This window comes from Dreissena polymorpha, chromosome 7, assembly GCF_020536995.1.
Source record: "Dreissena polymorpha isolate Duluth1 chromosome 7, UMN_Dpol_1.0, whole genome shotgun sequence".
In the NCBI taxonomy this organism is placed as follows: domain Eukaryota; kingdom Metazoa; phylum Mollusca; class Bivalvia; order Myida; family Dreissenidae; genus Dreissena; species Dreissena polymorpha.
The window spans coordinates 63,233,943-63,341,709 of NC_068361.1; the positions used below are offsets into that span (position 1 = coordinate 63,233,943).

The 107,767-nt window shown below is 35.1% G+C and overlaps 6 protein-coding genes and 1 long non-coding RNA gene across 7 annotated transcripts in view; 3 read left to right on the forward strand and 4 right to left on the reverse strand.

Moving 5' to 3' along the window:
- Positions 1 to 20,485: 20,485 nt before the first annotated feature.
- On the reverse strand, positions 20,486 to 47,371 carry LOC127838528 (uncharacterized). Its single transcript, XR_008029843.1, has 24 exons — positions 46,895 to 47,371; positions 45,108 to 45,984; positions 40,252 to 40,423; positions 37,418 to 38,839; positions 36,999 to 37,177; positions 36,264 to 36,479; positions 30,070 to 34,380; positions 28,982 to 29,143; positions 28,647 to 28,795; positions 28,451 to 28,548; positions 28,301 to 28,400; positions 27,956 to 28,005; positions 27,263 to 27,412; positions 26,963 to 27,112; positions 26,763 to 26,912; positions 26,621 to 26,712; positions 26,315 to 26,486; positions 26,099 to 26,184; positions 25,779 to 26,012; positions 25,238 to 25,310; positions 24,784 to 24,888; positions 24,276 to 24,376; positions 23,459 to 23,597; positions 20,486 to 22,799 (listed from the first exon to the last, which is right to left on the reverse strand). It is a non-coding gene; the product is annotated as an uncharacterized LOC127838528 (long non-coding RNA).
- A 2,163-nt stretch (positions 47,372 to 49,534) lies between these two features.
- On the reverse strand, positions 49,535 to 65,110 carry LOC127839772 (uncharacterized). The gene is made up of 5 exons (XM_052368158.1): positions 65,046 to 65,110; positions 62,430 to 63,233; positions 50,894 to 51,879; positions 50,006 to 50,056; positions 49,535 to 49,551 (listed from the first exon to the last, which is right to left on the reverse strand). The coding sequence occupies exons 2-5, from the start codon at positions 62,762 to 62,764 to the stop codon at positions 49,535 to 49,537; spliced, it is 1,389 nt and encodes a 462-aa protein (XP_052224118.1). The 5' UTR covers positions 62,765 to 63,233; positions 65,046 to 65,110.
- A 10,008-nt stretch (positions 65,111 to 75,118) lies between these two features.
- Positions 75,119 to 79,798, forward strand: LOC127838602 (uncharacterized). Its single transcript, XM_052366429.1, has 8 exons — positions 75,119 to 75,369; positions 75,556 to 75,659; positions 75,918 to 76,037; positions 76,226 to 76,302; positions 76,680 to 76,947; positions 77,866 to 78,005; positions 78,156 to 78,350; positions 78,913 to 79,798. Exons 1-8 carry the CDS (start codon positions 75,196 to 75,198, stop codon positions 79,134 to 79,136), a joined length of 1,302 nt encoding a protein of 433 aa, XP_052222389.1. The 5' UTR covers positions 75,119 to 75,195; the 3' UTR covers positions 79,137 to 79,798.
- A 100-nt stretch (positions 79,799 to 79,898) lies between these two features.
- Positions 79,899 to 84,819, reverse strand: LOC127838601 (uncharacterized). The gene is made up of 5 exons (XM_052366428.1): positions 84,664 to 84,819; positions 84,186 to 84,323; positions 83,336 to 83,481; positions 82,460 to 82,566; positions 79,899 to 81,750 (listed from the first exon to the last, which is right to left on the reverse strand). The coding sequence occupies exons 1-5, from the start codon at positions 84,777 to 84,779 to the stop codon at positions 80,869 to 80,871; spliced, it is 1,389 nt and encodes a 462-aa protein (XP_052222388.1). The 5' UTR covers positions 84,780 to 84,819; the 3' UTR covers positions 79,899 to 80,868.
- Positions 84,820 to 89,374: 4,555 nt separating this feature from the next.
- On the forward strand, positions 89,375 to 94,586 carry LOC127839773 (NACHT and WD repeat domain-containing protein 2-like). Its single transcript, XM_052368160.1, has 5 exons — positions 89,375 to 89,383; positions 90,121 to 90,327; positions 92,666 to 92,878; positions 93,697 to 93,867; positions 94,444 to 94,586. The coding sequence occupies exons 1-5, from the start codon at positions 89,375 to 89,377 to the stop codon at positions 94,504 to 94,506; spliced, it is 663 nt and encodes a 220-aa protein (XP_052224120.1). The 3' UTR covers positions 94,507 to 94,586.
- Positions 94,587 to 101,894: 7,308 nt separating this feature from the next.
- Positions 101,895 to 105,471, forward strand: LOC127839228 (putative nuclease HARBI1). Its single transcript, XM_052367512.1, has 5 exons — positions 101,895 to 101,958; positions 102,819 to 102,920; positions 103,786 to 104,018; positions 104,450 to 104,603; positions 105,256 to 105,471. Exons 1-5 carry the CDS (start codon positions 101,950 to 101,952, stop codon positions 105,370 to 105,372), a joined length of 615 nt encoding a protein of 204 aa, XP_052223472.1. The 5' UTR covers positions 101,895 to 101,949; the 3' UTR covers positions 105,373 to 105,471.
- A 218-nt stretch (positions 105,472 to 105,689) lies between these two features.
- The window catches only part of LOC127839774 (myb/SANT-like DNA-binding domain-containing protein 4), a 2,661-nt gene continuing 583 nt past the window's right edge, over positions 105,690 to 107,767 (reverse strand). Inside the window, exons 2-5 of the mRNA XM_052368161.1 lie at positions 107,168 to 107,327; positions 106,407 to 106,473; positions 105,991 to 106,117; positions 105,690 to 105,699 (exon numbers count right to left, since the gene is read on the reverse strand). Coding sequence (XP_052224121.1) covers positions 105,690 to 105,699; positions 105,991 to 106,117; positions 106,407 to 106,473; positions 107,168 to 107,327 — 364 coding nt within the window. The remainder of the gene's footprint in view (positions 105,700 to 105,990; positions 106,118 to 106,406; positions 106,474 to 107,167; positions 107,328 to 107,767) is intronic.

Genomic DNA, 107,767 nt, shown 5'->3' on the forward strand with positions numbered 1-107,767 from the left:
AAGATAAAATACTTTAAATAAAGAAACAATAAGATGCACGAAAATAAATTGGGGCGAGTTGTCTCTTGGTTGGAGCGAGTGACCATATCTTTGATGCGAGTTTGTTTTGGGGCAAGTTGGTATTTGGGCGAGTTGTCTGGCGCCAGATACATGCATTTAATGCCATGAATTACTAAACTGTGTTACTATTTTCAAAAATATTTTGGTTATTCAGTTTATTTATAAAATAGCTGTGCAGAAGAAACTGATATAAATACATTAACCCTTTGCATGCTGGGAAATTTTTCATCTGCTATATGTCATCCGCTGAATTTCTAAAATTAGCCATTTCTTCGATTTTTTTTTCAAAGAATACTATCAAAATAGCAAACAGTTTGGATCCTGATGAGATGCCACATTCTGTGGCGTCTCATCTGGAACCAAACTGTTTGCAAAGGCCTTCAAAATTTGGTTCCAGCGCTTAAAGGGTTAACTATGAGTTTTGGGTTTAAATGAATAAACTACCAGTACCATTCAAATGCATTTTAGTTAATAATAAATGTCATTGTCATATAACACACAATAATGAATATGTCAATAAATGCACAGCATCTTGAATTGCCTGCCAACAAATAATGTTGTCACTGTCAGTTATGAGGAAAGAAAAAGATACTGTACTGTTTAAATGATCTCAGTACTCCAAGGCTAATGATAAATTTAATTTATTTGCGCGAATACTAAAGTTAATTCTGTATTCAACTTGGCTTTTAATTTTAGTCTCTGTCTGTAACTCAAGTGTAAATGAGAGAATCAGTATTTACTCGTTCTGTGATGTATATGCATATACTTATGGACCGAAAACGAATCATTTGATCAGTTATACTATTTTAATCTACTTTTATAAAAAGAAAATCATACGCACTATTGAGTTTTACAATAAAAAACATATTTTACCTTCTTCTTCTGTGTTTGACAATACAGATTCCGCCATATTTGTTGTTGTTGTTGTTGTCACAATGCGTGTTTATATTTAAATTTACATTTAAAATCTATATTTAGTCGGGGAAAAAACCGATCCAAGGGTCAGTGGTTCGAGCCTTGGTGCGGCTTACTTTTTTCTTTCTTATTTTAACTTTATTTTTGTTTTATACTGGAGCACGTTATTTGGGAAGTTTAAATTTATGAATTCAAAGCATTAAATGAAAAACTTCAAAAAATGCAATTTAAGTGTGAACAAGCCCCTTTAAAGAATGAATGCTGACTTCAAAATGCTGGGATTTTTTTAAAATTTGGTTAATTTTTAAGCATATTAATTTGAAGTGATGAAAAGTACACTTGAGCGTATAATGCGCTTAAAAAATTCACTTCCAACACTTTAAAAAGTGTATCATTTGTATGACTGAAAATGCACTCAAGTGTATTAATGCGCTTAAAAATTCACTTTTAATACTGTAAGGTGTATTATTTGTATGACCGGGAATGCACTCAAGTGTATTAATGTGCTTAAAAAAAATTCACTTTTAATTTTGTAAGGTGTATTATTTGTATCAGTGGAAATGCACTCAAGTGTATTAATGCGCTTACAAAAATTCACTTTGAATACTCAATGAAATGTTTTATTTGTATGTCTGGAAATGCACTCAAGTGTATTAATGCGCTTAAAAAATTCACTTTGAATACTCCATGAAGTGTATTATTTGTATGAGTTAAAATACACTCAAGTGTATTGATGCACTTGAAAGATTACTTTACCGTATTTTACCATGTATAGCGCGCTACCATGTATAACGCGCATGCGATTTTTTAAAGCCAAAATGGAGAAAAAAAATAATTCAAGACCAAAAACCTGAAAATTTGGCCGAAAATGGCCGCCATTCTTATATTGCGCAATCATTTAATCTGAGTTTTTCGGGCGCTTAATTTTTTGTTTTAAAGTAGGGAGCGTTTATACGATCAGGAGCATGGGTTGCAAAGCACTATATTTTCGACAATTTTTAAGATTATTCTCTCGAGAACACTGTTATGTCCTTATTTCCGCTGCGCATGTTTGCGTTAAATTCGAACCACTATTACATACATGCCATACGTCCCGATCTCGGCGGGACAGTCCCGCTTTTGGGCCCTTTGTCCCGCCGTCCCGATATGAGACGATTTGTCCCGACATTCGTAAAAAACGATGTTAGGTCTATAGGTTCCCAATAAAATTCGCTATTCAAGCTCTGTTTCGCTAACACTTACCCCTGCTAATCCCTTTATTGCCCCCAAATAACAATCCGATTCTACTTATCGTGTGTATGTTTATGACACCTTATCAGCGATTTATCGGCTAATTATTGATTTCATCAGGCATTCACACCATGGTGGTCTTCAAGATAGTGGTCGCTTATTGCTATCGATAGTTGTATTATAATGAAATAAATGTTGAAAATGTGTTTATTTTTGTACTTGTTTGAACGGTTTACAAAACAATTGTTTTGTAAAATTAACTCTACGTCATTAATGAGTCTTTTACATTCAATGTTTAGTTCATAAATAGCGGGATAATCCGAATGTGCAATATACCAAAATCGCAACAAACAGTCCAATAAGTGATACCCATCATGTCTAGTGTAATTGGGTGTAATTGTTATAAAACAACGAGGTGCTATGCATGACAGCTTGACCCTACTCCAATTAAGCTAAAAACAACGAGGTGCTATGCATGACAGTTTGACCCTACTCCAATTAAGCCGCGACAATTGACAAGTAACAAACTGCGTATGGATACATGCTTAAAAAAACATCGCAACAAACAGTTAAAGTGGTACCCATCTTGTCTTGTGTTATTGTAATAAAAACAACGTGTTGGTATTCATCTCAGTTTGACACTACCCCAATACAGCGCCTGACAATTCACATTTCAGTTTAATCTGCGTATATAAGAAGACAACAAAATATGATTATTAACATTAGAGAAAAATGATTCGAGTAAAGCATCCATAGACTTCTTTTTTTATAAAAAAAGAAAAAAATCCATAGACTTCTTTTGTCCTTTTGTTTTTGTTGGTGTAAAAACGGCTGAGACGTTGTTGAGAGTTAAAATGAACACAAAGACGGTTTGCTTCCACCAAAAACCTACCTCGGAAATGTGTACGGCCGCGCATTCCGTGTGTAACTGTTCGGTAGATAGTTTACTGTAACCCGTACTTTCAGTGTACTGGATAGCCTCCCCTGCGTTAATGTTTGCCATTGAAATTAATATAATGAGTATTGTTTTCGTAATGTTCTAGATTTTGTACTCTAAAAAGATGAATATTATCCTGGTTGTTTGCTATTGTATTATTTTATAAAACTGTCATTGTTATGTTTTAGATTCCATGCTTCATATCAGATGTTTTATGTCTTGAATAAAAGTATCAAGAGTATTTGTTAGTACTATACTGACTACAGTAAAGGTGAAATGATAGATCGTTTTAGGTGTCCCGCTTTTTGGTCAAATGTCCCGACAATTTTTTATGTAATGTCCCGCTTTGGACCTAAAAAATTATGGCATGTATGCACTATTACCTATTCCTCACATTTGAACAGTGTAACATTTTCATTACCTGCCGCTCACAACATCGTATGACATCTTCTTCTGCAGACCCGCAACATCTCAATGTCCAATTTTACGCAAATCGTCCGTGGATCCCATTTTATTTTTCATCAACTTAAATATTTCCCCATTAAGAGATGCTCCCCAATAAATCCAGTTTGACCCAGTATTTCGCGCCTTCACTGCGTCTAGTTGATAAGTATTTATAGTAAGACAAACAATACACCCGAACGCTCAATTCCATACAGTTGGCGTAATCCGCGTAAAGCCATTTGACAAATATCATTTGCTTGTCTCTATTGAAAGAAAATAAAACGAGTCTATATCTCTATTGTTGGTTTGTAACCTACGTAGTATACTCGCACAGTAGCATATTTATGCAGAGATCGGAAAATCATTGATAAATGTATTCGTCGTTTCAATGCTTAGGGCCTAGTAATTTTGGCAAATCGGAACTCAACTTACGTAAAACACTTGCTCAATTAACCGTTGAACTCCACCTCCGTTCTTTGCAAAAGGTTCGAAGGCGGAGCTTTGCACGTGCTATTATTTAATTGGACGATTGCCATTGAGGAGCAAACACACGATTGGTTCGGCATGTTGATTGCTAGCAGGGTTGGCACCAATCAACCGCCCCTGGTTTTAACCGGCGGTTTTTACCGGTTAAAACCGCCCCGGTCAATACTCCCAAAGTGGTCATTACTGGTCAATACTGGTCGATTGAACATTACCCCCAATTTTGATTTATATTCCATGCTTAATTAAACAATATTGATAATATAAATTAAACAGACATGTTGCCAATAATGTCTTAAGCTATTAAAACCCACTATTTTATACCTGTTCATGCAATTTGTAGGTCAATCTCTCAAAATTTTGCAAATGAGTCAAGTTGGTCAATTGGATTTTGCTGGTTGATTGATTTAATTTTTCAATTCTAACGAATTATGAATGCTCAGAAAATTATGTGCTTGATTCAACAAGAACCTGTCAATCACTGTGTATTAGTTGTTCCTCATGCCCCTCTGTCTCCACAGTCGTCAAACCTATACAGGTTAGGGCACCCAAAACTGATAATAGGGTCTTACATTGCACCTTTGACACAACCCTTACTTGTCATGTATTCTTGCCTGGATTTCTTTAACAAAATAGTGAAAAAATATTTTATTTTACCATTGATATATAAAAACTTAATAAGAAATAATTATTAAAAGAAAGAAATAATTGAAAAGAAGAGTCTAGAGTAGACCCACAATTGGTAAACATTATTTGTTGCCAAAATCAAGAACTTTGATTGCTTATTCATTTGAAGACCAATTGAACTTTAAAATATGAAAACCCTCTTAATATAGAAAGGAGACAAGTTAGAAGTAACTATTAAATTAATAACATTAATAGCAAGTTATCTCATTTTGTTTGAGTGAACTGAAATAGCCTAGGGGCAGATTTGCTGCATTGTCATTATCAGAGACATACCAGTGCATGCATTTTATTACCAAATAAGGCATAGGGGCCAGATCATTTATGACCCTAGAAACCACAAGAGTTCTGTTTGTCCATCAGCTTATCAAATATATATATATCAATAGATTAGTGAAATCTATGGTAACTACAATAGTAATAATACTTCAGTAACAGATGTGATACACTGAGATAAAGATATTGCCTTAGTTCTTATGTATTTGAGACCATTTCCATAAATAATAAAGAAGTATTTTTTTACAGCTTTAAAGATTTTTTTTACAATAGATAACTCAAAAAAAGTTTATCAATTACAGAATAATGATTGATTTAATATAGAATAGCTTAAATTCTTCCTTTGTCATGTTAAAATGCTACAATTTTCAATCGACCAGTATTGACCAATAATGACCAGTAATGACCAGTATTGACCGGTTTTAACCGGGTATTGACCGCCGGCCCGGTCAATACTCAATTGACCGGTCAATATGCCAACCCTGATTGCTAGACAAAGGAAGCCAATTTTGTCGGCGAGAAACTTGTCGCTTTATTGCTTCAGACAGGAAGCGGCTTTCCTTTGATGACGTCAAACTGTCAATTCACATGGAGTGCAAATTTTCGGAAATGCTAACATTAAACTTTGGATTAAATTATCAAAATAAAGCAAAAGCGAAGTTGAGAAATACTTATTGAAATAATTAGCCTTAGTTCAAATAAGACGTTTTGCGTTGTAAATCAACGAGTTTTCATGACAACGAAAACTTTAACAAACAATACCGCGGCGCACAGGGATCGATATACCTCGATTTTTTTTAATGAACAATCAATGAAGAAGTGTGAAAACACCAACAAAGACATTTTTTTTTCATCTTTTAATTTTTGTCAAAACAATTACTACCCCGTTCATTCCTAACCTTTCCCGCTATTTGTTGTTTCTACAACGGCCCCTTCAGTCTATAACATTATAGGGTGTAGTTTTTTTGCAATAACAAAAATGGCGGCAATTGTGAAGATTTACGATTACGAAATGGATTTTTTGCAATTTAGCAACCAGGAAAGCGTTGTGTCAATGTATTACGCGCACTGAATTTTTATTTTGAAATTTGAAGGTAAAAAACTGCGCGCTATGCATGGTAAAATACGGTAGTTACTGATAAGTGTATTATTTGTATGACTGGAAATGCACTCAAGTGTATTAATGCGCTTAAATAATTTGCTTTTAATTCTGTAATGTGTATTATTTGAATGTCTGGAAATGCACTCAAGTGTATTAATGCGCTTTAAAAAAATTACTTTTACCATGAAGTGTATTATTTGTATGTCTTAAAATACACTCAAGTGTATAAATGCACTTAAAAATAAACTTAAGCGCACTTATTATCATAATAAACGCACTTAAGTGTATTATTTCGTGGAAAAAATACACTTAAATGTATAAACACACTAGTAAAAAGTGTTTTTTTTAACAGAATAAAATGCACTTGTTAAGCAAAAAATACGGTGCCAATAACATGCGCATTAAATGCGCATTTAATGTGCATTTAATGCGCATTAAATGCGCATTTAATGTGCATTTAATGCGCATTAAATGCGCATTTATTGCACTTTTTCGAAAAGGGTATTACTAATTATTTGTTTCCATTTAAATTTAAAACTACATTTGCATTGGCATACATTGATCAAGTCATGTAAAGAATTACAATTAAATAACGTTGATATGCCTCTTTAAATGTATTCTATACATCTTTTTGGGGGGTGTGGGGTGGGTTGTAAAGTTTTAATTTTACTGATCTTGCTACACATAATGTGTGTTTTCATTTACATTTAAATCTACTTTTGCATTGGTATATCGCAATATATTGGGCAAGCCATGCTAATAATTACAATTAATATCGACGCTATGCCCCTTAAAATGTACAGTATAAATCTTGTTTTCAGTTGGATGCTCTATTAACCTACTTTTTAAAATTTTGACAAAATCTAGATAAGGCATGTAAAAATAAAAATGACTTGTGTGCATTTTGTTAATTTTCATATGTATTTTATTGATGTTTTCGTAGATGTTAAAAACTAATAAAAAAACATTTGTCATTCAATTGATTTTGTTTTAAGAAAAGATATGTGCAATCAAGTTGAACCAGTATGATATATTTTGAGAGAAATAGAGGTTGTTTTTTAACAGTGTTCTCTTTAATTTACTACTTTTTTATGGTATATTAAAGCCAAGATTATGAAATGAATAGTTTAGTTTTAAGAAAATCACCAAAATGATGTCCATTCCCAGTTAGATGTCTTATTCCCAATTCACATAATACAGTGTTTACCGTATTTGTTAAAATGATTATGCTAAAATAGGCGTGTAGTTAAAGTGCGAATAAAAATTAACAACACCGGTTACCCATGATTTGTATTTTACTTTTCTATGCACAATAGATGGTTCTAGATAAATACCAAAAATTACCAAATTCTAGATATAACAAAAATTTCATTAAAACTGCACCATACGTCCTTAAATAGCATCGACCAAGTGGGCATGCTAGTTTAAACCACGCAAACATTATAAAGAAATAATAGCTTAACTGTTTTAATGCTGGTCCTTAAATTTGGCAGTTGTGGGCCTTATTGTGTGAACTATAAGGCAATAATATATTTTGTGTTTTTTTGCTAATAAATGCATGTGATTGTTGAAGTTTGTGTAAAAGAAAACAGCTATGAAATACAGTTTGTACACATATTGACATTTACTAGTCTATTAAATATGAAATGTTTCCAAGATTGACTTGGGGCTGCTAAAACTTGTTCACATTCATGTTTATCTGTCTTTGAAATAGATGGCTGAATTTTAAAAATGAAAGGTTACAAAATATTTATTAAATGACAGGTTGCGATGTATAACAGAGTTGTTTAGTGTTAGGTCAATTTTTTACTCGCAATGGTTTGTAAGAAGCATCATACAGTTTTTGCAAAACTAATTTTGTTACTTGCACTGTGCAAGTTTCAATTAAGAGCCCTGGCTAATAACTTCCTAAACACACACTGTAATTGTTAAATTGTTATATCTGCATTATTTATTTAAAGAAAAAGTTGCTGTACATTTTTAACAACTTGTTATGATACATTCTATGCTCGGATGTGTACCAGTACACATGTACATGTAGCAAAAGGATTTTTATCATATTGACGTATGTGCGCAGCGGGTAATCAGATTATCACCTTCAATCGGAGCAGTGTTTTTTTTCAGCGTATTGGGAAGATAGCCCATGGCTTTGAAATTGGGAATTTTATCGGCATTTTCAAGAAATTGGGAAAATAAAATGGGATTTAAAACCACATGAATGAGTTCAACATCTTTAATCACAAACACCACAAAAACATCATGATCAACAGTTTTTTCACATAATAAGTTCACACAAAGTCTTCAGTCACATCAGGCACCATTTTATTAGGAGGCGCATCATCTTCTTCTGAAGAACGCATGCTTTCAAAATGTTGAATATCAGTCAGCACTTTGCTTTCGGAAATCAATGATGACGATGCAAACGAGTCACTTGTTATTAAATTACTATCATTAACAATGGAAGGAGTTTCAATGGGAGGACTTTAACTTTTTGACGATGTTTGTTTATTTAATGACGCTTGCTTAAAAAAGTCAACAGTTTTCGTTTAGCCGCCAGGTTTTTGATTAGGAATCTTTTTCACGTAATATTTCAAATTGTGCAACATCTTTGTTTTCCATTCAGCCGAATCACAAAACGCTTGAATTTCATCGCGCCTTAGAAACACGGAGAATAGCGTGCACACGAATAATGCCGACGTTCTCCAAATTGAGGTATAGTATAAAACCCGTACAAAACCGGATCGGACTACGCTTAGTTTAAAAGCGAAATTGTTGTTGTCATAAGCGGGTTTTTTCCAGTTGGGAATTGTTTGGCAAATTTTGGGAAAAAAGTTTACTTTTTGCGATTTGGAATATAGCCGAAATTTGGCTGTTAAAGCGGGCCCCCAAAAAAAACCTGCGGAGGCAATTTTACCCGCTGATAAGATAACAGCATTAACACCTTCAATCAGTTGTGGTGTAAGTAAAACTCCGCTGATAGTTTATCTGTGCATTCTGTTGATATTTCTATCATGAAATATCATGAAATAAATGAAACACTAGTTAAATGCCCCGTCTTGTATATTTCTTTATAAATTTTAATGGTAATCATACCTGGTTTTAGTTTTTTTTTATCATTGTTCACATTTATTATTATAATCATAATCTTGAATTATGTAACTTTACTACCTTCTTTGCATATGTTTATGTTACAAGAGGTGGCCGCCAGGTGGCAAGAGCTGGGCAACATTTCATTATGTTGGAAAACTACCTCATATATAGAGAAAGAAATTGAGTGCTTTTAGGTGATTCTGTGCTGACTAGGGAGTGCTTTTCGATGGCCATAAAATACTATTGTGCTTTATATTTAAACGTAAAGCAATATTTAATGAAGTCATTATTGAAAAAATATATACATCTTTGCAATCCATTAAAAACGGCCCTTATAGCTTACTTTCATGTATATATAGAGAAATTGAATGTTTTTTGGTGATTGTATGACCCAATATAATCGCCCCGGTCTCATGAGCTAACACTTATTGTTTTCCGCTAACAGGTCTAATGAAGTTTCTGGAGAAAGAGTAATTGAACTAAAACGTTATTACAGAAACCATAAGGTCAGTTAATAAATCTCAGCAGGGGGTCAATGAAATATACAACCTGTAAACTGAAGTTTTGTAGATAAGGCTCTGCAATCGGGATCGAAATAACCATGGGGCGAATCACCACATTGTCGTACTGTAGTAAAATGTAATGATTTATAAATAAATACACGGACAACAAATAATATAAGCTTATGTAAAGAAGGGCCTACCTCAGTTTATATCGTGTTGGTTACAGAAAGGACTTTTTTGTAAGTTAGACGCAAATTTCCCTCGTTGTGATGTCACGCTCTTAAGACTTAAAGGTTATAATACACTAAATGATCGCTTCATGTAGTACTCTCTAAAAAAATATCATAGTTGACATAAAGGCATGTTTTACACTTCTTACCATTATTCGGGTGTTATCTTGCGGAGATAATGGTAGGGCATGAATGAGTGTTCACTACTGAATCCCTGAAATATGATAAACGTGAAGACTATAGTAAACCATAGGAGGTTTTGGGGATTCCGATAATGACGTCACGTTTGCGCATGCTCAAATTTTGGCAGTCAAAACTGCGGCCATTCTGCTATTGTTTGCATTTGATGAACCGCATCGTGATACGGTTACAATCATATTCGCGACCCTTTTGAAAAACAAAAAATACTCAGAAATTGAAATTCTTTCAGATTAAATTGAATCCAATGAACGAACACAAATAAGGACGAAAACAAACAACAAATTGATTGATTTTATGTAATCAACATATAGAAACTGATTTGAACCCATTTGTCTGTAAAAACTTACCTTGTTACAGATTAACTAAATCCTCTTGATAAATGTAAATGTTTTTATTTATTTAATTGTTCACACTTATTTTGACACTCTTTGTTTCAGCATTTTAACCCAGTGTTTAATTGCCCCTTTGTCTATCACAAACCGATTATCTCGATATGATCGGATACTGTCCAGACAATTACTAAGAAAACAGTGTGTCATAAACCCAGGGACCTATGCTTGTATGACTCTGTATGGGGTCGCTGCATAAACCACATGAGTCTGGTCATTAAACACAATTTATGATACCTCCATGTCATCTCTTGGCATATTAAGTCAAAAACTTAACAGTAGCTTTAATAGAATATTTGAACATATTTAAAAAAAAAAGACATTTGTCCGAAATGGATTAACAGCTAGGAACTATTAAGTATATATAAATTTACCAGTTTAAACATAACAATAAAGTGTTTAATAACTATACATTTAAAATATTGAACAAATTTACTGCTACACAATTAACGTATTTAACGGGTACCTGCAAATGTAAACTCTGCTATAATGTGTAAAGATCGTGCGTTACTGCAGTGTTCGAAACATCATCATGAAAACAAGCAATCGCGTTTGGTCATCATAGTGATATAAAATACTTGCGTAAAATAAATTAAATGTGTAGATTTATGGTATCATTAAATGCTAGATTTGTATCGCTCAGTATCACTACAGAAGAGTTTTCAATATACATGTACATGCAAAGACATTTCAATTTGCAAAATATACAGGTGTTGTTTTTTTTTTAATTTGAAGGCTTAAATTTAATAATATTTTCATTCAATGTAAACGAACGGAAAATTCATTCAATGTAAAATAAAATTAAAACTACATTTCAGGATTGAAATGTATTGAGCTATTTTAGGGCTTTGTTTTATAACTGATTCAATGCATCCCTTACACTAAATTTCAATCGCTGATGAAAAATAACACTATCGCATCCACGCCACTTATAGTAATATTCAAATTATTATATGTTTTATTATTTTTGAAATATCATTTATTAAAGTCTTACTTAAAATAAGAATACGGGTATTGATAGTTTTGTTTTGTGAAATTGTAAGTATGAAGTCTTCCGGCGACCTTTACTCTGATACAATGTAATTGGCCGCGATCGAGAAGAGAACGGCCAATCTATTTTTAGTAACGGAAAACCCCTCTTGTGACGTCACACAAAAACCTCCTATTGCACTAGAAAAGGTTACATTTCACTAAGAAACGGTCGAAAAAAAAAGATGCAAAAACAGTCGATTTTGATTTGTGTCAAGTTCTTTCTTGCTTTGTACATGACATATCTTTTTTATTGCATAAATCGATTCCGCTTAGAATGGCCTTTAAGAAAAGGTATGGTTATGGGGGTCTCTATGTGCAAAATGTTGCATTTATTTTCGCTCAAAGTTGTCGCTTTTACATTGAATTATATAGGGAAACTATTTAGTGTATTAGGACCTAAAGTATCAATATTTTTATGTTGTCGTGAAAGTAGCAGTTTTTATCAATTCGTGCCCCCCACATTTTGTTCCAATATCATTGAGGAAATTTTCTTTTTATATAAGTTGCTCAATAACAGCGTAATTGCAACGCCCTTGCAAATAATAGTGAAATGCTTAGAAAACATTTTCAAAAAACAATATAATTTGCCGTATAAGTACTGAAATGTACACAATAATTGTCACGTCTTCTCCTTTTACAACCCTATTTTTTTACTGCTACCATAGGCATAAAAATAATCTTCTAATGTCTAGGACTTCTATTACTATCGTACTTTCAAACGTAGGTATTAAGAGTGGAACTATAACTTGTGAAATGTTCTTCAAATCATTGTGGAAAATTTAGCTCGACGTGTTACTTTTTTCTGTACATAATATCACTATAGAAGCATACACTCAGAGAAAAAAACTACATTCTTAACATTAATGCTCCATAACCACGTTCTATGCACTTTACGTCGATATATGGCTTGTTAAAATAAATTAGGAGAAAACAATTTATACCACGACCCCACCTGACCCTTTGTTATGCCTACTCTAAAATTGTTTGTGCTATTTCAGTTTAAAGGGATCTTTTCACGCTTTGGTAAATTGACAAAATTGAAAAAAGTTGTTTCAGATTCGCAAATTTTCGTTTTAGTTATGATATTTGTGAGGAAACAGTAATACTGAACATTTACCATGTTCTAATATAGCCATTATATGCATCTTTTGACGATTATAAAACCTAAAAATTATAAAGCGTTGCAACGCGAAACGATTGAATAATTTGGAGAGTTCTGTTTTTGTCGTTAAATTTTGTGAAACTACGAAGATTGCTTATATAGGGTATAAAATACGTCAAGATTGTGTACTCGGCGGAATGGCTCAGTAGGCTAAAGCGTTTTTACTTCAGGACTCTGGCAGGACTCCAGGGGTCACTGGTTCGAAACCTGCTCCGGGCAATGTTCTTTTCCTTTTTAAATTTTATTCTTGATTTTTTACTGGAGCTTTTACGATCCAATGTTTACATTTATCAATATAAAGCATTTAATGAATAAGTTAAAAAATGCCAAAATCTGTGAAAAGGCCCCTTTAAGTTTTCGAACAAGAGGGCGACTTTCGATCATATTTACTAAGCATTCACAAATATAGAGAGACATATGGAAAACACATTTTTACGATTTCTGTTTTTTTACATATTTAATTTAATTAGGAAATATCTCGCGTATACTATTCTTATTGTTGATTACTCAAAGATCTGGCATACGCAGGACACCATCATACAACAATCTATTGTTGCCATGATTGGAGTAGAAAGCGTTGCACCATCGTTATGTGGACTTTGCCCCGTGCATCCGTCGTGAGCTGTGGTTTATTTTTCGTATTGTTCTTGTCGTATGAGACAAACCAGCCAATGCTTTAGCGCGTCTCCCGTTCTTGGTTTTCCGATCTGATTGACCTATTGGCCTTGAGCAGAGGTGGGTGATACAAGTCTGACCACTACTCTCCAACTTGTCACGCTTGGGAAGCCCACTTAGAAGTTTAGACTCCCGCTGGTATAGCTCTAGAGGCACTCAAATCACCACACCACAATAAGGAATCAGCCATGCGTATAGACTCGCGTATAATAAAACCAGTTTACGAAATAAAGCTAGAAAAACCTGCGAACACGATATTTGGGGGGATATTAGTGGAACTTTCACTTAACTGATTTTATTTGATTAATCGGTCTTACTGCGCAATATGAAGAAACACCGATGTCTTAGATCAACGCAATGAACGTTGAACGGAGTAGTGGTTATGCTTTATAGTCAGAAAACTTAGACAGACGTCTACAAAAAGGCTGCAACCGCATAAGTCAGCTAAAGGCACGTCAGTTTACCCAATCGACGGAGTGCGTTACGGTTTACGTTTAGTCTCAAGCGATCAACGAACCATTTCTGTGCGGCTCCACGGAAACTCTGGTGGGTATGCTTCCCGTCGGTGTAGTGTTGCACTCTATTGCATTGTAGTTACCAAGACGTCACCAGTAAGAGAACCTTGGGTTTTAGTACAAAGTATATCCCGCGACATGGAGCGCTCTTGGTGCTCTACTAAAACGGCTGTTCGGTTAGCGCAGTGGTGTGCACAACAGCATCTCACATGAGCGACCCTTAGTCAATCCCCGCTTCTGACGCATGTGTTGGTTGCAATGTGTTGTATCTTGTTGTTGTTTTAGTTGAGGAGCCAGCATATTGTACACACATGGTATTTGTTTGGTTTCGTTTATTTCCGTGAATATTTTTACAAACAACTTTGATTACCATTATATTTTTTCAAATAAATATATAATCTAAATACACTTGAAATATAATTGTTATTTTATGATTTTGATATAGATGATTATAATATTTCTTTCTTACATATAGATACTACTTCTCAGACATCGGTTTTACAAACGACACTATTTAAAACGGTCCCAAGCTTTGTCCATTCAGAGCAGTTTATTCATTTGCAGTGACGATAGTGTAATCATAGAATTCAACAATTCCTTTTTGCTATTTAACTAACTATTATATTTTGCTTATTAAAAAAACTGTTCACAGTACTCGGTATGGATTGTAGTAATATTTTCATTTAATGATTTGTATGATTGGACATATTATGCAGTTTTGTGGTATGTTAAATAGCAGTTTAAGCGATAATATAATTTATTTACTAACAATTTGCTCATTGTTTAATGCCGCTTGAAATACATCATTTAACTGATGCCTTCGTTTCATTAGAACGTAATTAATATGTTTGCCGTCATTGCGTTAAATCACATCGAACTATATGGTTCGAAATACCCTAATTTATGAAAATGTTTTTCCGTCAATAATGGACACAGTTTGTTCTTAAGAAAGCAGATTAACAGCAATGTGAAATATTATATAAATTAAACTTATTGACGAAATCGCTCTTAATATTGATCTAGTTAATCCTATTTAATATAAATAAGCATTGAATGTATTATATTATTCTAGCTCATATGATTCATGCATGTTCCAATGCCTAGAATGTTGATGATTTTTCTAGCAACATCCGCTTAAACATAGTTTTCGCTCTTCAAAATACATGTACATACTTGTATCAGCATAAATGTTACAAGAAATTTGTAAACATTTTAGACTGGTATTTGCATTTGTTAATTCCTCTTTTTGGCGTCTACATTTCAACGGACCGGAAAAATGTTGTTAAATAAGAATTTAAAAATTAAAATTAAAATTAAAAAAAATAATAATGTGAAGTAATTTAATATGACGGAGTAGTGTTATATGATTTGTATATCGGCACCGATCATAAACTTGTTATTGGGGAGCTCTACTGAAAACATTAACATCAAATAATACACTTTACATCCATGTAAAACTTCAATATTTTGCATGTATCTGCTTTTCAGTGAACATCGTACTTACCAGGATCTCATGCGAAAACGAAATTAGAGATTTTGTTACACTGCTTCTTTCACGTTTCACAATGACCTGTGCTAATATCAACAAGAAAGGCAACCCAATCATACTTTTGGTAAAAATGCACTGTGATTACAACCCTTGCTATATTACATATACTTTCGTACATTTGCAATCTTCAAGATGAAAACATGCAATTTTTCATCGCTGCTTGTTTGGTCATTTATTAATCAAAACTAAATGTTTTCGCCTTAGCAATGCAACAATATTTAAGTCATGAAGAACTACAAGAAGTCTGCAAAAACGTGTCAATATTAATAATAATATAAATTAAATAATGTGAAATGACACGTTACGTTTTAAACACATCGATACAAATATCTTCACAATACAGAATGTCTAATGACCATGCATAATTGTTCGATTTTCTATGACACTTCGACCATGTGTTGTTGGCGAAGTCTGAAATAGTCTTATTGTTGTGCCATGCCATATCTGAAAAAAGTGCTTAGATAGCACAAATGCCATCCTCCTACGTATCACCAACATCAGCATCCCCACCATCGTCGGACACCCCCGGTCTATTCATTACGTTACTGTCCATTCCTAAGTGATTTATGAGCGGAGCGTAATCAGCAGCCGTGGGTATCCGACGATGCATCCCCACGTATCACCAACATCATCATCCGCACGCGATCAGCGCCATCATCAGCATAAACATAATTAATGTCATTATCATAGCCCTCATCGTCGTTTTTGTCCTTATTATCATCATACATGTACATCATCTTGTATATCATCATCATGTTCCCGAGATTATAATAATCCGTTTGTGACGGTACCGAGTAGAGCTAGTCGGTGTAGAGCTCATATTGATGTCTTCATTCGGTCATCTGACTTGCTCATGATGAAAAGATTGGTTGTGGTCCATAAAGAGAATTTCTGCAGATGAAACCTAAAGTACAGATGTCATGGTGTTTTTTTATTCGTTGATATTGGGGTCTTCATGTAAATCAGGATAGAAACATATCAATATTAACATGATACATATGTAAGTGTAAAGCATGTAAACTACGTTATGAAACATAGGCGATGCAATACATGTCATGCAGACATTTCACGGCTAGTTTAGTTCGTGAGGATAAATTGTGAAATAACGAATGCGTTACAACTTTCACATTAAAACATCTTAACTTTCATATTACTTAAACTTTTTCTTTACTTGTATTTTTGATTCCATATATACAAACTGGTTTTGCGATTGGCAAAGTCGGTGGTTTTCAAAGCCGCAAGTAGTGTGTCGTTTGCTTTGTCATGCATTCACTCCAATCAACAGAAAAATAACCGTGTCTGCCACATTGCTTGTATAACATTTCGTCAATGTTGGTTCGATCAGTGAAATTCATAAAATTTCCCCTGCATATGCGTCAGCGCCCTTTCGTCTGTACGAAATGCCAGACAACGGAACAAACAGCTCACACTACAAACATGTGACGAACACAATGCTATTTTGCCTATATTGTATATACATGTACAATTTTAGCGAACAACTTAAAAAATTTCAGTGGTGTAGTTGATCGGAGATCGTTCTTATTACTTTCCTAACAATACGCCTCTACACAGAAGTGTTCCAATAACGTGGGGATTTCTTCACAGTTTACTAAACGGGTTCAAGTAAAAAATAATCATCATCTGTCATTTATTATAATGTGCTATCGTTTAATCTGTATATGTTGTATTTCATCCGTTTTTTTTCTCTTTCGTCTTGATCATAACCTTAAACTACCGCACTGGTTCAATATATAAATAAAACTATTTATAAAATTATTTTATATCTTTAAAGTATCTTTACGCTAATATTATTAACTAACAAATAATGGATATTGCTCTTGACATGTTTCCTCATTTGAAGAGCAAGCTAAGGTGTCATTGTTTTATAATTATTAATAATTAAATGCCACGACGTTTTGAAAATGTGTTAAAAACTTTTGCGACATCAAGTGGTTTAGTTGACAGGTGTCTGCCTAGGGGTCAAGATGTTTTGAGTTCAACCCCTACCAATTTACATGTTTGCGGTGAGATAAAATTTCTCAAAAAGACGACTAGTTCGGGTTATTCTTGAACTTGAATGCGTCTCAATACACGCGCGCTTTTGACGCAGTCAATCTTTAATAAATATTTCTTTACTTTATTCTGAATGGCCTAGGCTTGAGAATTCCCAGTTATAAACACTCCCTTTTCCCGATGTGAGATAAGAGTAGAAAAAGCTCTAATTGTATAAAACATAATTCTATTGTCCAATTAATACAGAACGTATTTTATCCACAACATATTTTCGAGCCTTAGCTAATATATGCGAAACTAATAATTATTTATTTAATTTTCATTTATCAGGATTCTGAGATGTCGCAGTGGTGTAATGGTGTCATCCATACGATATTGAGGTCGTGAGTTCGATCCATACGAAATTAAGCACTTGAAGGGCCTTTGTCAACACTTAGTTATTGTTTCACACAGAAAAGAAACCTCTTTCTTTTGGCTCAATCTATCAGTAGTCAGTGCGTTTACTCTTAAACTTACGGTTAATACTTGAGACGCTAGAAAGGACATCATACTTTGGAAGTAAGCAGAGATATAAAATCTTGAAAAAATTTATGTGGCACTTCAATAACGAAAAAAGTGTGTTCCAAATTAACCGGTATCCAGTAGCAATTGGCCTCGTTTCCGCAGCAATCGATTTTAAAGACGTACGCCGGCGAAGCGAGATACAGTCTGCACGAGATCCACTAGAACGGTCATATTGGCGACCAAAAATCTCAAAACGGACAAAAATGTCGATAGGAGACGGATCAAGTTTGTTTTTTTAGATAGCTTCATTCATACATTTGGGGTTAAATAACAGATACATCAACAAGAACAGCATGTATCTTTATTTGCTCACTGTTAAACACACACATCTTTAAACACCGATATGCGGTCATACAATTTGTGAATGTCTGTGAAATAGAATCAACTTTATCAATTAGATCAAATATCGCGGATGATTGCTTTCCCTGCGCAGTTTTTAACTGCATAAAACCCATATCGAAGAGTCCTAAATAAAATGGTGAAGTTGATGGAATAATTGTAATTTAATCAATACCAAACGTTATCGCTCATTGCAGGGACTTTGTTTGTATAGGTCCCTGTTCATTGTAAACACATTAAGACTGTATTATGTAAAACGCCATGTTATTGGATACGACAAATATCTTTTAACAATAGATATATGGTCAAGAAATATTTAAAGTTTCGCCTTAACACGAAAGCGTTCAAATGACGATTTCCTAACAAGCTACCCCGCGCATTGATAGTGATTTCGTGCGTGATGCAATGCAATGCATTTAAAGAGAGATCATGATGGTATTGCTGAAATCACGGCTTATGTAAAACTCAATTCGTTACATGAACTTATTCACAGAGTAGTGAGTGTTTTACGTGTTAGTCAATTCGCTCAATTGCCGACTTTTAAACACAGGACTGTAGAGCTACGTTTAAACGACACGAACATAATTTAAGAACAAAAAGACAGAATAAGATTGACCGTGGTGGGAACGAGAACATAATCAGTCACACTTATTACTCGTAACTATGGTTTCAAGTTTGTAAGGCTTTATAACTTTATCAATATTTATTGATTTATATTCATTAACGATGTTGTCGATGAGGCCTACCGACATTTGCCAGTTTGCTAAAAATAACACAGTATGACCTCAATTTTCTACCTAGAAGTATCGTTGTTTGATGTACAATTTACAAGACGCAATTATATTTTTAAAGACCTGCGTTTTGCAAAAATGGGTCTTATGCACTATGCTGCATGCGTTGCTCCAGTTCAGCCTGTGCATAAGCACAGTCTTGTCAGGACATGCATACTGAATAGGCTACTCCAGAGATACCACGAAACCTTGTGTGTTTTATAGCGGAAAGCGTAGCCCCTGACACGACTGCACATGCTTGACTTGAGCTACGTTGGCTGCTTATGCCATACGACCAAATTTCGTATGACGCTGATGTAACAGTGTTATTTGAATGTATGGAAATAAAACGGTGTCGTAATCAAACAAAAACATGTTTTGATTACAAAGGAATATATTTATAATTAACCGTGTGAGGACACATATGATGTGATCTCCTGTAGTAAAATCTCTATCTACGAACACTGTTTTCTGATGTAATATACCTGCATTCAAACATTTCATGCGGTGGATATGCGAATTTAAAGTGAATAGAAAACACAAAAATACATAAACCTTTGTTTTTAATTAAAAAACACACACATGCAATTTTCTACCTGTATTTCAAAGTCAGGATATACGCCGAATTTCTTTTTAAATGATATTTCTTGTTCATCGATATAGTCTAAATGTACTTTTAAGTTTTGTTATAGACGTTTATTAAGCTTAAATTCCTATGCATACAACTACGTCATCCAATAAATGGTGTTGGCTGTTTAAGAGAAAAGAAATTGCAAAACTTAAATATTTAGTATACTGTAACTTCTACGGACAAAACACTGGTTATAAAAGTAGTGAACCAAAACAAACATGAGTAGTGGAAAGTGCTTTGTTTTTATCACAACAACCACAATGCGACAATTTGCACAATATTTCAATTAATAAGCCGGACAATATAAACACATCTCAATAAATTAAACAGATACCCGGTTACAGTTTAGAGAAACACGTACACTTTAACTATAAACATACCATTAACAATAATGTTACATATTGAATATATTTACAAAAGCAATTAAATTGCATTGGGGGTAGTTTCGATAGAGTTTATACAACCAATATCTACTAATGAAAAAATGTTTACTTAAAGTAGATGAACAAATCAAGACGTGATTTAAACATTTCATCTTACAGTATCATATAGTCCAATACTTATATGCTTGTATGATAACATTTTTTGGGCTAAACATGCATACCAATCATTGCACATTTTGTATTTTGTTTTCTATGTATCAATTTGATATATCTAAAAATAAACACAATGTACACATTTAAAGCTATCTTCAGTTGTTCAACAACAGAACAAACATGTTTTATGCATTCAATACAAATTCAAGATAAACAACCACACTTTTATATAAATCTGGATTTAAGACATACGTGTATGCTGCAGTTTTAAATCGGAAGATTTACAGAAACTGGCCCCAGTGAATTCACTCCACTGACAGCTTATGTTGAACGGTCAACGTTACACAAACTGGAATAGGACTAGTACAATTACACAATTCTTTATCAGCAATACATCAAAACTATTCAAGTACTTTGCATACAAGTATACCATTATTATTGAAATATACACATTTCATATAGAGGTATATTTTGCAGAATATTCACTTATAATCGTCACAATTACAAAACTCAAAGCACTGAGTAGTCATGTAAATTTAAGGAATTTTAATAAATGTCATTACTGATGCATTTTGTAAATACACATTGTGTTTGTGTAACAATAAGTACCACATTTTACCATAACTATTACTTCACGAAACAAGCAAATAATTTGCAAATTGTTTATTCCACAAAATCCTTTTAGACTTTCACTTATTGCCGAGTATATATTGCGAGATAATTTGAAATTCTGTATGTATTTACTCGTTATATCGAGTTGTAAACACAATTATTATCTAACAAAAAAAGACATCTTAATTTGTTTTGTTTAAGCAACTAATATTGCTCTGTTATATTACCAATAGAGGCAATTGCTATGCCTGACAATTGTTAACATATGACAGCACTCTCCCTTATTTTGTAATTGACTCATTTCTAATTTCAAGGTACTATCGTTGTATTTAGTTAAAATTAAAGAAGAAATAAATTCATTTTAATAGTTGCTCAAATTCATTCGATGAAAAGCATAGCATATAACAAGGTGTTTCTATTGCCGTTAATATCCTTTTCTCTTCAGAATATTTAATGCTGCATTATTAAACAGTTTTTATACATATATGTGCATTTACACAAGCAATGTTGTTTTATTACAATGGTGTGTACAAATAAATGTAAACAGTGAGTTTATCTTAAACAATGGCAACACTAAATGAATGATTTACATCGAAAATACAATCGCTTTGCAGTTGCCCTATGTATAAATGGCAAAATATACCTATAAACAGTTATCAAGAAATCTGGGTTAAATTACTCACTGATTTAAGAAGGTACAATCTGGTTGTGTAAATCTTCATATGCATATATAAAGCATTATAAACTTTAACGCCCAAAATCGAATGTTAACACTTATGAGCATGTAAGTCTATGATCTTACAACACAAATTAACAAACATAAAATGTGCCATTTTTCATAAAACTCATCTATTTTTAAATATTGTTTTTAATTCTAAGTTTTATTACAAGCTTTCCAAATAAAACAACACTCATGCTTTAATTATTAAGCAAACCATAGCAATTGAAATCAACAAAGTACTGGTAAACAAAGAATCAATTAATTTAAGTAGATTAAACACTTTTGCCCAGAATTAATTTATATTCGCTTGAAATAGTATGCTACTTACCAAGATTTTGGATCAAATACCGACCCGAATGAGCAAATTGACAAGTATTGTGTTCAGAAAGATTGATATACAGAAAAGCTGAAGTTTCATAACTCTCAACCTCTTTGAAGAATTATTTTAATGAGCACATCTATATTACTGGTAAAACAGAAAACGGAAACATTGACAATACGCCAATATATTTTTAATTGTGTCCAAGTTACCATAAACATTTAAACAGCTTTGACAATCTTAAAATAACTTTGTTATGATTGTATTTCCCTTAAATTTACCATATCCGGATCAAAATCTGAAGTGCAAGGTTCATAATACAGACACAGACATTGGATATACCTGCAATATGTGTGCTTCAAATAATACATTTTGTAACATACTATATTTAACTAAAACGTCCAACATAATATGACTGACAGCATCATAATTCCCATAAAACATAAAATATTGTTTTTCATTAAATACAACTTGGTTGGTCACAAAAAAATATAACGTAAACTATTGTGTCTCTTTGAATACAACTTTGCTGGTCACATAACAAATGTGGCTGTTGATATGACTTTTTGGCATTTGAATTATGAATTGTTATTCTGTCATTTCGACTTGAACAAGGTCATTTATTTTCCACCAGTCAAACAGTTATAAGATGAAACCTGTCAGAGTACGTGCTCAACATACCACAAGGTATGTAGAGACTAGAACACCTTAAACAGTATTTATCTCTGAGCTTCTTTTTTTGACTGGGGTCAATATGGTAATAACTGCTGCAATAGGATGTGTTTCTGATTGGATGGTTTGATTTCGTCATTGGCGTCTGAAAAACAAGAAAAATGCATACAAGTTAATTTTGGTTTTTCATATTATTTTTGATACCAATGACAAAAAGAACATGAACCGCACTGTCATAGAGGTTTACAACTTCTCTGATTTGAATCCACAGAGGAAATAATGGTCCTGAAACTATTGATGAAATAAGCATCGATAATACATATTAAAGGTGAAATATAACCTCTTTATCTACTAATACGTTTGGATTGGATTTAATAAAGATTCGTTTTTGGCATTGGAAAAGTAGTACCTAATGATTAATGAAAATAGGCAAGGGTCGACTAGCTGATGGCCCCTAAAACATTCATTGGGCAAGAGTTTTTCTGAGAAAACTCATATCTCTTTGGTGAAGTAGGAAAATGTTAGTGACCATGGTCACGGATGCACCCACATTTTTTTTGTGTCACAAAACTCGACTGACGTCAAACAAAAATGAACCAAAATACACAGCAAGGCAAGTTCATATGATGGTACATATGTTTGGTTTCATCACACAAGAAGCAATAATTTTCGAGGTTACAGTAGACAAAAAATACGAGAGTTGCAGCGAACGACATATGGACGGACAAGGGTAAATCTATATTTACCCACCTAACACTTAAATTGGGGCCATGCAAAAAGCATGCGCATGACTCGTTAACTCACCGAAGGTTCCCTGTGTACACAGACTGAGTGTCCTGCACCATAGAGATGATATAATCTGAAGACGATGACTGCAGCAAGTTCATGTTCTGTGTCTGCAAATGCTTCCGGAGCAGACTCTGCATTTTGCAATCAGGGTTTTCTGGAAATAAAGTCAGTCATGTGTCAAACAAGACACATTTTTGAAGACAATGCTAGCTTGAATTTGACATTCTTCAAGACTCCCAGGAATGGTTCAACTTTTTCACGTGTGAGTCCCTTAATAAGTCATACACGTAAAATAATCAGGCTTATCTAAAGCCTTTTGTCCACGATGTTCTAGAGTTGGAAGCCTCTTAAAACTTAACATACAGTCAATGCAATCAAGACTTAATTTTATAAATTAGTATTTTATTTGTTGGTAATGACCAAATTGTCTGCAAAGTATTTATATAAAAACAATTTACAAGTGGCGCAGACACAGGTTGAATATACTTTTTTGTGACAAAAGTGGTATACATAGTTGATGATTCACGAAATGCAACACAATTTGAGAAAGTTGATTGACATAAGTTTGGGACAATCACACAGAGGAGATAATTACTTGATAGTCAAGATGGTTGCGTCCGGGCTGAGTAATAAGCGTTATTTTGTATTAATACTCGCTCTATATCTCTACTCGCTTTAGCGGGGACACAAAATTACAGATCCTGCTAAACACATTTGTATAGAGTAAAGTCGAGATATATGTGTATATCAATACAAAACAAACGAACATCACTTTCTTACGGCATTTCAAAATTAATAAAAGTAATAATTAGTATAAAACAGCGAACCATACCAGTCTCGTCATGGACGTCGCCTTCTTGACTTGCACGTTAGAACCCCCTCTGATCACTTCTTCTTTGCCATTGATGCCATATTGTGCAGTCATGTTGTTAACTGCAAATGGTTGAGAAATTTCAACGATAATGTTAAAAGATACATTCCTGTTCTGTAATAAATCCGTTTGCAGTAAAAACATATTGAGCAATCTTTATAGAGACAAAGGTTTTCTTTCTGCATACATTTTGTTCACTGAGAAATATTGAGCAATATTTAAAAGAAAATGTTCAACGATGTTCTTGTAAATGCCTGTTTTGTAGTCATTTTGTTTATTGTTAATTTTACACATTTAAAGGGGAAAGTATGTAGATTTTCTTATGATGCTCTGTATTGCAGTCATTTCGTTTAAAGATACATTTGGAACAATATTAAATAACTTGGTCATCGAGTTGGTCAACAAGTCCCTTTATGATCTTAAATTTTCTAACTACCATGACCATATATGCTGATTTAAGCCTTTAAACCTTATGAGACCTTAAACCTGACTCCCAAGTGAGTACAATAATCGGATCAAGTTGGTAGCAGAAAAATCATCGCTAGGCACCAAGTGGTTTTGGGTGATCCTCGACCTGTTTAGGAGAAGAGAAATCATAGGGAAAATAAATCAAAGCGAAGTTTAAAACATCAATATGTTTAGATATATATTTTAGAACACATATTGTTCAGATATATTTTGAAACAAACTTAATAAGTTCTTCATACATTATTTGAAGAAAAATATAAAGAAATTTATGTTTTGATTTTTTAGTAATCGTTCATATGCATTCGTGGTGTTGATGTATTGTGCGATAAAACATTTCCATCTGACACGGAAATCAACAAATATTTTCAATAACTACATTAGGTTTTATTTAAAACAATCCGTATTGTGCAAAAGACTGCGACCCTTGGTACTCTTAAATGTTGAAGACAACTTACTTGACTGCTATTATTACTGCTTTGCTGACGTGGCTTGGTCATTAGAATACTGTTAGACACTGAACACGAACCGCTGAAAGAAAAATATATTCTGTTAAATGTGTCATAATAAAACATACTAATTCACAATGGTTCCTGCATTTACAATTTTTTATCTCAAGTGATTCTAGTGACTCTATGCTTCCTTTGTTTTGAACAAAGCTATTTACACAGTTCTGTGGTCAAAATCTCTGAATTCCCACGTATGGTGAGATACAGAGTCAGTACATTAATATTGTGCAAGAGAGTGACTTGGCCAATGATAACTTAGAGCTTTGTCACAAAATGATTACCATACCTCAACCCGCACTTCATAAAGTTCACACAATTGAAGATATAATAAAATCCCTTGAGAAATGTAGATTTGGTTTGATACAAATATGTTTACATTTTATACAGACATAACGCCCCTCTGATTGACCAACTTACAGGCATTGACTCGAATAAACGATCTCCAAAACTTGGTGTGTTGGGTTTAATTATCATTAGTTCTTATTCCCACCTTTCAGGTCATGTTGATCTTCTGTTGCTGTGAGATTGAGAAGATCAGGGTGCTTCATAAACCTGTCCCCCATGGCTGAGGCTGCTGCTGGAGGTCATGTTGATCTACTGTTGCTGTGAGATTGAGAAGATCAGGGTGCTTCATAAACCTGTCCCCCACGGCTGAGGCTGCTGCTAGAGGTCATGTTGATCTACTGTTGCTGTGAGATTGAGAAGATCAGGGTGCTTCATAAACCTGTCCCCCACGGCTGAGGCTGCTGCTAGAGGTCATGTTGATCTACTGTTGCTGTGAGATTGAGAAGATCAGGGTGCTTCATTAACCTGTCCCCCATGGCTGAGGCTGCTGCTGGAGGTCATGTTGATCTACTGTTGCTGTGAGATTGAGAAGATCAGGGTGCTTCATAAACCTGTCCCCCATGGCTGAGGCTGCTGCTGGAGCCCTCATAAACCTGTCCCCCACGGCTGAGGCTGCTGCTGGAGGCCTCATTAACCTGTCCCCCACGGCTGACGCTGCTGCTGGAGCCCTGCTTAATAAACCTGTCCCCCACGGCTGAGGCTGCTGCTAGAGGTCATGTTGATCTACTGTTGCTGTGAGATTGAGAAGTTCAGGGTGCTTCATAAACCTGTCCCCCACGGCTGAGGCTGCTGCTAGAGGTCATGTTGATCTACTGTTGCTGTGAGATTGAGAAGATCAGGGTGCTTCATAAACCTGTCCCCCATGGCTGAGGCTGCTGCTGGAGCCCTACTTCATAAACCTGTCCCCCATGGCTGAGGCTGCTGCTGGAGCCCTGCTTCATAAACCTGTCCCCCACGGCTGAGGCTGCTGCTGGAGCCCTCATAAACCTGTCCCCCACGGCTGAGGCTGCTGCTTGAGCCCTCATAAACCTGTCCCCCACGGCTGAGGCTGCTGCTGGAGCCCAGATTGCTTCATAAACCTGTCCACCACGGCTGAGGCTGCTGCTGGAGCCCAAATTGCTTCATAAACCTGTCCCCCATGGCTGAGGCTGCTGCTAGAGCCCAGATTGCTTCATAAACCTGTCCCCCATGGCTGAGGCTGCTGCTGGAGCCCAGATTGCTTCATAAACCTGTCCCCCATGGCTGAGGCTGCTGCTAGAGCCCAGATTGCTTCATAAACCTGTCCCCCATGGCTGAGGCTGCTGCTAGAGCCCAGATTGCTTTATAAACCTGTCCCCCATGGCTGAGGCTGCTGCTAGAGCCCAGATTGCTTCATAAACCTGTCCTCCATGGCTGAGGCTGCTGCTGGAGCCCAGATTGCTTCATAAACCTGTCCCCCACGGCTGAGGCTGCTGCTAGAGCCCAAATTGCTTCATAAACCTGTCCCCCATGGCTGAGGCTGCTGCAAGAGCCTTGATTGCTTCATAAACCTGTCCCCCATGGCTGAGGCTGCTGTTAGAGCCCAGATTGCTTCATAAACCTGTCCCCCATGACTGAGGCTGCTGCTGGAGCCCAAATTGCTTCATAAACCTGTCCCCCATGGCTGAGGCTGCTGCTAGAGCCCAGATTGCTTCATAAACCTGTCCCCCATGGCTGAGGCTGCTGCTAGAGCCCAGATTGCTTCATAAACCTGTCCCCCATGGCTGAGGCTGCTGCTAGAGCCCAGATTGCTTCATAAACCTGTCCCCCATGGCTGAGGCTGCTGCTTGAGCCCAGATTGCTTCATAAACCTGTCCCCCATGGCTGAGGCTGCTGCTGGAGCCCAGATTGCTTCATAAACCTGTCCCCCATGGCTGAGGCTGCTGCTGGAGCCCAGATTGCTTCATTAACCTGTCCCCTATGGCTGAGGCTGCTGCTGGAGCCCAGATTGGCATTAACTTGTCCCCCACGGCTGAGGCTGCTGCTGGAGCCCAGATTGCTTCATAAACCTGTCCCCTATGGCTGAGGCTGCTGCTGGAGCCCAGATTGGCAATAAACCTGTCCCCCACGGCTGAGGCTGCTGCTGGAGCCCAGATTGGCACTAAACCTGTCCCCCATGGCTGAGGCTGCTGCTGGAGCCCAGATTGGCACTAAACCTGTCCCCCGTGGCTGAGGCTGCTGCTGGAGCCCAGATTGGCACTAAACCTGTCCCCCATGGCTGAGGCTGCTGCTGGAGCCCAGATTGGCACTTAACCTGTCCCCCACGGCTGAGGCTGCTGCTGGAGCCCAGATTGCTTCATAAACCTGTCCCCCATGGCTGAGGCTGCTGCTGGAGCCCAGATTGCTTCATAAACCTGTCCCCCATGGCTGAGTCTGCTGCTGGAGCCCAGATTGCTTCATAAACCTGTCCCCCACGGCTAAGGCCGCTGCTGGAGCCCAGACCGGCACTAAACCTGTCCCCCACGGCTGAGGCTGCTGCTGGAGCCCAGATTGGCACTAAACCTGTCCCCCATGGCTGAGGCTGCTGCTGGAGCCCAGATTGGCACTTAACCTGTCCCCCACGGCTGAGGCTGCTGCTGGAGCCCAGATTGGCACTAAACCTGTCCCCCATGGCCGAGGCTGCTGCTGGATCCCAGATTGGCACTAAACCTGTCCCCCACGGCTGAGGCTGCTGCTGGAGCCCAGATTGCTTCATAAACCTGTCCCCCACGGCTGAGGCTGCTGCTGGAGCCCAGATTGCTTCATAAACCTGTCCCCCTTGGCTGAGGCTGCTGCTGGAGCCCAGATTGCTTCATAAACCTGTCCCCCATGGCTGAGGCTGCTGCTGGAGCCCAGATTGGCACTAAACCTGTCCCCCACGGCTGAGGCTGCTGCTGGAGCCCAGATTGGCACTAAACCTGTCCCCCATGGCTGAGGCTGCTGCTGGAGCCCAGATTGGCACAAAACCTGTCCCCCATGGCTGAGGCTGCTGCTGGAGCCCAGATTGGCACTAAACCTGTCCCCCATGGCCGAGGCTGCTGCTGGAGCCCAGATTGGCACTTAACCTGTCCCCCACGGCTGAGGCTGCTGCTGGAGCCCAGATTGCTTCATAAACCTGTCCCCCATGGCTGAGGCTGCTGCTGGAGCCCAGATTGCTTCATAAACCTGTCCCCCACGGCTTAGGCTGCTGCTGGAGCCCAGATTGGCACCGATTAGATATTTGCCTAGGAATTCCATTCTCTGAAGGGTCACATAAACCTGTCCCCCATGGCTGAGGCTGCTGCTAGAGCCCAGATTGGCACCGATTAGATATTTGGCTAGGAATTCCATTCTCTGAAGGGTCACATAAACCTGTCCCCCATGGCTGAGGCTGCTGCTAGAGCCCAGATTGGCACCGATTAGATATTTGGCTAGGAATTCCATTCTCTGAAGGGTCACATATGGCGCAGTTGCACTGTTCATTAGCTCTGCGAGGTTTTCAGAGAAAGGTGCCTTGTTCATTGACATGTTGTCCTGTGAAATAAAATATCAACAAATGTAACTTTAGTTGCATCAGCAGGAGATCATTCTATTTGTAACATCTACACAGGTTTCAGGCAGTTCATACACCCAATAAACAAGAATGCCAACAATACACCTGCTAAGAAGACTGGGTTATATTGATCGTGAGTGAAATGGCAGAAACGTTTAATTTGGTCAATTTTTCTTCATTAAACAAAAACATATGTTGGAGGTGCTACATGATATCTGGTTGGTTACTAAATTTGGTCTAGATATTATGATCAAAAACATTATCAACATATTTCATGATGATCAGATGTTTTGAAATAGAGAGCAGACGCAATAGTGTGTGCAAACCTCTCGACAGCGCACTTACAGCTAAACAATAATGTGCTATTGCAACAAGGGAATGGAACAATAACAAGGCATAAACATTGATCAGTCAATTTGTAGATATAGTGGGCTCATCAAGTTATGAAAAGGTCACATAAACAGCGTATCAATGTTATATTTATAACAATTCACAAAATTGCGCCTCACTCTGTGAAAATGGTTAAATGTGTGTGTTTAAAGTATCGTCTCAAATAAGCCTGTGAAGTTCTTGCAGGCTAATCGCTGACGGCACTCCGCCTAAACTAGATTTTTTCCAAGAAGAGACTTTCTTTATACAAACATAAGAGCTGTGATTGTGAAACACAATGCCCCTTACTGTGCTTTGAAGCAGCACAGCAGCTATTTTAGAAACAAGGTTATATTCGAACCGGAGGCATAAAAGACCATTTTCGCAGAAAGTGTCTTCCCAGATAAGCCTGCAAGGACAACACTTAAGGCACATGCTTTATCTCACAGCTAGGCTCAACTGTAATTACCCAGTAAAAGAATAAAGAAAACATTCAGCACAGGTGGGTCTTGATAATGAGTATTCTCAAGTCTCATACATTTAAAAGCGCTCTTCAATGGAACTGTTTATTGTTGAATTGTGAGCGTTGTTGCTTCTGCTGCTGCCGCTGCATTTCATATTGAGGCTGAAGCAGCAATGTGTGCATGTTCTGCTATTTAAACATCGTTGTTGTCTCTGCCGCTGCCGCTGCATTTCATAATGAGGCTGAAGCAGCAATGTGTGCATGTTTTGCTATTTAAACATCTCTTTCTTTCTCCCTCCAACTGACAGATATCTTTGAACATAGAATGAAAACATAACATGCATTTAAGTCTGAATTTAAATGCGATACACATGTAAGTATTTTAAGTACACTGAACAAAAAAAACAATATTCCTTTAATGTAACGATTTTCTTTTAATACAATCTATAAGTTCTTTAATTGAAAACAATGCAAAATATCGTTCTTTGAAAAATATCTGCATCCTGCTTATTGTAACAAAAGGGTCAGAATGACCCTGAAGACTTACCTTAGTTCGACTTAAAACTTTGGTAGAATTGCCCTTTTGACATAGTTTTTTACCTCACTTAAGCGAGTTTCAAAAATGACATTGATTATAAGATGATATTGTCAAGATAAACATTATGCCCCAGTTTAAACATGACTGAGTCATAAATGTGGCTTCTAGAGTATTCTGAGATTTAACTTAAAGACCTAGTTTATGGAAAGATGTGACCGAATTTCAAAATTGGTCTAGACAAAATAAAAAAGATGAAGTTTTAACAAGATTGAGTCGTCAATGCAACCTCTAGAGTGGTAACATGATATTTAGAACATTTTACCTAGTTACCCAGTTTTTGAACGCACATGATGTAATTTCAATATGCAGCATTCAAGATCAACATTCTGACCAAGTTTGATCGATTTTGAGTGGGAAGAAAGATTGCACCTCATGACCTAGATTTTGGGTACATGTGACAGATTCAAACTCAGACTTGAAAATTGAAAGATAAGCATTTTGACCAAGTTTCATCAAATTGAGTCATAAATGTTTCCTCTGGAGTGGTAAGAAGGCTTTTCTAACTGTTGACCTAAAGTCCAACTTGGCTTAGACATTGTCAAGATAAGCATGCTTACTAAGTTTTTATCGAGATTGAGTCATACATGTTGCCCCTATAGTGGCATGGGGTTTTGAAAGATTTGATCTGGTTTCCTAGTTTTTGGCCAAGTTTCATGAAGATCGGATCAACAAATAAGGCATCTAGAGTGTTAACGAGCCAAAAGTTGACCACACGCACACAGCACATTGATTGACATAGGGTTATCACAATTTCTTACCAGAGCATTTTCTGCTCAAGTAAGCTTGAAAAAGATCTTTAAATGTGTAAATATGTACCACATATCACTAACAATTCTTCTGGGGGCTATAGCCATAAGGCACATTCCTGATGTAGTCAATACAACGCTTCTTATACTACTACTATCATTTGCATATAATTACAATTACAATCACAGTATTGGTGATTAAAATTGCTATCCAGATCTCCGCAAATATAACACCCATCTAACACAAAGGCACAAACAACATTGACCCCTTTGATATAGAAACGGCAGTTTCATTACGATCATTACATTTGATATAGAACGTGATTTTGGTAAAGAGTTAAAAAGTCAGTTTGGTTGGTACCTACAGATAATTTGCATGCTATTGACATTTTTGAAATAAAGCTCTGGATGTTCAATATAACCCATAATTTTAGGGTTGAGCATGAAGCTGTCTATCTTATTAACATTTTTATCGAAGATGCACTAGTTTCACTTTTAACCCTTAAATTTATAAGATATTCGTGTCAATTTATTGAAGAGCAAAAAACCCAGTTTTGTGTGCATTTTGGTTTTACCAATTTGTTAAAGCTTGATTGCATCAAAAGTCTCAGTCTTATAAAAAAACGCATTTAGGGAAAATTTGGCTTAATGCATGTGCAGTCAGCACAGGCTAATCAGGCTAATTTTTCGACCAAGACAGGGTTTTCATACAGAAGAGACTACCTTGGCATTTTAAGACAGGACATTGTGTTAGGTGCTCACAACTGTGCCACAGTGATCCCTTTTCCAATGATAAGGGAACTTACTTCAGTTTGTTTTTTTTTATTTTAATATTTTGGGCTGTTGTTCGGTCCCATTCCAAATGTAACAAAGTATCCATTTTTCCAAAATGACAGATTGAAATTAACAAGTGAAGGTTTCCAAAACAAAGAAAAATATATGCCATTTTCAGTTCAAGTTGAACCATAGTAAATGTAATATTGAACACACTTTTATCCTCAATATTAAAGTATTTGTTAGCAAAAACAACCACAACACCTATTTCTCAATTTTACTTAAAACAAGCAAATTTGTTGAATTGATATCCCCCATCAAATAAATTTTGTTTATGGATGGGTGTAGAACAAAAAGAAAAGGTATAAATGAATTGTTGTGCCTTTTGTCAATTATTGTTTTTAACTCATTTGTACCTGTGATGGGTTTGCAGACAATAAAATGCAGATAGTATATTTTTCATGAATCAATTTACTATGGAAAGTTATTACAGAATTCCTTTAATGCATAGTAAAGGAATGACTAAATAATGAATAATTCATCAAATTTGTGACCTTTGACCTCAATGTATGACCTTGACCTTAACACCTAAGACTGTGGGTGTTGAATGTGAAGCAACCCCAGATGATTGAGAACAACATGGCAAGTTTTATGGCTTTGGCTCATGTGTTAATGGAGATAAAGCTCTAAGCTTATATGAAAAAGCATTTTTGTCAAGATACAAAGGGCCATAACTCCATTTTTAACAGATGGTGTACAATGCCATTTGGCGTGCATCATCATCTTATCCATATATATACTCATACCAAGTTTCAATGAAATCCATCAAAGCACTTCCAAGATATGGCTCCGGACATAAAAGTGCCGGCCGGACAGAAAGACGGATGGGACTGACACCGCCAAAACAATATCCCTTCGCCTATGGCGGGGGATAATAACAACACAGTTTTTTTGGCGTAGCTGTTTAACGCCACTTTTGACCTTACCTGACCTGACCGCGGCTAGACACAAATGAATACACTTCATTTATTCTATTGGCTGATTTCAACATACAACCAAAACATTGAAAACATGTCCGCGTCTTTTTAACACTGTTTTACTGCGTGTTCAGCATGAAACCACTGTATCTCTAATGAAAAGGCTTGATAGATAGAACAGTTTTACACTCAACTCTTAACATCAATACGGTTTGTGCGTGCACCTTTTATTTCCAGAGGATTGTCAGCGCCATAGCATTTGTTGTAAAGGCTGCGTTCTCATATTTAGTTATTACTACCTCATTGCATTCTGTGATCACGTATATTTTAGATCATATAAATATTGTTGTTCCATATCCTGATATTTGCTTTGACCAAAATATGTTAAATTATTTTCGAAACATCGAAAATAATATGTAAAAGTATAAAGCTTTAAACAAACCGTCGTTCCAGCAGTAAAATCGTGACCTCACTTTAACGCATTGCATTCCATCTCACAAGGTATAAAGTTCAGTTCGCGGTCAGTACAAGACTCGTTCATAAACTCTATCGCATTAACCCGGTGAACATGACCGGAAATATCTTCATTGCAGATATTCGGCGATATAATTATGGTATGTCAAAAAAGGATTGTTTTTCAATAATTCCATGATATGTACTAGTTTTGATTAATTTAATAAGAATTATTCCACCATAGCAACCAATTTACTAAGCATGAGCGCAATGATTCACGATACTATTAACAATCGAATCAAATAACTATGTCCGAAAAACCACTACAACAATACATGTCTGATCGAAGAACGCGCGTATTAATATTTCAAATATGTACGGTTTGGCCATATACTCGTATATCATCATTTAATTTATATTCTTCTTGTATATTTTTGTTCTTTATCAATAGAATTGAGAGCGTTTATATAAGCCTAAGGCTTGCGATGCAATCAAGCTAAAATAAATAGGTTTAAACTATAGATATATGGTCAACAATATCTAATAATGCGAAGTAAGCCACAAAATCTGGCGCAAGGTTATTGATTTGCATGTGATGCTGCTAAGAACTGCGTAGAAAAAGGAATTTGCTGTCTCATTAATATAACTCTTTATCTTTCATCAACCACAACCACAATCAACGCCGTATATCTTTTTGAAAGATATTTCTTGTTCGAAATACAAAGAGTCCAAGCCCCATTCTAAAAGTGGTGAAACAAACTATGACTGTTTTGATGCAGTGGCTGGGTGCAGTTGAGAAGCATGGTTTCCTGGGCCTGAACTTGTGAGGATAAGGACCCTATAAACATAAAGAAATATCTTAACAAATCCCAAAAATATATTCAATGAATTCAGAAATGTCATCATTTACATGGACCAAATATGAACCCTTGGGGCTTTGCTGTTATCACAATGTTTATATGACGGTTTTACCAGGATCAGTCAATGATCACTAGGACCAAGTTTATTAATAAAACAAACTGTGTAGGGGACCTCTAGATTATGCTCCATATCAAATATAAAATCCTTGTAAAACTGGGAAATCCTGGGGGTAAGCCAGTTTTTACTAAAACACATTATTTTGAAACATTTGTCGATGACTCACTTTACACTGTTGCACACCAAACATTAAATCTCTTGGCTATGCAGTTTTAAACAAGAGATGTGTTCGTCAGAAACACAATGCTCCCTACTGCGCCGCTTTGAAATAAAATTTATATTTATCATTTGGCAGGTATAGAAATCATATCCCTTTCAAGCTTCTTACTTCCCTTGGATTTTGTCCAATCCAACCGGGGGTTGCAGGGGGGGGGGGTCTGTAGACTGTCACATATGACCAAGTCAGACATCACTGACAACCAAGGCTGTGTTTTATCAAAGAGACCATAGCCAGAGTTCATCATGTATCTATGGACATAAGTCCACAGGTATGTAATGAACCATACCATTCACACATAAGTACAGGAAAGACATGATAATTATATCATTTAAAAAAACTTTGACAAATCAATCATTTGAGTTATAAATAATCAAAATAAAAAATCTGTACAGTAACTGTGAAAAGAACTTAAATTGTTGGTAAGGAAATATATAATCTGACATGTATAATTATATAAATTACTTCCCTTTAAAATAATTGTCTCTAACAAATCTCTATTTTAGTAGCAAATAATTAAAAGCCACTACCATGACTGTAGATTCACCACTCAAAATGTTCAGCTCCATGAGATACACATGTATGCCAAATATCAAGTTGCTATGTTCAATATTGAATAATTATATCCCTTTAAACCTTATTACTTCCCTTGGATTTGTTTGTTTGACCTTAGACCTTGAAGGATGAACTTGACATTTTACCACGATGTGTTTGCGCCGCTTTGATTTATTTAACAAAAATATATAAATTGGCAGGTCAGATAATTATGTCCATTTAAAGCTTATTACTTTCTTGAATTAGTTTTTTTGACCCCGTGACCTAGTTTTTGAGCCTGCATGACCCATATTCGAACTTAGCCTAGATATTGTCTAGATACAACTTCTGACCAAGTTTGGTAAAGATCGGATGAAAACTATTTAAATTAGAGAGCGGACAGGAAAAGTGTGACACACAGACTGACAGACGGACAGTGCTAAAACTATATACCCCCTTTTCTTCGAAAGGGGGCATAAAAAGATGAATAATTCGAACACCCAAGGAACATTCCTGTGAGGTTTCATTAAATTATGTTCAGTGGTTTAGGAGGAAATGTCCTTTAACGAAAACGTTGACAGACGAACACAAACACGGCCCCAACGGATGGACTGTGGATTCCAAAGTTTCCAAAATTCATCGAAAGTTTCAGGCCTCTAGTAGCGAAAAGTTTAAGTTAACCGCTACACGATATAAAAAAGGGGGTTAACTCTCCAACTATGTCAGAAAAATCTAATAAAAATATGAACGTTCACAAGTTCACATGCATTGTTAAATAAATGCAAAGATTGAATCCCTTGAGCACAATACGTTTTTAGTTAGGGCGGCCACACAAGAGTATGGGATAAAAGAACGGATGAAAGGATGGACACAATCACGAATAAGGGTAAATTGTTATACCCTCCTTACCTCATATAGTGGAAATATCAATATATCCGTAGTCTACCAAAAATTATTTGAATGACTGTGAAACGTTTTGCATTACAACCTACCTTGTAGATGAGATAATCTCTGCCCCTGAGCAGGGAAGTGTGGAGCCCCAAGGTTAGAGTGGCTGTTCCCTGAGGATAGGACTCGTTGAGCTTTGCCCCGAATCCCTGGCCCAAGAGCTCGACACCTATACTCGGGAATTGTCCTTGGGCGTCCAGCTCCAGCTCACCAGAGAGCCTGTAATTCAGCTGAGTACCAAACTGTGATTGTATGGGGTCCTGTAAGAACTAGAAAAATTAGATTGCAGTAATGTTATCAGTTTTTTTATAGACCCCTACACATAAAAATACATTTCAGTCACAGTAATGGGGTCAGTTAGCTATTCTGTTCCTGGCTTACTTAAGAGCATATACTGATGCCGGCAAATGATAACTGCCGTACCAGAATAAGAGAGAGAATGGTCATATAATTTTTTTCATGACCATTCAATTAACAAGTTATGTGGATGACACAATCCCAAAATATTGCTTTTTCAAAATTGTTAAAAGAAAACAACATCTTCTAATCCTAATAAAATAAATTTTAATTTACATATAACTGAAAATGCTAAATCATCTATAAAAAAGTGTAATTGCTGTCTAGTCAAACACAAATTTGTAACAATTGTGACGTAGAATATCCCCCAATGCTGCAAGTCAGAATATGTAGCATGATGTTATAGAATGCCTCAGTTTTGTAATTTTTAGTGTAGAATGATACAATGTATATACACAACCTCATATGAGAAGGAACAATACCTGAAAGTTTGAAAGCTGAACGTTGAATTGTTAAGTGAACGCCTACAGACAGATGGAAAGACAGACAGATAGACGTCCGCCCAAGGGGATTCTTTTATACCCCAATTAACAGGGGGTATAATTAATAAATATCTTCTGGGCATATCATCACTCCAGTTGCATATTTGTATACTGAAAACCTGGAAAGGTGGTAAAGTGTAGTTTATAGATATTCTTATTTAAAATAAATGCAGATAATTATTTCATATAATGTTTACTGCATTTCAATAATTGTTTAACTTATCTTAAACAACATTTAATAAGTATCATGTTTAATTTATGAAAGGGGATTATTTGTTATATACAAGTGAAAACAAAGAAACAACTTTTGGTCTAGAGGCTGAATTTTGGCACAAAAATGTATGAAAATATGCCCTGACCTTTTATGATCAAGATGTTCATGGGTGACATGCTGAATTGCTTGAGTGACTTGTAGTATTTGTGGGAGATGTTCATGGGTCACATGCTGAATTGCTTGATTGACTTGTAGTATTTGTGCAAGATGTTCATACCTGGCGTGCTGAATTTCTTGTGCGACTTGTAGTATTTGTGAGATGTTCATAGGTGACGTGCTGAATTTGTTGAAGACTTGTAGTATTTGTGGGGGATGATCATACGTGGCGTGCTGAATTTCTTGAACACCTTGTATTATTTGTGGGAGATGTTCATAAGTGGCGTGCTGAATTTCTTGAGTGATTTGTAGTATTTGTGGGAGATGTTAATAGGTGGCTAGCTGAATTTCTTGAACGACTTGTGGTATTTGTGGGAGATTTTCATAGGTGGCGTGCTGAATTTCTTGAGCGACTTGTAGTATTTGTGCGAGATGTTCAAAGGTGGCGTGCAGAATTTCTTGACCGACATAAAGTATTTGTGCGAGATGGTCATAGGTGGCGTGCTGAATTTCTTGAGCGACTTGTAGTATTTGTGGGAGATGTTCATAGGTGGCGTGCTGAATTTCTTGAGCGATGGTAGTATTTGTGGGAGATGTTTATAGGTGGCATGCTAAATCTTGACCGACATATAGTATTTGTGCGAGATGGTCATAGGTGGCGTGCTGAATTTCTTGACCGACATATAGTATTTGTGCGAGATGGTCATAGGTGGCGTGCTGAATTTCTTGACCGACATATAGTATTTGTGCGAGATGGTCATAGGTGGCGTGCTGAATTTCTTGACCAACATATAGTATTTGTGCGAGATGGTCATAGGTGGCGTGCTGAATTTCTTGACCGACATATAGTATTTGTGCGAGATGGTCATAGGTGGCGTGCTGAATTTCTTGAGCAACTTGTAGTATTTGTGCGAGATGTTCATAGGTGGCGTGCTGAATTTCTTGAGCGACTTATAGTATTTGTGCGAGATGTTCATAGGTGGCATGCTGAATTTCTTGAGCGACTTGTAGTATTCGTGCAAGATGTTCATAGGTGGCGTGCTGAATCTTGAGGGACTTGTAGTATTCGTTCGAGATGTTCATACATGGCCTGCTGAATTTCTTGAACGACTTGTAGTATTTGTGCGAGATGTTCATACGTGGCGTGCTGAATTTCTTGAGCAACTTGTAGTATTTGTTGGAGATGTTTATATGTGGCGTGCTGAATTTCTTGAGCAACTTGTAGTATTTGTTGGAGATGTTCATACGTGGCGTGCTGAATTTCTTGAACGACTTGTAGAATTTGTGGGAGATGTACATAGGTGGCGTGCTGAATGTCTTGAGCGACTTGTAGTATTTGTGCGAGAAGGGGGTTTGGACTGTTTTCAACATTTACTTCAACAATGTTCTTCTTCTTGGATAATAATGTTATCTGAAAAGGAAATGGCAAGTAAAATAAAAATAGAGTGTTTTTAGTAACAAACGAAGACGTCTTGAATACATGTACAATGTATATATGCTGTAACACCTTACTTAACACACCTGTTTGTTTAATGCAAAACATTGTTTCTATAATTGATATTTAGGATAGCGAAATGATTGTTGTGCAAATTAGCACTCATATTACCATTGTTTAAATGAAAAATTTGAAACCACTTGAAATGGTGTAGCAATTTGCCATAATTATCTTTTTTTAAACAGACATAATTTCAAAAATGTGAGACTATACCACTTAAATGTTACACAATACAACTTTTTGCTAAGAAATACTTAACAAGAGCTACGCATAACGAGTGCAAACGCTCGGCTAGGGTATAGTTTTGAATAAATGAAAGCTTGTCAGAAATTATTATTATTTTATAGAGGTTACAGTGACCTTGACCTTTGACCTAGTGACCCAAAAATGGGTGTGGCATGTAGACCTCATCAAGGTGCATCTACATATGAGGTTTCAAAGTTGTAGGTGGAAGAACTTTGATTTAAGAGCAAAATGTGAAGGTTTTAGCACGACGCCGGCGGACGACGAGCTGGCTATGACAATACCTATAGTTTTCTCCGAAAACGCCGAGCTAAAAATTAAGATTAAGTGCTATCAATATAAAGTGCATTACTATTGTAAATTTAATATTAACGTTCAAATTATAGATGTTACAACCTATTAAAATCAAAGAATTGTTTTAGCCAACCGTCAATTGTGAACTTAAGACAGTAATTATGGAAAAATTTGGAATAGACTTTTTAAGATTAGGAATTGGGCTGAATTGTTGCCCCAACTTTGACAGTATAAATAACTCTTTAAGGTCATACCAGATACTCAAGAAGCTGAGATGACATGCAAGCCTAATTGATATTGCTTATGGCCAAGTTGAGAGTCGAAGGGCATACTGGTTGACACATCCAAACTGCTGTCATTTTTTTACACCTTGTCTATTGCCAATTCAATGTGTGGCCAATTGGGCTTGGAGTGCAAAGTAACAAACCCTGATGGGTAAACCTTTAGCACCTCATTTCAGATGTCAGAATTCACGCCTGAGGCATGCCCAGGGATGTACCATGAGTGTTCAAAACAAAGTTGTTACTGCCTTTGTACAAGTTATCCAACTTTTTATTGTTTTGATATTCTTTCTGGTGTCCAACAGCCAGAACTAATTGTTAGCTTTAACATAACTTTTGCTATAACTCCTCGTGTCTTGAACACTTGTTCCTATCCCGGCTCTCAAGCTGAACTAACTCAGGCTCGAGTGTGGATCACTCAACAAGGACATTGCAGTTGTTGAGAACAGTGCACGAGAACTCAACGTGCTCAGAATTTCCTGCAGAATGGAATCGTTTAACAAAGCTGACCTTTTGAGGCCGTAGGTCAAGGTGAAGGCGCTAGGGTCAGGTCGAGTGGAGGGTCGTCGTGGACTGAGGCTGCTAGGGTCAGGTGGAGGGGAAGGTTCGTCCTTGACTGAGGCTCATGCGGGCTGGACTGGTGCTGTTGCCGCGCAAAATCAATATCGATGATGGTGCTCTTCTGAAAACAACACAATGGGTGATATGAACTTGAAACAAAGGTTTGTATTTCAATTTATAAAAAAACTAAGCATTTTGATTGGATGTGAATTTTTTAATCATAAAATCTTCATTCTTATGAATTTTTAATCTGGCATATCCTTGGTTCCATGTCCAAAATAGCATACACATGAATCAAATCAGACCATTATATATTTAAACATTAAAAGTGTTGGCAAGTGCTATATAAACCTGTAAATTCATAAATATTTTTTTCTAAACTTGCAGAGATTTAATTTCATAAGCCATTATGTGGCTCATAAATATTCAAAACTCAAACAAATTTCGCATAAGCTAATCAGAGAGGACACTTTCCGACTAGACTTGATTTTCATAAAGAGGAGACTTCCTTTCAACAAAAAATACTTTGAAAGAGTCAGTGTTATCCCTGATTATCTTAAAGACTGCACAGGTTAATCTGGGACAACAATTTAAGCACATGCATTTAGCCACATTTTCCCACAACACAGCTTATTAATCTTTTAGCAGCTCCTTACCTGCATAACAAAAAAGGGAACATCAACTTGAACAAAATATATAGAGGATATTTGTAGGATTCTATGGGATATCAATTTTATTTCATGAGTGATCATATAAAATAATATTTTCACAAGTGGCACTGCCACGAGTGAAAATATGTATTTTTTATGATCACGAGTGAATTAAAGCCGATATTCCATCGAATCCAACACATTTTCTTTTTATTTTATGCTTTTTTCACCGCTTATTTATATTGTACAAGAATTAAACTGGATAGTTTCGTTGGATTTATTACGTCATTTCGTCGAAAAAATGAGAGCATAAAATAAAATGTTTTTATTGGTTCTCATTCTATTAATCACTTTACTTTTACAATGCTTTCACAGATGTTTTACTGTAAATATATGTTTCAATACATGGGAGGCAAACATTTGACATTAATGTCTTCCTAAAGTTGCAAAAATATTCATACATTTTTACCATGTCTTTACAGATCTTTGAATGTTAAAATCTATTAAAATTCACAAAAGACAAAAAATCAAAAGTAAATAAACATGTAACATGTAACAAGCTGTATACATGGGTGAAAGTAAAAAAAAAAGGAAAATAAGGAAATATTTTAGCTGGGGGCCGCAGTGCCAAAGGCCCCCGGAAGCTCCTAAAGGATAGCAAAATGATTTGCAAATAGGAAGCTATCCTCAAGTATAAGACCAACATATGTTGACAGTAATTCTTGCAGCTTACTTAACATGCATACCATGGAAAACAAACAATGTTTATGTTTGTACATGTACAATAACTTTATTCAGTCATTTAATCTATTAATTTTGTTTATTAAGCATACACTCTTAACTTAAAGAATTACTATAAATGTTTAATTATGAACACTCAAAATTGAAAATAGACTGGAATCGATCGTATTTTGTGTGTCGGCAATGCTGGACACATGGCCTACCCACCCCCCCCCCCCCCCCTCCCCAACAAAATCTTATCAGATTTACTTGATTCACAAAAAAGACAACTATCCTTAGTTGTAATACAATGTCAATATTAACTGCTGAATATGTTATAAGTTTTAGAAAGTTCATATTATGCTTATTTTTGAACAAGTTCAAATAGGTTCTCTCCATACATGTTTTATTGTATTATTGCATTTGTTCTGGCTGTCTTTATTTAAATAAATTTCTCTCTCGATTAAAATAAATTTTGAGTCCACACTCTAATAAGAATAAGTGTCCTAGCTTGAATACTGATTTATTTTCATGGCTTTGATAAAAGGTTAACAAAGCATTAGAACCCTGCAATGTTAGCTCTGTAAATTATAAAATAAGATTGCTTAACAACTATTGTAGCTCTGTAAATTATAAAATAAGATTGCATAACAACTATTGTAGCTCTGTAAATTATAAAATAAGATTGCTTAACAACTATTGTAGCTCTGTAAATTATAAAATTAAATGGCTTAACAACTATTGTAGCTCTGTTTATTAAAATAAGATTGCTTAACAACTATTTTTAATTGGCATATACATGCACGTCATTTTCTTAATAACCACTGTTGGTTATACCATGTTTGTTCTCATCAGAATTTTGTATAAGACTCTTACACAAACTGAAAGCAGAATTAACTTAAGCCTCGTTCTGGGAAAAATGGGCTTTACTAATGTGCATTAGTCTGTGCAGTCCTGACAGGCTAACCAAACACAACACTTTTTGCCAAGACTTGATTTTGGTTTAGAAGAAATTTCCTTTTTACAAAAAGTCCCTCAACAGCGGAATGTTTTGTCCCTGATAAGCCAATCTTTGGATGGCACATAACATGAATAACAGGGCTTACTGTAACAGATTGTAGGCAGACTTAATTTGAACCTCATTATGAGATAACAGGGCTTACTGTAACAGATTGTAGGCAGACTTACTTTGAACCTCATTATGAAATAACAGGGCTTACTGTAACAGACTGTAGGCAGACTTACTTTGAGCCTCATTATGAGATAACAGGGCTTACTGTAACAGATTGTAGGCAGACTTACTTTGAGCCTCATTATGAGATAACAGGGCTTACTGTAACAGATTGTAGGCAGACTTACTTTGGGCCTCATTATGAGATAACAGGGCTTACTGTAACAGATTGTAGGCAGACTTACTTTGGGCCTCATTATGAGATAACAGGGCTTACTGTAACAGATTGTAGGCAGACTTACTTTGAGCCTTATTATGAGATAACAGGGCTTAATACATGCTGCCCTAAGAGTATTCCTAGATTAGCACGTACAGCAGCACAGGCTAATCAGGAACAACACTTTTCGTCTAAAAAGAATTTTCGTTTACAAGATATATTTCTTATACGATATATTCAATAAAAGCGGAAAGTGTTGTCCCTGATTTGCCTGTGCGGACTTCTTTGCTAACCAATATTATACAATGGAGAACACGTGTTTTCAATAATATATTTACTAAGGTTCAAGTTATAGAGCTGTATAGGATGATGAACTTGATATTGTGATTAATTTCTGTTTCTTTATCTTCAATTGGGAATTTAAGGATATCGTTTTGAGAAAAATACCGTTTTAGGATTGGGTATAGGGTCAATTTTGGACCCGAAATTTGACAAAAAACAACAACACTGTAAACCCACTATGAACTAAACACCTCCTCGCAAAAAGGCTCTTATAACCAATACATTGGATTGAATAGATACATATCTAACAAGACTACACTGCAACGCCGATATATCGCGGTTGGTGGGGTCCAAAGATCACGAGGGCGATATATCCCGCGCGCGATATAACTCTAGAAATGTCTAACTTTATTTTATTGCGGTTAATTTGTCAAATTTCCCAATGTTTTAATTTTATATACGGCGCTGCTACATATTTGAATAGTAATACATGTAATTGCAAACCAATTCTACAATCAACATTTTCATAACTACATACGTACCGATATTGAATAGATACTACATGCAGTTATACAGTGTATCTACATTATATGGCATATTTTTGTAGGACACACCTTTGATTTAAAGTTTCACTTCTAGTGTTGAAATTGTGTGCATTAGGATATAAAAGCAATATAGCGCCATTGTTTCTCGCAAACATCTGGGCTCTGATTTAAATAATAATCAAATCCAATTACAATCCAAAAGCTGTATTGAAAGCATTGACTTCACTAAGGTACATTAGTAATGATTAGCGCTAATTGTTTACAACTGTATTATCCGTTGTGTGTTTTCAAGTGTTGCAGGCAAACGGCGGATCTGGATCAAATACAATAACGCTTTATGATCAACAACTGACTGATATACATTCTGAATTTTAATTACAAAGAAATAAAACACGTATTAATGTGTGTTTGATTGTTTGCGTTTACCTACATTTCCTATTATCTAATGTTTGTGTATCAATTCAAATTTGTTTAATTCATTGACATTATTGTCTGATATACATGTAGTTAAACATTCTGTCATGAATTGCCATAAATTATATTCAATGATAGGATATATATTAATATTAGAAAAATGGTATGTTAACAGTTATTCAGTCCCACCAATCAGCTTAATTCATAACAATGAACTTGTTAATGGCATACAGTAAGGAAGGGCCAGTAACTACAGTCACCAATAGCAAAAAAAAGTTAACCTCATAATAAAAGACTAGTTAATTTACATGTGCTAAACATGGTCTACCTCCTGCAAGTTACTCTCAAGGGTTTTCCCATTTTTCCCACCGCAATTTATCGCGGAAATGTATTACAAACAAACCGGGTATTTACTGACAAAATTGTGTTAATTTTGTTTAATCATAAATTAATAAATTGAAGAGCTGATGAAATAGTCATTTTTCTTCAACACACAATTTCGAGCTGACGAATAATGGTTGCAGTTTTTGTGAAATAATCAACATAAACAATTTTATAAACATCTATAACTTCAAAATAGTAATAATTTAGTGAAATAAAAATATTAAGCCAGTAATTCTTCTAAAAAACTCAGACATGTGCTAGAACTAGGGGCTAGCTCTGTGAAAAGTGTCCTGTTTTTATGGCAAACTGTCAATTGGGAATTTTAGCCAGTAATCATGTTAAAATATCGACGTTTTTAGATTAGAAATGGGACTGAATAATCAGCCCTAATTTTCAAAATAAATAAAACTGTAAGGTCTCACCTGAGGCTGAAGAAGGCGAGATGACACGCTGGCCTCGCTGATATTGCTGAGGATCAAGTTTGAGTTCTACCTAATGTCGGGTTGAGAGTCAAAGGGCCTACTGGACCACACAACAAAACTGCTAGCCTCGCTGATATTGCTGAGGGCCGAGTTTGAGTTCTACCTAATGTCGGGTTGAGAGTAAAAGGGCATACTTGACCACACAGCAAAACTGCTGTCATTTTTCAACGCTTTATCAAGTGTCTATTCAATGCGAGACTGTTTTGTCTTGGAGTGTGAAGTGCTCCTAACAAACCCTGATGGGTGCACCTTAAGCACCTTGTTAACATGATTGGCAGAATTTTTGCCTGAACCACACCCGATGTATTCATCATGCTATGAGTGTTCATAACAAAGTTTTTTTGTCAGCAACTGTGTAAAAAGCACGTTCGTTTTGAACATTTTGGACGCATTAGAGGACAAATCAGGATGGTCCATTATGCTACTACTATTGAAATCAGAAGTAGCCCCCGTGGATAGCTTATGCTTTGATTTTTAACTCTTCAACTGTTTCTTGATTTTCTCCCATTATTCGCTGTTGCTCTGTTAGTCCCACAAAGCATGTAACAAGTTATCCAACTTTTTATTTTTTGGCACTGGAGCTTAACAAACTACTCAGGCTCGAGTGCTTAAGGATCGACATGGAGATGGCAGGTGTGAAAACTCAACATGCTCAGACATTCCAGCAGAATGGTATTGCTCAACGAAGCTTTGAGGCAGGAGGTCAAAGGGGTGGAGCTATGGTCATGGGAGGGGAAGGGTTGTCCTGGACTGAGGCTCCTGGGGTGTCCGACTGGTGCTGTTGCCACGTAAACTCGATAACAATGCTCATGCTCACCTGAAATCAACAGCACCATGGGTGATATGAAGCATTAACAAAAAAGTTCATATAACACTCTATAACAAACTATGCCTCTTTATTGGATAGGATGTGAAGGTTTTCAACAGATACATTTCATTCTTATCAATTTTTAATCAGGCATTTCATTGGTTCCTTGCCCAAATAATTCATTTATTCAATCAAACTATTTCGTATTAAAACATTCAAAGTGTTGGTCAATGTTTTATTTACCTGTAAATTCATAATAACGACTTTTTTCACAACTTGAAGAGATGTTATTTCGAAAACCAATATGCAGCTCATTAATATTAAATGTTGTCGTCTCAGATAAGCATGTAAAGTCCACATAAGCTAATCAGGTAGGACACTTTCCGACTAGACTGGATTTTTATAAAAAGGACAATTCCTTTCAACAAAAAATACCTTTGAAGAGGAAAGTGTTGTCCCTTAGTCTGCGCACTGCGCAGACAAATATGGAATAACAATTCGAGTACATGCATTAAGCCCCATTTTCCCACAGCACCGCTCATTTATTTTTGTTTGCCAGTTCTGTCCTGCATAACAACACAATTATTATGGAAAATGTAATGTTGTCTAATTGTACTTATTCAATAAATCACTTAGCTTTTAAAATGCCCCAAAGGTGTTTTATTTTAGATATATGTTTCAATAGACAAACATTCAAAAGTAAATCAACAAACAGTGTTAGACATAATTAGAAGGCAACTAAAGGGCAACAACTCACTGCTTGTGCAGATCTACAGTTATATCCCTTGTTAGTGTCAGCTTCATAAACTTAAAAGCAACAAGGGCAACAACTCATTGTTGGTGCAGATCAAAAGTTTTCTCCCTTGTTAATGTCAGCTAAATTAATTAATTAAACAGTGACTTGAGTTAAAAAACTCACTGCTGTTGCAGATCTTCAGTTCTCTCCCTTCCAAGTGTCAGCTAAAATGTCTTTCATGATGCGATCTTAAGACATGGAACGACCGCATCATCCCCCCACATCACTGGACTGTGATACGGCAGAGTCTTTCGTCAGACAGTCATCTTCTGTGCTGAGCAGTTGCTGTAATGTGGAGGAAACCAATATAAAATATGTTGGCCTAGTCAGCCTTTTGAACTACATATAGTACGTAAGTAAAACGCCAGCGAATGTTTTGGGTCAAATTAGCTAAATGCCCCTTATGACATCAATTAGGAATAATTACTGTAATTACTGTGATTATTAATGACATTTGCAAAATTCTTAGATTTTTTTTAAATTTGGAAATAATGGGTTGTTTTCATTGCATAAAACTTAATTGCACAAACCCATCAAATTATTATTTTATATGCGTTTTTGCTAATTTGCAGTGTCAGTGCCAATTAGTCCGCAAGCGTATAAGCAAATGCCTTGAATGTGTACTTTATACAGAAGGAAATAAATGGCTGTCCACATTTGCCTGGGAGTAAAATTCTGTTACAAACGTCTTTAAGTAAATTTGTGGATTTTTTATTTTGTAAAACAAAGGAATCTTTACTTGATTTTTTGTTATGTTTGTGAATTTAATTTGTGTATCAGTAAATCCATGAAATGAACATTTATTATATATAATGTCCCACAAATAAAAGCGATTTAAAAATTCATATATAACATTTTCTGCAAAAAGTGTTTGTAATGCTTTATTTTATTTATTTTTAATTTATATATATAAATATATATATATATATATATATATATATATATATATATATATATATATATATATATATATATATATATACATTGTATCTCAGTCAGGTGTATTCCTTAGTTTTAATACAATCTAAATATTAATTGAATTGAATATTATAATTATGTAAAAAATTGCCATTCTACTAATCTGTGAACAAGTCCTAATACATGAATACATGTAGGTTCTCTTCATACATTTTTTTATTGTACATGCATTATTGCATTTTTTTCAAATAAATTTCGACTTAAGAACATGAGCCTTGTTCTCGGAAAATTGGGCTTAATTCATGTGCATATAGTGTCGTCCCATATAAGCCTGTGCTGTCCTCACAGGCTAACCTGAGACGACAATTATCGCCTAGATTTGATTTTTATTAAGAAGAAATTTCCTTTAAACAAAAATTCATCAAAAGCGGAAAATATTGTCCCTGAATTGATTTGAATGCATTAAGCCCCCTTTTCACAGAACAATGCTTACTTTGAATCACGGTGACCGGAAATAGTAAAATGGTTTCCGGATGATAACTCAAGAAAGCTTAGGCCTAGGATCATGAAACTTGATAGGTAGATTGATCAAGACTCGCAGATGACCCCTATTGATTTTGAGGTCACTAGGTCAAAGGTCAAGGTCACAGTGACCCGAAATAGTAAAATGGTTTCCGGACGATAACTCAAGAATGCTTAGGCCTAGGATCATGAAACTTGATAGGTAGATTGATCATGACTCGCACATGACCCTATTGATTTTCAGGTCACTAGGTCAAAGGTCAAGGTCACAGTGACAAAAAACATATGCACACAATGGCTCTCACTACAACGGAGAGCCCATTTGGGGGGCATGCATGTTTTACAAACAGCCCTTGTTCTAAGTTGAGTCACCGTGACCTTGACCTTTGACCTAATGACCTGAAAATCTGTAGGTGTCATCAGTGAGTCATGATCAATGTATCAATAATATATCATGATCCGAGGCATAAGCGTTCTTGAGTTATCATCCAGAAACCATTTTACTAGTTCGGGTCACTGTGACCTTGACCTTTGACCTAGTGACCTGAAAATCAATAGGGGTCATCTGCGAGTCATGATCAATGTACCTATGAAGTTTCATGATCCTAGGCATAAGCGTTCTTGAGTTATCATCCAGAAACCGTTTAAATATTTCAAGTCACTGTGACCTTGACCTTTGACCTAGTGATCTGAAAGTTTATAGTGGTCATCTGCGAGTCATGATCAATGTACCTACAAAGTTTCCTGATCCTACTGCGTAAGCGTTCTTCAGTTATCATCCGGAATCCATTTTTCTAAGTTGAGTCACCGTGACCTTGACCTTTGACCAAGTGACCTGAAAATCAATAGGGGTCATCTGCACATCATGATCAATGTACCTATGAAGTTTCATGATCCTAGACCTAAGCGTTCTTGAGTTATCATCCAGAAACCATCTGGTGGACGGACGGACGTACGGACATATGTGTACAACAATATACCCCCTCTTCTTCAAAAGTGTGCATAAAAAGTGTAACCTTTCTGTAAATATTGCGAAAAGTATTAATATATACTACTCGAAAGATTACTTAAACAATTTCATATTTTATAAATAAAAGTATTCATCCATTTACATTTCTTACATGGCATGGTATTTATAGAAATGAAAGTCTAAAAATAGCCCTAGTTGCTATGTACATGTGCATCTATATATTAAATTCTCATGTGAAAAGCTTTGTTTTTTCATGGAAAGTTTCAAATAAATAAAATTTAGGACCATAATTACAAAAATGTTATGCCAACATAACATAATATGCAAAAAATCTAATGTTGAAACAAAACCCCTCACAATGTGTAATCAGCTAAGAATACGTGTACATAAATTATTTGTATCTTTAACTACACACTAATGTTGTATTGTAACATCACACACTACTATGTTCATATGCTAAACAAAACATTGTCATTGAAATACTAATCACTAATAACAACAACTAATACATACATGTACACACTATTCCACTCTGAACACCAGGATGTTGTCGTCCCCAGCCTGTCCCACAATGATGGATGATGTGGTGCTGCAGTAGCAGACTGACCATGGGCTCCTCACTCCATCCTCCTGAGTAGCAAGAGTAGCCAGCTTACTCTGCCCCTCCCAGCCCACCTGTAGTACAGTGTCGGGCCAGTATCCACAGACCAGCACCTGGCCTGCAGGGGTCACATGTAGACCTTCTGGCCACTCTAGTGCTGGGTCTGTGTATGTAGCCAGGAGTGTGCCATCCCTGGCCAGGGTGAGAAGCTTGTCAGGGTTACAGCTGGTGATGTACAGCCTGTCTCCTGTGGGACTCACAGCACACTGGTATACTGCAAAACAGAGTAACATCAAGATATTGAATTGCTGTCAATGTTAAATAATCTTATTAAACATACTGCAGTGATATTGTATTACGCATATGTTGCTATAAAGAGGCCTTTACACATCTAAAATATATGCATACATTTCAATGATTCAATAGTTAAGCGTGACAATAAACTTCAGTAGCAGAGCTATTGTGTTAACGTTTGACATGTTGAAATGCGACTGGTGAGTTAAATATGAATTGAAGCAAAACAATTACACAGATGGAAACAATTACACATATTGAAACAATTGCACAGTTCTATCAACAGGTAACATATTGTACATGTACAATCATTTAACAACCACAAAATTAAGACAGGGTCAGAAAGTGTCTCTTTCCCAGGAACTCAGTTTCTATTTATAGACATGCCATGTAGTGACAGTCAAAATACTTCATTACTCATGTTTATAAATCAATAATAGTGAATCTTCTTTTGGCTACAATGTACTGTAGCATTCAAAGGGCACATATGAATTATATAACAAATATTTTATAATAAATCAGCGGGTTTTCCGCTATAACATCTGAATTTTATTTTATTATCATCTCACAAAGTATATAACTATAATTTATAAGATTTTTTTTTCAAAATAATAAGATAATGGCCTAAAGGGTCAATATTTGTTGATTTAAAAAAATAAATACCAATTCGGTTCATTTAGTGGATAAAAATTCCCAAATTTGTCATTGTATGGATTTAAAATAACACAATTTGACTAAACTCCTTTTCTCACAATGGCTAGAAAAATCCCTGTACATAATACGTATGTTATCAAGATGAATTCACCATGATTCTTACCTGTGTCATAAGCAGATTCATCTTCATAGAGTCTGCAGACCTGTTTGCCACTCAGTGTGTACTTGAACAGAGCAGTACCAGAGCAGATAAACAGTTCACCCTCGTGGTGGTCAATACCTATACATGTATGTTGTAACTCAAGCTTCCTACCAAGAGTGAGCTGGCTCTGGGTGACTGTAATAAACTGGACATTATGTGTGTTGCTATCATCATCCACAGCCACTGCAATCTCACTGGGTGTGATCTGACACATGTCCCTTACATATTCAGTCACATCACAGTGACTCATTACCTGGTACTGCTGGTTCAGCAGCTTGACTCTCTTATTATAATAGTCTGCAACCAGCACCTGCCCATCAGTCAGAACACATATGCCACTGATACAACAAACATCTGAATCACTTGGTATTCTCACATTGTGCTTAGTATTACTCTGGACATTAAACGCCTTGCCTGACTTTCCCAGCAGAGTCAGTGCCTGCTGTATTATATGCTTACATTTTATGCTGGCTATAAGGCAGAGCTCCTTATGATCTCCAATTTTCTTAACAATTTCATGGAATTGTGACAAGTCATTGTGAAGACTGGTGCATTTATGAATAGAACTTGTAACTGACCATTTAATGCTTATAACTTCATCTTTCATCTCGTTAAGTTCCTTCGCAGTAATATTATCAAATTCATTCACGATAGAAACAACATTCATACATATCTCTTCTTTTAAATATTGCTCATTTCCGCCTGATGTACCCACAGAATTATTATCACATTCATCTATATAAGTATTTAAATTGCCACACATTTGCTCTATCATAACCTCCCTATGTTCATTGTATGTTCTCTGCAATGACTGAATGCTGGCCTCCTGACTGATCTGCAGGGTTTTAATTTCCCCCAGGACAGTTTCCAGCTCCACTGACAGCCCCTCTAGGCCTGAGGGCTGCGTGTTGGTCAGCTCCGAAATCTGGGTCACTTTACTGCACTGGCTGAAATAAACAATTAATACATGTACATACCAAGGAATAGTCAGTGATATTATGAAATGCTTCAAACAAGTATAAAGTGTCAAATAAAAACATACATGGACAATAAATTAACGCTTCTTGGGCTTAATATGGGGTATATAGATTTGCACTTTTCCATCCATCTGCGTGACTTTTCTGTTGTATATAACTCCACATGTATTCCTGCAACTTAACAAGTACAGTAACCAGGCATGTGAGCTAATGCGCACTTCTATATGTTGTTTCTGTTGTTTTCATCATAATTGTAGTAATGTCTTATATTTATACAAAAATGACATTTTAACATATGTGCAGTGTAAAATAAACAGTATTGCTTGCTACAAGAGGACTATCACTTTACATAAATATTTATCATTGTGTAATTTTACCCACATGCATAGTTTGATATGTCTTTTTCAACATACCCAGAGTTATGGCCCTGTTTAGCAAAGAAATCACATTAAAAATTGTGTTGTGAGTAACTCAAAGAGTACAGCTGATAGAGGGATGAACTATTCTTAAAGTATAGCCCACCATGTGAAATTATGCACCTTGATATTTTTTTAAAGTTTTTTTTACATAAGAAGAGTTATGTGACAATCCTTTTAACCAAACAATAATATTTTTTCAATTGTGAGAAGCGTTACTCAAATAGAGGGATACTTCTACAGTAACATAGTAATTGTCAGGTTAACTTGTGCAACTCCATGTTTGTTCATAATTTAAAGAGATTTGTGCAGTTGTGGGACAAATTGGATTGTAGAGGTATCCATGTACTAAGAATACATTTCTAGTAGTTAATATTGTTTTCAGTTTTAGTATCATTGTACACCTTGACCACACTATCCATAATAACACATGCAATAAAAGATCATTAATGCTCTTCCATCCCACAAAAAAACTAGCATGACGCATGACGTATATTTAATGTCTATTCCCAAACTCGGTATGTCAAGTCTAGCCTGTGATGAGCGACTTATGACATGCAACCTGGTCTACTATCTCCCAATATTTGTTGTTGTTATTTAACCTCTTGTGATTATTTTGCTTTTGTTGTTGTCATGTGATCTATTTGTGGAAAAGTAAAGACGCCATTGTCAAATGTTTGAATGGTCAGGTTAGCGTGTGCAAACAATATGTTTGTTCAAAATGTTCCTAATTATTCTTGAGTTATCATCAGGAAACCATTTTACTGTTTAGAGTCACTGTGACCTTGACCTTTTACCTAGTTACCAGAAAATCAATAGGGGTCATATGCCAGTGATGATCAATGTACCTATGAAGTTTCATGATCCTAGGCGTAAGCATTCTTGAGTTATCATCCGAAAACCATTTTTCTAAGTTGAGTCACCGTGACATTTTAATTGTCAGGTAAACTCGTGCAACTCCATATGTTTCTTCATAATTTTTTGACATTAATGCAGTTGTCTTAAATGGGTTAAAATTCAATGATTAAATGCATTTAATAATGGCAGTACTGTAATTTAACTTTTATCATAATTGAAAATCTGCTTATAATATTATTATGGGTATAACAAGGAACTAAAACTGACTACTAAATCTTTATAATTTCATGTTGTAATCTTCTGTGACCTTTGACCTATTGACCTTAAAATGGATTGACCTCTTAATATTCCTCGATGTAACAGTAACCCAGATAAGCTGTGTATCGGCGTTTTTCACCCTATTAAAATGTTTAAATACGCAAAGAAATTCAATATAATGCGTATTTTAAACGCAATCAATTCGACTTTTACGCTTATTCTTTAAATTTGATGCGTACGATATGAGTCTCGATCGAAAATGCTTCGCTCAATTTCGGTAATTTTTAATTGGAATAATTTTCGTACGGCGGCGAAGATTTTATTCATTCAACAGTGAGCAAGCGCCTGGGTGACGGAGGAGGAAAACAGTCGAAGTTATTCAAACGCTATGCGGACTAAATTTCAAAACAAATTAAGCGTCTGACCAAAATATTTATGACGTGCATTTGTAAAGTGTCTGTACTTTCAGTTTCTATAACGATGCGTAATAAAAATGTCCATGCGAGGTCGAAAGACATGCGCGATTGTTGCGCTAAATGTATGTCGATCGCAAACTTTTTCCAACCACGTACAAACAATGCAATCATTTGTGTTATCGATTTCTTATCCACTGTGTATGCAGCAGTTGAAAGTAGCTAGTTGACATCCAAAAACATGACGGAAAGTCCGACTCCGTGATTGAAAAAAACTGTCAAAAGTGGTAATAGTCATATCCCTGGTTAGAAATGGTTTACGTTGATAGGGCAGAAATAAAAGTTGAAATGTGCATACTGCAACCAGTCTGTGCAACAAAAGTAAAGCATACATGAGTTTGAGGTATAAATGTTAATAACATATTTCACCCTTTTTAAATACTGAAATCACCCTATTTTTCAAAATCAACGGGTGAAAACCCTATTACCCAAATAATTATCTGGGGCACTGATGTAAACATAAAACATGTTGCCTGGCTGTAGGTCAAAGCATTCCCTAGATATATTGTGGAACACAATTGGTCTACGGACCAACGGACTAAAGAACAGATGCAAAGCAAAATAACCCTGCTTCTTACAAACTGGTCCTCTATTTCTAAATATAGTCAGAGTATTAACATTCTAGCCTGTGATAAGCGGCTTATGACATGCAACCCAGCGATTTTTTTTCTTCTTTATAAAGTACCTGTAAAAGGTATACTTTCCCAATTGAAGAAAAACTACGAAATTCCAAATTGCTGTCTGAAAATTTCCAAAAAGAAAGACAAATTTATTCATTTTTTTCAAAAAGTGCATTTTCTGCAAGTTAACAAACAAGTACAAGAGGGCCATGATGGCCCTGTATCGCTCCACTGCTGAAAAAGGCTGAAAATATTCTTGGTGTGTGCAAATACTTCAATATAGGCCCTATTTAAGCAAATGTACACTTTTGTGACCCCTGGGCTAGGTCAAATTTAACCCCAGGGGCATAATTTGAGCAAACTTTGTAGAGGACTACTATATCTCACTACATACGAAATGTGGTAGCCCTAGGTCCAACAGTTAAGGACAAGAATATTTTGAAAGTTTTCACAAAATAAGCAAGATATAAGCGTACACTACGCGCCCCGCGATTTTTGCCTAAATCACCCACCACCGCGTATGGGCCAGCGTGGCAAATCGCAGTGATTCGCCGCAAATTGCAGAGAATCCACTCTGTGGTTGATTCACGGTGATTTCACTGCGACCATCTGGCGATAAAGATCAGCTGTAGAATCATTGCGAAAACACCGCAAATCGCCTTGATTCGCAGTGACTACTAGATTTAAATTTCAACTTATTAACTAATGTCATCACTATTGACGATCACATTAGATCGCGAAAATGTATTCCAATATGAAAGTAAACAGCGTGCTTGCTGAATGTCAAATCCTGATTTACAAACAATATCTTTATTTGTTGAAACAACAATTGTACAGTACGGCTCACGCAAAACCAACAAAGTTCGCGGCTACAGATTCTTTTGTTCTCAAGTTTCTCCACAGCCACAACGAGTATTCACTCCGAAAGAAACAGGTACAGATAATAACCTGATATTTCTACTTCTACACGATTGTTTTAACATTTCGTCAGTTTCTCTGCATACTTCATACAATTACCATCGGATGTCATCTGTCAATGATTGTGTAGGTCAATAACCATACCGAAGAAATTTTTATAGTTAAATATCGGAAACGAGACTTGCTTTAAACGTCGAAATAAACCATATCTATTTGCTTAAGAGTTGCTCAAATACACAGACGAAACGAATTTAAATAATGTCGACCATTTGAATAAAATCAAATGTTGGTTTATTTGTAAAATTAATACTTTCACTTCGTCCTGATTTTCATAAAATGACTTACATGTGCATTTAAAAAATTGACAAATTCAATAAACAGATATTGGTTTATTTTCACAAAATAAACTCGCTTTCTTGATTCCCAGAAAATGATGTGTACATGTTGCATTTAATCTAAATATAAATTAAGTTGTGTATTGGTCGTTGAAGAAGATTATGAAGTGTTCATGACACTTAAGTGTGTAGTCAGTATACAATACAATAATTGTTTCAATAATGAAGGAACTGAAACAGCGCAACGGTTACAAAACAGCGTGTATGACATTCTTTAGGACTCTTATCATCAATATTAACCAGAATTCGCTTTTAAAATGGAAATCGGGCATATGCGGGATTATCGAGCAATGGATAAAGATGGAAGAAGTTGCATGAATGTGATTGAGACAGTTGAAACGTATGTATCGGGGAATCGAGAGACTCGGAGAAAATACGACGATTACATTCAGCGATTTTCCTCCATCTTTATAAAGTACCGGTAAACGGTACTTTCCCAATCGAGCAAAAATTCCCAAATTCCCAATCGGCATCTGAAAAAATCCCAATCGGCGTCCGAATTTTTTCTCAAAATGATCGAAAGTTTCGTAACAAAACCCAACTTTCAGCGAGCGAACAAAGGAAATCGTATAGTTGTGTGTAACCACGCGCTCGATTAATATCTGGTTTTATTATTCAGCGCGTTCAATCAATAGAGTTGTTACTATTTGCGGTTCTTTTGTCAGGCAGCCAGCGTACTGTTTGACGTCGGTTTGAAACCTTATCGTAGTTTAAAATGCCCTCCAGCACTGCCTCTGTGGAAAGGTTGTTCAGTCTAATGAACAATCTTTGCACGACCAATCGGAACCATCTATCACAGGACACATTGACAGCTCTAATGATGCTGTGCAGAGAGGGATGCCAGCAACTGAGTGATGATCAAACATCAAAGATTGTTGAAATTTTCAAAACAAGATGTGTTTGTGAAACACAATGTCCCCCTATATGACGTTGGACCTTGTAGGATGACCTTGACCTTGTGAAGGATGACCTTTCACCACTCAAAATGTGCAGCTTCATGAGATACACATGCATGCCAAATATGAAGTTGCTATCTTCAATGTAGCAAAAGTTATTGCAAAATGTTAAAGTTGGCGCAAACAGACAGACAGACCAACGGACCAACAGGGCAAAAACAATATGTCCCCCACTACTATAGTGGGGGACATAAAAATGAAAGCGAGAGACATTGCTTTATAAGCGATTAAAACAACTAGTAATTGATTTTGTGTCTTCTATATAATATTTTGTTATTTATAACAACTTTATTACTTTAAGAAATGGTCATTAAGGCATGCCTGCAAATGATTATTTTAATGGGTATGTTCAATTTAGTTTGAACTTTATGATGTATTCAATAAGACCCAAATTTCACGACGCGATTTTCCCAATTTAAGGATTTCACGACTCGATTTTTCCCAATTTTGAGGTTTTCACGACTCAATTTTTCCCAATTGGACCGGTACAGGTACTTTTCCCAATTGGACAAGGAAAATCGCTGACATTACAATCAGTTATGAGTTCTCCATGGCTTCAAACTGTTAATTGCATACCAATAACGCAATTCACACTCCTCCAGTTGCGGTATCATACAGCTAGCTAGGTGCGAACACTGTTTTGTTTTATACGCAGCATTTAAAAAGTAAAAAAATAACCTGTCAGGGACATGGGTGTGAAATACATGTTGAAATTTAAAAAAGGCTACTCTCTTATATCTGCCAACAATGCTAATAATCCCATATTGCTATAATCTTTGTGAAGATTAGACATGTACATGTAACGTAGGAAAATCGTTCTTCACTGCGTTGACCGTGAACGGGGTGAATCGCGGTGAATCACCGCGGAGATGATATTTATAGCATACACGGTGATCATGCTCGACCTAGCGTGATGATCGCGCGAGATCGCGATAATTTTTCACCCAAAATAAATAATGACCACAGAGTGTCGGTGATTTAGGCAAAAATCGCAGTAGTGTAATATATTTGTAAAAGCATTCGAACATAATATACAATAACACTTGTCATCAGCAAAATTTCAATAGCAACTTATATACCAATTATGGCCTTACAACTTTTGCAGTTAGCACTTTGAAGGCTTTTTTTACCTGACGGTGTCCTGACCCGAAAAAATATTATCCTTAAACAATTGACATGTGTTGAAAACCATATAGCATATCCCTTTATGCTATGTACTTTGTGAAACAATTGTTTTAATGTATGAAACCAATTTTTGTATAGTATTATCTGTCTACTCCAAATTAACATTGACCAACTATAAAAAAAACTATTTTGGTAATAAATAATATTTATTTCATACAATATTTGTCTGTAGAAGTGTAGTGTTAAGCACCCGCTTACAGTTTACAGTTTTTAAATTATACTATGTTAATATGACAGAAGTGGTTTCATTTTTTTAGATGCTTGATCTACATTACAGCCAACGCGGAACAAACATAACCGCGGCTATGCCACGGCCTGAAATTTAGTTTGCGGCGGGCGTGTCGAGTGTTCACGGGCGTATTGCTGAGGCACTTGGCATCGATCTGCGCAATGACGCAGTCTGTTTTAACCTCGCCTACTTTCACGGAGTAAATCCGCCGCATACATACGCGGCAGATTGAGTGAAAAGATATACACCTACATGTACATTTGTGTAGCATAGAAACCTAGATTTATGCTTACATTTGTGTAGCATAGAAACCTAGATTTATGCTACTTTCATATTAATTATTTTCACGTTTTAATAAGCGATATGGCACTAAGTGCGCTTTAACATATATCGTTGAATTAATTACGCACAATGTTAATGTTTCGTTTGATTCTGAAATGAGCTTTCTTAAATTTGTAATCCGCAACACACTTCCGAATTTTAATGCTAATACTACATTAACAAATTCTAGCGTCAAATAACCAGTGCTAAAATATCCTTTGTCTCCATAAAAAGCTCGCGAAAATTATGCAGACATGTACAACGTCGCATGGAAAGTTTGGGAGTATTTTGTGTTGTATAAAAACATTCATCACATCAGGCGATTTATGCGTGTTCAATGGGGAAAAAAAACGCCCCGATTGGGCGTTATTTCATCACATCTTTTAATGGTAACAAACGCCAAAATGTACTTGATACTTAAGAATAATTGCGAATAAGTGCGTGTCTTGAGAACTTTTATCGTAAATATTTACCGGAATTTCCTTTAAAACTGGAATATACCGGATTATCGGGTAATGATAAGGGATATCAACTGTAAAATATAAACAAAATGAAACTAATTTATATACACATAGTCAAACGATAGTTTTAATAAGCTGATAATTAACAAAACAACAATTTAGTGTTGGTTATTGATGTGGCTTCAAACTGCTCATTGTCTCAGCTAAAATATAAAAGCAAAAACAACAAGCAATTATAAATCAACCAACTGCTGGATTCTTGACCACTCGTATGTGCAAACACATAATTACGTAACATTTATGTGTGAAATACATACACTACGGGCAGGAAACAAACTTACTTGGCCAGCCACATTAAATGTGCTTATATGCTAATACATGTTGTCGTAAAAATTAAACCCAAAACAAATATGTCTGTTGATCGTTTTAATATAAAGACAATAATCATACAGTGCAATAATTAAACGCACACAAAGTAACTTAAAGTACTTAAGCCGATTCTATAAATGACAATGGCAAATGATTATTGGAATTTTATTAATACATGTCTGTGATAATCGTATTTTGTTTTAATTAATTCGATTTTTTTTATTTGCATTTTTTATAAATAATAATAATGTATATCCGGATGACAGCAATTTCTTTAGAAATGGGAATGCAATCACTAAAAACAAAACAACAGCATGTTTTTTTATTAACTAATTTATCTATTTTGAATCTGTGCGCATTAAATTAATTATGATTATAAATATAATTATAATTGTTCTTTTAAATTTCTTTGACTAACTAATCATTTAAAAAAGATTTTGATTTGAAGATGTGCATGCCGGACTCTGCGTCATGTCGCGGATAGCGGCTTGCCTCGGCGGAAAGATGCGAAGCTTCGCTGCGAAATGCTTTAACGGCCGACTCTGCATCGACTTGTTGCGCATTGCCGCCGCGGATCGCAAAATAATGTTTGTTCCACGTTGGCTGTACTGTAATTAATCTATTCTATTTTTTTTAAACTTCGATAATTTTTTCCTCTTTGTTCTTTTTTTTGGGTACGAATGTCTTAAAATTTCACCCATGTTGTATTAGTCAAAGATTGTTGATGAATGTCCCAGAAGTGGTTTAAATGCAATGCCAAAAGCTTGAATAATGACAATAAGGATAAATCCAGAAATAAGCATTAGTGAACAATATAATTGCCACTTAAGGCAAATGTGAAATCAAGTACAAATGGACGGATTGGTCAATCAAAATATACCTCACACATCAATCAAGGCCGGGGAATACATACTATAATTACTATTGACTGATAAAATCCTAACAAGGGCTGTTTGTAAAACACACATGCCCCCAAATGGGCTGTCATTTGCAGTGGCAGCCATTGTGTGATTACGTTAGAAACCATTTCACTACTTCAGGTCACTGTGACTTGACCTTTGACCTAGTGACCTGAAAATCAAAAAGGGTCATCTGCCATCTGTCATAATCAATGTACCTATGATCCTAGGCATAAGCGTTCTTGAGTTCTCATCCAGAAACCATTTTACTATTTCGGGTCACCGTGACCTTGACCTTTGACCTAGTTACCTGAAAGTTGCTAATCCACCGATAATTACGAGTAACGCCCATATTATATAAACTGGAATCACAGTTCATTTTTTATTCTAACAAGTCATAATACTACACATAAACATTTAGAAAACACATTTCCTCGATGAGATACATAAATTATCCGAGTAAAATTACATTGCTACGTCATTGTAAATGGCGGACGTATTGAAAATTTACATTGAACCCGCGTTCAATTTAAAAATGGCGATTCAAATTACAAGTAATGGTGATTCAATAATGGAGAAAGCATTAACTGGATGTAACAAACATTTGATAAGGTTTGTTAAACCAGATAACAACAAGGAAAATTTGGATAATTAAAGTTAAACTACTACTGGTAAGGCATTCTTAAGTGTATATATTTTGGACATGTATAGTAATCGAATAAACAGTAATAGATATACAAGATGTTCCATGCATTAAGATTGTGTTTTTGTACAAAAGCTATGATAGGGATGATGATAATATAATGAAGATAAATATGTGATGGAACGGTGCTACTGGTACATATCTTAAATTACTTAAATGTGTTAAAGACTTAAATGTGTTATGATGAAGTAGATTTTAATGAGCATTTATTGTTTTTACAAATAAACATAGTATAGTGATAGAAATAATAAAAAGTTGTAAAATGAACATGTTTTGTTTTTGAAAAGTCGATATTGTTCACACAAATTATTGATATTGTGTCCTTATCTTTGTGTACCAATTCATTAAAATATGTTGTGTTATTTATCATGGTATTTTTATTTTTATTTAATAAAGCAGCGTAACTTTTTAAGATATTGTGTTGCTCTTAGAGCATATTTTTATTTAAAAAATGAATAGTACAGACAAAAATACAATAAACGCGCTTCAAAATTGACCCCAGTATTTTTCAATTTGATTCCTCAAAATTTCAGTCCAGGGATCATTGACTTCCAGTTTTTAAAATCTATTGAAATCCCTCATGATCGGTCCCCAAAGTGATTTTTTACAATTTTCCTTATCCGAGTCCTGGGACTCCATAACCTGCAAACCACGACTCCCTGAATCGAAAAAAGGAGTCAGAGGTTTTCCTCGCTTCATTGGAAAGAGGCCCTTACCTATGGATTTTGGGAAGAATTCTCTCTAAAATTACTGCTTTGGGAAATGAAAAAGCTGGTGTAAGCAAGGATCTATGGAAAACTGCATGATTTTTATGAAATTTTCAATTGGGAAGGGGCCTTTAATAGGCTTCTGATATATAAGGCTGAAAACCACTGCTTCTGCGAGTCAAAGTATTAAACTTTATTTTTTTTTTGAAAATTCTATGCATTTTTGGGACTCCCATAACTCAAAACTTTGCATCCCCAGATATTTTTGTGAGTCCAGGACGCAGGACTCACGGTTAAAAAAATTCACTGTCCTCGATGCTCTCAAATTGCGTCACCTGATTCACACATGTTCAATGGGAATTCCCCCATCCCATAAATAAATTTGTAAATGCACTCGTGTAAAATGGCGGACATTTGAGTTTATGAAATTCTTTGACATAGCCATTGGCTATAGTTTGGTTTTGAAAATATAAATCGTAATAATACTGGATTATCCGGTAATGGATAGAGTTGGAACATGCAAAGATCTATCAATAGTGTATGTTTATTTACAGATTTAAGGAACATGTTTGTATCCATCGAAATCACAATCGGTAGGGTCTATTAAAATTATGAAATAAAAGTGGGACTTCAAAATTTATGTTTGGGATGTCCAAGATTTATGGTTTGGAAGTCAGGACTTCCAACTTTTAAAAGCTAGCGAAAGCGCTGTTAATTATTTATTACTTAAGGAATATAAATGTGTGAGATACCTGTGAATTGTTCCAACACATGCAGAGCAGCACAGCTGACTGTGGTCATGGCAAAACTGTGTCAGTGTTTCATCCTCATGCACCTCACACTTCCTGAGAAAATCTTCCACTGCCTTAGAAACTGGCCATTTCTTAATATCCTCCCTTCCACATGTCATATGTTTTGTAAAAAATTGACTATGCAGGATAACACATTTTTTACAATAAAACCCTTCACATTTTTCACAATAAATGTCTGCAGATTCCGTAAGATTCTGCTCTAAACAACGTGTGCAAGAAAAGTCTTCAACCATATGCAAACATTTTGGAACCGAAGACAATGAACCTGTTGCCATTTTGTTACTGTTTATAATGTTAAAACCTTTTTGTTCAAATCGTTCCAAGTTTATTTCTTGTGAAATATGAAAAAAATAAAGCTAGTTCCAAAAGTTTATCAACTTTAGACGTTAAAATTAATACTGAAACACAGATAAATTCAAACACAAGATGTGCAATAAAACTTTTCAACCAAAGGCCAACGTTTCACAACATTAGACAATGAACGTGTTGCCAATTTTGATACTCTAGTGTATGAAGTTTTACATGTGAAAGTACATGTAGTTTAAGTATAATTCTGTTAAAATAGTCTATAATACTGTTAACCGGATGGTTACGGCTGTGTTGTATCCCAATAAACAAGACATCATAAATAAGATAGTTCACAGTTCACTTCTTTTAATAATGTAGCAATGCTTTTCAGTCCATAATGAAAAACATGCAGACGAGAATTCAAATAGCAGTTAATCCTACAGTATAAATCAGGATCTGAAATATATAAAACAATAAAATACTAAACAATTAAACAATAGTTCTGTTCTAGTGGCCTTAACATTTATTTTATTTGACTCAACTACTCATATAAGATTTAGGTACAACAATGACAACAATAATCATAAATACACAAAACGCAGCATCAAAAACCTTATAAACAAGGGCTGTTTGTAAAACATGCATGCCCCCCATATGGGCTGTCAGTTGTAGTGGCAGCCATTGTGTGAAAACGATCTTTGGCACTGTGACCTAGTGACCTGAAAATCAATAGGGGTCATCTGCTTGTCATGATCAATGTACTTTGAAGTTTCGTGATCCTAGGCGTAAGCTTTCTTGAGTTATCATCCGGAAACCATTTTACTGTGTCAAGTCACCGTGACATTTGACCCAACGCTTCTGTTAGCTTTAAAAAGTTGGAAGTCCTGACTTCGCAAGTTCCAAGCCTAAAACTTTGGACGTCCCTCTTTAATTTTAGAATTTTAATATATAGGTACATGTTCCAACTCTATCCATCACCCGATAATCCAGTATTATTACGATTTCTATTTTCAAAACCAAAATACGGACAATATTGACGTCCGCTACCGTCCACTTTACGCAAGTTAAATTGTGCGATGGGGGAATTGCCATTGAACATTTGTCAATCACGTGACGCGATTTGAGAGCATAGAGTTAAGCACTGTTCATAATTAGTTATTATGACAAATCAACGACTGAATTTCAAATGTAACATGTAAATTATGATCGACGACAAATACTGCTCCGAAAACGACTGTCCAAAAAATTACGTGTTTTGCACAAGAAATAATATGTGCATATCGTTTGACTGCAGAAAATGAAAACCAATTACTCATTAAATACGTAATCAATATATAATTTGGTTAAAATGACAATATGCTTTTGCACTACTTTTCTTTGCTAATAGACACTTTAAATATTTCAAGATGGCGGACATTTGACTTTTAAGATTTTTGGAAACTAGCGAAGATATTTCGTCAATTGCAGTTCATGTCCGTACCACCTGCTAACAACTCGGAAATGAATAAACGAAATAATGGAAAATCAGTACCGAACGAATATTTCCGAAATGCTGAATTCGTTCTCAAATGATCGCGCACGCGTACAAATTTTCTTGAAACGATTATTATTCGGTTTATTTCCAAACAGTCTATTCAGATTTTTGCTATGGTCAGAGCCGAGATTTCATCCCATTGGCGATCAGGCGATGGGTTAATTTTGCAGACTGCTTATTTTCAAATGCATACAATCAAAAGTGTTATCCGAAAAAATCAGGATTTTATTATTCACTGAATGTACCTATGAAGTTTCGTGATCCAAGGCGTAAGCTTTCTTGAGTTATCATCCGGAAACCATTTTACTGTGTCAAGTCACCATGACCTTTGACCTAGTGACCTGAAAGTCAATAGGTGTCATCTGCGTGTCATGATCAATGTTCCTATGAAGTTTCATGATCAATGTACCTATGAAGTTTCATGATCCTAGGCATAAGTGTTCTTGAGTTATCATCCGGAAACCATTTTATTATTTTGGGTCACCGTGACCTTGACCTTTGACCTAAAAATCAATGGGGTCATCTGCGAGTCATGATCAATGTACCTATGAAGTTTCATGATCCTAGGCCTAAGCGTTCTTGATTTATCATCCGGAAACCATCTGGTGGACGGACAGACATACTGACGGTCCGTCATGTGCAAAACAATACACCCCCTCGATTTCAAAGGGGGGCATAAAAATGAGATAAAAATATATCATTCAACAAATTGATACAATTTCTACAATTCTTACCAATTTATTGAGTTGAGTCCCTTTCTCTTTCACTTCAGTCTCTCCTCTTTTAACCTGCCAGTGCTGTAAATTCAAGCATGCAAACAGATATTATGGTGTTTCAACTGAGTGTATAAGTTGCTTTCTATAAGTGAATTTATTAATTTGCTGCCATTCCCGAAATCATGTGATTCGAACATTAAAAATGTGCAAACCATAGGCGCTCGATGTCAATGACAATGTTTTTTTTAATTTATTTTTTAGTTACCTGTTGTTTATTATAATGCATACACATACTAAATTAATAAAAATCTTCCAACAAAACGTCTTCTTAAAAAAAAAGATAGTTGGGCTAAAGCAACGGAAGTGCGTCATTATGCATAATTAAATCGCTGTCACCCCGCTCGCTTATTGAAATGCGCGAGCAGGCCGGGAACCTCGCTCTTTCTCTATCTTCTTTCAGTTTCAACAGAAACATCCACAGAAGATGTGATAAATCCCTGTAACTATTGTTTCTCTCAATTAATGGGGCAACCAACAAAAGATATTGTAAATTGTATACACATGAATCATTCCTTACCAAATCGTCTGCCATGGAGATTTCAAGAAAAAAAAAGCACGTCAAAAAACAAATCTGGCGCCCACAGTGTTAAGTGGCTGTTATTGTGTATAAAGAGCGAGGTTCCCGGCCTGCGCCCGCATATCAGTAAGCGAGCGGGGCGACAGCGATTTAAGGCTCATGTTAAGTGCCAAAATGACCCCACATTGAAGAAATTTAAAAATATAAAAATGATCAGTAATACCCAAAAAAAATAAATGAAATTTACATATGGTTTAAATTATTATATATTATTTCTACATATGTATACATTTTCAAGAAAAAAATCACAAATCTTAGTTATAATGTCATTATTAGCAAAAATTATCCAATATATGGCAAATTCTCAAATCCATTAAAAAGAACACACATGAACCAAATAAAACCACCAACAGTATTGGCCAGTTATATTTAAGGTACTACTTCCATTGAATTGCGTCAGTAAATCCCCACAACACTATGCGATTTTCAAAATGAACATGTTTATGCCACGAGTTGATATTTATAGATTTTGGAAAAAGTCTAAGTTTCCAATTGCATAGCATGCGATCAAGAGGAGTTATGATGTTATGAAATATATTTCATGAAACTATATCATTTTCCTATTATCTCCATAACAATTACGCTTACGTGAAATTCACTAATTCAATAGAATCTTTATACATTTAAGTCTCCTCCCTATTTAATTTAATCTGTCGTCCATCTTTGTCAGCAGTTTGTATTGATCCGCATTAACGAATTTATTAAATATTGCTTACATATTATATTAATTTGATTAGATAACTTGAAAATGTCTCATAAACAAATTATATAAGCTTAAGAACAAATGGATCGGTAATATTTTATAAATTGTTGAAATTGAAAAGAAATATTTTTCGAATATACTTCCGGCAAATAATGGCTAGCTGAACAGGTAAACATGACAAGACAATAACAAATGCATTTTTTGATCGATGACAAGGTTTTTATAGAAAGGTAAATGTTCACTTGGTTTAATATGTACGTGTGCCCAACATTTGTATAATTCATTTTTCCGATCCCATAAATATTATGCCTAGATTGTTAATTAAAATATTGTTATGTAGACTTCCTTTAAACCGGATGTTTTATGCCCCACGTGTTTGACGAACGGGTATGGTGTTCGAGCAGTGACATAAACATGGTGTAATTTGTTTTAAGGTAGCAAATTAGTCGTCTCTCCGAGTCTTATATATTTCAAATTAACATTACACGTATATGCCTTTTGGTAATATAGTTTATTTTTTTGTATTTGTGTCATTTTGTAACTATAAGGAGTACTGTATTGCGAGTAAACAAGTAAATTTGACAATAAAGGTTCACTGGAAAGTCCACCATACTAAAAGTAGTTCCCAATTATTTTGTTAACTTTTGACATTCTTTGATGTTTTTCTTTTGGATATTTTAGGATTGTTGGTGTGTGTTGTGTGGACTTTTCATTTGTAGTACCTAACATTAAGTGTATACAATATTTTGACCAGAGGAATTTGTTCAATTTAACTCCGTTTGTTATTTTGATAATTTCATGCATGCGCTGTATATTCATCAAAAGCAACATTTTGCATAATATTTTTTTTTATTAGCATTTACTGATCTGTTCTACAAGTATTTACAAGCCTATTGACAAATAAATTGAATTATTTGCCATTATATTTATTGAACTATTCCTATGTGAAAAATAAGCCTTTTTACACTATACATGAACCTTAATTATTAATAATGACGCACTTCCGTTGCTTAAGAAATTGGCGAGTGATTTATCTTGTCAATATCTATACATACATAGTCGAACTATGTTTTGTTGGAAGATTGTTATTAATTTAGTATGTGTATGCATTCAAACTAAAAAAATCAATAAATTAAAAAAACATTGTCATTGACATCGAGCGCCTATGGATCAAACCTCTAACGAAATACAAAGAAAACAATGCATTGCAACCGTTTTTAATTACATTCTAATGTGTTTCTACACATATAACTGAGACAATTCAAAGTCAAAATACCAATTTATTTACACGATGTACAAGATAAAAGCAATCAATGTTTATAGCTTCGTCTCAGTCCCTCGAATGCCAATAAATATATGAAACAAATTGCCAACCATAGCTTTGTAAGTCTAAATATTACATCAATAGCCCACCATAGATTTGAAAAATCTTATGTTGACAACAATAACCCACCTTAGATTTGTTAAGTCTCACTTTGACTTTAATTGCCCACCATAGAGTTGTAAAGTCTTATGATGACTTCAATAGCCCACCATAGATTTGTAAAGTCTTATGATGACATCAATAGCCCACCATAGATTTGTAGTCTTGTATGGTCTCAATGGTCCATCATAAAGATTTTAAGTATCAATATGGCATAAATTGCCCACCATAAATTTGCAAAGTCTTACTATGGTATCAATGGCCCACCATAGATTTGTCAAGTCTTATATGGTCTCAATGGCACACCATAGAGATGTTAAGTATCAATATGGCTTTAATTGCCCACCATAGGTTTGCAAAGTCTTACTATGGTATCAATGGCCCACCATAGATTTGTAAAGTTTTATATGGTCTCAATGGCCCACCATAGATTTGTAAACGCACAATGTACGACAGACGACCTACGACGGACGAAATGCAATCACACAGGGATTTGGAAATGCACATGGTACGACGGACGACGTACAACGGACAAAATGCGATCACACAAATATCAACAATTGCCTGTAATGGAATTGTGCCCTCTTTATGTCAATAACGGCTCTATTAAGATTCTTTCTTAATGCTTACAAAAATTAAATAAAAAATATTACTATATACACAGTTTGTGTCCTAACTCAGACGAAAAAACTGTCAGTAAACCAGAGAAGCCAAATTAATATTCTTAATATGGCAAAATTAACCCACAATGGAATTCAGGGGTTATAAACTAGGATGCGAAATAATCAGCTGTTTATATTCCATAAAACAATTCAATCTGATTATTTCCAACAGCAATTTACCCAAATACAGTCTGTTTAATACACCTAAACGTGTGACTGACTATTTTAAACAGAATACTCTTGTCTTTTTCTATTAAAATATCATAAACCAGGACTTTTTCAATCAAATATTACCAAAACATTGCGAATTGTCCAGACCGTAAAACTGTAATGGTAACTTGGCTGTCTGTCTGTTCGTCAACTGACAAGTACAGGTACATCAATCCATAATTAAACCAAACAAAGAGTTGAAATAATAACTAAAACAGAGGTTTGGTGCTACAGTACACTCCACGCGTTTTCCCCAATTTCCCTCCATACTCCGCGGGGTGGAGAGGAGGGACCTGGAGGGAGATTGAGAAAATCCTGCTTTACGCGGCGTTTGCATGATTTTGGACGCGGCGGTTAGCGATCGGCAAAACTGATAAGCCGACGCTGCGGCCCTCGGCGTTGGCAACGCGGGGGAAACTCCGCGTTTTACGAGATAACGATCAATTTAATTTTGTTTGACTTCCTGATTTTCAAATAAAATTACATTTATTACAAGTACATACATGTACATGTAGTATATTTACAATAAAAAAAAAACAAGATAGATCGATCCCAACGTGGTTGTAGAAGTAGTTGTTGTTGTATAGAAAACTCGTTGATTTACGACACACAAAACGTCGTCTTTTAACTAATACTTACCAATATATATATAAACACAGTTTGCAACATTGTTTTTATTTTGATAATTTAATCCAAAGTTTTTATGTTAGCAGGTGATTTTCTATACTGAACATGTCAACAAATTACCAAGGACCCTAAAATCTTGCAAATCTGTGTGAATTGACAGTTTGACGTAATCAAAGAAAAGCCGCTTCCTGTCTTAAGGCATAACTTACTCAAGTAAACACGTTCAACGAATGCATAAGGAATGGTTTTAATTGTCGGAACAAAGTCAATTCTCTGCTCGTTAATGCATTTATTTTCCCTTTGTAGGTAGGTTATTCCATTGATTGCTTAAAGAAGGTGGTAACTATTGAGTTGATAGTTGCATTTAATATTCACAGTTGTATTCTTGTTGCGTCGACATTCAAAACAATGTTTACCAGTAATTATTGGCCAATCGGCAGAGTGACATTCACACATGTTAATCCCTTTTGTCAAAACACCGCAGACAGCAGTCTACACAATAGGTCAGTAGACAAGCTTTGCGTGTTTTCATAACGTAAAACACTTAAAATCCAGTTCCGCCCAGATGATCAGTTTACAGTACAATTACTGTTAAAATAATTACTCTACTAAATACCGTAACAATAAAGATTCTTCGTGTTCGATTTGAAATTATTCTAGAGGAAATATCAACTTATTCGCGATATAATTTCGTTAAAAAATACCTTAGAAACTTTTAACCGAAATCAACAAAATTCAATGTTCTCTGCCCTACAAAGTTTGTATAAAAAATTAAATACATGCACGCTTTGCAGGAGTATACATTGTACCTTGACCTTGTACATTGCAGCATAATTTGTGCGCGCTTTTGTCGGGAAATATACATGATGACTGTATATTGGAAGCATTTGTAAACGTCGTGTTAACAATTAAAATCGTAGTGTGTTTCGGATAACTTATTATTATTCTCATTTGCAAATTTTACGGAACATTTATTCTTGTGTTATATGTGTTATGATTTAAATATTAATTTGTCGAATGTATTATATTCATTCATATTGTAGACGTACCTGTGAATTAAAAAACATAATTTTTATACGTATTAATTTTCTGTACAATTATCTTTTTTTAAACATGTACTACAGTATTTTAACAATTTATTATAACAATGTTTTTATTTTTTGGCATGCCCAGTAGCACACTGCTAACGCGGCGTTGCAGGGCGGTCACTGATAAGAACGGAAATTGTCTGCACTTTCCAACTAGCCTAAAGTAATACACGCCGCTGGAATTAGAGAACGTGGCGTAACACCACGTTTTATCGAGTTCACCTCGCTCTTCCAACGCCGCGTGAACACACGCTAGCAGAAAAAGACCCGCGGAAGGAGCGCGGGTTTTTTGGGGAAAACGCGTGGAGTGTACTGTAGATCTTCCTTTATATTTACCAATTACTGCCTTCAATCATTCAAATTGAATGAATACATGTACAGTAACGCCCGTAAGAATATTTACTTGTAATAATCTAACCCATAATTTGGCTTTAGTGTCCCTTATGATTCTATCCCTTACTTTCATAGAATCAGCCCTCCCCATAATATCGTCCCCTTAAAGAAAAACCTACATAAAGTGCTGGAAATGTAATGTTTTTCAATTTTTAGAAGTTGTAATTTATTTTATGGTTATCCAAGACTATTACGACGATCATTCTTGTGATTTCTGGTATTCATTGGAAAGTCGGTAATGTTTATTCCAGGGTGATGCTATAATTTTTAAATTACGTAACTCAAAAGTAAGTTCAGTCGATCGGGTAGTTCCGGATCTCGGGTAATTCCGAATCAACTGTATGATTTAATTAAAATATTAGTCTAAAAGATATTGCCATATCAATATAACTGTGATTTTTGGAAAATGTGATCAATTTCAAGCAATAACACAGTTTTGCTTCTTATTTCAACGGTGTTTTCATTGAAAATTACACTTTGGTAACTATCACAGTCTTGTCATTTTACCGTCGCACCGTCTATCTATAACACGCGTCAACAATTAAAAGACGACTTAGAAGCACATTTCCATGGTAAATGCTTGTACATTTGGTATGAATTTGTTTGTTTATTATTATTTTTAAATTCCTGTGAGTGTTTTTAGTATATGTTTATGATTTATGGAAATAAAAGCATTGAAATTGCACCTCGTGTACATGTCAGTTGCGGATCAGCTGATTGGGGAAAATCTCAAAACAGTTTATTGTTGTTTAAATACTGTGTTAGTCATATTTTAAAGCTCTAGCTACCACAAAAGATTGAAAGGAAAAGTGCCTAGTTTCTCATACATTTGATATAATGTTTCATTGGAATTATTTAATTATAATACTATTTTGTGACTTCAATGTCGAGAAATACAGATAATAAGATTGAATTTTGTTTATTCTGTCTGTCTTTCTGCCCTTAACTTTAACCTTGCTCATAAAATGAAACTTTATGGACCTGGTTCTCCAAACTTTACATGTTCTTGCATCTGATTGAGATCTCTTATGCAAATCAGTTATGAGGCATTATGTCTAAGTCACAATGTCAAGGCTAACACATACAGTAAGCATTTGTCGAGTGCATCTTGGTTTGTTTGTATGTTTATGTGTTTAGTAATATGTTAAAACATTTAAAGGTATAATAGCGGAGTAATAAAAACCAGCGGAGTGCTAAAAACTGTACTATAGACAATTTAATTGATAAATAATGGTAAGATGTTACTAGTGCTGGAAAGAGATTGGTAATATTTTAAATAGTTATCCTTTTTTTTAATGTGCATTTATGCTGTGGTTTTGTTTTGCATTTCAGATAATTGTTAAGTTGGACTGATGGGTCCTAAAAAGCACGGGTGCTCTGCACAGTCATTGGCAAAGAGGCTGAAGCGGATACTTTTATATATTTTTACATTATTGTGATCTTATTATTGTTAAATGTTGCCATAATATGTTATTTACCAAAAATTTAACTTGATATCTAGTATTGTCTTCCATTTCTTAACCATTTTTATCCCAGAGGTACTGGTTTATGTTGTGTTTTTTTTATACTTTTATTACATTATTTTTACATTATTGTGATCCTATTATTGTTACATGTTATCATACTATGTTATTTACCAAAAAAGTAACTTGATATCTAGTATTGTATTCCATTTCTTTAGCAAATTCATTCCAGAGGCACTGGTTTATGTTATACTTTTTATGGATACTTTTATATATTTTTACATTATTGTGATCCTATTATTAGCAAATGCATTCCAGAGGTACTTGTTTATGTTCAGTTGTCATTTTTATGCCCCTGTTTTTGGCCTGTCTGTCATTCTGTCCCAAAACTTTAACCTTAGTTAAAGTTTTTTGATAACTTTTGCAATATTTAAGATAGAAACTTGATATTTGGCATGAATGTGTATCTCATGGAGCTGCACATTTTGAGTGGTGAAAGGTCATCGTTCAAGGTCAAAGGTCAAAAAAGCTAATCCAAGGAAGTAATAAGCTTTAAAGGAAGATACTTATATGTACCTGCCAAATGATAAAAAAATCAAAGCGGCGCAATAGGGGGCATTGTGTTCCTGACAAACACATCTCTTGTTATAAAAACATTTATATAAAGTACTGTATTTTTAGGACCTTAGTTATAAAAATATTTTCTAGTCATACATAAAATGTTCTAGTCATAAGCATATATGTCATATTTTCATACAGTTTGTACATTATTGTGATTCTATTGTTGTTAAATGTTATCATATTATGTTATTTCCCAATAAGGTATCTTGAGTTTATCAATAAATTGCTTGTATTGAGTCTTTGTGTTTGTTTTATATAACCAATAATATTGTTTTATATAACCAATAATACAGAGGAATACATTTCAAATCAAAACATAAATACTTTCCAACAGCTTTATTCTCCTGTGTACAGACACATACCCTATAATGCTTTCAAATTGTCAGACAGTTATTAAACTGAAACAAACGAAGCTATCTGATGTTTTATTTAATACATGCATCATTTGTTTAGACAGTTAAAATAATTGTTGACAGTCAAAATAAGTTTTGAGATGATCCCTGACCTACATCTCCCCAATAGTCCGAGTGATCCGAAATTACCGCACTTGATTCAGAACTAGCCGACTTCATGCAAGTGAATAAGTTCAAATTGGCATCAGAAATGTATTGGTAAGTATTAATAAATCAATATGGCCTAAAAGATGAAATATTTTGCCTCAACAATCCAAGTATTTTGAAAGCAATTGCTTTCTTTTAAAAATATTAACACCATTATTTACGCTAGTGATCCGGAACTACCCGGCCGACTGTAGTATGTTATTGGATTAATAGTAGCTTTATCAAAATATGCCGCTTATTATTCATTAAAGTGTAAAAAATAAAGACTGTGTCTTGCCGTGAACTGTCTAGTGCAGTAATGCCCCAAATCTTGACAGCCAGCTGGTTGAAGAAAGGTACAGAACCGAAGAAGCCCCGAAGTATTCTTCAAAACGATGACCTCATGTGCCTCGTGTTTTTTTTTCGACTTTCGTTCGCGTCCGAAGAACGACTGTCAAATTTGCCTGGTGCAGAAAAGCCCTAATTGCAAATTCACTAGATTAACGTCTTCCCTCGTCGCCAATAATGTGTTTCTACACATATAACTGAGATATTTCAAAGTTAAAATACCAATTTATTTACACGACGTACAAGATAAAAGCAATAAATGTTTCTACCTTCGTCTCAGTCCCTCGAATGCCAGAGTTGAACCCGCTTCGTCAAACGTCACTACCGGTACGCACTAAAACCCGCACCACTGCAAAAGTGAACCAAAAAGGCCTCATGGTATACCAAAAAGGCCTAAGAATATTTTTTATTATCATTGAATAGTTATGCTGCATATAATTATTATATATATTAAATAGTCATAACATTTTTATTAGTCTACTTCAAAGCCGTTAATTTTATAATCAAAGTTGGCAAAATTATCGCTAATTATCGCATACAGTATGAATTGTTCATTAGTCACAATATTTTTCCTTGAGTTATAGATGTTTAAGTTTTTTAATTAAAAGCAATTAATTTTGTAATCAAAGTCGGCATAATTATCGCTAATTAGCACGTAGGAATTATCCGTTTAAGAAAATTATATTTTTTTCTGAACCTCTGAACTTTCTGTTTGCATCTAAAAGTGTAACAAATGAGTAATGAGGGTGTTGTAAACTTACGTGGCGGCCAAATATATATAAGATCCAGAATTATTGAGAAATATATAACACGTCGTTGTGTCAAAGTTGTCTGTAGTAGTTGCTTTTTTTACTCATTATATTGGAAAGTATACCGGACTTTATTTGGCGCTTGAAATATAGAGTTTTTAAATCGTGTAAATTATACGTATTTCTTCATGAGTGTTAATTTATTGTGTGTCGACATTGTGTGAGTGTTGTGGTATGGCCTCCAATCGTATAACATGTATCATATAAATGTCGTCAAAAAAGTAACGCACACAATATATGTGAACAACGTTATTTATAATTACTATGTAAAACAATAAAATAAATAAAATAAAATATACGCATATGGATTAGTGACTGCTGAAAGACAAATATTTAATATTTGTAACATATACTATTAAGTATATAATATTTTGTTATATATTATTAATTTCCTCTTAAACTTTTTTTTGCAATGTTAAAAATATAAGAAGTGGAAAGAATTTGCATGTACAAAAAAACTCGCTAATCAGATCGGGTATCCAAGTGTCAATGGTCATTCACAGTTTGCGGCATCTGTTTTGATAACAGATTAGTAGAACGCCCACATATGGTGTAAAATGACACTTATAGGGTATGTAAGTCTCGTCATGTGACCACCGATATTTCACGAGATCTCCAACTTCCGGGTACATACAAAAAATCAGAATGGCTATATCAATAATGTACTGGTCTAACTACGTTGAATCGCACGTTAAATTAAGTCGAAAGAGTGAAGCATCGGTTGAAAGCGACAGGGTATTGAAATTCTTTATGGACGAACTGCGTGTAATCCGTGCCAGCGTCCAGGCTTCGATGAAAAATACATCATACAATGTTACGGTTAGTTATTAGTCCAAATAATTAGACGTAAGCTACCCCGCTTATGTAAATCGACCTCATATTTATAGGAGTAGGTTAGTTATATACATCCGAATTACTATGGCAAAGTAAAATGCTAATCGTACTCGTAATGGTTTTAACACTTTTTATTTTCTCATTCTGATTTTGTTCTATATTTTTCATTAGATTCACCTTGAACCAGAGGACAATGGCGTGATACAATCATCGACGTGTCAGTGTCCAATGAGGGAATTCAAATGTCATCATGTGGCTGCTGCTTTACTGTTTGGGTAATGCATAAAATTACATATATTTGTATTGTTTATGTTTTAAACATGCTGTAAATATACTCAGAGAAAATAATTATCTGTTTACTATTCATGATACTTTTTTCAGCTAACAATTACATTTGTAAGTTTTTCATAATAAACACAAATATCCTCACAGGGAATGTAGAGGCAAATGCTTATGTGTTACTATAAGTATTAATTATGTCTTGTATGTATTAAAGCTTTTAAAAGTTGTTATTAAATTAATTCATGATACAGATACAAGAGAGCGAGCAAAACTGACATTAAGTGTTCCTGGATCAAGCGTCCGAAATCCGCACCACCCAAGAAAACTGTGACGATGGCTGAAATGTATCCACCAAATCAGCCTGGATACAGGTAAAGAGCAAAAGAATTTTAAAATGATTAAAAAATGTCATCTCAAAGCTATTATTTTGAAATAATAAAATTGTGTACTGTATATAATTCTTTTTCGAACCATCCTAGATCTATTCATTAACTCATGAGAATAATTGTTTTCATAATTATTTTTTAATGCAATGTACCTTTTTTTACTCGTTACTCAGGGCTCTAAACAGATCTGTCTCAGATGATGACAGAACTTTTATTTATAAACAACTTGGACAGTTGGGTCGCTTTACAGGTTCGCATAAGTGGTCCCTGTTAGAATGTTTTGTTCCTGTTATCATGATTTTTTCCTGTTAGCATTTTTGAGCGGTTCCAGTTAGTATGAGTATTTCAGGTATGTGCTTTAAAGCGTTTGAATATATATGTATATGTTAAGCAATAATTTTCACGTAAAAAAATTATGCTGTACAAATAGTGAGATATTACTTATTAAGCTATCTCATTGGCAATTATGTAGTTGTGATAGTATGACTTATAAATAATAATTCCAAAAAATCCTTGGTATGTCAAAAATTATCAATACTACATGGTCTTGTTTATTTAAAAAAAAACATGAGCATTATTTTAATGGTCTTTTGCTAATATTTGACCTGTTCTTTTTTATGTTTAAAGCTCTGCATTGGATTATGGCAGAGGAGCCACAGACACCGGATGTACCAGTGCCTCTCCTGGATGACTTGATGATCCATCCTGAATATCTGGGAGCTGAGGACCCCCGCACATGGCTGAGACGACAGTTGCTGGTGTCGCACGAAAAGGTCAACCAAACAGCTGCAGTAACTATTGGACAGAGGGAAAATGCCTTATGGGCAGCTGTTCGCAAGTTGAGATTTACCGCCTCTAACTTCGGACATATCTTGTCAGCGTTTGACAAAAAAAAGTAAGTGCTAGTACATATTGCTATAATTTTAATATATATGACGCACATGTCTTCATTTTAGGTGAGTTAATATAAATTTAAACTAAGTGGTCAATATGAACTTCTGATATATGTTTCTCGACATTAAAAAATAGACTTGCTTTACTTTTTCTGCCATGTTTTTAATGCATTGCAGTTACTTATGCTCGATTGGTCATTGTCGGCTCGGATACTACTTACATGTACCCCGGGTACTCTTAAGTATACTTGCATGTACCCCGGGTACAGTAAATATACTTAAACATACCCGGGAATTTGAACGCTAAATCGGTCGTTGTTGACTATTTTTGTTAAATTAATTATGTTAACATAAGTGCCTATTTTCTGTTAAATGGCCTATATATCATCGAAACTCATACTCAAAAAGCATGGTGATGTAGTGTTTTTCTAAACCCATTTATTCCTAGTGGACTCTCCCATCCTTCTAAGTTGGATCAATTTATTTCCAAAATTAGGGATGTTAAGTATATTTATTTCTATATATTAAGCAAACAGCGTAGGCCCAGATGAGACGCCGCATCATGCGGCGTCTCATCTGGGTTTACGCTGTTTGCAATGTCCTGTTTTCAGGACGCTAGACATGAATGGGTTAATTGAAGAGAAGTTTGTTTAAGATAAACAATATCGTTTAACGGTATCAGTAGCATTTATGACGACATCAGATTTTGGGCAGGAAAACAACTCGGGTACAGTCTAAAATAGCCTGGGTATTTTTAAGTATATTTACCGTACCCGGGGTACATATATGTATACTTAAGAGTACCCAGGGTACATGTAAGTAGTACCCGAGCCGACAATGACCAATCGAGCGTTACTTATACTGTTGTTTAATGTAAATAAACATACAAGATAAATAAGTGTTTGTATATGTTTTTCAAGACTGACAGTGTCCTTGAAAAAAAGACTTCTGAGCGCGTATAACCTGGAAAAAAGGGCACCTGTGCAGTGGGGGGTAACACATGAGCAGGTGTGCATAGCTGAATACTGTAAGGTTGGAGGAGTCGCTGTACGCCCGACAGGCAAGTGAAAAATGTGTTTTTTATAAGTTTGAATTGATCTTTAGTTGTAATAGAATTTCATAATGTGCTTATTCTGCTGTTAATGCAGTTATGCTTTGTAATAAAAGTAATTTTTAAGGTCATATCTTATGTTCTATCATTTTATTACAGGAATTTGGCTGCATGAGTCTGGTGTCTTGGGTGCATCACCAGATGGTTTTGTCGAAGGCGTGTTTAGGGGTTTAGTTCATCAACAACATGGACAAGCAACATGTAGTGCAGACATCATAGAAGTAAAGTGCCCCTACACTGCCAGAGACATGACTATCCAGGAGGCGTGTTCATCTATCAAGGATTTCTACCTAGGTAAAACTATTATTTCTACATTTTCAATGTTGTAATGCATTTATAGTATAAACAATTAAAAAATATGCATCAATTACCCATTTTGCATACAGCGTGCAATTACATCCATTCCTATAATTAAAATCAGTGTGATGTAAAAGATGGTCTTGCTTTTACAATCTCTTTATGTATATAACACTACTACAGGGATTTCAATAGATTTGTGTAAACCAGGAGTCAAATTACCCCATGCTTGACTTTTTCGGGGGTCAAATAAAATAATCAGGGGTCAAAAAATGAAGTTATCTGTTCCTGAATAATTTTTATATAGTCTGTAAATGTTGTTTTGCATATACTAAAATGAAATACTATGCAAACAATAATTGTATGATAAGAAATATATTTTGAAGTTAGTTTCTTTGTTACATTTGTGTCAAAATGATGCTATGTAGATTATTTGCAGGAGTCAAAAGACCATCAATTTTAAAATCAAAAGCATAAAAAAGCATGATTGTGCTTCAATTGAAATTCCTGCTACTAGGTGACAATTGCCTTCTTACACATGGATGCATACTCGTTTCAGATCAATCTTCTGATGGACGGCTTTCCCTCAAGCAAGCCCACAACTACTGGCATCAGATTCAAGGACAGCTACACATAACGGGAACTAATACATGCGATCTTGTTGTGTGGACAAATAAAGACTTGCAAGTGATCAGAATAGCAAAGGATCATTTGTGGTCGGTCAATCTGTCAAAAATGATTGATTTTTATTTTTCGAGCTTTTTACCATCACTATACGAATAAAGGTTACATTAAATCTGAGATGTTATTACTCCAGGACTCCAGGGGTCAGTGGTTCGACCCCAGTTGAGGACTACACCTTTTGTTTTTATTCATCTTTTTGTAACTGGAGCTTTTTAGATCCAAAGTTTACATTTATCAATGTTAAAGCATTGAATGGCAAACTTCAACACGTGCCAAAATCTGTGAAAAGGCCCCTTTGAAGAAATATGTTAATACATGTACTACCAATTAGTTGGTTATTTATATATTGTTTATATAAAGATAACTGAACCATTTTGTGACAGTACAGATATTCTTTAATTCTACATTTTCAGCAGAATGTTGTTTTTATGTCCCCCAACACTATATTGGGGGACATATTGTTTTTGCCCTGTCTGTTGGTTGGTTGGTTTGTTTGTGCAAACTTTAACATTTGCCATAACTTTTTCAATATTGAAGATATCAACTTCATATTTGACATGCATGTGTATCTCATGGAGCTGCACATTTTGAGTGGTGAAAGGTCAAGGTCATACTTCAGGGTCAAATAAATGGGGACATAGTGTTTCACAAACACATCGCTCGTTTTCATTTGTTCAAGTTGTAAGTAATGCATGCTTTTCAACAGCAGCTTTATCATGGTCAACTGAGTTGCCATAATCAATAAAATGTAATTGTTTTTATTTGTTTCTTTGTGTTTTATGCCCCCCGATAGGGTTGAATATACCAGTCATACTTTCCATCTGTTAGATGTTTATGAAATAAAAATACAGAACGACAACCAAATGTGCATGATTTGTTATTTAAACAATACACACAAAAGTTCATAAAAATACAAACATTCCATATACAATCGGCATAAGCATATGCTAAAATTAGAAATACAAACTATGCCTCCGATAGGGTGGAATATACCAGTCATACTTTCTGTCTGTTAGATGTTTATGGAATAAAAATACAGAACAACCAAATGTGCATGATTTGTGATATAAACAATACACACAAAAATTCACAGGCATACAAGCATTCCATATAAAATTGGCATAAGCATATGCTAAAATTAGAAATACAAATTGCCAACTGAAATGTAATAACCATTCATCCACACTGTCTTCAGAGTGTTTGAAGAGGTTTGCTCCTTTCAACTACTATGCTAGCTAGACTGAAACTTGCCTCAGCAAAGAGGATCAACTCTTTATGGTACATACAAGTCACAACTGAATCCATTCTTTTTACAAAAAGATTTAGGAATACAGCATCATTTACACGAAATATTGTTTGAAGGAATTTTACAGGTACACAAAGTAATTCAAGTAGTTTTCATCCGATCTTCACCAAACTTGGTCAGAAGTTGTATCTAGATGATGTCTAGATCAAGTTTGAATATGGGTTATGCCGGATCAAAAACTAGGTCATTGGGCCATTTAGTGCGTTTTAAACATTCAGCATGTTGTCTGCTCTCTTATTCAAGTAGTTTTCATCCAATATCTTTACTAAACTTGGTCAGAAGTTTTATGATCTCTACGCCAAGTTTGAATATGGGCCATGCTGAGCCAAAAACTAGGTCATAGGGTCACTTTGTGCGTTATTTAACATTCAGCATAATGTCCGCTCTCTTATTCAAGTAGTTTTCATCCGATCTTCACCATACTTGGTCAGATTTTTTTTCTAGATGATGTGTATGTCAAGTTCGAACATGGGCCGTGCCGGGTCAAAAACTCGGTCATTGGGTCAATTTTACTGTGACAAAGCTCTAGTTTGAATCAATTTCATATTTATCTGCTATTTCCTTTAAAAGAGGAGCCTGAAGATTGACAAGACAACAACACAATTGAAAAATTTTTGTCGATAAATGTCTGTATTGTGCAGGAATATGATCTAAAATATCATAATTTTTTATCCTTTCGTTTGCCCTTTCTACATGAATTCGGCTCCTTCCAATTTTGAAGCAAAGTAAAGCTTCCTCTTTTGTGAAATGACCTTTACTAGAAAGAAAAGGAGGAATGTTTAAAGAAACTCCAGCAGGAAGTTTATCAAAAATATTGAAGCCCTTATCAGCCAAAATCAAGTCACCTGGTTTAAGTTGCTGTAATATTTTCGAGTGATCAACAATAGCTGCATCTGATGTAGAGCCTGGATAAAGATCTGAACAAAAAACTAATGCACCATTTGGAGCAACACATGTAACAGCTTTTACAGTATGTCTACTTTTATAATTACTATAAGAAAGTGTTTGATGGTTCATATTACAAGGAACATCCTGCACAATTTCTGTAGCATCCATTGCAATTCTTGCAGAACTAAAGTCTTCAAATGACTTCGGCATGGATCCCTTGCATTTGAGTTGGCTTGGAATTCCTACTTTAAGTAAAATTCCTTCAAACAATATTTCATGAAGCACAGAAATATATGTATTTATAATGTTCGAAACAGTTCCTCTGCTTGTATCAAATCTAACTGCCAAATCTAAGTCCTTACAATTCAGACGTAATTTCATAAGGGTGATTAATAGTTGATCCTCTAGGCTGAAGCAGGTAACAGTCCAGCCAGCATAGTAGTTGAAAGGAGCTAACCTCTTCAGAACACCCACCAGGACTTGGAAGACATCGACAGGAAAAGATGTGTATAGCAGCATCTGAAATAAAACAGTGTGACATGAACATATTGAGTTGTGAGTGAGCAATGTTTTAACTGTGGTAGGAAATAAAAAGGATTAGATATGATATACAAATAAAGCTTTTTAATACAATAAACATTACATTTGTACTCCACTGACTTTATTCCATATTTTGTGTAACAAAAAATCATTCGGATTCAGTGATATAATTATTCTATATGTTCCAACTTAAAAAGAAAAGCAATTAGCTTATATGTATACACTTATAAGTATACAAGAGATGTGTTCATCAGAAACACAATGACCCCTACTGTGCCGCTTTGAAATATTTTATTTATTTTTTACCTTTGACCATGAAGGATGACCTTGACCTTGAACTTCCACCACTCAAAATGTGCAGCTTCATAAGATACACATGCATGCCAAATATCAAGTTGCTATCTTCAATATTGCAAAAGTTATGGGCAACGTTTAAGTTTTTTTTCTTCGGAAGGTCGGACAGACTGACATACTGACTGACGGACAGTTCAACTGCTATATGCCACCCTACTAGGGGCATAATAAGTCATTCATATACTTGTGCACAGTATCGAAATGATGGATTGTACCGAATTGCAAATGGAACAACAATTACAAAAAAAGAAACTTGTATTATATCCAGAATGAATGATATATTTTGTTATGTATTTTTTCATTGAGTACATTTTACAAGTATACAAACAAATACCTTATCATTGTCACCAATAATGTCCTGAACCGACATTTTGGATGGGCGCAATTTCATGCGGCCAAGTTCACCCTCTAGACGGGCTATCTCCCTTTCTAACTCTTGAACTGCAAATAAAAAATTTATGAAAACTTTTATTATTAAAATGTTGCTGTATATTGAATGTAAATCAGTGATTTTTACACCCAAGTCCTGCATCCTGTAATCACAAAAACCTCTAGAGATGCAAAGTTTCGAATTATGTGAGTCCAAAAAATGCATTGAAATTTCTGAAAAAATAATATCGTTTAATCATTGGACTCATTCTTTCATTTCTGGGGCTCATAGATTTGCCAGTTATTGAGTCCCAGGACTCAGATTAGAAAATTTGTAAAAAAAAAATCACTTGTCACGAACACTGTATTATGTGAATTTGGATTAAGACATCAAACTGGGAATGGATATCCTTTTAGTGATTTTCTCAAACAAAACTAATCATTTAAGATCTGAATTTATTTTATCAATACTTCAAGCTTAAAAAGCAATTTTCCATGACTTTTTCATTAACAGTGATTGTATTTTGATCATTTTCACTGTATTTTAAAACTGTGTTCATGCGCGGCATGGACACAGTCTTATTTTATGAGGATTATAATAAAAATTCATAAAAAATCCAGTTTTGTAGTAAAATCAATTTAAATGAAGCTATTATATATGCAAGTATCTATTTTAATCATAATTTGTCAAACTAAATAAATACAACATGTAAAACTGTATATTATGCACAGTTGAAAAAACACAATTTATTCCCAAGTTGATGTCTTATTCCAACTTCACATAATAGAGTGTTCGTGTGAGTATTAAAGTAAGCATAATTGAAAAAAATCTGTAGCATACTAGATTTTGTTGGTAGTTCAGCATCAATGTCATCATAAGCCCTGTAGTCATGCGTGTAATAATTATGGTCCTGGGAAATTGTAGTAACATCTACTGGTATGCTTTCTTTCACATCTTCCCTTTCCTTCAACTTCGGCCTTTTGCATCTGTTGTAAGAAAATAATTAATATAGCAAAAACTGAAACTGAAGAAACCTTATCAGAAGAGAAATTATTGTTATTATCCACTTCTTTTATAACAGAAATTGAGAATACCAACTATAAACATAAAATAAGGACATCTGGGATCAGCACCATTGAATGGTCAATGTGAACCATGATTTAATACTGTTTTTTATGAACATATACTTAGTACATTCTACTACAAATTCTTTACTCAAATTTAAACTGTTAAATAAAAAATTAATTGCTTATGTTAAAAAACAACAACAAAGTATAACATGTTATCATAAATATTCTACACTTTTTACTATGATATTTAAAACAAGATATGTGTTTGTCGGAAACACTATGTCCCCTTTTGCGCCGCTTTAAAGCTATATCTTTGACCTTGAAGGATGACCTTGACCTTTCACCATTCAAAATGTGCAACTCCATGAGATACACATGCATGCCAAATATCAAGTTGCTATCTTCAATATAGCAAAAGTTATTGCAAAATGATAAAGTTGGCGCAAACCAACCAACAGACCAACCAACCAACCAACAGACAGGGCAAAAACAATATGTCCCCAACTATAGTGGTGGGGGACATAATAAAAACAGAAAGTTAACTTGAACAATATTTTGTTCCGTATATAATTTTAGTACTTTAACAATATTTTGTTCCGTATATAATTTTAGTAATTTACCTTTTAGGTGTGTTCATTTCTGGGAAATGTAGATCTTTCTTCTGGTAATCAAAAATGGTTGGGCCATTTTCTTTCTTGCCATCTACAAAATGACAACTGCATATCCGGTCATTCCCGTTGACAGCTCTGTCCGCTCGTCTGGAAATAATTAATTTCGTTTTCATTGCGTATGATATTGGTGTAAATAATATCTGCAACATTCCATTTGATATAATCTTTAAACAAATTATAATGTCATAAAATGTGTTTTCTTGTTAATGGATACATGTTATACCAATCAATTCACTAAATAAACTTAGCCGTCTATGATTCAAAACATATGCTTTAAACTTGATACTTACTCTACAAATATAAATGTTTAATGAATGTAAACAAAAAAGTTGGCGTAAACAATCCGAAACGTATCATATCCGAAAGCGTTCACACTCGTCAAGGGTAAACAAACTGGTTTGTGATTGTGCAAACAAAATCACTATACCTGCATCTATCAACCCATTTCTTCTTCTCCTTTGGGTTTATGGGGAACCTGAACAGACTACATGTTCCATTGCCCCCAGTCCTGTGCACACAATGAATGGCAAAGCAATACACCATTTCAATGCTATAGTTGATGTACCCGGAAGTTCAAAAGCGAAATTGAAAGTAAACGAGACTTACATACCCTATTGGCACCTATTGATAATTACCTGCGCATTTTAAACTATTTTCCTAACGTTTAACGATATAAAACTAGCTACATAAAATTCGGAAGACTTAAACCGAAACCAATAAACATGCTTTATTCTATGTGATATTATTAAAAATTATAACTGATTGTCTATATTATTACGCATTTCATTAGCATTAAAAATATATTTAGCAAAGTTTATAATGTCTTTTTTATTAGCCGACTGCATTAGAATGTCAACTTTGTTTATTAACGTTGTCCACCTTTGAAAATATGGTTTTAAATGTTCCTTTCTAATTTCTCTATATAGAGGACAAACAAGTAAAAAGGGATACTCGTTTTCTATGGCGTGTCCGTTGCAAAACTTACATTTCTATTTTTGCGTAGTATCTTATTATAACGACCGCTTTCGATCTCTAATTTATGTGAAAAGTATGAGGCGAAACAATGCACCACCTCCGAGTTCCTGGCCAAGGTCGGTCAAGTGTACAGTGTTGTGCTGGAGTAATGCACATGTATATTTGACATGTTTAACAATATTATTATGTTGTTATGTTGTATTTTGTCAGTGTGACTGTATATCGTCTGTAAATGTTTGCTTGTTACAGTATATTTTGTTATGTAAATTGTGTGCCTGCTTGTACATTGTCTGTATCGTAAATGTATATTTAAACATAAACAACAAATAAAGAAAATAATAAACTTCATAAATGTTCTATGACTTATTTCATATTGATTTATGTGTATTTGTTTGTAAACACAATTTGAAACCTTAAATAACAATAATTGCTTTAAGGCCTTTTTGGTTCATTTTTTGGCCTTTTTGGTACGTTTGGGGCCTTTTTGGTATTCGGCCTTTTTAGCATGCGGCCTTTTTGGTTTTCGGCCTTTCTGGACCTAAATCGGTCTGATCTACGTCCCGTCTTCTCTCGACTCGGTACGGATCGGGAGCAAAGTCACAACAATACAATTAAATACAAACACAAGAACCAATACTGACCACTAGAGTGAACTTGAACTCGTTTTTTTAGATAACAGACAAATGGCTGCCAGCTTTTCCCTCCGATTTGATCATGTGACCACACTCACAAAAATATCATGTTCAAATAATAAGTACGGGTTATAAAACCACTAAACAAATCGGGAGAAAGTCGACCCGGTCACAAATAATAATGGCATATGTATAATATATCACACAAAGTGTTCACTGCGGATAAATAATAATGCCGACGCACAACATTGATATAAACTAGATTGTTTACTGGTAAAAAAAAGAGAAAAAAATTGATGATTTCACAACCAATCAATGATGTACACAAACGATGTTTTCCATTGACAGTGAGGTATCAAAATTTTAGGACAGAATATATCAAAACAGCGAAACCCATGTATCAGTTATTGAATGTATGTAATTAGAGCTCATTGTGTCATTGTCGACCTGAAAAGGCCCACAAGTCAACCGGGGGTGACTAAAAACCGATTCATGTCACCCTGCGGTGACTTCAAGCCGACGGGTGACTAGGATCGGCTTTATCAAGTTTATGTCACCACAGGGTGACATGAATCGGATTCTAGTCATCCCCGAAAGACAAGAATCGGCTTCTAGTCACCCGTGTATTTTTTATCAAACGGCACCGCATCCACAAATAACTTCCGCAATTAATTAATTAAGTTTATATTTAGACATTTCATATATCTCTTCTTTCGTTTTTGTAGTATTGTTGCGTTCCGTGGTACTATAAATTCACAACGCAATTCCGATACGAAATGTTCAACGGGTTTATTCACAAAAACGGTTATAACTGTGTACTGATAAACAAAATGCTTACTTCCGATACATTCAATAAAGCTTAATATTCATCGGATTTAACAGTCTTGACAAAGTGGCGTAATCAAATAATAGAAAAAAATGGATGTCAAAAGTTCAATGATGCTCCTCTAAACGTAATACGGTAGTTAAAGTTAGATTTAATACTTCAATTACTTCATATTTAAAAGAACTTAGTATGGAGCTATAACTTATGTCTCAAAATTCAATGGTTCAATACGAAAGTTACTACTGATAATGTTAAGCTTACTTTTTTAGAGAAAAATTTGATAGATGTTACCCCTTTAAAGATTATAACAAGAATGAACCCTGTTACCAAAATTTGGTCACTTTATATAGCCGCGGCATTCCACTTGTGACCAGAAATTGGTCACTGTGACCAAATATTGGTCACTGTGTGACCAAAAGCGGGTCACAATAACTGCCGTGACCAATTATGAAACGCTCGAACGCTTAACACTTATGAATTATAAAATGGACTTTAAATGACAAACCAATTTAAAACAGATTATATGAACTAATTAATAACCTTTACATGCTAATAATAGCGTATATTTCTTACCTTATGCCTAAAAATAGGTCTTGCGATAAAAATGTAATTCAAACACGGCACGCAACTTGTTTTCTATAGACAAAAAAGGAAATCAAGTGTGGGTTATTCTGCAATAACTTATGGGCGGAGCTTAGTGTTTCGAAAATAGTTCCGAATAAATAAAGAAAATATTGCAGTAAAATGCACGTGCTAACACCTGCTCTAAAAGAAATGTAACAAATATAGCATGTATATAAATGTAATGAAACAACAAATTGTATATTTGGTGATAAGTGGCATAACCACGCCTACAAAGAATGTTATTTGTTAGGAAACGTAATTCAGAAAACATTTATAGCATGTCAGCTTTTCAGTAGCATCAATACACGTGACGTCATTAAGTTTCTACGATTGTTGTTTTCAATGAAAGTGACGTCATTTGCAAAATATTTATGAATGAAAACGACGTCATATGTTTGTACAAGTCAATGACGTCACTAAATAGTAAACTTTGTACTAAGAAGGGCGGAGTATTGAAAAATATAGTTCACGTCCTAAAGCTTGAACCAAATCGATCAGAATTGTGTAAGAATTGAAATAATGTTTTTCTATGATGGTTTGTTGTCGAATAACCCACAGTAAGTTGTATAGATGCGTGTTATCAAATCACTCGTGCTTCACACTCGTGATTTACTGTAATTCTTACGCATCTATACTCCTTACTGTGGGTTATTCGACAACAAACCATGATAGAAAAATATTATTTTTTAAACACAGCAGTGTGCAAGAATTACCCATAAGTCAGCATTCCAAGATGGCGGACAATGGTGAAATGACATGACGATTTCTAGTGAAAAATGTGAATAACAATCAGACTAACGAAGATAATTGTGCAATACCTATGGATTTATAAAATATATGTGTTCATTAACCCAATACAGTGCTTTTATTTATGAACAATTCGCTTAGAATATAAATAACTTGAGTAAAAGTGCGTCTCGGAACAGACACTCTATGAGTCAACCTAAATAAGAAAGAACAATGTCCACATTCCTGGTTAAAATGGCAAGTAGCAAACATGGTTTGATTTATATGTTATGGGATCTGTTAATAGTCAGATTTATTTACATATTCTGCTTATTATGTGTGTCAAAACGCACTGACTATTGGAGTGAATGAATCCAGAACAAGTATTTACAGGAAAGGTTAAACATAAGATTAAAACCCCAGTGCATATCATTACCCCCCCACACACACACACACAATTTGGCTAAACTCCTGTAGCCAATACACATTTGAATAAAATTTAAAGTTAAACACAAACATTACCTATAGTTTAAAAACATGAACACTAGTAAACAACTGTCATCGTCACATTAGTTAGTGCCGTTGTAAAACAACATTAACACAGTAAATGAAATACGACACAGTTAGTGTTTTTAATTTCGGTATTTGTTTTTTTTCTGCAGTGCTTCCCGAATCTCCTTAAGCACATTAAGCATGTCCATGTGATTTGCATTGATGGCACTCAGTATTGTAGAATGCCCCTCCCTAATTGTGTTTTCCATCAGTATTGTTGACTGTCTTATTGCCTCCGTGATCGGATCCTGGATTACAGCCGTCGGCACCTGTGAAGTTGTCATCGTAGTGGAAAGCACCACTGGCTGTTCTGATGTTACTAACCGTGGCATGGGGCTCGTCCAATCCCGCTGTTCAACAGAAGACAATGTTGGTACAACCTGCTGATTAGGTTCCGCATAAGTAACCGTTTGCTGATCATCAGGGGCGGTCAAAGAGCCCAGCCAGACGTTGAACTCCTCCTCCTCCTCGTCTTGCTCGTCTAACAGGGGCGTTGGTGCATCGTACTGACCAATTGGAGGGTCAGTCAAACATCCTGGCTCGATGGATATATCAGAAGATGTTAGAGAACCGCCCATTTAAACGGACGTATGGGGATTCAAGGCATGTTTCGTTTTCTCCTGGTCCGGTCGTTCCAATTTTAACGCAGAGCCCTTTTCAATGCTGCTTAGTGGCAACACAGGATCTTGGGTTTGCACTGTGTCCTCTATTGCTTCTACATAATTGTCGATGTCAATCGGCCGTTCCGCTTGATTTAGGAGCACTGGCGTATTGGTCAAACCAAGTTTACTTGCCTCATCGATATGCCTCCTGTACTTACGTACATGGTCTATAAGTTCGTGTTGCTCAAGGCAGCGGAAATTGCATAAACTGCAAGAGAATGGTACTCTGTCCATGGACACATGGTATTTTAAAACATGGCCTACCACTCTAGACTTTCTGTCAGTTTTTCCACAGGCACGACATCTATACTTCTTATGACGATCGTCTACAGCTCGTCACATTTTCAAAAAATAAACAACCAGTAGTGACGTAACAATTTATTATTACTAAACTTAATGATTGTTCTTTTGCGCCACTAAATGTTAGAGTATACTTTAAATAATCCCTATTTTTGTAATAACCCCCACCAAAATATTTATGCACTTTTCTTTTCTTTTTTTTTACGCAACGTTTTTTTTCGCGCAAGATCCTAAGTCTTTGATTATGAATTAGGTATTGGCTCACATATTAGTTATTCGCTTATGTGTTTCTTAAGTTTCTGTTTCGCAGAGATAAACCATTTAGGAATGTGTTTGCCCCTGTACGGGTTCAGTTTATCGTGGTGCACCATTTTAGTATGGCCCTCTCGGTCAGTTTTCAATACAAAGTTTACTGTTGAATTTTTTTGTAGAATGAGCATGGGCCCTTCGTATATATTTTCGAGTTTCGGACATAACCCAACTGTACGGCCCTCATTAAGACACCATACAGGGTCGCACACCTTGAAGTCTATTAACAAAGCTTTTTGTTCAAAATGAACTTTACTGCGTTTTGCCCTTTGTTTTAGGTGTTCCATCGCTATCTGGTGTATGCGGATCAACCTTTCCCGTTGTTGTCCCGCATATCCGGCCTGTTGCATGGTGGTGATATTTATCATCTCGGTGGAACCTCCAGAAGATGGATCAGCATATATGATGTCTGCTGGGAGTCGAACTTCACGTCCAGTTACCATCATATTTGGGGAGAAACCAGTCGCTTCATGCGGTGTTGCTCGGTACGCACCCGCCAAACTACCTAGGTGTAGATCCCAGCTTGTTTCTTCACCCGCCAGGAAGGACTTTACCATTTTAATAAGTGTGCGGTTAAACCATTCTATCTGCCAATTGCCCTTTGGATTCTGTGCACTCGTCCTGGACTTTGTCATTTGTAGTCTACTGCACAGTTCCTTGAAGAGGTTAGACTTGCAAAAATAAACAATCTCCCTTGTTCTCCAGGTCAACGGGAGTCGCCATGTTCCCGATAACAACAGACTGGTTTATCACAGTTACTGCGTATTTATACGCACAAGAACGTAAAATACCAAAAATAGCACAACCCGACCGCTCAGTGCGCGATGTCATGTATAAAACGCGGAACGTTTAGAAAACTGATTACTGTTCAGACCATTTTCGTAGGATCGGGAATTTTTGTTAAAAAAAACAATGTCAAATCTAATTTAATTTTTTCAGGGTTTTGAAAAAATACGTCTGCCGGTTTTGTAAACCGATAAATATAAAAGTTGTCGCCTTATGTAATTAACAGTTTGAAGCCATGGAGAACTCATAACTGATTGTAATGTAATAGTCGTATTTTCCACGAGTCCCTCTTTTCTCCGATATATACGTTTCAACTGTTTCAATCGCATACATGCAACTTCTTCCGTCTTTATCCATGACTCGATAATCCAGCTTATGCCCGTTTTCATTTATTTCAAACGAATTCTGGTTAATATTGACGATAAGAGTGCTAAAGAATGTCGAACACAAACGTTAACAATTTTTCGAAAGTATTAAATGAATTTCGGCATATGTTTCTATTTAAAGATTTGATGAAATGAGCACCCAATCAGGGGTTCTGAAATATGTTAAGAGTCTACTTGTCCACGGACAAGTTGGACCCACAAATTCACTTGTCCGTACCCAAGAAGTACTTGTCCGTACTTTTAAGAAAAGATAGCAAATAATACAAGCATACACTTTTGTTAACTTCTATTTTAAATTATAAACATAGTTAACGAGAAAATTCACATGAACAACAAATACAAGCAAGATGTGCATATAATAAGATCACGTTTAAGTCACACATGATACCATCTCGGATATTTAATAAACTCAACATGACTAGACAATTCACTTGAAATAAAATAACCTCCGTCAATTTAAAGTATACAATTATCCGCTAATAAAGGAAACTCCTTACAAAGTTTACATTTACACACATCGGCAACGTTTTCAAGCCAATGAAAATCAATTAGCCAAGACTCAACAAATTCTCGTTTCCGCTAGGCGTCGTATGTTTATCATATTCATACTTGGCTTTTCTCTTCTTTTCCGACGCCGAACTGATTTTATCATTGGTCTGATTAGCGTCATGTCTTGACGTTGAAGTGGTTTTATTATATAAAAATCAAATGCAGGTCGTTAGAACATGTATGCGGCCATTTGCAATGTACGAAAAGTGTTATCTAATGCGTGGTTGGCTGTTGCTATACACATGTGTGCTGGTTTCTCTATTAAAATTGTTTTCTTATGCGTGATTGGCTGTTGCTATATATGCTCGTGGACTGGTTTACTACATTAAATAAGTATTATCGGAAAATAACCTATCTTCAGTTGAAAAAGTGTGACAGTCCGCAGATTAATCATAAGCTATTTATATAAACTTTTGTTTTTGATTTTCGGAAAATAGAGTAGTTTCGTTCTCGAAAAAAAATTACCACGGAAATTTTACTTGTCCCCGGACAAGTCAGCTTTCAAAAACTGCTTGTCCGGAAGGGGAAGTTGACGACTCGGACAACTCGGACAGCATATTTCAGAACCCCTGAGTACGGTATTATGGAATTCAGTACGGTGTTATGGAATTTTTCGTATAAAGGAAGTCTATTTCACACGCAAATTCAGTTAAGGCGAAAATTGTCTTCCCTGATTAGCCTATGCGGACTGCACATGCTACCAAGAGACGACACTTTAGCACATGCATTAAGTCCAGTTTTCCCAGGGCGGGACTCATATGAGTCGTGTTCTGAGAAAACTGGGCATAATGCATGTGCGTAAAGTGTCGTCCCAGATTAGCCTGTGCAGTTCGCAGAGGCTAATCAGGAAAGAAACTTTCCGCTTTTATGGTATTTTTCGTTTAAAGGAAGTCTCTTCTATACGAAAATCCAGTTAAGGCGGATTGCACAGGCGAATCTGGGACGACACTTTACGCACATGCATTATGCCCAGTTTTCTCAGAACACGACACAAATGTATATCGGGTACCAAACTATTTTCTTTAAAACACTCATTTCTTGTTTTGCATCATGCAAAGATAAATCGTCATGTGGATTCTGAACAATAGTTTCTCTTTTTCAGACCGTTGACCTCCTAAAAGTCCAGTTGAATCTGCTCTTAAAGCACGGCACGGCAGAGTGCCCACTCGTGGTCATCTTGGACTCGCTTGACCAGCTGGACACCTCTCACAATGGCCGCTCTTTGATGTGGCTCCCGGCCTCCCAGCCGCCTCACTGTAGGATTATCGTGTCATCACTTCCGGAGGAGAATTACGAGACGTTTCCAGCCCTCAAGGTAGCGGAACTTTTATAAAGGCAACAGGTGTACTAGTATAAAGATAAAATACTATGTAAGGGGGGATGTTTATTCATAGAAGTACTCCCGGCTGTACAATTTAAACCTTGTTATGAGTGATAAAGAGCAACACACGAACCTACATTAATATTCAGTTGTCAGTAGCCTGTCTATTAACAGTTATTGTATTATTATTATTATTATTATTATTATTATTATTATTATTATTATTATTATTATTATTATTATTATTATTATTGATTTAGTAATTTATTTATGCTGTCATGTGGCTTATAGGGAAATAACATTGATTTAAAACTGAGAATTCACTGTTTAAACAGTAAAAATTATGTTGACGTCCAAATTGTATTATTCCCGCGAAAGTCATCCGTTTATCTCCACATAGGGCGAAAGGCATAAGTAAAGAAAATGTATTACATATGGTAGACTATCGATTTTTTAATCACTGTGACCATAGAAAATCAAAATTTTCACTCATGGCTGCGCCATAAAGTGTTAAGATATTCATTGGTTACTGTATATTTTTTCTATCTCTTTAAAACCAGTTTTCTAGTTTACAAAAAATAAAGAAGAGTTATGTATCGACGTGTCCATTGACTATTTAAAACACTGGTGGCCACATTTTGTATTTGATTTGTATTTGAGGAATATGTTACTTTTTTTAAAATACCAAACGACATCGAAATCTGTGTAGACCTACAACTTAAAAACACACCGCTAAGAAGTCCTTAAAATAATTCAGCAAACGCAAAATATTTCATTATAAACTTGTGATACATGTTTGCCGTGTTTTATAGAAATTATTTCCTGACGAGGATAGGTACATACATGTCCCGGAACTAGATCAGAGGGATGCACACAACATTGTGGCATTGTGGGCGCAGAAACGGAACCGGACGTTGACTCAGACCCAGATGGAACTCCTGCTGACCACATTCCGGAAGTGCCCGACACTGCTGTTCTTAAAGGTGTGTGCACGCAGCCCTGGAAAGGTTTTATAAATGGAAAATGAGGAAAATACGTGCAGAAAATTTAAATACAACGAGCAAAGAATTTTGACACTAAATCACTAAAGACCATTCTTTCTCATTTGTTCGTTTTTTCCATGCATTTCCACGGGGTTCATAAGACGTCGCCCTTCAACTTGGTGATTATAAGCCACTGCAATCGCAATATTGTCTTCGATTTGTATACTAAGTAATACATATTTAACGTGTAAATATATTATTTATTAGATTCATTCAGCCGGTAGAAATTCTATAGTGTCATTAAATGTTTGCTTTGCTGCGTTATTATTAGTGGGCTTAATGCACTAAATTCTGCCTTAACTGGATTTTCGTTTAGAAGAGATTTTATACTAACCGAATAAAAGCGCAAAATGTCTTTCCTAATTAGCCTTTCCGGACCGCACATGCTAATCTTAGACGACACTATTAGCACATGCATTAAGACCAGCATTCCAAGAACAATGTTCAATTGTTTATCTACATGCTTAAGAAAGTTTTTTTAGCAGAAATTCAGATCAACATGGATATTTACTGCAGCAAATAACGGAATCACCGAGGCGGAGCTTGATGACGTGTTGTCTTGCGATGATGACGTATTGAATGACGTCTTCACCTACTGGACACCGCCCATGCGCAGACTGCCCCCTCTACTTCTCGTGCTAATACGGACGGACATCGACCAATATATCGGTATTGAACATACTGTTATTTTCTCGTTTGAATTAAATGTTTTACGAACGTCGAGCTGTTGAGAAGACAATGATGTCCAATGCATTATTAACGTCGCATATTATTAAAATTAAGATAAAGCGTTTATCGCAACGGTTGAACGTCTGCCTTAAGAACTTGTGATCATAGGTTCACTTCACCTTGATGCTTGCAGATTTTTTTTCAGCTGAGTAACACTTACTTCAATGTGCTTTAAGTGATTTTTTTATTGAAATTAGTATCAGTGGTAAATTAGCTACATTCTGCATGCAATAAGTGAAGGCATTTAAAAAGTACATGTACTTCATACACACTGCGCGTATTTGTTTCAATGCTCTGTGATAGACTATAATTAACAGATGTGTTGTTGTTTTTTTCACCGCAGTTGAGCTGGTACCACCGTCAATTTACGGAAAGTCCGCACGGGCTCTACTGCGCAGACGAAGCGAAGAACAAGCGTCTCCATGGCAACCTAGCTGATTTCTTCGCGGGAGCCTGGGAAAATGGTAGGATTGAGCATAATTATGTTTGGACAGTTAGTCGTTATATCAGGAAGAATTTCACAATAACGAGTATGCAAACAATAAAAATATACGTTGATTTTTCAATCAGGCTCAATTTTCTAGGTGAGTCTTTGATAATTTTTGGTCCTCCACCCTTAAAGTATAATGAAGAACATTATCGTTATCATGAGTTTTTAAACGTTTCATTATTTTCAAATAGCCGCAAGTCATTTCTAAATAGAGAATTTTTATATTGATTTTATTAATCACTCCCTGTAATATCGAAATTTTCACCGAATATAAATGTTAGCAAATTCATGTGCTAGCTCGTGAGTATTTATACAAGTCTCGCTGTAGAAAAAACGGACTTAATGCATGTGCGTACAGTGTCGTCCCAGATAAGCCTGTGCAGTCTACACAGGCTAATCAGGAACGACACTTTCTGTTTTAAGGTATTTTTTGTTCAAAGGAAGTCTCTTCTTAGCAAAAACCCAGTTAAGGCGGATATTGCCGTCCCGGATTAGCCTGTGCCGACTTCAAGGGCTACTCTGGAAGACACTTTACGCACATGCATTAAGGCAAGTTTTCCGAGAACGATGCTAAAATAAGCTTTTAAGTGTTTTATTCCAGGAAGAAAAAAACCGTACACGAACGCTAAAGAAGAGGTAATAGAAGAGAACCGCTATGTGACGTCACAGCCCCTTCGCTTCGGAGAGGATGACTACAACATCCGGGCTCTAAACAATCTGCCCTATCACCGCCTGCACGCGGGTCACGCTGACCTTCTCAAGAAGGAGTGTCTCGCCAACGTGCACTTCTGCGTTGCTAAGTTACATGCACTTCCTGTTGAGTAAGATTTATGGTTAAGAAATGCCACATCGTATGTTATAATTACTCACTTAAATTGTTACGACCTTATCCTCTATCATTGGTTTTAGTTGAAGCGTAAAAAAAGCTGTGACTTGTTAGGCAATGTAGCCGATTTCTTTATTGATTCTAATGATTTTATCTCACCATATCTTACTAAAATTTTCAATTATATTTTCGATCGTGGTATTTATCCAGTTTCTTGGTGTAAAGGTGCTATCATACCAATTTTTAAAAAAGGGGACAAGAGAGAGCCTTCCAATTATCGAGGAATCACACTTGTTAATATAATTTCTAAAATATTCTCATTATGTCTACGCAACAGAATCAATTGCTGGTGTGAGGGAGAAAATATGTTTAATCCTTCTCAATTCGGTTTTAGAGACAAACGTAGTACAAGCGATTGTATTTTTATCTTACATAGCATTATACAAAATGTTCTTTTGCAGAAACATAAGTTATATTGTGCTTTTATTGATTATGAAAAGGCTTTCGATACAGTAATCCACGAAGCATTATGGATTAAATTAATTGAATCAGGTCTCAGTTGCAAAATAATAACAATGATAAAAAGTATATATGCAAATGTTAAGTCATGTATAAAAAACACACAGGATATGTCGTACTCCGACTTCTTTGATGTATCTCTTGGTGTTAAACAAGGAGAACCCCTGTCGCCGCTACTTTTTATATTGTTTATAAATGATATTAAAGATTGTATAAATGTTCAAAATCTGTCAAATGCAGATTTGCATCTGCTATCTGTCTTTATGTTGATATTTGCTGATGATATTGTATTATTTACTACTAACCCAGTAAGCCTTCAGAACCAACTTAACAATTTATACCTTTACTCTACTAAATGGGGTCTTAAAATTAATATAAATAAAACGAAAATATGCATATTTGAAAAACGAAAATGCAGGTGCAACTACACATGGTCAATAAATAACGAGAACCTTGAAATTGTCAACAGTTTTGTATATCTGGGTATAAAATTCCTTTACACGGGAAATATGTCTAATACTGTAAAAATATTAAATGAACAAGCACTTAGAGCATATCATCATCTTGTATCTATTTTTGGCCGTGTCAAATTAGATGTCAAAACCAAACTAGCTCTATTCGATGCATTAGTGACACCAATCATACTTTATGGTTCTGAAGTCTGGGGCATTTATGACAACCCTGATATTGATAAATTACATTACAAATTTTGCAAAAATATTCTTTGTGTAAAACAATCTACTTCTAACTATGCTGTTCTTAGTGAATTGGGTAGATTCCCTCTAGCCGTTTTATGCAAACTTAGAGCATTACGTTATTTGATGAAAGTCGCAAATAACCAAAATTCATTATTGTACCAAGTTTTTATGGAACAAATGAATGTTTTAACCAATTTCAATTGTACGAAAAATAATCTATGGTGTCATGCTTTGAAGTCAACTTTAGACAATCTTGGTTTGGGATATACGCTTTATTTATCTGATTTCACGTGCGACATTTCTCACATGGTAAACCAAAGATTAAAAGACCAATTTGTTCAAGAATGGAGCGATACTTTAGCTTCTCAGTCCAAAATGGAAATGTACTTGAAATTTAAAAAAAGCTTCGAATATGAAAAATACCTTGATTGTATATCTAATGAAAAGTTAAGAATCCAAATGAGTCAATTTCGTCTAAGTTCCCATTATCTAGAAATAGAAGTTGGCAGATACAGTGGGCTGTCCCGAGAAGAACGCAAGTGTAAACTCTGTAACCAAAATGTTTGTGAATCCGAATATCACTTTTTATTATATTGTCCATTATATAATGATTTGCGTGTAAAATATAATGTCAGGACACCATGGCCTTCCATAAGTAAATACATATTAATGATGTCTTCCAAAAATGCTCTTAAGTTAAAAAGCATTGCGAAATATTTAGTTGAAGCGTTCAAACTTAGATGTGATACTTTAAATCATCTAGCTGTTGTATAATTGCATGTTAAAAGACATAACTGTATTTAATAGTCAAACATATATGTTTTTGATTGACATATTTGCTCATGTTTAAATTGTATTATTGCATGATTCCCTGTCTTGGCCATATTTCTATTGTATATATGTTCTTGGCCAAAGGCAGAATGCCGGATTGCCAATAAACTTTGAAGTTGAAGGTTTTAGTTGTCGTTTACTGTCATTAGTACCACTGTAACAAGATACAAGATACAAGATACAAACTTTTATTTCAAGTCGGTTAACAATAAATAACAGTATAACATTAGCTATGTATAGCTATTGACCGACACATATAAATAGTAATATGGTTATGTACAAGGCATAAATAAATAAATAAATTTTCATATTTCTTGTTAAAATATCAAAGGCATATTTAGTTTACTAACAAAGCACATGATAATAACTTAGCAACTATAAAATAACTAAGCAACTATATAATAACTTAGCAGCTATATAAAAGATATAAACACATAAAAAAGTAAGCTTGTAATTAAAACATAATTATTTACTTAAAGGATTTACAATAGTTGTGATGAAAGTATATTTACTTAATAATGATTAAGCTTATTTATAAAAAAGCATATATCACAGTGTGCATGAAACATAAGAAACATGCAAGCAACAAGCAGCCAAAATTTTAGCAACTTAAACAAGCAAGCAACAAAAAGCCAAAATTTAAGCACTTACATATTTAATGAAAGTATATTTTACTTATAATGATTTAACTTACATATTTATATTAAAATCAGGTTCGTTGCATGAGTAAAAAGAAAAGCGTATATCACAGTGTGCATGCAACACAAAAGCAAGCAAGCAACAAAATCTAAAAAATGTAGCACTTTAAACGAGCTAGCAACAAAAAGCCAAATAAAAAGTTTTTTTTTTTTTTTTTTTTTTTAAGCAACTAACATATTTAATAATAATCAGTTTCGTTGCATGAACAAGCTTATATCACAGTATGCATGAAATCATAGAGCATGCAAGCAACAACAAAAAGCAAAAATTTAGCAACTATGTTTGATACATGCAATAGGAGCAGCGGCAGCTCTCACCGTCCCAAGAGCTAACCAAACTGGAGAACTGGTTGAAATGTAATTGGTCCCTGAAATGTTGGGGGAGAGAGTTCCACAGTTTGGCAGCCCCGAAACGGAAAGAGTTGATGCCGTAACTTGATGTTCTTACTTGGGGGATTTCAGCAGTTCTGGTGTATCTAAAAGAATAGGAATTAGATTTAAGATTTACAAGGTCATTAAGATAAATTGGAGTTTGATTATTGATTATTTTAAATGTTTCCAAAATAATTGATCTTAGTCTCCTAATTTTTAATGAAGGCAATTTTGACTTATTCAATAAATCGTCATAAGTTGAAACATAATCGTCATAGATAAATCTTAATGCTCTCTCTTGAATTTTTTCCATTTTCTTTGTATTTACTTCCCCACAGTAATGCCATACTACAGGACAATAGTTAAAACTAGATAGGATAAAAGAATGATAGATGGTAAGTTTACCTAATTTACAAAGGTGTTTTCCAATTCTTTTCAAAACATTTAATTGCCTTGAGGCTTTTTTACATATGTTAGATATATGGCTATTAAATTTAAGTTGAAAATCGATTGTGACACCTAATAATTTTACTTCTTCGTCACATTTAATAGTGTGATTATTTCCAAGATTGAAGGATGTAATATGTTCTCTAGATTTTTTTCCAATGGCAATGCCTTGAAATTTATCTGGGTTGGCTTGCATTTTATTGTTTGAAAACCAAGCTATTAGTGTCTTGCTATCTTCTTCAAGAGTACTAACAACGTCTGTTAAATTCTGTCCTGAGTATGAAAGGGTCTTGTCGTCAGCATAATTATACAAGCTGCTATTTGAAATGAAATAAAAAATGTCGTTTATAAAAATGTTAAATAAAACCGGCCCAAGAATAGACCCTTGAGGAACTCCTTTGTATAGGTGTAAAAACTGACTATTTAAATTTCCCATACGGACACACTGTTTTCTATGTGAGAGGTAACTTTTTAGCAAATCGGTTGAGTGTTCGGACATACCATATGCTTTAAGTTTTAGCAGTATCAAGTCGTGAGGGAGACAATCGAACGCTTTAGATAGGTCCATTAAAATTGCAGCAACAAATTTATTTTCATCCAAGGATTTTTTCCAATCTTCTATTATTTTTAAAAGTGCAGTTTGGCAACCATAGCCTTTCCTAAAAGCAGATAAAAAAGGGTTAAAATGATTGTTAAAATATGTTGCTAATTGTTCATTTATTGATCGTTCGAAGATTTTGGACAGTGTGGGTAAAATACTAACTGGTCTGTAATTTGCTTTATCTAAATTACTATTTTTTTTATGTAATGGTTTTACTTGAGCTATTTTAAGTGTATTTTAAGGGAATGTTGAATAACTAATACTAGAGTTTATAATAACGGTTAAAGGACCAGTCAGAACAGGTTGAGCTGCCTTTAGCAATTTACTTGATATACCATCAATGCCTACTGCTTTTTTAGTGTTTAGTTTTCCAATTTGCTTTCCTACAAAATCTTCACTGACAGGGTTGAAGGTAAAACATTGATTAGGTTTGATATTTAAGGATATCATAGATATGCTAGGGTGATTTTCATCAACTGTTATGGATTCATTTCCTATGTTTTGTGCCACGTTTACAAAAAAGTTATTAAATATTTCCCCTACTTGTTCTTGATTAGTAATAAGCTTTTCATTTTCGTTTAGAATGGTGTCTTTATTGATATTTCTGCCTTTGTTGGTTAAAAAAGGTTTGACAGTTTTCCAGAAATCCTGAGATTTGCATCCCCCTGTACACCTTTCAATGAAGTAATTATTTAAGGATTTACGTTGTATTTTGGTTACAAGATTTCTTTGTTGTCTGTAATTTTCCCAATTTTTTGTATTCTTGTTATTTAAATATTTGTTATGGAGCATTCTTTTTTTATAAATTGCACTTTTTAATTGTTTATTCATATATGGCACTGGTTTCTTTTGGACTTTTTTTATTTTAATTGGTGCATGTTTATCAGCTACATTTAAAAAGTGTTCCTCAAAAGTATTATAAAGTTTATTTACATCTGGTTCGTTAAAGTCGACACGTGAAAATTGTGTTTCTAACTCAGTTTGAAAAGAAATGATATCAAAATTTTTAAAACTTCTGTAATTTCGATATTCTCGTTTTTTGGTGGGTATGCTATGTTTTAGCTGCACACCAATAAGATTGTGAACATCACTTAAGCCACAATTAAAGTTACAAGTTTTTCCTAAAAGTTCTGGTTTATTTGTTAGAATGACATCTACCAGACTTGGGTCTGCATTTTTCGTAAAACAAGTATGATCTGTAATTACATTTTCTAGGCTAAAGATATCGCATACATCAAGTAATGGTTGACTTTTACTGTTACTCATTATATCATAATTTAAATCTCCAATCAGTAACAAATGGTCAAATTTTTTCATGCATTTATCTAAGATCAAAGTACAATCTTTTTGAAAGGTTTCATTGTCTAATACTGGTGGTTTGTAGCAGCCAAAAACTATAACAATTGTATGCGGACTTAGTTACCCAGGGGACCGTTTTACTAACAGAGTTACGCTAGCGTATGTCTACGATTTTCGTAATTCATTGCGTACGTTTGAAATTTTTGCGCAAATGCGTTTTACTAAAAAATGCGTACGTAAGTTTTACGTAAGTTTTAACGCAACTTTACGAACAAAAAAAGCATGCGTAAGCATTCAGTATTTTCGTAAATATGGCCGCGTTATTTCCGAGAAGCAACGCTCGAAGGAGAAATCCAAGGATTTTTAGAGATCGACCAAACTATCTAAATGTTCTGACAGAGCAAGAAATACAGCGAAAGTATAGACTGTCAAAAACACAAATCTTCACAGTCCATGAATTAATTAAGGACGACATATCGCCGCAATGTAACAGAAGTCACCCATTGTCGTCAATGACGAAGGTAATATAGATTAACATATTTTGATTTTGTTGTATCATTTGAAATGACAACTTGTTAGAGTGACAGTTTGCCGCATTCAGAAAAGTACGTGTCAATAGCGCTTGCATCCTTGACATTGTCAACTTTTTATGAAAATTAAATAATGCGTTTGCCCTTTTTGGAACTGATAACGCTATTAAAATACACAAGTATTCTTTTATTTTGTAACATCTATGATTCATTTTCGAGTGTTACTGAGTTTGTAGAACGCAATATTTACTGGATATGGGGAACTACATATGTATTACTGTGAACAGGATTTTCATCCGAAATCTGTATCCGAATAGTGAATCTCATCCCCCTTTGTTTGGAAAACATTCTTTGACAAGTTACCTATGGAATATGCCAGAGTTTGGTATATAACCTTGTTGAAAAGATATTGATCTCTTTGATCAATTTTACAAAATGCAGTAAGGTTATTTTATCAGATAATTGCATGTTAATAATGTAGCTTGTTGTGGCATCCAACGAAGACGATTTCACAATGAAATGGAATTACTGCAGTATGGTTTGATTCTGTGTACAGCAATTGAATTGGTATTGTTCAGATATGTTTTTAAATATATTAAGTATAAAATCCTACTATATCCGTATAATCATACATTAATTGTATTGTCCAGCAATGTCATTTTGTCTTAGAGATAATTTAATTTGTTCATTTGAAGCATAAAAAAAATCTGACACTCATTGTCATTTCAAACCATAGTTTATTAAACTCATCCAGGAAATTCCTTAGTAAGCTCGTCACAGGCTTGCTTACTAACAAAATTCCTGAACTCTTATTTTTTCAAAGTATATCACTATCTGTTACAATTTTTCAGTTGCTGATAACACTTCAATTTCTAGCCAAATCTGAGTTCTACAGTGAAGGTGGCATGACTCACGGTGTCTCAAGAAGTTCAGTTTGTAAGAGTATTTGGCAGGTACAATAGTTGAACATATTTAAAATCAAAATTGCTTTTTCGACATGGAAAATATATATGTTTTGCAGTAACACATAGTTTAAAAATATGTTCTGCGTACTCAATAGCTCCCTTAACACTTCACACATTTTTGTGTCGCCTTTTATTATTAAGTGGATGCGACATAAATGGATCACTTCTCCATCGTCTTACCTGTACGTCCGTCTGTCATAAATTGTTTCCGGCGCATAACTAATAAAGTATTGAAGATATCAAATTAAAACTTTTTACAGTGATACAGCTCAATGAGAGGAAGAGTAGTGACAAGGAACCATAACTCTGGGTGGTCCCATTTTTTAGTTATCACCCATCGTTTGAAAATATACTCATTGGTGAAACATCCGACTCGCGGAGTTCTTGTTTTTAAATTTTATCTATTCCTCAGCTGCTTCATCTTGTTTTCCATGTTGCTATATATATTTTCACATAGTTTTATCGTAAACATGTGCTATATAACTTATGGTCTCATCAAGTCATTCATCAACATAGCTCATAACATGTTAAGTGTCAGACCAAATGAAATATTTATAAGTTATGTACATTTTTTAGAGAATATTATTAGAGTTTCGGAAAGAGATTCAGTGAGGCTGATAAACATGTTTGTCTGAGATGTTAACAGAATGTATGATCAAATTTTAATTTGTACGACATTGTGGCTTAAAGGCCCTTCAGATGCTTTGCATAAGTCAATCCGTTCACTGCTTTTAAACAATTAATATTTAAAAGGAACAATTTTTATTATGTAGCTAAATTAAGTGTAATGTCAATTGGTAAATAAATTACTGAACATTCCATCAAAGAGTTATCACTTTATGTTTTGTTGAAGGTGCTAAAAGCTTTAGACCGCCGCTTGAATACTGTGTTATTCCCTACATCGGAGAGAGAACTGGTCCAAGTGAAACAAAAAATTTTTGGTATAGCCGGAATTCCAAATGTGATTGGAGCAGTGGATTGCACACACATCGCCATGTTAGCCCCAAGGGAGAGAGAAGACATATATGTGTGTCGGAAAGGATACCATTCCATTAATGTACAAGCTGTTGTAGATGCAAACATGAGGTTACTCTTTTTCTCTTTGTATAAGTTTGTGAAAGAACTGACAAAAAAGCATATCTAATGATTATCTCCAAAGGTGGAGGGATGTTGCTTTGGTGTTGTTTGTCTGTTCTACTGTTTATCTGTCTGTATCACTTTTCTGACAGGAGATGTTTCTCAGTAACTATTTTGTGGAATAACATGAAACTTAAAATAAATGTTTCACTTTTGTAAATTATTTGAATTATAATGCATATAATATCATGTCAAGAGACAAAACAAATTTTAAATCTTAAGTGAGATTATACAGCAACGCAACAATTTATTTTTGTTAATCCTTTACTCTGCTAATCTCTGCTCATTCGAACACAACACTACAGTGTACATACCCTTTATGATTCATGTTTTCTGATTTTATGTGTTTGAAAAAGAAAAGCTGAAACCTTTTTTTGTAGATTCACTAACATTGTGGCAAAGTGGCCGGGATCCACACATGACAGTGTAATCTTTGACAACTGTAGCTTGAAGGACTGGCTGGTGGATGGAAGCAAAGGATGGCTACTAGGAGACTCCGGCTATGGACTGAAACCATATCTTCTTACTCCAAAGGTAATTTTTCATCATCATTGACAAACCATTAATGTACATAAACATGTATGTTAAAGAGCCAGAGGATATTTGTTGCATTATGTGCATTATCGATTTTAATTCACGAGTGATCATAGAAAATAATATTTTCACGAGTGAATTAAAATCGATATTTAACCGAATCCAATAAATTTTCCTTTTATTTAATGCTTTTGATTACAGTTTATATACATTGTTAAAGAGTTAAACTAAAGAATTTTGCTGGGATAATGACGTCATTTCGTCAAAAAAGTAAACAGTGAAAATTATCGATAATTTTCAGTTAATTTTCACTGTTTGAAACAGTGAAACAATCAGTTTTAATTCACTGATATTTCTCTATAAACCACCGGAAAGCATAAAATAAAGTACTTATGGTAATTGTTTAGTTAGATAATCTTGTTTAAAGATTGTTAATAATCATGATATAAAATGTATTTATGAGAGTGAGCAATAATACAATGTACTTTTGTGTACAAACATTCCTTTTGTTGAAAAAAACAATTTCTCTTATTTCCTATTCAACGGTGATTCATATCGTATTTACCAGTCCAGTAATGTTCAATGTTTTTCAATAACCTTTTTAGCTCGACTATATCTATATATACATTGTTTTTTTTTAATATGCTGGTAGCTGAATCCAATGAGCAGAGCTGAGATCGCGTTCAACTTGGCCCACAGTCGTTCGAGGATGGTAGTAGAGAGGGCGTTTGGACTGTTGAAGTCACGTTTTAGGTTATTAATGTTATAACAAATAGATTTGATTTTTAGCTCCACTGGCCAAAGGCCAGCGGGGCTTATGTCATGGTCCTTTGTCCGTTGTGCGTGTGTCCGTGCGTTTACTTTTCCTTTAAACATCTTCTCCTAAACTACTGGTCCAATTCTGATGAAATTTCTCAGGAATGTTCCTGGGGTGAACCTCTTTCAAATTTGTTCAAATTATGCCCCTGGGGTCAAATTTGACCCTGCCCCGGGGGGGGGTCACAAAATTGAACATATGCTTAAATAAGGCCTATTTTGTGAAAACTTCAAAAAATTTCTTGTTCATAACCATCCGGCCTAGGGCTATCAAATTTGGCTATCGAAGTAGGGCATAAAACACACCTTATGTTGATTGGCAATAATTACATTTTTATTACAGGGATTGTGTGGATATTAATAATATGTATTATACTGTTGAAATGTATTCCAAATTAATTGGTTATCTTGTTTCAGTTTAACATTACTAAATGTATCGTATTTATACTAATAGCATATTTTAGTAGTGTTTTGTCACATTATTTATATGTTTTAGATGCTTTGCTGAATACACACTGTTGTTAACAAATAGATGAAATAAAAAGAATTTGTTATAACGCACTGCACATACATTTTTGTTCTTTGGTTTGGAGTTGCGACTCCTCCTACCACCTGGGGTTCTAAAGCTACAGTGGGCTCCACACACATCGTACTGCATGATTGACCATGTTGCTCTGCAATCATCGGCTGTTGTGTTCCTGTCATTATTGAAAACAGACAAAATGTTTCTTCAACTCAAGCGCCTTTCAAAACAATGAAGATTAGAAGCACAAGTACATTTAGCGTTAGAAGCGGGGATAGCAGTAATTTTTACTGTTTTTGCGAAAACAGTACTGTTTTCGTTATCTAGTCATACCGGCAGCGGGGTGTCATTAACTGTCACAACGGCGACTGTTTTAGTGGAACGGTATGGTAAATAATATAGCTAATGACAGTAAGTAAAGATTACTTTTTTATTTGATCATTGCAATAAGGTATGTTACTCACGTTGCACAGCAAACGTGTCCACACCACCGAACCCCACAATCGACTCTTCGCCAATAACCTCTATCATCTATAAGAAATTAGATCTAACTGTACGGTAATCAACAATATAATTTGCATCAAACTAAGGCCTAAAGAAGTTGTATGTTTCCGCTAACCCGACAGACACGAACTTTTTTACCGACCCTTAACTTGTTTTGCCATTTGAAGTCAAGTTTACAGACAAAAAATCAGTTTTTGGTTACATTTGTTAAACTGGAATATTTTATCGATATAATGATTGTGCCATCTTAGAATTATATTAAATGATGTTTGCATTGATGTTTTGAAGACTTTTGTCAATGGACTTACCTTGTTAGTGGAACACAACGTGTAAAAGTCAAACAAAAGTTCAATGAAAGTTACGAAAACCTACTTTTTTTATTTTTGGTGATGTTAGCGGAAGTAAAACACAACTTTTTTACGCGTTCAAAAGAGTACAAAACACTTTAATTCTAAATTATATGAAAAGACACTTATGAACCCTATTAATTAATCATGCGAGTATTTTTTAGATTTCTACGGTAGGAGTATTATTGATTTGACTTTAATGATACACTGCATTACATAATTAATTTCATCACAGCTATCAGTCAGATACAGTAATTTACATTTGATATCATTGGTTATGAATAAAAAAACAATATTCTAAGGTCACTCATCAAATGGAGATATGCTTTGATATAGCTTTCTCTTGGTATAGTCGTGAATACAAATGCATTTACTTTCTCCTCCCACTTCTCCAGTGTGATTGCTGGCCCCCCTCCCGTTTGTTTCATTGATAGGCGCCGTTGTCTTTCTTTCTTTCTCAGTTTTGTTTTCGTGTCGGAAATCTTTTTCCGGATCTCTTCCACTGTTCTTTCTTCTGCTCCCAGTGCGTTTATTCTGCATGAGATTATGTTTACATACGTATTGCATGTTTAGTGACATTTTAATAAGCTATATCCTTATTTAACAAGAAGCCGTCGGAGACGGGTTATGATCCCCAAAGTTTTTTTGTCACAATATTGCACTATATATTCAGATAAAAGGAAACGTCTAGTAGTTGGGGGGACAAGAATTGCACTATATGTACAGTTTATGGAAAATTTCAAACGGCCATAACTCTGTGAAAAATCATCCGACCAGAACCGGCTGATAATATGCACATCCCCTCTTGGTAGTGAAGCTTCCCATAAAGTTTAATTGAATTCCGGTCATTAATTGCTGAGAAATAGCCCGGACAAAAATTGTGCACGGACGGACGGACACACGCACGGACAGACGAAGCGGCGACTATATGCTCCCCCCCCCACCCAAAAAAAATGGGGGGGAGCATAATAAAT

What these genes read in the sequence shown, in the direction of transcription:
- LOC127839772 (XM_052368158.1), bottom strand. Translation starts at nt 62,764, where the DNA reads ATGGCAACAGGTTCATTGTCTTCGGTTCCAAAATGTTTGCATATGGTT. An exon ending in TGTGTTGGAACAATTCACAG is followed by an intron (nt 51,880 to 62,429) that starts GTATCTCACACA and finishes TGTTTATTTCAG; the next exon opens with CCAGTGCAGTAAAGTGACCC. An exon ending in TGAATCTGCTTATGACACAG is followed by an intron (nt 50,057 to 50,893) that starts GTAAGAATCATG and finishes TCTGTTTTGCAG; the next exon opens with TATACCAGTGTGCTGTGAGT.
- LOC127838602 (XM_052366429.1), top strand. Translation starts at nt 75,196, where the DNA reads ATGGCTATATCAATAATGTACTGGTCTAACTACGTTGAATCGCACGTT. An exon ending in ATACATCATACAATGTTACG is followed by an intron (nt 75,370 to 75,555) that starts GTTAGTTATTAG and finishes ATTTTTCATTAG; the next exon opens with ATTCACCTTGAACCAGAGGA. An exon ending in CCAAATCAGCCTGGATACAG is followed by an intron (nt 76,038 to 76,225) that starts GTAAAGAGCAAA and finishes CTCGTTACTCAG; the next exon opens with GGCTCTAAACAGATCTGTCT.
- LOC127838601 (XM_052366428.1), bottom strand. Translation starts at nt 84,779, where the DNA reads ATGGTGTATTGCTTTGCCATTCATTGTGTGCACAGGACTGGGGGCAAT. An exon ending in TGAACTACCAACAAAATCTA is followed by an intron (nt 82,567 to 83,335) that starts GTATGCTACAGA and finishes TTTTATTTGCAG; the next exon opens with TTCAAGAGTTAGAAAGGGAG. An exon ending in TTATTGGTGACAATGATAAG is followed by an intron (nt 81,751 to 82,459) that starts GTATTTGTTTGT and finishes GTTTTATTTCAG; the next exon opens with ATGCTGCTATACACATCTTT.
- LOC127839773 (XM_052368160.1), top strand. An exon ending in GCTTCATGCGGTGTTGCTCG is followed by an intron (nt 90,328 to 92,665) that starts GTACGCACCCGC and finishes TCTCTTTTTCAG; the next exon opens with ACCGTTGACCTCCTAAAAGT. An exon ending in CGACACTGCTGTTCTTAAAG is followed by an intron (nt 93,868 to 94,443) that starts GTGTGTGCACGC and finishes TATTTACTGCAG; the next exon opens with CAAATAACGGAATCACCGAG.
- LOC127839228 (XM_052367512.1), top strand. An exon ending in TTTGTAAGAGTATTTGGCAG is followed by an intron (nt 102,921 to 103,785) that starts GTACAATAGTTG and finishes GTTTTGTTGAAG; the next exon opens with GTGCTAAAAGCTTTAGACCG. An exon ending in GTTGTAGATGCAAACATGAG is followed by an intron (nt 104,019 to 104,449) that starts GTTACTCTTTTT and finishes CTTTTTTTGTAG; the next exon opens with ATTCACTAACATTGTGGCAA.